We start from the raw sequence: 125,300 nt of genomic DNA on the forward strand, positions 1-125,300 counted from the left end.
TGGATTTCATCAATTAATTTAAAAAAATAGGACTCTAGAATAAGAAGAGAAAGTCCATTAATTGATGCAGGAATTACTGTTGTGCCCTTTCAACCTTCAGAACTGTCATTACTTACAAAGGAAAAGATTAAGGTCTGGACTTTCTGCTGGCATAAATTGGTGTACACATACTGAAATCAATGGCACAATGTTGATTTACTAAGCTAAGGATCTTGTCTAAATTCAACAGCTCTAGAAAACTGAAAAAAGGAGGTAATAAATCATACTAAATGTGCCTCCGATCCTCAAAAAGCATCAAAGATTTATGTTTAGTTTTTTTAGGCTTCCTGGAATTTTATGCCCATTGTTTCTCATCTTGGATCAAATGATGGATGTCTGGTTTACAGATGCAGTGTGTTTTGTTTCTTTCTTCTTTTTAATTCTTCCAATGCAGCCAGCTCACCCTGAGATCTTGTAAACCAAGCAATTTTTCTGCTTCATTATCACCAGAGATAAAGGGCTAAGTCCTATTTTGTCTTCACATGCCTAAAGGCATTTACTTAGGAGCATACATACAATGTTTGGATTCTGTTTCTACCAGGAGTGAAATAAAATTTTTGAGGTATACATGCAGCCCACAGATGGAAGTGGAGTAGGGGGTTTTCCACTATCCAGCCCAATAGCTTAGTGATTATGGCCCTAGCTTAGGAAGTAAAAGACCCCGATTCTAGGGGTGCTTATACATGAGCAGCAAGGCTGATCTGATGTGCTGTAATTACAGCATTTTGGAGCAGACTTAATTAATTACCATGCTCCAGAAGATACCCATGTCGTGTATCAGGATCTCATATATCAGGTAATTACCATGCGCCAGCAGAATCCAGCATCTCATGTATCGGTGTCCCCGCACTTAAAAATGGTGGCAGGGCACTTTAACTAAAGCTCGTTCAATGAGCTTTAGTTAAAGCACCCCCACCACCATTTTTAAATGTGGGGATGCTGATACATGAGATACCCCAGGTGCTTTAATTAGAGTGGCTCTCGAATTCACTCCAGTTAAAGCACCCTCCACCCCTTGAAGTATGTGTATAAATGCCCTAGGTGAGCAAACTAGAGGAAAGGTGGCTCAGAAAGATAGATGCTGCCTTGACAGAGAAAATCCCTAGTTGCCTGGCCTCAGCCTCTAACCTCAGCAGGGCAGAAACTATCCCATTTTCGCTCTTCTCTCCTAAGCCCTTGTAGCTTTCCCTCTTTGCTGCCAGTGGGACAGCTTCAAGAGGAGCAGTGGCAAGAACCCAGTACATTGGCTGGCATCTGCTGTGAAGTGTGAGATATACAGGCAACGCCTGCTTAACACTGTTTCTCTTAGTGCTATTTCACTGTAACGCTCATTTTAAATGGGTACCTGATTTCACTTAGCGCTCAGCGAGTTTCATTATAACACTCGCAGTCACCATCTCGGGTCATTAAAAACAATTGCGCTCACTATCTTGGGTTGTCAAATACTTTCATTTTCGCTTAACACTTGGTTTTTCAGGAAGCAATTAAGACTGCTAAGTTGGGGTTGCCTGTAGATTCAAACCCCCTGTGAAGGACTGGGGACTAAACCTGGGTCTCCTACTGCTTGACCAAGCATCTGTACTATGAAGTGAGAGGGTCCTTCTCCCTTTTTCAGTGTTGCAAATAAGCTGTGTTCCTCTGCAGCTGAAGTCTTGGGGTTTACACAACATTACACCAATGCTTGGATAATTTAATTCTGCGCCAGATCCTACAAAACCAGAGCGAAGCTTTTTGAGCATGCTCAGTAGGGTAGCATAGCGTGAGCATGGAGATGTATGTTTGAATAGAATCCAAAATTTGCACATACCCTGCCACATAAGTGTCACTTATAAGTGTCACTTAAGGAGGTGAAAGAGGATTTAGCCTAAGTTTCTGCAGCTGGAACTTAACTAGCAATTCTGTTCATGAAATCTAGTTCTCCCTCCCACAGCTGGTTTGGCTCCCCCGTGCAAATAGGAATGACGAGACCTCTCCTTACACACAGAGCACTTCTACTGCCATATTGGTGCAGCTCTGAACTTTGCTGCTGGTGATGCCTGCCTTTTATAGAACAGCCTAGAGCAGGGGTGGCAAACTTGGGTCTGTGTGACACAAATGACACTGGCAGCCTTTGTGTGTGCCATATGACAGATTAAAGAAAGACAGGCAACACAGTGGCAGAAAGAAGGAAGCAGAAGACAGAGTAGGAGACCAGGGGGAAAGAAAAAGCAGAGCAGGAGATTGGGCAGGGAGCACAGAGTGGGGAGCAGAAAGCAGAGCAGCAGGTCAGGGCGAGGAAGGGGATCGGAGTGGTACTTGGGGAGGGGGCAGGGCTAATTGGTGGCAAAAGGGCTGACCCCCACTGCTAATAGTATGACTGTGGAAAGGTGTTATTACCCTAGGTAAATGACATCTGGCCACAGAGAATGTCTCATGGGTGTAACGGCATAATATGATTCAAGGTAAAAGTGGGTGGTGAGGGTCTTTGTTGAAATCATTCACTGGGAATGTCCTAACAGCTGTGCTAGCAAGTCATTCTCTCTCTGCCTCATTGCTGTTCTAGTTTTTCATTGGTTACTTACATATTCACCAAGGGGGGCATGCAAGCAGTGCCAGGATCTCTTTAGGATGCAGATAAAGTATTGTCCTGGGACACTCTCCATTCATATCCATTTGGGCACAGGAGAGAGGAGTGGCACTCAGGGAGCATGCAGGGCTAACCTGTGGCACACCTTCCAAAAAGATTAACCCTCACTGGCCTAAAGAACTCACTCAGGAAGAGAGATAGATGTTCACTGCTATCCCGAGCCGGTGGGTCTTTCTGCTCTTTTACATACAACATATAAATAGTATCAGCATTGAAATACAGGATACCCTGCTCCTGAGGGAGTGTCCTAATCATGACTCTTGCACGTGACACTCGCTGGCCTAATGAATCTCAAATTCTCTGCACCATGGTCCAGCTTCCTCAGAAGAGCGGAGGGGGTCTGCTAATTGGGGCATTTACATGAGCGGGGAGACGTGGGTTTGAAACTGAGTCTCCCACATCCTCAATAAATACTGTAACCATGAAGCAGAGGCATAACAGGGTTGCTCCATGCCCTTGGCTGCTCCAGCACATGGGGCAGTGCCTACTGCTGTGCTGCCAGCAGTGCTGTTGCAGCCAGCTATGGTAGCAGCTATTTTTGCACACCCACCCCCTGGAGCTGCTGTCCCATTCACATCCTCATCTCCCAGTTTTGCTACTGGCACTAAGCTGTTATTTTAAGTTCTAGATCCCAATAGGTCTTAGGCATAAGCTAAGTGCAAATGGCTTAGTGCTGTCAAGAGTGGGTGTAACGCAAGGCACAACTATGGTTATCTAGTCATATTGATGGAAGCTACCATGATGTAACTGGAAGCTTCTGCAGCAATGTAAGTGCAGCTAAACCATTTCAACGTGAACCGTGTGTCATTCAGGCTTAAAGCTGCAGTGTTTTAGCTACTTGTATTGCTTACAGAAGCAGGCACATGCAGCAGTTACATCAATAACAGCTGAGCCGTGCTCCCCTTTCCCTCAGTTTGGAAATGCCACTTGGGAATGTTAAAGTCAACAAGTAAAGTGCCTGTGGAGTTGAGATGCCTCTGGAGTTTGGCAGCAACTGAGCAGAGTGTTCAGGATCATGATCATCCCTAGTCTAGTCAGGGATGATCCTGCCATGAGCAAGGGGCTGGACTACATAAAGTCTCTTCCAGTGCTACTTTCCTATGATCCTCTCAGATTGGATGTGTGTGCTTAAGGCCACTTCAGTCCTGTTTTATACAACCAAGACTTCTCCTTCTATTCTTTTTATTTATTTATTTATTTTTATCTAGTCCTGAAATTCATAGAAAGGCGCCTAACTGGATACCAGAAGCTTGACTAGCAGTGGTGCTAAGCATCCATTAGAACCAATAAGAATTGCAGGCTTTAACACTGGTGAAAATAATCCAACTCATTCTGTGCCTGTACCTGCATTTATAGAAGCTTTAAAGTTGAATCATTTAGGGTGCCTATACATGAGTCCGGAGGCTGCTCCGACATGCTGTAATTACAGCACAGAGTAGTCTCTATTAATCGAGTCTGCTGGAGTGTGGTAATTATCATGCTTACACCAGCCTCTGCGTCTCACATATCAGCATCCCCACACTTCAAAATGGTGGCAGGGATGCTTTATCTAAAGCTCGTCAAACAAGATGCTCTGGGTACTTTAATTATGGCTTGACTGAAAGATGGCTCTTGGAGCCACTCTCGTTAAAGTGCCCCTCCCCTGAGCACATGTAAAAATGCCCTTAAGGACCTGGATACATTAAGATCAGTGTACTTTCCCCCAGGATCCAGAGGCTTCTTCAACAATGGCTGAATGTTCTTGGGAGGAGGATGAGAGATGCTATCAAAGAGATGGTATCCATCTGATGAGAAAGGGAAAAAGTATCTTTGGGCATCATCTGGCCAAGCTAGTAAGGAGAGTCTACAGGGGGTGGTGATCAAAGCCCTCCAGCAACAGAGCACACCATCCAGAGAGGAGTAGACTTGAAGAAGCAACTTAACTCTGGGAAAGGGCTGGAGAGCTACAGGACTGCCACAAGTGGCACAAAAAGGGAAGTGATTAGGTCAAAATGCAAAATACATCTGAATTTACACAAGTGCAAGAATTATGGGGAATAAACAAGGTGAGCTGGAAGCTGCAGCCTGTAAGAACCAGGATCTGATTGGCATCACCAGGCCCTGATGGGACAGCTCTCATGACTGGAATGTCAACATGGAGGATTACACGCTGTTTCAGAAGGACAGGGATTGGAGAAACCATTGCCTTATGCCTTATATGTCAAAAACACATATACTTGTTCCCTGGTTCAGGAGGAGGAAGACAGTAAAGCAGAATGCATTTGGGTGAAGATGAAAGATGGAGCATTGATGTAATGGTGGGGATTTATTATAGGCCACCAAATCAGGAAGAGGAGGTGGATGAGGCACTCTTCAAGCAGGTGGCGAATCTATCCAAAAGCTACAGGATGGTACTGATGGGAGACTTCATTTTTTTCAGACATCTGCTAGAACAGGGGTAGGCAAAGTTTTTTGGCAGGAGTGCCGAAAACCCCCACAATGCCTACCTTGGAGGGTGCCAGAGTGCCAGCATGTCAGAAAAACAAAACAAGGGCAGGGAGTACAAGGCAGGATGCCCTGCTTGTGCCCCTTGCCCCCCATCCAAAGCCCCTGCCCCCCAGCCCTGCTGCCCCTTGCCCCCCCACCCAGAGCCCCTGCCCCTCAGCCCAGGCTCTGTGGCTCTCAGCAGCTACCCCGGCTCATGCTGGCAGCAACTACGCATGCATGGAGCTGATGCCGGAGCTGTGGAGCCCAACACAGCTGTTTGCAGCCTGCCCACTTCTTGCTGCAGCTGCCCAGGGCCCAGGCTGGCTATAAACAGTTGCACCGGGCTCTGGAGCCCAGTCACCAGCTCTGTGCTGGGAGTGGGGGAGAGACCAGGGTTGTGCTGTCTTAGGTCCCTCCCCCACCACCCGCTTTGAGGTGCGCATGCACATGCCAGTACAGAGCTGATGCCGGGGCTCTGGAGCCTGGCACAGATGTTTGCAGCCTCCCGGCTGCAGCTGGCCCTGGCTCTGGGTAGCTGCTGCCAGCCAGGAGCCTGGGCTGCTCCCAGCAGGCAGCTGGGATGCTGCAAGCCCTGCTGGGAGCAGCCCGGACTCTGTTACTGACAGCAGCTACCCAGAGCCGGGGCTGGCTGTGGCATGCCTAGCAAAATGGCCTCATGTGCCATGCTCAGCATGCATGCCGGGGGTTGCCAACCCCTGTGCTAGAAGAACAATGCAGCCAAACATAAAATGTCAAGCCAGTTCATAATTTGTGTGGAGGACCACGTTCTGTTTCAGAAGGTGGAGAATGCAACTAGAGGACCATCTATTTTAGATCTTGCCCTGACCAACAGGGAAGAACTGAGGGAGGATGTAAAGTTGCTAGGTATTTTGGGGGAAGCAATCACAGCACAGTTAAATTCTAGATCCTGAGACAGGGAAAGCATGAGGCTGGCAAAATTAGGACACAGATTTCAAAAAGGCAGATTTTGGCTGACTGAAGGAGACGATAGGCATGGTGCCATGGGAAGATAGACCGAGAAAGGTCCCTGGAGGGCTGGGCCTTCTAAAGGGCATAGTATTAGAAGCCCAACAAGAAACCATTCTGACACAATGTAATCAAAGAAAGATGGCAAGACACCAATGTGGCTGCACAAAGAGCTTCTAAACTGCATCAAATGAAAAAGGAAAACATACAGGCAATGGAAGAATGGGCAGGTCACCAAGGACACATACCAGGAAACAGTATGAACCTGCAGGGACAAAATCAGGAAGAAAGATAAAGAGCGAGCTGCACCTGGCAAAGGAGATTAAGGACAATAAGGAGTTCTAGAAGTATGGTGACCAGAAAAGAAGGATGAAGAAAGCTGTGGGTCCACTGTTAACAAGCCGGGGGAAATCCTAATAGAAGATGCAAAGAAGGCAGAGCTACTCAACAACTACTTTGTCACAGTCTTCACAAAAAAATTAAGCTGCAGCCAGACACTTAATAAGGATTATTTGGATAAGGAAGAGGACAAGCTGAGAGATGAGATAACAGAGGAGATAAAGCTTTTGATAGGTCTGAATGAATTCAAGTCAGCAAGGCCAAATAAACTTCATCCCAGGGTACTGAAGGAACTGGCAGAGGAGATCTCAGAGCCCTTAGCAATGATTTTCATGAAGTTGTGGGATCAGGCCAGGTACCAGAGGACTGGAAAATGACCAAAGTAGTGTTCTTCTTTTAAAAATGCGAGAGGGAGGACCTGGGAAACTACAAACTGCTTAGCCTGACCTCAATACCCTGGAAGTTGCTGGACTATATCCTAAGGAAGGTCATTTGCTAGCATCAGGAGGAGGAAGGGGTGATCATAAGAAGCCAGCATGGTTTATAAAAAACAAATCATGTCAAATAAACTTGATCTCCTCCTTTGACAAAGTAACTATTTGGTGGATGAAGGGAATGCTGTGGATATAGTACATATATCTATTCTTCAGCCAGACTTTTAACAAGCGCCCATGTGACCTTCTCAAGATCAATGGAGAAATGTGGGCTGGACAAAATGACTGGATCAGCAGCAGCAAGGGTAATTATTAACAGGTCCATGACAGAATGGCAGGTTTCAAGTGGAGTCCAATGAGGGTCTATCCGGGGCCTCGTGCAATTCAATGTATTTATTAATGATTTGGATCCTGGCATCAAATGCTTCTTGAGCAAGTTTGCAGAAGACACAAAATTGGAAAGAACTACAAATATGTTGGAGGATAAGAGCAATTCAGAAGTGGCTCAAAAGATTGGAAAGTTGGGCTAGAGCTAACAGGATGAAGTTCAATGCAGACAAATGCCAAATGCTACAAAAAGATGATCAAGGACTTGGAAAGCAAGTATGAAGGAGGTAGGCATGTTCAGCTTGCAGAAATGGTACTTAAGAGGAGACATGATAGCAATCTTCAAATACTTGAAGGGCTGCCATAAAGAAGAGGGGAAAGCACCTTTTCTCTACCTGTAGAGAGAAGGACATGGACCAATAGCTTGAAGTTGCAGCAAGGTAAGTTTAGATTGGATATCCAGAAAAAAACTTCTTTACTGTTAGAATGGTGAGGTCTTGCCTCTCCACCATATTTGGGGTCAGGGAGGAATTTTACCCCATGGTCCAATTGGTACAGACTATGGAGGCTTTTGCCTTCCTCTGTAGTGGGGGGTATGGGCCTCTACTTGACATCTCTTGAGCATATATTAACATTTCATAGAAGGCGGGACATTGGCTGCCATGGTCCCCCTCCATTATCTGTGACAAGCTAGGGCGTTAGGTCTGTGTTGTGCCTGGGATGACAGTAGTCTTATGAAGAGTTTAGAGTATACATTTGCAAAGGGTGGTTTGGACAGGGATGCTCCTGCCTCAGGCAAGGGTTGGACTAGATGACCTCCGGAGGTCCATCCTAGCCTGACTTTTCTATGGGTGCTTGTAGACATGCTGGGAGGCTGCTCCTATGTGCTCTGGTTGCTCGGTGACAAAGAGCTTTTTATTAGGCCTGCGTGAGTCGGCAGCAATCCAATCTGGTTTCGGATCCAGCCACTTCAGATGGCCGTGATCCAATCCATAGCTCTGGACCGGGTTTCCACCTCGACCTGGCCAAAGCAGCATGGAAGCTTTGGAGCTGCCTCAGAGATCCGGCCATAGGGTATAATGGGGAATCAATGAAATATCTATCACTGTTTTTTGTCCGATTTGGATGAAACTTGCAGAGACGGAAGTCTCTGTTTAGAGCATCCTGCCAAGTTTCAAGAAGATTGGTGCAGGAGTTTGGGGGGAACTGCACCTCAAGCTGTGGACAAGCAAAACTCATGACATGGGTGACCCTGTGTGTGTTAAGGCACAGCGGGGTGACAGCTGCAGGGATGGTGGCCCCTGCTGTGGCCACGATGCCTGCCAGCTGTCAAGGAGATAGGTGCAGGGGTTCTGGGTTCTGGGACCCTGCACCCCTACCTGCTGACAGGCAAAACTCGTGCCATGGGTGCTTGTGGGACTGACTGTGTCTGTCTTGGGGCAGTTGATTGACTGTATTGATTCTTTCCTCTCCTTAGCCTGGTTTTGTAGGTGCTAATTGATGGCAATTAACTGGCTACATTAGCTAGGTCCTGTGTATTGAGCTGGCTCCTGAGTGAATTGTGATTGATTGGTAACTGGTAACACAGTAGCTTAGCAGCCAGGCTGGCAGTACTGTCTCCCATGCCTCAAGACTGAGACAGTCAGTCCCACAAGCATTCATGGCACGAGTTTTACCTGTCAGCAGCTAGGGGTGCAGGGCCCCAGAACCCCCCTGCACCAATCTCCTCAACAGCTGGCAGGCGTCATGGCCTCAGCAGGGGCCACCACCCCTGCAGCTGTCACCCTGCTGCACCTTAACACACACAGGGTCACCCATGACTCAAGTTTTGCTTGTCCACAGCTTGAGGTACAGTTTCCCCCAAACCCCTGCATCGAACTTCTTGAAACTTGGCAGGCTTTGTGGCCTCAGTAAGAGCTACCACCCCTGCAGTTTTCAGCCCCCCCCCCCCCCCCCCCATGTTGTAACACCTAGATGTGACATGAGTTTTGCTTTCAAGAATTTGGGGTGCAGTTCCCCCCAAACCCCTGCACTGATTTCTTGAAACTTGGCAGGCTTCATGCTTTCTACAGAGTCTACCATCCTGGCAAATTTCATCCAAATCAGGCAGAAAGCAACAAAGTTATAGATATTTTATTGTTTTCCCATTATACCCTATGGCCAGATCTCCGAAACGGCTCCGAACTGCTTCGGGAAGCCTAACGAGGCAGCGCTTCAACCTGGGCATGCTGCTTCAGACCCCGAAGTGTCCTAAGCTTCTCTGGATCTGAAGCTCTGTCTGAAGCCTCGCGCAGCCCTACTTTTCATGATAGCTATATGCAATAGGTAGCTATTACTGTGCCTCCCCGCTAGGTGGCAAGGGAATTAGGTAACAATCTGTTTGATTGAAGAAACTAAACTTTAGATATGACACCTACTCCAATATGCCTTACACTGGTGTTATTTTACCAGTGATTTTTCCCATAATAATTCTAGTCAGGCTTCAATTTAGTGATATAGGGTGGTACATTTTGTCTGCTACTCTTCTCTTCCCTACCCCGTCACTGGTGTAAAGGGAATAATACTGCCATAAACTCAATGTCCCAGGAAGCCACATCCAGTGCTATGTTTCTGTGTTCAATGTCCAAGATCAATATACTTTAGTGGAACATTGCTCTAGTGGATAACTAATAAAAGTTGTAATATCTTCTTAATTCAAATGTGGTTATAACTGAAAAGAATGGGACCTGAAAAGAATGGAATACATCCAATGAAGTGAGAATGAACAATTATCCATATCTTAGACCAACCACTGAGGTCACAATTTGTATTTAGACTGTATGTGAGCATTTGCTGGGTAAGGCTCTCAGGACTTGGACCTACTGGCATATTGCTATCTGTTATATTCTTTAAATGAACCAGACTACCCAGTGGAGTGAAAGATTGCGAGTTCAAAGAAAAATACAGAAACATACCAAAGAAAATATGCAATGTCAAAATTTTATTGGTGTTGAGGTAGCCTGCCTTATTGTGAAACAGTCAGCTGAGACATTTGCACAGTTTGCCTAGGGAGAATGTTCATTTATATGGAGATTTTACAATATAAGAGCAAAGGGACAGCAAGCAATATTAACTACACATTACAATATATTATTATACAATGGCAGCAGTAAATGATAATTATGACATGAAGCAGTCCACAGAATTGCAAAGTACCTGAAAAGCTTGACTGCATGATTACTGTGATACATGAGTAGACCATGAAAATTCATGAAAGGGGGTGGGTAGAGAAAAAGGAAAAAGAAAAAAAGTGTAGCTTTATGGAGAGATCTTCCTGGCAAATAGAAAGCAATGGTATCAGTAGTGAATGGGGGACTGTTATTAAATGAAATGGGTGCTGATATTAAGCTCTATTAGTGTATGTATAATGGGATCAAATCTATCAATACTGCCCTCTTATGCCACTTACTGCTTGTGATTTTCTCCATTAGAGCTGTGTCAGACAGTTCTTTTAACCAGTTTGAATAGCTGGGTGCTGCTGTGTCTCTTCAGTATCTAAGGAAGATTCTTTTTGACTGTTTAGGGCCATCAGTAACCAGTAGAGTACAGGTCCAGTCATAGACGGGTCTTCAAAGAGACTAAAGATGCACGTTCTATATGAAGGGAGACAAACACATTTTTAATAAAGAATCTGGATTTCTACAAGTTAAACCCCAGAGTTTCTCACTGTTCCATAACGTATTGGAGAAGATGAGTAAAAAATAACAAAAGACAGAAAATGTTTAGCTTTCCATGTGTTTTCATGTAGGGGAAATGGTGCACTTAGTGCGGATCCTGTCAATTTAGTAAAATTAGCACCCAAAGTGTCTAAGCGGTAGAACAAAAGGATGCAATTATAATTGGCTGCAGGACAAGAACACACACTTGCTCTTCAATTTTTCTTTGTGTTAAAAAAGCAGCTGCAATTTTTTTTGCTGCCAGTGCATTTTGTTGTGCAGAAGCTGAAATGAGTTGTGTTAAATGAGCCATTACAAGGCTTTTATATATATAACTAAAGTTGAGGATTGAAATAGGAAAATGTTTCTTAGCATGTGGGTAAATGTCATAGGCGAGAAAGAACACAGCAAAAGCTGATGACAAATCTGCATGCAAATGCATTGCTTGTGCAAAGCCCCCTGTGTGCAAGGAGTTTTGCACACAGGTATGTCATAATAGTTCATTTGTACTTGCAAACACAGATGTTTGTACATGAAAACAATTGTAATGACCAACTTCTGCAAGCACAACTGCCAGGCTCCAATTGTAAATTTAGCTGTAGCTTTTGGTAAACAGTAACTAGTATGCAGCTGCACTGAAGCTAATTCTGAAATATTCAAGGGGGAAATGATAAGGAATCAGCAAATTTCCAAGGCTTGCAGTTACATTACAGCACCAAAAGTTGTTCTGTACACTCACTCAAACTACAACTTTAGAAACTGACACAGAAATCTCCCCAAATTTGCAGCCATTATTCACTGCACCTAGACTAAGACTAGCGCAAAAAAATAGACTTTCCTGCTATTTCATATATATTGCTGATCTTTGCAAAAATGAGGACATTCTGGGATCAAACCAAAGTGGAAGGGAAAAGTAGCTTAGCCAAAGTTTTTCAAATCTCATAAGGTCATCCCTTCCCTAGTAAGTGCTATCCTGCACTGAACTTGAAAGATAGTGGAAGAATAACTAGTATATGAAAATCTTAGGGAATGCTTTAAAAGTTTAGACGTAGCCAAGGGCTTTTATGTGTTGGTTCTCTGAAGGATCTGCACAAAATGAGACCTTCAGTCTACTTGTGGACAAGACCAGTTTTTCAAACATAGTTAAGGAAGATGCCTGTGTGCTGAATGTACAAAATCCCATAACCACCCAAACAAATCAGGTAAGAAACTGTTTACCAGAGAAGCTAGGTAGCTTGCAAAAGCAGATTTAGGACTTTTATCTGCATCAGTTGCAACTACTTTCTTCTTTGTTGTTGCCACTTACTAGTTAAAAATGCATACATTTTTAAAGTGGTTGTAGAATCAGAAAAGTAGGGCCAGAAGGTCCCTAGTCCAACCCCCTGCCTGAGGCAATATCATTTCCATCCAAACTATCCCATCCAAATCCTTGACTAAACTGTTACCAAAACTGCACAAATCAACCCTATCATACAACCATAACACATAGCACCCTAACCTAAAGCAGAGGGACAGTGGTGGCCAGCGTCCTGCTGCTGCAAGGGTTGTTAAACTACTCTTTGTGAGTCTAGCAGAAGAAAGCAAAGCCTAGATATACTACCCTCCATGCAGGTTTGAAGACAGAACAATTAGTGAGGTACTCATGACATGCAATAGACAAGTCATTTTTTACCCAATATACCAAAATAACTGAACCCTCAAAGCTAAATATGCAGCTCATTTTTAAGACTTCTGCCCTCTTGCTTCATTGACCACTATATTCCAATAGTGCTTATCAATTATAGCAGTGTTTGATGTAATAGTAAAATCAACGTTTTAAGACACATTCCTCTTAAAAAAAAAAAAAAACAGAAAAGGGAAGATCCAATCATTGGAAATCACATTCATACAAAAAATCATTTCTGGAAACTTTTTAATACTTAAAAATGAAAGCTCTGCGGCTAACGTGGTATCCAAGACATTGCTCCACAACCAATCAGTGGCCTGTAGCAACTATTCTGAGCAAGTAGTGCTGTCGGCAGTTATTTCCCTGACAACCTAAAGAAATGTGAATCAGTGGAAAGCAAAGTCTCCTAGAATGATAAGCAACATCAGACAGGATTGTGGGGGCAATATGTTGCCTGCAAGCCAAGGACTGGACAACTGCCCAAAGAAAGTACAGAAATGGCCTTGGGCACCATTGCACAGTGTAAGACATATAACATAGTTTGAGATGTATTTGTGCAGTATGAGCTATAACTAACCTTCAAATTATATAAAGTTACTTATTTTATTGAATGTAGGGATACACACTGACTTTGTAAAATCAATTTGGGGCAGGTAGCATATGATGTGATTTACAATAATATTCCTTTTCTGTACCTAGAGAGATCTTGGCAAAACTCAGTGCTGAGCAGTGATATTTTTCTGTAAAAATCTATGCTGGAGCTGGTAAAAAGCCCAGATGCCACGGAAAAAAGCAAAGACGCTTAAGTATTTGTTATTAAAGCAATTATTTCCTCTTCCACGTGTTTCCCCAAGCCTCTAGTTGCCTGAAACCTCTTGAAGAAACAGCAGAGATTCTTAGATTTAAAGCCAGTAGGAACCAGTATGATCCAGTCTGGCCTCCTGCATAGCTCCGGCCATAGAATTCCATGCACTGACTCCTGCAATAGAGTGAATTATTCTTCTCCACTGGGGCCATGGCTACACATGGACTTAACTACAGAGTAGACTAATTAGCTGCAGAGAAAATCATCACAATCTACATTGCAACACTATTAGGCCGCAGTAAACTAATTAACACCACCATAAGATAGTACCATCTCTGACAGTGCTATCTTATGGTGGGGTAATTAACTGCAATTAAGCACATGTAAACACGACCTTGGCTGTAAATTGTACCCAGTCAGCAAGAGGCCAGACTCCTGCAAGCTGCTTAGCCACATAACTCCACACTTTCAGCACCCTCCTACCCTAGCCAGCCCCAGTCCCCCAGCCCTGGCATAAGCTGCTCCACCCCAGCTCAAATGGCTACTGTCCTGGGCACATGTATAGCTGCAGCACCCAGGAGTAGTTTACTCTGGCTCAAACTGCTCTGGAGCTTATTGCTTTAAATTAATTGTACATGTGAAGACAAGGTTCCTTGGGTGAATTTGATATCTTTTATTAGACCAACCCAAATAGTTGGAGAATAGTTGGAAAATATTTATTAAGCAAGCTTTTGAGTTCAAAAACCCTTCCTTTTTGAACCCGAAAGCTTGCTTAATAAATATTCTCCAACTATTTGGGTTGGTCTAATAAAAGATATCAAAGTCACCCAAGGAACCTTGTCTGCCTATGTCCTTAGACCAACATGGCTACAACCTAAACCCTTGTACATGTGAATGAATACTATCAAGCTCAATACTTTGCAATGGGATTGCAACACCTCTTTCATTGATTCTCAATGTAATGATGAATTATATTATTCCACTGGTAAAATGTGACATGGTTAATTGCTCCTAGCTACACCTGGAGATCAAACAATAAATTCATTACCGAGTAGTTAATAGGTCGCATAACTTCTCTGCTTTCTTCCTACAGAGTCTAGAAGCACCTCAAATTGTGGAGATATTTAAACAAGGTTTTGCATTCATCACTGTTAAGTACAGTATTTGATATCTACATTAATGAACTATATCTGGACTACTCTCTCAGTTAATGTGCACAGACTCCTAGCCAATACATTAAGGTATTTCACTTGTTTAAATGCAAGCTGGCTGTTTTCAGCTGCATCTTCTTTTGAATCAGGTATGCAGCGGCTCAAGCTTATTGATCGCATGGGGCAGAATACAAGGAGAAAACAGAAGAGTTCAGAGGTTTCATCTTGTCACATTTTGTATTATGATTAACACACAACATGAATTTCCTGATCCTCTGTGAACAAGTGTTCATTCCGAGTCCCATCCAGCTCTGGTTCCAGTCCTTGATGTCAGCATAACTTGGTTTGAACCTTCTATGCATTGCGTGAGAATGACCACATTTACCACTGCAGTACCTGGGCAACAGTTCATTGAAAATCAAGTGTTACAGCAGTGGGAACAAGTGAACTCCATTCCAGTGGCTTCAAAATTAATTCAGACTCTGACTGACAGGCGTCTTTTTAGAGTTCTAAATAGAAGTGCTTGCAAACACAACTTAGTTTAAATGTCCTATACATTCCCATGAAAAGTTAAAATCATGAAGGTCAATGAGAAAGGCTGCCAGATCCAAATCGCCTACTCTCAAATGCCTCCTAATGTTTATACTATTATGTACTTGATTTAAAAAGTTCCTGCAAAGAATGGCAAGTACTGGACATAAAGAGAGATTCAGTGAGAAAATCTGTAATGAAATATATGTTCAGCGCTCAGGAGGCAAACTTATGCATATAAATAGGAGTTCACAAAAGCAAGCATGTTTCTCTCTTGTAATCTCTAGTTGTGTCCTCTGGAGATTTACACCCGAGTTTCAGTGGCAATAGGTGGGAGATTTTTTGTTTGTTGTTTTTAATTATTATTGGGTACGAAGTTGCATAAAACTGAAAATAGAATTTGAAATGAGAAATCCATTCCTGCCTATTAAAAATGGGGCAAATCAGTTTGAAACAAGGAGATGGTATCCTATCAATGGTTCAGGGACTACAAGTAGATGGGACTTTCTAGCTGTTATCTAAATCTGGAACTCAATCTAGCCAAAATAACTTTCCATCCCACTGGGTTTCAAGAATATTCACCATCAGAGAGCAGGAAAGGAAAAAAATCTGTAGACATCTCTGTCCCAAGGGTGAATCACAGCACTATTCAGCAGAGTTGCTATATAGGAAATTAAGTTCTTGAAACAAAGTCAGGGTCCCCAATGAAAAAGGTAGCTCCCAGGTCAGAGACGCACCAGAGCTATGATTTTCAAAGTGAAGGAAGACAAATACCAGCTTTCCTATGAATGATCACCATCTTCAGCATACTGAGGGCAGGACCCTCCCCTGTTTCTACAAGAAGCTGAGACCATCATGACCTTGAACCCAGAATAATTTCAAAACAATCTTAGTGTTATCTCCACTCCTGCAGAAGGAAGACGACCCAGTGGGCCACAGCTCAGAAAGCATGGCTACTAAGACCAAGGGCTGGTGAGTTAAAAGAGTCCTTTCCTCCTATCGCTCCTCCTCCCCTCCCCAGCAGATTCTTAATAACCTGAGCAATGACAGTAGCAGCAAAACAGAGTCCTGTAGCATCAGTGGCAAAAGACCAAGACCGCTCTAGACTGGTTCCAGCCAAAGGAATTCTTGCACATTTATTCTCTGGCTATGGAATAAGTTAGCCCAGAATGCCACTAAGTTCCAGAAAACATCTCCCATTGCAAAGGACTAATAGAGAAAAGGCATTTGCATCCAACACAGCCTTTTAGGATAGCAGAGATCTGGGGTATGGACAAACTAGTGAATCTACTTGTACAGGGACTTTCAGCCTTCTACCCACATAAGGAATTCAAAGAAATATCTTCATGAGAACAACTCTTCAGCTCCACATAAAATGTGTTACTTGCCCTGACCTTGCACACTTGCCCAATCAGGCAAGTCAGACTGGATGCTGGGCTCTAATTTTGTCTTATAACTGAACAGATCCAAGACTGTCAACCTCTTGCCTCATTCAAGAAGAAGAATCCGGTTCCACATGAGAATAAGGGAGAAAAATAATAATAGAGGTCTCATCAGAGTAACGGAGCATGTATAAAACATGTATGTATAAAAACATGACTAATTCAAATCTTGTGCAAGTCCTTTTCACTTTCACATGCACACCACATATTAGCAGGGATGGCTCTCGTTCTGCGCCATGTGAAACTGAGCATGCTTAAGCCCCTATCCAGCTTGACACTCCAAATTAAATAACTGTTCTTTCTAGGAGACAGAGCATCAGAAATCTCAGTAAAAGCCCATAATTACCTTCCATTAGCACACTTCCTTTGGAATTAAAACAAATTTGTTGGAGTGTATCTCCTCTCTGGAGTGACAGGATTGAAAATGGCACTTCTGTGCATTAATAAGAACAGGCCTGTTTTTTTAGAATAAAAGAACAAACGACAATGAAGGACTGTGTCCAGTTCTGGGTGCTACACTTCAAAAAAGACATGGAGAATCTTGAAAGGGTCCAGAGAAGGGCCACAAGAATGATTAAGGGCCTAGGGGACAAACCTTATGAGGAAAGACTAAGGGATCTGGGACTGTCCAGCCTGGGGAAAAGAAGAGGCCAGGAGCCTTCTCCAACCTGCTCTTGTTTGCATGCCCCAAATGAAGGACCATACTGGTGCAGCGGCTGCTTTGGAGTTATCCCACATAGCCACTGTCAACCAAGCTGGAGACAGAAAGGCACAGTATGTCCTTGAGCAGCCCCTGTCTTTCTGGGTTTGGCACATTCAAGAGAGCGAGTAAAGCTGGTTTGGGACTGTCCTGACTATTAGGGGAGGGGATTTTGTTGAGTGCAGAACTGGTGCAGCAGGGCAGACACAGCCTTACCTGCTGCAGCATGGGCTCACCCAAGACCTAGAGGCTCCCACCACAGGAAGTGGGGACAGAGTTCCCTTGTCAGCCTTACTCGCCCTCTTCCATGGGAAACACTTCTGCTGAAACAGCTACCAGGTTACCCTGTCACAGCTGCCACCAAATTGTATGTGGAACAACACTGTAAAAGTCTTCATTCTGTGGCAGTTGTGACAGGGTTAACACAGCAGCTGTTAACTGCACAGCAGAGGGAGGGAAAGTGATGCTCAGCAAGGGACTCCAGCCACTCATGTGCTGCTGCAGCCTGCCACGCCTGGGTGAACCCATGCCACGTACAGTCCCTCCCTACCACTCTGCCACTCCCTATAGTCATCCCTGGAGTCCTCCCCACTGAGTTATACTACTGCTTGCTCTTCTCTGGTTCTTTCCTCTTGCAACGTATGGACACTGTATTTTTCCTACCATTAATATAAATATCCTTTATTCTACTTGCCTTTCTATGATCTCATCTCCATTTTATCCCTAGGTTGTCTGACAATTGAAATCTGCAGTTCCTCTTTCAGAGCCATCCTCCATTGTCTCCAATCCAGCTTCTGCCTGTTGCACTCTGCTCAAATCACTCCTATCAAAATCTCTACTGGACCTCTTCCTAATTATAATTTATCTTCCTTGACCTCTCAGTCACCCTTAATACTGTCAACCAAGGTCTTGGTCTTATAATCTTGTTCTCTCTCTCCATTTTCTTACTAACCCTATTGCTCATTCAGTTTGTTCTCCAGAGAACACACCTCATCTCCTCCCTAGATAACTTTCCCTATTACCTGCCCAACTTTCTTTGGGGTTTCTACAAAGTGCTGTCCTCAGTCCCCTCTTTCTCGCTCTCAAAACTCTATACTGGATCATCTCACTACTACTCTTTTGCAGAGTGGTACAGTCTCCTTCTTTATCTGCTTGTGACTGACAAAATTAACACAATTTGTTGGTCTACACTTTCAAGGCCCTTGACAGACTACTCACACTTTACCTTTCATTTCTCATTCAGTATCTACAGTTTTCATTTCTAACTGACCCATAATTCCTATCCAAAATAATCTCTCTGACATCTGCATAACATCTCCATGTCTGCTCAAGCTCAACATGTCAAAGACAGTGCTGGCTGGGCATGTTGGTACCACTGCACCACGATGTTCACAGGCATCTCTCACCAACCTGCTCCTGCTTATACTCTCTAAGTTTGGAAATGTATCAAGTGCTGTTCTCAGGTATGACATAAACAGAAGTCTTGAGAGCAGACACAAAGGGGCACCCTGAAGCAACTTCAGTGGTGTTTCCATGTGCCAGACATGGAAATACAGGTATAGATTGGCTGGGGATGCTTAGGTCTATCATAGATGCAGCATACTAGGGGAATAGATACCCCCAGTCCTCCCTGCCACTTCCCTTTCCAGTCACTGAAAACAGAAATATCCCTCCTGCCTCTCTCTCAGAGCCCATACACTGGATGTCACCTTCAACTCCAATTCCTCAATTCCAAGCTATGCCTAAATCTTTTAGATTCTTTCTGTATAGCATCTCTGCCCATCCACCAAGCTAAAGCCTTTTCTTCCCTCCAGGCTCTCAATCTTGTATTTTGATTCCTGCAATATTCATTTCTTTAGTCTCAATAAATCCAATCTTGCCTCTCATGCCTGGTCAGAACACTGCTGAAAAATTCATTTCCATAGACTATTGCTTTCAGCACCTTCCACTTCTCTTTGCACCCTCCACAATCTCTTCTTTATCAGCTTGTGTTTATCATGTAAATCACAAGTTGTTGGTCTTCTTTTTCAAGGCCCTTGACAGACTACTCACACTTTACCTATAATTTCTCATTCAGTATCTATGGTTTTAGTTTCCAGTTGACCTGCAATGTTAGCTTCCATTGCTTTTTCAAACATTCACCTTTCTGCTTTCTTCTATGCTGTCCCTTCATACCAAGGAGTCCCTAGAAACAGCCATGAACCCAATTCATTTCTCCTTCAGAAATATTCTCAGAAAGCTACTCTGTCAGAATGCTCACAAAACAGTTGGCAACACTTGATCTGCTGGCATGCTGAGACTTACAAAGGCTGGCATATCATTTTACCCTGCCAGCCCTCTTTCTGCACCTTGTCGTGTACCACCGTCTGTTGTCTTACACCTAGATTTTAAGCAGTTTGGGATAGAGCTAACATTTTATTCCTCGTTAGTATAGTTGAACATAATGGGCTCCAGGTACATATCTAGGGATTCTGGGTACTAAAGTAACACAAATAATAACTTATTTGAATCAACATTGCAAACCGCAGCCTATTGAAAAGAAGGTGTTCAGATACCCTCATGACTTGGGGCCACAGAAGTATATCCATTGAGAGATATCCTATACCTCTTTTCTTTATCTGCATACATTGTGGCTATATATTGAGTAGATGTAAATAAATATGGGATATATTTTCAAATGCTGAAGACATAACAGCTACTACTAAGTTCAGATATTGGCATGCATGTTTCTTGGTGAACCTTTCCAGTTAAATTGTGCAACCTTTATGCATGTTGGATGAGCACTTGTGAGTGAGTAGTCTCATTTAACCCAATGGCTTCAATATAAAAAAATGTGAGTAAGGGATACACTGTTTAAACAAGCATAAACGAACAAGTAGGCCCAAGAATCATTATTTGATTTTACATAGTAACATTTCCATTTCTACTTTGTAGAAATAAAATTTAAAGAACAAGTAAAAGTAAAAGTAAAATACCTACACTTAAGGTCAGACCGCAGTAATGTATATTTAATTTGAACTCACAAAGATGTTCAAAGTAGCATAATGGTCTGTGATAATATAATAAATAAAAAACAAAATAAAAAGTGTTAAGATTTAAATGAAGAAGGTAAACATTCTGTAGACCTAAATCTAAGAAAAGGAAGGAATTTAGGTATGAAAAAATATCTCTGGTTATAACTAGTATTATTAGCTAACACATTGCACTGTGTTATTGATTTGCTTCACTTAAACATTTATAAGAAATCAAATTCCACATTAATAATAAATGCAATTTAAATCAACCTGAAAAAGAAGATGACTTATTAAGTAGTTATTGTACTGAATTTAAACCACATCTAAATCTGAAATGTAGGGGACATTTGCTTCAAAGCATGAGTACAAGGTTTGGTACTGAGAAGCCATGACCAGACATGCAGGGGTGTGTGCTTGCAGTGGCACAAATTGCACAACGCACAGCCCTGTACATGCACTTCATTGCAGGACTATTTGTCCCGCAATGGGCAAATTGCCCTTTCCCAGCCCCTCCCAGCTCTTCAGCCAGGGACAGCTGAAGGCTGCGGCCAGAGAGTCTTACCTGGTGGCCTGGAGCAGCAGGGGCAGATGATGAGGCAGCATGGAGGCTTGGACAGCAGGCACAGCGTTGGTTGGATGGCCCAGCCTGTGTGTGTGTTGGCACAGGCTTGCTCTGCGTTTGTTGTGCTGCTTTTTGTTCTGTTTCTTATTTTGCTACCAGGAAATCCTGGGAGTACATTCTGGCCCCACACTGCAAATCTGCAGTGCTGGGCATATTTTAATGGTCACCATATGTAGTTTGCAATGCCCCAAAGAGGTTTGCAGTACCACAAACTGCACACCCCTACATGTCTGGACACATCCAAAACAGACAAAAGAATGCAGCTCTTGAGGCTTCTGCCTGTATGCCCAATTTTGCAAGCACTTACTTTCAAAGATAGTCTTCCCTGGCACATGTAGTTTTACTGACTTCAATGGGACCACACAACACGGTAACTCCTTCAGTAGCAAGACTCATATTTTATAAATACTGAATGCAAAATTATAGCCAAGAGTCTAGTAACATGTTTAAATGTTATTGTACTAATAATTATTCCTGAAAAATTAAATAACTTTTGAATGTAGGAGACATACCATCTGTTAATTTATCATTAGATGCAAATTAAGCATCAGATGTCTCGGTCTGTTGACAGTACTCAGATTTGGCCGCTCTCTCTCACTTGGTAATATCTAGTTCTTCTTCTGCATCAGAATTAACTCAGATAGCTTTCATCAAGATTTTATCTGGAATGTCTTTTTTCTGGAAGAAGGGTCATTTCCAAACTGCCCTTTTTCTCATTATAATTTCCCTCTCAAATCATCATTTGATTTAATGCACGTCCACAGATGGCAGAGAGTGGAATAACCTTTGGGGAAGTTTAGCTGTGAAATAAGCCAGGGTAATTCTAACAAATAAGCAGTCACAGACTAAACAGCAGCAGCACCACCAGGACGAGCAAACAGCAATGGTTTCCCTCCTGAAAAGCCATGTATATCCTTCGACAGTGCTGTGACATGGCGAGTACAGACCGCCACTATAATAAGCCTGCCCAGTCCCCAGCTGTGGTCTACAAGTTCTCAAAGGCAGAGCAGGAAGAAGAAGTTGTTAGAATCTCAACAGCTGCAAAGGTGGGTGAAGGCTGCAGCAGAACGAGATCCCCAGCTGCCATGGATCAAGGTCCCACTCTGTCAAAAGCCATGTGGAAGCTGATGTGCAGCACCCTCTCCACAATAAAAGAAGTCATGCACAAGTATCTCCCATGCCAGCACATTCCTCAAGCCCTTTGGCAACCAGCTAATGGTGGCGGGAGCAGGACTGTGATTTCTGGAAGCTCCTAGTCCTGAACTGGCACAAAGGCAGCAGTTACAAGAAGGTCATCTAGCACTTGAGCATCTGTAGCTGTGACTGACCAGCTCTCTTCAGGATCTGCTCTCCTCACCCCACATGAAAAGGAGGCTAGAAGAGGTTTCCTAAATATAGCCTGCCTAATACAGTATTTTGTATTTCTTCCTGATTGGATAACCATGTCAAGTGTGATTGCCTTTATTGTGGTCAAAAATACCAGGAAACACGCACCATTATTTTTGGGACCTGGAACATCAGGATACTCATGGACAATCCTAATAGTAAATGCCCAGACCTCTGCACTTCAGTTGTGGCCCAAGAACTCAGGCAACACAACATCTATGTAGCTGCACTGAGCAAGACCTGGCAAGCAGGAGATGGGCAGCTCAAAGAACATGGAGGCAGCTATACCTTCTGAAAGGATAAACAAGAAGGAGAATGCCAACTTCAGGGAGCTCATTTTGCCATTAAGAATGAACTCATAAACCAACTCAGAGAGTTCCCAATCAGAATTAATGAGCACCTCATGACCTCTCCATCTTAAACTGGCAGACAGCAAATATGCCACTGTCATCAGCACATATGCCCCAACTTCTGACACCACCAATGAAACCAAGGAGGAAGTCTATGCCTACCTTGACTAAGTCCTTTCTGATATTCTGGAGGGAGACAGACTTATTCTTCTCAGTTATTTCAATGCCAGAACGGACTCTAACCTCTGTAATGCAACCATTGGCAAAGAAAGAGTAGGAAAGCTCAACTCCAGTGATATCCTCCTCTTGACCAAATGCACAAAACATGGACTCATTATCACCAACACCCTGTTCCATCAGAAAAACAGGCACAAAACATCATGGCAACACCCATGATCTAAGCATTGGTACCCGATTGACTACATCATCATACCCAGGATCACAGGGATGTCTGCATCACTTTATCTATGCTACGAGCTGATGATTGCTGGACTGATCACCAGCTCATCTGCTTAGTTATGTCATTCAAACTGGTTCCCAATGACAGCTGCGGCAGAAGCAATGCCCACAGAAGATCAATGTAGACAGACTCAGGATCCAAGCAAGCGAACTTCTTCCACCAGTGCTTCAATGAACAACTGGTGAATTCCAGTCAACAACAATGGGAGAATGACAGCAACATGTGGGGTGCCCTCCAGGCCACCATCATCCACGCCTGTGAAGAGACATTTGAATTCTCTACCAGGAAACATCAAGGCTGGTTTGATGAGAATGACTGGGAGATTCAAGAGTTCATAGATTCATAGAAGTAGGGTTGGAAGGGACCTTGTAGATCATCAAGTCTGACCCCCTGCCCTGGGCAGGAGAGAAAACCGGGCTCAAATGACCCCAGCCAGGTAGACATCAAGCCTCCTCTTAAAGACCCCTAGGGTAGGAGCCATCACCACTTCCCTTGGAAGTTGGTTCCAGATCCTAGCCATCCTGACTGTGAAGTAGTGCCTCCTGATGTCTAGTCTAAACCTACTCTAACAATTTGTGGCGGTTATTCCTTGTTACCCCGGGGGGCGCTAGGGGGAACAGAGTCTCTCCCAAACCCTGCTGGTCCTCCCTGGTGAGTTTATAGACAGCCCCCCCCACGCTGCCCCAAGGAGCCCGGCACTCGCCCAGTGCCCCCCACCGAGCAGTGTGGCTTCCCGAGCCAAAGAGCATGCGCATGTGTGTGACATGAGTATGTGTTACTGCGTCCTAGAGGGCACGCTTGTTCCCTACGTTGCATGGCCACTCTTACACAGTAGTCGAGAGTTGATCAACTACAAGCACAAGACCTTTTGTCCAAAGGCAGATGTGTGAGATGAAGAACAAACAGTGGGAAGACAAAGCTAAGGAGATTCAACGTCTGACTGACATCCATGATATGCACGGTTTCTTCAGTGACACCAAAGCCATGTATGTTCTGGGCCCTCAGGGATTAACTCCTGTGAAACCTAAGGATGGAGGCAACTTGATCAAGGAAAGGGGATTCATCAATGAAGGAGCATTTTGAAGATATTCTCAATTGAGACTCTGCTGTTGATGAGAGTGTTCTCAAATCCATCCCGCAACACCGGTCAAAGATGATCTCGAAATCCCTCCAACCCTTGATGAGGTGGGGAAAGCCATCAAGTGGATGAAGAACAACAAGGCATCTGGAGCGGATGGAATCCCTGCTGAAATCCTATAACAGGGAGGAGAGGAAGTCATGTCACAGCTTCATATCCTCAACTTAAGAGTCTGGAAGGACCAGATGACCTCAGGGAGCCCCTGATTGTGACAATCTTTAAGAAAGAACACAAGTCTGACTGTGGAAACTACAGAGGGATTGCCTGCTGTCCACCACAGGAAAAATCATTGTGAGAACCCTTCTGAATCATCTCCTTGTTCAAAGATCGTAAGATCAGATCTGAAACTAAGCTCATGGTTTATCAAGCAGTCATGAACCCCACCTTGTGGTATGACGCTGAGTCATGGATAATGTACAGCATACATCTAAAATTATTGGATAAGTACCATCAACACTGCCTGTGGGAGATCTTCCAAATCCAGTGGGAAGAGAGACGCACCATTAGCATCCTCCTGCAAGCAAACATCACCAGTATTAAGGTAACGATCATCCGGTAGCAACTTCATTGGGCTGGCTATGTCATCCTGATGTCCAACTCCAGACTCCCAAAGCAAGTTTTATTCTCCCAGCCCATCCAAGGCATACACTCAAGAGGAGGGCAGAGAAAGCGCTTCAGAGACACGCTCAAGGCCAACTTAAAAAAAAAATCAATATCAATGTCAACTCATGGGAGACTATCGCCCAAGACCCCAACAGAGGAAGTCTGGTGCAGGGATCTCAGTACTTTGAAACCTCATGACAACAACAGGAGATAGAAAAGCAGGAGTGGCAGAAACAGTGTGTCGTGGACCAAATGAAAAATCCAGCACCACCCACCCCACATGGAAACAGATAGTAGAGCTGCAGTAGAGTCTGTCAATCCCAGATAGGCCTCATCAGCCATCTTTGGACCCATAGACAAGACAATTACGGAAGGCAATCATCCTCGACTGCAAGGGATTGCAGAAGAGACAAATTAATAGAGATCCATATAAATTACACTAAAAATCCATGATGTTCAATAAAGAATTAGATTCAACCTAAACAGATTGTAGAGGCTTGATTTGAGACAGTAATGGGAAAAAGTTCTAGGACAATTCAGAAGCCTTAATGTCTCGAGTAAGAAAAATGAAGCACTCAATCACCAGTCACTTCTGAGAAAGTAGATATGCAGACACATATCTGAAGTTTATAGTCAACTTGCCTATTTAAATTCATTTAATAAATGATCCTTATAGTATGTGCTCTCTGGTGAAGTTGAGTGAAACGTTTCAAAGCATGCTTCAAAGCATGGCTGCTTCACTATAATGTCAAACTTCAGGAAAAATTCATTGAAAAACCTGCTAAGGAATGAACTTGAGTCTAGTTCTGAGTAAATCTGGACTAAGCCATGGAGTTCAAAATGGATAAATAGGTTGCACAATCTCCTGCAAAAATTAAACCACAAAGTTTCACACAGCTCCACTTCCTCCATGATTAATTGGTATTTCAGAACAGCCAAAAGGGCAGATACAAATGACCTCCAGAAACATCCAAGCTCATAAGAAGATACAATCTCAGATAAATACAATCTCTAAATTATGCATCTAGAAGCAAAATAACTTTAAAAGTCAGTCAGTGCAACTCCCTCCAAAGTGAATGATATGCTGAGTCTGCTTAGTGTACATTAAGACCTAATGGTGGTATTTTCCCTCAACTCAGCACCTACGCTGCATTTTCTTAAATGATACAAAGATGTAAAGCATTACGTGACCTAGAGATTTCTGAAGCACAAATTAGTGTCAGCATTCATCTGAAGCAATGGATAAAGGCTGGCTACATTCCAGTAATTCTGAGAGGAAGACGCTAATCGCATTTCAAGCACAAGTATAGTGTCTAAATTAGCCTCCAGATGTGACAATTAGCAAAGTGTACAATTATACATCACTATCAACAGAAAACCAACATGATAAATATCTACTAATAAATATGAGTACCAACCAGACCAAAGGCATAGCTCATTGCTTCAGACATACTAAATGAAGAGGCTGCAGATAGTGCCCTTAATATGGCAAGTAGCCCACAGGTATATAGAAAGAAAAATGCTTAATAAGATCCAAAAACAAGCAGCAGCACTCACTAACTGGACTGATGCACCTTTTCAATTACAATATTGCACCACAGGATCTCAATTAACACTCCACCCCCTCATGTTTCTAGGGCCCCTGATAGACATTACACTTAAGATGTGTTTAACTGGTAGCCCAGTATCATAATCAACCCAAACTTAAAATGATTTGTGAGTGCATGGCAGACAGCTCTTCCTCTAATCGGTAACTGTTTGGCACTAGGTTTTTGGACAGAGAAGTTCAGGAGAAAGGTGATTTCCATGTTGCTCCCTGTGAACAAAAGTCCATGTCTGAGAAATGATATTCACTCCTCAGTTTCTCTGTCATGTGGTTCCTTCATGCCATGATTTAAGATACAGCAGTCATCTGCCATGGCTATTATCCATACTGGGAATATCTGCCAATCATTTCAGTATCAGAACACCTTACAAAGAAGACTGACTATCACGGCCTATTTCTTAGATGAGAGAATGTATTATCCCAGTTCCAAGTGTGCTGTTAAAAATCCACCCAAAAGGTAGAAAATGAAAAGTCATTCCAAGTTGGCCATTAAACAGCTTTACAGTCCTGAACTAACCTGAACAACTCAGTCATCTAAGTGTACTAGACTGCATCTCATTATTCATCCATTGTTTTTCACCATACACTGAAACCATAAGCTCCTTCAGTATGAAATGCCTTTTGTCACACATGTAGACACGGCATGATGAGACCCTGATTGAGGCCTGATTGGACAAATCTTCATGGAGTAGCTTCATGAAAGTCTATGAAGCTATAACAATGTCAGCTAATAGAGAATCAGTACAGGTAGCCACCACAGGAAAAAATACTTAGTTGTCATCTGTCTCCTGAGCTTCCCTGTCTACTTTAGTAATTGGTGAGCAAGAATCTAGTGCTAAATCATTACTGATTGGAGGGAGATCTATCTACAATTCCCTCACAACTCATTTTACGTTTGGGTTGAGTTAAGTTAATCCAATATTTTTCCCCCCAGTCTGTAGGTTCAGCAACCAAAATCTATTGCTTGCCCACCTCTATAGTCAATAACTATGACAGGATAGCATGGGATGGTGATTTTCTTGCTAACACTAATAATTCTCATCTTTCATGTTTTTTTCTTTAGACATTTCATCATGGGTGGCTCACTGTCATCTTACACTACTTGGCTAAACCTAAATTTATAATCTTTCCTCCCAAGCCCTCTACACTGCCTCAGTTCACACAGTTAACAGCACTACCAACATCCCTGATATCCAGGTTATAACTTGTAGGTGATTCATCACTTTCTAGCCCATCAGGGCTCCATTGTGGTAGGCAATGTACAAAGACATTGTTGAGATACCTTTTAAAACCTTCAGAGCCGTAACTCCATAGAGAACACAGAGAAAGGATGCAAGAGAAACCAAGAAGAAGAATTCGTAGCTCAGGTCACACAGAGAATCAGCAGTCATGCCAAGAACAGAGCCCAACTCTCTTTGTTTTCAAGACAAGAGCTCCCCACACCAGAATAGCTACAATCTATTCTCCTTCAATCTGGTCCTGTGAATCAAGTCTCACTATCATGGGAGTCAGCAAGAATTTTTGCCTTAGTAAATGGAAACAGGACTGGACCCAAGTACTTTTTGGAAATAGTGCTACCATTCCAGGCCACAGGAAAAAGCTTAGGTGTGCACTCCCCTGGCACTTGACAAGCCTTCACATCTACTAACAGTGCCAAAGATGTGCTTTAATTAAGATGTGGAACTGTGAGAGGACTGATTAAAGTGATTTGTATTCTCCACTGTGAGTTTATTCCGATCCTGAACTCCTTTTTCAGCTACATTTTTGACTACTTAATTAACAATTGATTCATAAGCTCATTTGCCACAAAAAAAAAGGTAGTTCTGTCTTCACAAAGGTGGATACAGCAAATATCCAGGGAGCAATTTTTACTTTCTCATTTTTAAATTTTGGTTGGTTGGTTTTGGTTTTTTTCAGGGGGGGGGGGGACAGGGGAGAGGAGAGCAAGTTAGTCTTCTAGAGATCACTTGCACAATTATAGAAAATAAGTCATCCATAGTATTACTGCCCCCACATTGTAACCCCCTTTTCTCCTTTTCAGTCACACACATTTCTAACTGTCTCTCCATTTACAACAACATACATAAAAATAAAGACAATTCAAATGTCTTTGCTGCCTAAGCAAAGGTTCCAGTCATGTGGGTAAGTCGCTGATGTTTTAAAGATACTTAAAGTTCCCTGGGAGCAAAGTTGCAAATGTCGAAAATACATGCCCTTTTGCCACCAACTAAATGGATAAGAGAACAGCTGGGACTACATGAGGATATAGGCTGTTGTAAGTCTAAAAAAAAGGGAAAGCAGACAATTCTGTGGTTGATTTAGCTCTTTCAGGTGCTAGCAAGTACAAGATCATAAAGGTCAGAAACATACTAGGATGATGATCTGACCTATTGCACCTGCCAATGCAAGACTTCAGTGCTTTGCCCAGGCTAGTATTACTTGACACAAGTGAAAACATTTGCATCTAGGAAAGCAATTCCTTTTCTTGTAAGGGTTTCCTTTCTTATCAGTGAAGGACAGTCAGGGCTGCAGCCAGAATGGTAAGGTCTGGGACAAGATTTCAAGCAAAGGCCTTCTACAGTCAGACTCCTTGCAGTGGGCCCATCCTTCATTACTCCTCAATCATCCCTCCAACTTCCCTCCCTCTCCAAGTAACCCTGAAGTTCTCCCCATTACTGCATTAGTCTTTCTTTCTCCAGTCACCCAGAGTGGCACCCACACTCAGCCACCCATCCACCCATCACCAGGCACCATTCACCAACTTCTTGCTCCAGCTTGTAACCCTGGAATTAAGAATCTGGAGTCCTAACGAGTTTCTGCCGGTAGAACCACAGCAAGAAGAGTGCCACAACTTGAAAACACAGTTGCTGCTGCCTGAGGAAGAGGTGAGATCAGAGCACCATGCTCTACAGCACTCTGCAGAGTAGCACATAGGTTAGGGACAGAAATTACACATCAACCAATATAAGTGACTGGAAACCAGTTCAAATTTGTAGCACAACAGAAGTTCGGTGCACACAAACCGCTTTCAAAATGGCTGAAACTGGCTTAATATAAAGCTGGATGGATGTAGTATCAGACTTAAATGATTTAGGTAAAATTGGTTTATTGAACTTCTGTCCCAGATCTCCTCCAAATTCAAGTTCACTCACAGACCCCAGCATCCCAGGATGCTTTTCACCTCCCCCACAACTCCCCACTCCCCAATACAGTGGGTAGGCTATTCTTGGTCCAAGCTGTCTGCTCCAGCAGAGCAGGGAGTCATGCTCTAGTCCCCCCTCCCCAGCCTGGGCCACTGCAGGCATGTGGCTGCATTTCCAAAATCAAAGTGAATGTCTGTTCACTTGCTTATCAGTTCAACCTACACAGCTTGGACTTACCTATGAAGACTGAACTGATTCAGGCTTGAGCTTTCTGACTGTCTGTATTTAGTCCTAGAGTCAGGTGAGATAATTACAGGCAGCACCAAGATTTGGCAAATGCCCCACACTGAAGCCCAATCCCAAATTCAGTCCAACTACTCTGGTGGAGTCCCTCCCTCAGAAGGGCCTCAGGACAGCATAGGTCAAAAATTAAATCTGTGAAACTGCAGAGGGTTTGTGACAGATTTTAAATGCAAGTTGGGAAAGAGTGACTCCTGTTACTTCTGCATCCTTGTTCTGCACTGGGGAACAGACAGTGTCTGCAGATCTACTGACCTTACTCCCACTTCTTCCCCGGATACCTTTGCTCCATCCTCAAATACCTCCTAGATTTGGTGGAGGGAACAAAGAAGGGTTGTTTCGCTACTGAAGGATGAAAAGGTGTTGAGATGCAATTGTTACTGCCACATAATTCTGATGTGATATCCATGTAGCAAGACTGCTCTGATTTTAACCCTGCTTTGTTCAGGATCAAAATTAGATTGATTTTGCCCTCGCTTGTATTGCTACAGGATCCTGCATTTGCAACAGGTCGTAACAGCTGATGCAGGCTCCTGTGTAGCAGTTCCTGTTCCCCTTTTACAGTGGTTAAATGGTACATTTGTCCATACCCCCAGAATATACAATAGCTCTGTGGCATGTAGAGTACATGATCTGTACCTGCAATTCCAGCACGCTGCATTTCTGCTTTACAGCAATTCCTTGACTGGTCCATAATGCCTCCCTTCCCCCAAAGTGACTCTCACCCCACTAAAGTATCACCAGTGCAGTATATTGCAGCCAGCGCCCCCCGTTCCCTCCCAACACTCCTCTATACCAGAACGGTTTCCTTAGCTGGCTCTCCACCCACAAGGAATTCCCTCCGAACAGGACAATCCTTGACTACCCCTGGCCTTCCAGCCCTCTTGCAACAGTGCCACATCAGAAAACAAAATCTCACCCTGGCTCTTTAAACCATGTTTTTTGCCCTTGTGCCAATTAGTTAAATCCCTGCAGAGCTTTGTTTTCAAAAACCACTTGCACTGTGTTAATTATTATTAGCAGAATTTCTTTAAAACATTAACTAACCTGCAGCTTTTCAACAGCCAACAATATACAAAAAGCAGGCTAGCGAAAATGGAAACTTTAGACATTTTGCTCAAAGCTTTCTTGGCAAAAAAAAAGCTGCAATCACAACCTGGTGCTCACAATGCAATTTATAATAGAGCCACTTTGCATGCATTGCACACTGTTATAATGCAGCAGTTCCTGTATGAATGCCAGGATGGTAGATTAGCAGAGGCTATCTTTGGTGCCAGATTTCTTTAAAGCTAAACAACTACATTTCAACAACATCTTAGCAGAACATATCACAATATCAAAGGAATCAGACTTTTATTAATGAGAGAGCATAAAAGGCTAAATGGAAAACACTACTCCCCAAAACTAACTAGAGGAAAACCAAATTCCAAACTGAATTTTTAGCATTAACTATGCATGCTCCTGAACCCAGAGAACTGCAGTTCTTACTCCCTTTTCCCATTATGCTGTAGATTTATAATAAACAAGTTCGACAAGATTCAATCAATCTAAATCAAACCAGAACCATCTCCCCACAGCCAAGACTAACCCAGAAAATAGTCCAGTTACAGTAGAATGAAATCCACATTGCTTCTGAAAATGCAGTCCGAGTTGGAATTACATTTCGAGTGCAAGAGCTTAGACAAGAAGCAAATTTTAAGAAATAAAGAGTAAATGAATATCTTCACTGCTATTGGGATAGGTTTAGCTTTGGTTCTAGCAACATGGAAAGAGTTTGGACTAGTTTCTGGGAATGGAAACATTTTATTTATGTATTATATATGGTTAAATTATGCTTTCATATAAAATAGAGTGGCTAAATATGATCTGCAGGGTGGCAGCATGGCCCTAGGTTACTTCAGCAAGATTAGGCAAGAGAACCTTGTTTCTATCTAGGAAGAAATTGCATGAGGTAAGGCTGGTTCTGCCATATCACAAAAAGCTTCCCAAGTGGGGGTGGCATTTTCAGATCTGTAAAGGTGCCCTTGGCTTGCTCAGGAGACTGAGTGGCATTGTTGGGTTGGCTTAGTATTACATAGTGCATCTGGAAGGCAAGTATACCTAAATATATTTATAATAAAAGCACAACTTCCAGTCTTGCTGCTGAACTAGTAAGATCTCTTGGAGATCCAGGCTATGATCTCCTGGTTTACTTACAATCATTAATTACAGATTTCATGTCCTTTCCAATCAGTGGATCATCAGAATCACAGAAAGACTGCCCAGTTTACTTGGAACAGTTCCAAAGATACTGCATGCTTGCTGAAAAGGTACACTTCATTAAATGTACTGCTGCTAGTGAAATAGTACATTCTGTATAGATTTCAGAGTGGCCTCATCTTTTCAGGACACTACATATAGCTACTAATGTGCAATACACAATAATGGCCTCAATTTGGCACTGGACACAGAGACAGCTAACAGAGATAGCCTAGGATATTCCAAAAAAAGCTTTATTGCAGCTTACATAAGGATCCAGATCCAGCTACCTTCTATGTGCCACTACTGGGTCTGCTAAGGAGATGCAGTGTCTTACCCTAATATCATGTACTAATGTATATTAAGTATAATCTTTTACTTTTGGTAGTAAGGTTCACTCCTTATTTGTGTTTTTTCAGGAGAAGGATAAGCTGTTTCTAAGTTTTGTGGTCCTGAAACCATGTAATACGTGCATCCATCATAAACGTTCTTGCAGCATTTAAAAGTACCAAAACTCAAGCATGTTCCAGTCGTGGTTGATTTAAACAAGACAATCCATTTCTCGGGTGCATGAAATCAAACAGCCATTGCTTCACATTAAGGAACCTAGGAAAGTTCACCTCCACTGCCCCTGGGAACAATCCTGAACTCAGTACTCAGACAGTGCAGACTTTGGGACCATTTTTCAGACTTGAAAATGTTTGTATTAAACTGGAAAAAAAATGCTGGGAAATTGCCTACATTATGAGTGAGGACCCAAATAGTTCAACTGAAAGTGAAGCTGTTAAAAGTCTGAAATGTTTCCCTGCAGATTTATCCCCAAGATAGTGGTCTGGCTTTCACAGCTCCTTGAGAACTCTGCAAAATATCAGTTGTGTCCTGCAAGGCTATGACAATATACATGACGCCACTCTGGGCTTAAATTATGACTCTTACTATTTTTTACCTTCTGATTCAATTGCCCATTAATCTTTCCATGAGAAATGCAGAGAACTGGACTCTGTGGTCCAGAAGATCCCTTCCAGTCCCATGTTCCTTCTTGATTTGTAAGCCAACATAAAAACCAGCATGAAAACACCTTGCCCCCACAGCAGCAACCAAAATGCACCGTATTATAAAATTAATTGTAATATAATCCTATCAGTAAACAGATCGTTCCCCATATCATCAATACTTCTCCATTCCCAACTATGGTTGGGCAAAAAAATAGAGTTTTCTTAGTGAAAAATGGTTTTACAACCAAAATAATTTATGAATGTTTTAAAATGGGGAAAAAATATTTCTTTCAACATTTTTTGCAAACATATAATCCTAACTTTTGTAAAAACCTAACTCCCTCTATTTCCCATCTCATCAGAAAGCTTCATATTTGCACTTCCAATCATAGTCCCAAAAACTAGATAATGGCCCCACATCCTCCTTAAATGCATAGTGGAAACAAAAAAGGAGCAACTTTGTCAGATGTCCAACAGGCTTACAAATCTAGGCTGTGCTGAGCCAACAGCTCACTCTCCTTTTTATACTGAGCTCCTGTATGCTTGTTAGCAACCCTTTATTAAATGTTTATAGCCAGCTTTTAAAACTAAGAGATGTACTACACAGTTTTGTGCAATCTCCCCTATCCAGACAGGTACAATTTGTGCTTCGTTGGCTAAAAAAACAAAACTAAACAAAACAAGAAGGTAGGTACGTATGCGAGCACATATAGCACCTGTCATTATATTAGCTTGGAAAACATCCAGATGGTATCATTTCCAAGCAGGACTCCATTCTCAAATGAATTTATGAAATATTCTCTACAGTGTGGTAGTACACAGTTCAGGGGTAGAAAAATTCACCCTTGTCTAAACCACACTGTATTAGCCACTGTCAGAAACAAGATGCCAGACTATGTGGACCACTGAACCGTTTTAGTAGTCCACATACAAAATAGCGAGCATAGTGCGAGTTCCTATACTCCAAGAAACTGAGGTAAGAGCTAAATGGATCCTGTATTGTTGGGCATTGAAGTGAGGTTCTGAGCCTCACTTTTAATGTTTAAAAAAAAAAAAAAACTTCAAAGCCTATGGCCATGTGAAAGCAAGGTATATCAGCTGCTTCTGAACAGCTCAGTTAGAAAACAGGACATACGGGATCTGCAAATTAAAATATGAGAGGGACAGAATGGGTTTAATTCAACAATATTTCATAATCTCGAGCTGGGTCACTAAAACCATTTTGATTTAGGTGCAAATTCACACGTGGCAAAGCACTGATCAAAAAAACTGAACTTATGGATCTGATATATGGACAACTCCCTTGCTCCTGTTTGTTTTGATCACACTTGCTGATGCTGTCCTAGACCTCAGGAGGCTTTTCTTTAAAGCTCTGATCCTTCCCATCATTCCCATCCCATCCTGTTACATTTTAGCTCTATTGCCCAAGGACAGGATTTAGGGATCTCACAGGTCTCCATAACCCATACACCAGCTACAACTGGATTCACTATGCCCACACCTATGCAATGGCAGAAAGGGTGAACCCACAGATTTGCAACCATGCACAGCCACTTGCCCTTCACCTCCCATTGGGGCTTTATGACCTTGAGCAGTGGTTCTCAGCCGTATCAGAAGCAAGACCCCCTGCTAGACCAAAGGCACCCCTTGGAAAATGCCAGCCCTTAGCTTTCACTGTTTTTTGACTATGGAAAAATAAGAGAGAAATTATTTGTTGTAAAGAACTCAGAAAGACCACAGCAGGTCAGAAAGTTTCTGACACTTCCTATTTGTTTTTGAATTCCTATTTGAAATCTCTGTGAATCATGTGGAGGCACCCTGGCTCAGGATCAATGGCCTGCAGGAATTTTAATTCTGCTTCTACATCTCACCTTTCTTTCCTCAAGAACATCCAACTTCACAGGCCTGATACTCAGGCTTGACTGCAAATTGCCGTTTCTTCTATTAATGGGTAGAACAGTACATAGCATGAGAATATTTTATATAAATTTTCATTAAGCCAAGAAATTATGAAAATTTTAGACAGAGAACTATCCGAGAACCTTGTCTGCCTCTTTGTAAATACAGGATTATTCCCATCAATACTTTATTATTACACGCAGTTTTAGATTACTTGGGAAACCAGGCTTCAATGGGAAGTTATTCATAATTCTAATAAGCTCTTAGGATGACTTTCTGTGATATTCAGGCTAAATATCCCTTTGTAGAACTATGGTTAGTTATACAATGTTGAACTACTATAACAAATTCCTCCCCATGCAGATGGTTAACACATGTCCAGTTTATGCCTGGCAACACACTTCTAGCATGTAAACCCGGAGCTAACTTACAACATGATAGTGTTTCCAGAGGCTATAAAGGACACTATTAAAAGCTGGCCTGTTGTAATGCAACTTCATTTGGGCCTAGAAATCAATTAGTAATAGTAGCATTACAGTGATGTTGTAGCCATGATGATCCAGGAATTATGCAAGAGGCATAATTTAGGATAATGGCTTTTACTGGACAACTTAGTCAAAGCAGAATGATTCCAGTAAATCACCAGGTAGAGCTCACAGTTCTGGTTTTAATGCATAAAGCACCAACTAGGTTGGGATGCTGTAATCTAAGAGATCACTTCCCTCCTAGCACCAGCTTGCAGCAGTTGAGATCAGTTGGATCCCCTTTGGTACAAAGAGGCATGCTGTTTTCCATGAGGGGTCCTCAATTTTGGAACGCACTCCCGCCTCAGCCTGCAAAAGTCCAGGTTTATTATTAGCTATGCATACATGGTGCAAGGCTGTCTCGCTTTTTTCAGAGTAAGTGGATGGAAAAGTTTGATGGAAATTCACAAATGTATGGAAAGTCCTTTGGACTGTGTAGCTCAATATATGCCCAGGGCATACAACAGACCCCTAGACATTTTTATAAATGGGATAAATAATTAAGATAAGGTTGTGCCTTAATGAATAAGAATCCATAATTTGTGGTAATTGGTAGCTACCCTACCCCAGGCATATCACACCTCATTACTCTCTTTTTGCAACCAGGGTGATAATAGGGTAACATTAGCCTATACTGGAGTGAATTACTGCTACTTTCTGTACCGCGCCAGTTGGGCTGACCAACTTCCTGCTCAGAGAGAAAGCAAGCAAGAACTCAGCTTGGACCCAAGCCCTGGTAATCCATTTAGAGGCATAGACTGACTCCTATTACCCTCCTAATCCCCTGGGTAAACATACAATCAAAAGCACAGTCTAGCCTAAATAAATACAAAATATTAAAGTGATCTGTTCCAGGCCTCTCTACTAATCATGTTTTTCTGCACTTATAGATAGATAACAGAGCATCACAATGAATGCAAAACAGGAAAACGAGTTTTTTTCCTGACCACCTGCTTTATCTTGATTGACAAGGCATAAACATTTAGGAAATGTATGCATCAGCAGCGTGGCTGGGGCTAAAATGCACTAGACAACAGTATTTATGGACTGTGATGCAGTCACTGGTATCACAGCCCAAGCTGCAAATTCAAGATGTACTTATGTTGGTTTTGTTTTAGAGATGTCTTTTTTTGTGTGTGAAGAGCCAATAATAGGTTCACAAATACTGTCAGTTAATCAAAGAATATTAGGGAAACTCTCCACGGTGTAGCAGGTTTCTGTCACTTACTCTAGTGTTACAGAACAAGAAGAAATGAATAAATGCATTAGCAGACAGTATCACGTCAGGAGTTCTTAGAGCTGTGAGCGCTGTTATGGTGCTTTTACCAGATAAATCCCACTAGCGTTCTTTGCAAGCCCTGACAGTAAACAGTTCAGATGAAAAATCACTATGGAGTTGCCTTTCTGCTAAATGGAAATGAATGGCATCTATCAACTATTTCCAGCTTACCAGTAAGTAGAATTTTATTTATTTACAAATCTAAGGTGACCAGGATGTACCACTTATTAGGCTCACGCTTACTCTCAGATAGTCTTTCTTACTTGTATTCTAACTTTTCTTACTATAAATACAACACTTAAAAGCATTAAAACACAGATTAAATGTATGGCAAGATTACAAATCAATAATCTCTCAGCTACTTTGTGCCTGCTGCCCAGTAGCTGAATGAAACTTGTGACTCCAGTCTCAAGCTGAAGCCTTTCTGGGACAGGAGCAAACTTGTGACTGCGTCAAAAGAAACCAAAGATAAGCAGCAAGAGGTGACGAGAAGCACTAGTCAGGGAGGGGGGAGAAAGCAAGCATTAGGATAAGGGAATTGAGAAAATTCCCTCCCATCACTCTGATTGGTGAGCATTCAAGTTGGAAAGCAAAGAACACTGGGATGGTATATTTATACTATACAAGAGTATAATTTTGCAAAGACAGATAGTCTTGTATAACAATGCTCTGTGCTGGGTATCAAAAGAAGAGCTCTTAAAAGCAAGACAAAGAAATTAATAACTGCTAAGGAACTGTTTTGTATAAAGAGAAACAAATCTCTCCCATACAAAATGGAATGTACATCCTAATAATGCTCTCTCATGTATTTTGGCATCTGAAATATAGCAGCTGAACACATACAGATACAGTTTCAGCAACATCTTGAAAAAGAAAATGGTGTGATGTGGAAATACAGAAGCAAAGCAAAGAATAAATATGATGCGTCTTCTGTTAGTGATGATGGTGCACATTTGTCTGTCAAGACCATACAGAAGGAAGAGTCTCATTACGCAAGAAATAAACCCTTTGAGAGATAGCACCTTCACTATATTTTACTAACAGAAGGAGGCCCCAATGTCTCTCTCAAAGGATATGACTGAGGGATCCATGGGTTCTGTGAAAGACAAGGAGTCCCACATTTTCCTTGTCCTGTTCTGACACTTAACGAAGCCCGGAGGTAGTTTCAGGACTTTGGTGCAAATAGCAGAGCCGGATCTCAGGACTCTGCCTTATAGCACAATGGAAACCTGAAAATATGGGGAAGGTTGGTATGGATTTGGGGAAAATCCATTTTGCTCTCATTTATACCTGTGTAAACCCAGGGTTTTTGCATGTACTCAAGCAAAGTACATAGAAACAGGTCAAATCTTTTTTTTCAAATTTCAGGTGTTGAAATCCTGGTTCCACTGAAGTTAATGGCAAAACTCGCATTGATGCAATGAAGCCCAAACTATGGCTCAGGAGTCCAGTGCAAGAAACAAAAGGATGTACAATATGAGACACATGAACAAATATGTATTCTATCTTCTGAAGTACATCTATGGAAATGCAGAACTTTGTTTCATGATCCATTCATGTGTAAGAAAAAAAGTTCAAAGGAAATCAAACAGTTAAACGGTCCTGTCACTATTTTAAGAATGTCACTAACCAAGACCTTTCCATTATTTCCTTTTACTACAAACTTACACTCTATCACTTGAAGCTAAAGTCTGATATGTAAAAGCCATAATAGCTGTAGTACTTGTATAGTGCTTTATACATAGAACAAAGAGCACTGTTTTCAACTACTTTTTTCCAACTATCTATCACGTATTTCTTATAGTTCACCGAGGAAAGGTTCTAATAGCACTTGAGTTTGCTGCATGACATTTTCCACTACTTTAAATCTAGTTCCTTCGCCTGCAATGCAATAAGCCTTCATATGAAGGTTACAAAGAGGACTTCTTTGGGCACTGAGCAATTTCTATCCTGTCAGGTTATACTGAATGGCTTCTATTAAGTGTGTGCATGCATCTATGTATGAATATAGTACTTTACAACATAGCATCGTTGTAACACTAATTGCCTGATAAGAATGGTAATTAGGACCAAGTTCTGTTTTGGTAATCCTCTGGCCACCAAGAGAAGAATTAGTCTTCTTAATTATTTGTGAAGTATTGTGTACGTGTATGGCACTACCTAAAGAAAGATCCAAAGCCTGTAAAGTCCATACACAGTTGAAAGGATTCTCTCCAAATTCCACACAATTAGCATGAGTAATCAGGCCTTAATGCAAAGGGTTCAAAATATTAGGGAATCCTCCTCTCTGGTTACAGTAGTTGATCTACTCTGCTGCCCCATCTGGTTCACTATTTTAGGGAAGGGCAATGTTCAAGAAATCTGTGTACCAGCAACAAATAAAGTAGCTCATTTTGGCTCTCCACCTGGCTGGCTTTCATCTCCTACTTCACAAATCCTGATATAGATTTGAACTAAACCAGTTCAAATAAAGTAGACCGTCTCCAGCCAACTTTGCAGAATCTGAAGATGATCAAGCCTTCCTTTTTTTGTTCAGTCCTCAGGGACTACTGACTTCAGCAAACATCTGCCTGAGTGAAAGACTGAACAAAGGCTTCAAGGTTTGGTGCAGAAACAAGAAACGTGAGCTTTTTTTTAGCCAAAAAGCAAAGCCAGTGGACTTGGTTTCCCACAACCCCACATCTAATTAAGTCACTTACAGGCAAGGGAAGCCAAGTGAAAATACCACCAAAACAGATCCATAGGGTGAAATAATGATCCCATTTAAATTAATGGAAAAAGTCCCATTGACTTCAATAGGGCCCTGATTTAACTTCCACTGTAATTCCTTAATGTCAGGCTAATAAACTGAAGTTTCATGCAATCCTGTATTCCACTGGGGCAAGATTGCCCCAAGCACAGTGAAATACTGCCACAAGGCTACCACTAGCATAGCCTTCTCACAAGCTTTGTTGCTGGGTGGGAGAGGGCATACCGGAGCAGGATGGCAGCTCATAACATGACAATAATTTAGGGCAGCGCTTTGGACAGCAAGGCACCAATGTAGGCTTCCAGAGCTGTCTATGCTATGCTGGATACCTCCCCAGCTTCTGAACAGCCCAGGATCATAATAGCACAGGTGGCTTAAAAGGCACATTATATCCCCAAGCCTCTCCTGGGGTATCAGTTCAGTGCTGGGTGTAGGTTATAAGGCAAGCTATTAGAAGTGCAGTACAGATCCTTCACACAGTGTTTGTACACATTCAATATGGATGCAACTGAGTACGCTAGATTCGGGGCAATGGAAAACCCTGGCAAAAACTTGATTGATTTCCCTTATAAATCTAAAATATGCTGTGACGTTCAAAGGAAATTCATAAATATTATGCTACCATGGAGCAACAACATGACATACCAATACATTCATCATCCTGAATTAGGAAATTACCTTCCTACTCCCATGTATACATAGTAAACATACTTCACATGTTTTTAATGGCTTTTTTTTTAATGCAAATATACTTGCATGTAGAAACTTCACTTATCTGTGCCCTATTTCTTTCAGGTTGGTAACATACAGTTACCTGAACAGCAGTTAATTACAGAAATCTATTCTGATGCAGGAACAAATGTTGAATTCAACATCAACTGCCTGCTGCCCACCCCTTCCTCCCAAAATGCATAATACTAGCCATGTAAAATCTAAAATACCACACAAGGCATATTTTAGAGCCTCATCTAAACAAAGAAGCTTGTGTGACAACTTCAGAGCAAAGAATGTCCAAATATGGCTGAGATTTAAGTACCCTGAGAATTAACTGCTCTTCACAAATTCACTGAAGTTTATAAATCCACATTAACCAACTATTAGAAAACAGAAATAACAGGAAGAGAAAGTGATTCAACTCATTTTCCTGTACCATTCTCTAAAGCTGTTGCGTTATAAACATCCTCAATATCTTGGATGCTGGAGGCGTCTGTTGAATCTTGATCGTTGACTACAATTCCTACTGAAGAAAGGCTAGAAATGAAGGAGTGCATCTTTTTTGCATATATATCCCTAATGTTAAAATAAGGTAGCTCATTACATTTCTCTTTACGATCATTGTTGCATTGGTCTACATCAATATCCTTTTGTTTCTGATAATATTTGGAGAACTTATTGAAAATTATGGTGATTGGCAGAGCCACTACTAATATTCCACAAATAATGCAGACACTGCCAAGAAGTTTTCCAAGTAGGGTGACTGGGAAAGTGTCCCCATAGCCAACAGTGGTCATGCTGATAGTAGCCCACCACCAGCACACTGGTATGCTGTGCAATTCTGATTCTTCATCGTCTTTTTCCACAGAGTAGACAAGAACTGAAAAAATAGAAATCCCAACAGACAGGAATAAAAGCAGAAGTCCAACTTCATGGTAACTGTGTCTCAAAGTGGCACCTAAAGACCGCAGTCCTACAGAGTGCCTTGCCAGTTTCAGGATGCGAAATATCCTCATTAGCCGTAAGATTTGAACCACTTTCCCCATGTTCTCAATATCTTCACTTTCTTCTTCCTTTGTGTCCACTGCCAACGTGGCATAAAATGGAATAATAGAGACAAAATCAATTATGTTCAGTGGATTTTTCCAGAATTTCTTTTGACTTGGAGCCACAATAAGTCTTATCACTAACTCACCCGTGAACCAGATGATACATACAATCTCCACTGCTTCCAGAACTGGGTCTTCAATCTCTCTTTCATTGGCATCTAGTCTTTGGAACTCTGGCATGCTATGGATGCACATGGCTATAATTGATGCTAGGACTACGCTCAGAGAGGAAATTGCAATTAACTTGGCAGATAAGGAGTACGCAGGATTTTCCATTCTGACCCATATTTTCTTTCGTATTTCACCAAAACACAGGTTATCAAACTTTTCAAGTTCTTTTTCTAATATGGATGATTCTTCATTGGAAGAGTCTATACTTCTGTCATTGCTTTTCTGATCCCATTCCTTATCTGGACCTTCTTCCTTCCTTTCTTGGTACCTATTGCTGCAGCAGGAATCAATAAATAGCTCGTTTATCCCCCAATATTCTATTTCCTGGCAAAAGGAAAAGATACAAAGTTCTTCCATCACATGAAGTTTACCTGTATAGTAAAAATTCAAAACATATCTAAATAAGGAAGGGTTTCTATCAAAGTAATATTCCTTGTCTGCATCACTGTAGTCATCGCACAGTTCCAGTATAGCCTCTTCAGAATGGCACTTGAGCAGTTTCCCAAGTCTGGTATGGGGAAATCGGAGCAAAGTACTTTGATCAACTGATTGCTTAAAGCCGCCCACATTCAGGTTAATAAGTTCCTCATCTTTCCCAGGTCTATGGAAAAATTCACCATAAACCATTGTGAGCACAGTAGTTCTGTTTCCAGCTTCCACGGTACTAACCCAAAAGACTACATTGAACCTAGAAGAATACAAGATATCATTAGACAATTTAATTCAGTTTTGTTCCTGCTGCAATTATTTTTAATCTGCAGTTATTGAGAAATGCTATATTAAAAACAAGAAAGAAATTAAATGACAAATACACTGTTAAACATTTCCACTAAAGTAGATTCAAATTAGTTTGATAGTTTATTAAGTCAGCATTAGCAAATTTGAATAAAATAGATTCTGGTCTCAATATTCATCCTTAATTTCTTCTGATGTGGAGGAAGGATGACTAATTTATTATTAATCTAGTCTCCAAGTAGCATCATATTTCAATTAACATTTTTTCCAAAATTACAAGTTTCTTGCGGAAGTTTGGCTGCAATGAACAAAGAAATCTTAAGAATAAATTAAAAAAAAAATACTGTCAGGCAAGTATTTAGGGCCAGATCCTGGTGTTTTAATCAGCTTTGAAGTGAAATAATTTTATACCAGCTGAGAATTTGGCATGCATTCTTTTCAGTGTTAACTGCATGCCACATGCATGTAGATATTTGTTTCATGATGCCAACCGCTACCCCAGAAGAGCATTCTGATTCATGTTGCTTGTTGACTGAAAACATTTCAGATGTCTGTTTAAAAACAGCTTTGTTTCATTTTCTTGTCCTGCCCCTAGAGATCAACTCCAGATTTCGATAGCTGCATTCACAGCATTCTGCTACCCACTTTGTTACTCACCTGAAGAAATAAAAGTTCCTCCTTAAACCCTTCACCAGTTCCAGAAGCTCTTCCTACTCTGCCACAGCATGTCAACAAGTACTCTGGTATTGATAATAAGTTGGTATTGAAATGTCATTTCTGGATATTGTCGCTTCCAGAGATGGTACTTCCAGAAATATTTTGTTTCAACAAGTAAAAGTGAGTACCTGCAGACAGATAAGAAAGGGGCATTTTAATATCTGCACATTTTCACCGTAAATAGAAAATTCAGGTTAAATCAGATATAAATGACATCTAATGTTATATTATTTGATAGGTCCTTTGACTGCTTCAGCAATGATTATCCCTACTTTTCACCATTACTAACAACTCTGCTTTAGAGTCAGTATCAGCTCTCCTAATATTGCCAAGTGATTTTACAACTTCTAATCACTGGGAGAGCAAAAAAAAAAAACTATGAGAGCATATGATCTATGAGACCTAGGCATTTGCTTCTTGTATGTCTATTTAATTTGTTTCAATTTAATTAGGATGTCAATAAATTCTAAGTGCCACAAGAGAGCAGGTACAGCTCAGCTTTGTTCGTGTACAGAGTGTATTACTATGCAGATCATGCCCTCTAAATGAATTATTCTGGGTTTCCTTAATGGCTTGGAGGAAAAAAAAACAAGTGGTCAAGTTCTCCTGAATGACTTCTCGTTCTCCTTTGTCTCTCCCCTGGGACTTCTGCAAGGGTACCAGTTATTACCAGTTCTGAGTGGTGGATTACGTTTTGGGCATTAGAGCCAACTTCATCTGAGTTATGTTCTAGGTATTGGCCTCATGGGCCTATAAGTGCGGTGTTAATGCTGAGCTAGGGGGCACTGGCTCATTTAACATGGGTCAGTGAAAGACCTGCTAAGAACTAAAGACTGTTATCAACTAGACTAGATTCAACCCAGTGACCTGTTTGTACCTGGAGACTAATCCCCCTGAGCCATGCTGGCCCCCTTTTCCCTATATCTGAAGATAATAATAAAATACATTTCTATAATGTATCCTAGTTAAAGGGAGGTGATGCAAGGACTCTAGAGGATGGGGAGAAAAGAGTTCATGAAAGAAAGAGTCAATTCCTGGGGCCATTTAGGAGATGGTCATAATGGGACATCAATATTATGTCCTTGTCACTCCCTATCAGAGCTCTATGGGTCAGTCAAAAAGGTTTCTGTATGTAGTTTACAAATCCACTTTCTTATATAGCTCAGTCGAATCCAGAGCTGAATTTCTAACCAGTTACAATCCAGTCATAACCAGGGCTCTAGCCTGCCAGACATCATGGCAACAGGGCTGCTTTATAGTTACTCCCCACATTGATTTCTTCACCCTCTGTGATCCACTCGCTGGGTGAAGTGTTGAGCAGGGTGGACTGTAAGACCAGATTTTTCCATTTGGGAAACATTCTCAGCAGCTCTCGCTGCCACTCAGAGCAGGGGCTCTAGATGGGGAGTGGGAGGGGGCAAGACAGGATGCATTAGACCAGGGGTGGGCAATTATTTTGGGCAGAGGGCCGCTTACTGAGTTTTGGCAAGCCATCGAGGGCTGCATGACAGGCAGCCGGGGCATATTAATATTAATTTTCTAAATTTTTTAGGGGCCCCGCGGGCTGGATGAAATGTACTGGGGGGGGCCACATCTGGCTCGCGGACCACATTTTGCCCACCCCTGCATTAGACTACAATTCTAGCTCCACAGCATTCAGGGATGGAGCAAAACAGCAACTTCATACACCCCAGGCAATTATGCACAGAAAAATTCAAGATTGTGTGCAGAAAAATTCAATAGTATGCACAATTAATTACTTTTATTTTGCTCACAAATTAAACTAAATATAATACTATTTCAACCTTCTTTAGAAATATATGCAGGTACTTGTGTGTGGGGGGGTGTAGCTGGGGGGCTGGGGTGTGTGGGGGGGTTGTGGAAGTGTGTGTGAAGGGGGTTGTAAAGGGGTGTGAGTATGTGCGGGGTTTGTGGGTGGATGTGGGCATGGGTGTGTGTGGGGTTTGTGGAAGAGCATGTACAGCCCCACACCACATGCCCCCCTCCAGCACAGCCCCAAAGGAACATGCCCCCACCCACCACATGCCTCCCACATACAGTCTCCGGCACCACACGCACCCCCAGCACAGCACCCACTGTCACACGCGCCCCGCCCATACACAGCCCCCACATGCCACATGCCCTCTCCTCTGCGCACAGCCCATGGGCACCTGGGACACTCCTGGCTGCAGCAGGCAGAGCCCCATGGTGGCACGTGGCTCTGGCAAATCCCAGGGGCTGAATGAGGCAGCCCGACCTGGCCTGCTGGTGTGCACCTTCAAGCCAGACCAGGCTTGCTCCATGCCAGACCATGAGGCTTGCAGCACTGCAGGCGGGAGTCACACGCAGCCCCCAGGATTCACGAGAGCCACGCACCACTGGGGACTGTGCCCTAGCCAGGAACACCCCGCAGACCTGCCACCTGCTGCTGCTGCCACCACGGTGGGAACTGTGCACCGTAGGGTGTGGGGCATGTGGCAAGGGGGCCCACACACACCCCTATACCTACCCCCACTCCTGCAAGCAGTGGCTCCCCTTCCCACTCACCAGCTACACCCCAGGAAACTACTCGGTATTACACGATTTAGTGTAGTTATGCATTTTATGTGCAAAATTACACAGGTGCATAATTGTATAATTCCCTGGGCTGTAACTACAGGCCACTCTGTCCCACAAGGTTTGAAGCAACATGACTGGGAAGTCCATCCTGCTGGGAAAGGAGTCCATCCTGCTAAGTGCAGGGTTCAGCACATAAGCCAAATGTGGGGGAAGAAGAGCACGTAAGGGAATTTCCACTCCTCAACCACTGAATAAAGAAGCTACATGTTAAGGGAAAGATAGAAGCCATAAGATGGGAATGAAACTCTCATAGGGAGGAAGAGAAACAAGGGGACACCAGGGAAGCCATTGCAAACAGCTGGAAGAAAAGAGGACCACCTGAGGAAGGGGAAATAACCAGGGGACACAAAGCAGAGTCAAGAACATAGGAGCAAATGCATAGGGAGAAGGCAAGGCAGCAAAATGTACAAGCAGCAGAGAATAAATGTGTTTCCATCTGCAAGGCAAGAGCTCAGAGCCCACTGGATGGAAAAAAGAGAGTGAGAAAGAGGGAAACAGAAGCAAGTTGCTCATGTCCAGACTGCTAATGGTACCCAAGTACCTTCTTGCTACCAGTCCAGCTGGCTAACACAGCAAAATAGCCAAAGGAAGCTTAGGAAGAGATGCGTCCCCTTAGGATATCTGACCTTTTAACTAGGGATGTGAAAATTTAAACAATTAATTGTTTAACTGATAAGTGCAGTGATAACTGGTTAGCTTACCAGTTATCTTTTAGGTCTGGGCGGGTGCAGTCTGGCATGAACCAGGTGAAGGGAAGTCACAGCAATAATCAGAAAGCAGCAGGGCAGGCAGGAAGGAGGGAGGGGGGCTAATACCCATAGCCTAAGAAGAAAACAGCCAGCAGCCTAATGACTCATCAATTAAGCAATTAGCTGCTGGTTCACTGGTGCTCCCTGCCTCCCAGCCTTGTCTGGCTGGGCTTGCCTCCTCTCTCCTCCTCCCCCAGTCACAGGGCTCCAGGAGAAGGTTAAATATTTTTAAATGATATTTACATCCCTACTTCTAACTGTGTCCAGAGTTTTAACTTCCCCTGTTGAAAAAACAAAAGATGTTTGTACAAACAGGTATATACTCCCCTTCTCCAAGTGAAGGGGATTGTTAGCTGGCACGTATGCCGGGGGGGGGGGGCGGTGCGGGCAGCAGATGGCTCAGTTTCCCTCCGTCCCTATACAACCAGGCCAGGACAGTCAGGGGACTCAACTATATACACATTTATTTACATTAACTTATCACAAGGGAAAGGAACATGGATATAAACATATGTACAATGTATATCTATATTTATAAGATATCTAAATCGGTAACATAAACAGTACCCTCTGGGCAAATGACATAAAACCTTATACCAGTGCTTCAGATACAGGTAAGTCACCAGTAAGTATCTGATCTGAAATAGATAAACCTCAAAGGTAAACAATCCTGAGAGGATACCCCAATGCCCTTGGGCTTTTTTCCCAAGCCCTACGAAGAAGCTGGTAACTTTAGGGGGGCCCCTCTCAGTGGGACCTCCACTTTTAGGAGCCCTTAACTAACCAGGGGGGGACTCCCCTCCCTTGTGGGAATCCTCTTTTCTCTGCAACTCACGGCTCCCAGGCCCGGAGGGTGACCCTCGTCCTCTGCACCAGGCTGCCCTCTTGCCTGCAGTGGGCTTTGGTGGGGGGGGTCGCTGTCCCCTGGAAAAGGGCTCCTCTGTGCAGGGCTCCTGGGGCCTCTGGCTCGGCCCTGTCTCTTGGCTCAGTAGCCCAATCACTATCTGGCTCCCTGGACTCAACCTTTTGCTATGCGTCGGAGGCCTGGGCTGCCTCGTGCAGCACTAGGCTCAGTCCGCTCCCGGCCCCTCTGTGCAGCGCCTCCTCCACCAAGCTCCCAGCCTCGTTTCGAGGGTTGAGGACCTGAGCCACCCAAGCGCTCCAAAGGTCCTACTCCGTGCACTAGCCTGTGCACTGTGACTCTGGCCACACACCAGAGGTTGCAGACCTGAGCCACCTCACGCAGCTCCCAGGGTCTGGATGCCGTGCACCATACTGCACACTGAAAGCCTAGCTGCCCTGCTGAGCAGCTCTCCTCAGCTCTTCTAAGTCCCTCTCTTCTCTCTCTCTCCTGGACGTGCTTCCCTCATGCTGGGCACGTAGCTCCTTTTATACACTCCAGGGCTCCACCCCGAAGTCTTCTGGACCTGAGTGTTGCAGTCTTCAATCAGGTCCACCGGGGGGAGGGGGGGCACACACTCCTCCCCCTCCTCTCAGGAAAGGGGTGTGACTGAACTCCTCTGGCTGCCTCCTGATTGGGGGATGAGCTCCACCAATCAAAACAGCAAGATTTCAAGCCTGGGACTCAACCCAAGCTCCAAAAAGCTACTACACAGAGTAGCCCTACATAAAAGTGGAAATAAAACCTCAAGCAACACAGGCCAGCCCCATAATGTGCCAAACCAAACCAAACCAAACTGGCCAGGTGTACACCAGCACAGTTCCAGTGGTTTTAACAGAACTGCACTGTCTCCCCCAGCCAAGGCTCTGACCCCGTGTCTTTATTTCTGCAGTATTCGCAGAGGCAATGATTTTATTCCTCTGTGGAAGAGAAGCTCCAAGTGCTTAAAGAAGAAGCAATTTCCTCCTGCACTGACATGAAGTTAAGCCAGGCCTGGACTTCTATTTGAGTACATTTTTGTCATTTTCATACTTCTGTTATTTCCTGGAGAGTTAAGACAGGAGAAAATAAAATGTCAACAGCTCAGGGTGGGAAGAGTTTTCAGTGAATGGTACAAACTGTAACTTTAGTGCCGATCCACCTCTATTCCTGGTGGGGTTACAAAGTACTTTCTGAGCCATTACCCTCTTACTCACCTCACCTTTATTCCTTACCACATGAATTTTATTTAGGACTGTCAGAAGCAGTAAGAGCTACTCAAGTCTGCTCTACCTTTTCATACATTTTCTTTCCATAACTTCCCACGCAGCACGCTACATAAGTAGAAACACGGGATATGATGCTGTAAACTTTACACACAGAAGTTGTCTTTATCCCCACAACTCATCCCATGAGAAAGAAATAGGATGCTAGGGAGACTATCTGTGTGTAAGGTCTAGCCACACCAATAAGGCCCAGGAGCTTTAATTCTACAAAAGCAGATATGCAGCAAAAGAGTTTTATTTGTGCATTAATGGTGAGATTCAGAAAATCTAAAAATCGGACATAGAAACTTAAATTCTGTCCCAGGGTATTGCTATATGCTACCTTAACTGCATGTTAAGGGCTCTAAAAAGAGGAGGGTCCACACATTAGGGGAGGAAAACACGAGCTAAGGGCCCCCTGAGCAGCTCAGAGATAATCCTCTTCCAGGGAGGATTATCTCTAACTGGTTTTCGGCAGCTCCTGTTGCAGTCACATTAGACAAAGCCAGTTGGGAGCTGGGCTCTGGAATCCCAAAAGGCACCATTCCCAGCCGTTCCCAGGGGAATGCTCTGCCTGCCTCCAGAGTGACAGTGGGGGGATAAGTATCCCTCCTGCCCTCCCCTCCCATTCTGGGCTCCCCACCTTGCTCCCCTACCCCCCCCCCGCCCACCTCCAAGGCTCCCTCCTTGCTCCCCCCATCCCAGGGCTCTCCTCTGCCCCCATCCTCAGGGCTCACCCCCACTCTCTATGTCCCCCTGCTTACCTGTGCTGCTGATGCTGTCCCAGGTGAGCGGGCAGGGAAGGGAAACCAGGGTAGTAGGAGGCAGCAGGCCTAATTCAGGTCTGTGGGAGGCAGAAGGCGAGGGAGGGCAGCAAGTCTGCGGCCTCCAGGCCAGTGGGCCCAACTGGGCATGCAGGGAAATGATGCAGGCCTGACTGGGACCGGTGCGGGGTGTGGGGGAATGGGACCCAGTCTGGGTGGGTAGGGGCTGGGGGGGAGTCCTGATTTGGGCCACCTACAATGCCCCAGAGACCAGGAGAGCCAGCCAAGCACAGAGCCAACTTGGGTCCTGGCTGTACCCCTGCTCACCAGCCCTCTAAGAGCAGATCAGAGCAGTACACATTACAGGGTATTAACCCTTAACATATGATTGCTCAAAGCACATGATAACTTTAACATATGCTAACTGTAAGGTGTAATTACACCCCAAGACAGGGATTTATGGAAAACCTGCTTAACTTCTTAGGCACATGGGTCATCTAATGAAGACTGAAGAATGGAACTGAACCCTCATTTCCCATCCCTGGACACGTGCTCTAACAGTAGGCTATTATACAAAAGGTTGCCCCCATTACTTACATTGGCTTTGTCTTAACAGAGCCAGTCATCTGTACATGAAGAGATAGCTTAGACACCTAAATGAGGCTGAGGTTTTGGCCTGTGAAATTCATTCAAGCACTTAGGTTAGAACTGCAATGAGGTGACTAACTAATCCCTACATCTGCCTACATCTGAAATCTTGCCCATCTTCACCATTGACTGTTTGTTGGCTGATGCATCCCCAGCTTTTCATACAAATAATGACAACTGCAGTTCTAGGGACCTAACTTGCCCACTTTTAAATAGAGAGAGCTTCACTGAGGGGAGATTGCAGATGTTTCTCTCTGACTCAGTGCTCTGGCCACTGCTTAGGCATTATCCAACCCTTTTCCAACACTCCTTTTGAAGCTGCATTTAATAGCCATTGGATAAAATAGATGGAGAGCAGTGCAGAAGTTTCTGCTCAGTTGTGAGCAAGGGTCCATGGCCTGATCCCTTTCAGATCAACAGCTAACTCGCTGAGCCACAGGCCATCTACCTTCCACTTTTCCTCCTGTCCCTTCATATCTCCTTCTCTCAACTGCCAAATGTCCAGTTTTAAAATCAGGGCTAGAGAGGGGACTGGGGAAGAGACTACGGATTAATTAAGCAAGACTAAAAAGAAAATATTATTTTCCCATATTTACATATGGGAACCCAAAATGCAAGGAGTAATTGATTTGTCTCCATTTAGATTTTAACTATAATCTCCTATGAATTCTAGAAACCCAGATCTAAGAATTTCCATATTGGGAGTTGCACTTAAAATGTTTTCCAAGGCTCATTCTTTTAGGACTGAATCACATACGTGTGCATACCTGAAGTGCGATGCTCCACCCATGGAGTGAGAGGGGCAGAACCCAGTTATTCTGTCACAATATACATCAGTATAACTCTGAGTACCACTTGGGTCTATTTGTTTATTTATTTCCAGGGGTAAATCTTTACCTCTGTCTGAACAACTCTAGCTTCCTGATCAAAGCGTCTCAGTTTGGTTAATAATTCAACAGACTACATTAAAATAGACAAAATCCAAAACAACTTGTTTTTCTAAAAACAACAAAACATGAAAAATATTGGGACCAAAAAAAGAAAAAAAAAATCACTTAGCCATATTAGGTTCAGAGCTTTGCTACCAACTTCAGTGGGCGCAAATGTGCCTAGTTTCTGGAACTTAATTTCTAAGACTGCAGTATAACTGCTTATTGATTATGCAGACCATGTTTACAGTGGTACTTCCGTTTTATTACTCAATAGAACAATTCCAGAAAACAACCATTATCCATTTGTTTTAAAAGCATATGAACAGCATTCATTCACAGTACACAGAAAAGCTGACTTCTGCTTACAAAAGCCACTATCTACAGCCCATTGACGTCTTTCCATCAACATCAGTGAGCTTTGGATAAAGACCAGAATACAAAAGCAAGTTTCAAGAAGTCTAATAAAAGTTCCTTTCTGGTACGTAATTTTTCTTCTTTGTATTGTAGCTGTATCTAGGAGAGCAAGTTATAGACTGGGATCCTATTGTCATAAGCATTGTACAAGTGCCCAAGGTATCTAAAAAGAAAATATGACTAAAGCTCCACGATCAAACCATGGTCCAATTCCTCACTCTGCTAACCCAATGAAATTTTCCACAGCAATGGCACAGCCTATTTGTCCAAAAGGCAAAGCTTTCTTGGGGAATAAACTCAAGATGGTAGAAAGAACTCCCCCGGGAGGTAAACAATCAAACCCCATTGCCTTCAGCTTTAAGTGCAAGGTGTGTTTCTTTGCCCTTGCCTTCTGTAATATAGACACATAGCAGCATGTGTTTATATTACATAAAAAAAACTCCAAAACACTTCACTGCACACACTTTTCCCCCTGGGGAGAAGATAAAAGAACAAACAACACATGACAGATGTTTGTCATTTAGTTGCTTTAATTGCCTTGATGTGCTACTGGATGGAGCTTGAATACTAGCACATTAGAACTTCTATAGAATAAAACACAGAACAAAAACTTCAAGTTTACCACATGTACCAAAGTTACCTTCTGAGATGCTGCAAATAACCTCATGGAAAAAAAGTTCCAAACATTAAAACTGAGGGCAAAACAACTTGACCCAGAAACCTACTGTAAGCAAACCCACTTGCCCAGAAATGAAAGAAAGCTGCTGGAGAAGGAAAAGCACTGGAATTTAATTTTTTCCTCGGAAATTCAGAGTTAGATTCTGGCCAGTCATATAAATTTAGGGTCTCCTTTACACCTTACATGATCTTACGTAGGTGTTGCATGTTAGCCTGCATCAAGTGAGAACAAGGAGCAATGGTCTCAAGTTGCAGCAAGGGAAGTTTAGGTTAGATATGAGAACGTTCTCACTAGGGGGGTAGTAAAACACTGGAACAGGTTACCCAGAGAGGTTGTGGACTCTCCATCTGTGGAGGTTCTTAAGACCCAGCTAGACAAAGCCTTAGCTGGGATGATCTAATTTGGGAATGGTCCTGCTTTGAGCAGGTGGTTGGACTAGATGACCTCCTGAGGGCCCTTCCAACCCGCATTTTCTATGATTCTAAGTGTACGGTGCAATCCCAGGAACCTGCGTGTCCCCTGGTGACACAACCCGGGTCTCCACAATTCTCAAGGCAGGGCTATGGCACAGCTTAGCCCTACTTTAATGGGCACTGTGTTTGCCAAAACTACTTTGGCAGAAACAATTGGTGACAGCAGAAACTATTGGTGACAGATAGGGGGGACAAGGCTGAACTCCTCAACGAGTTCTTTGCCTCAGTGTTCCTAAGTGAGGGGCACGACAAGTCTCTCACTGGGGTTGTAGAGAGGCAGCAGCAAGGCGCCAGACTTCCATACGTAGATCCTGAGGTGGTGCAGAGTCATTTGGAAGAACTGGATGCCTTTAAATCGGCAGGCCCGGATGGGCTCCATCCGAGGGTGCTGAAGGCACTGGCCGACATCATTGCAGAGCCACTGGCGGGAATATTCGAACACTCGTGGTGCACGGGCCAAGTCCCAGAGGACTGGAAAAGGGCTAACGTGGTCCTCATTTTCAAGAAGGGGAGGAAGGAGGACCCGGGCAACTATAAGCCAGTCAGTCTCACCTCCATCCTTGGTAAAGTCTTTGAAAAAATTATCAAGGCTCACATTTGTGAGACCCCGGCAGGGCAGATTATGCTGAGGGGAAACCAGCACGGGTTTGTGGCGGGCAGATCGTGCCTGACCAACCTAGTCTCTTTCTATGACCAGGTTACGAAACGCCTGGACACAGGAGGAGGGGTGGATGTCGTATACTTAGACTTCAGGAAGGCCTTCGATACGGTATCCCACCCCATACTGGTGAACAAGTTAAGAGGCTGTGACGTGGATGACTGCACAGTCCGGTGGGTGGCGAATTGGCTAGAGGGTCGCACCCAAAGAGTCATGGTAGATGGGTCGGTTTCGACCTGGAAGGGTGTGGGCAGTGGGGTCCCGCAGGGCTCGGTCCTTGGACCGATACTCTTCAATGTCTTCAACAGTGACTTGGACGAGGGAGTCAAATGTACTCTGTCCAAGTTTGCAGATGACACAAAGCTATGGGGAGAAGTGGACACGCCGGAGGGCAGGGAACAGCTGCAAGTAGAGCTGGACAGGTTGGACAAGTGGGCAGAAAACAACAGGATGCAGTTCAACAAGGAGAAATGCAAAGTGCTGCACCTAGGGAGGAAAAATGTCCAGCACACCTACAGCCTAGGGAATGACCTGCTGGGTGGCACAGAGGTGGAAAGGGATCTTGGAGTCCTAGTGGACTCCAAGATGAACATGAGCCGGCAGTGTGACGAAGCCATCAGAAAAGCCAATGGCACTTTATCGTGCATCAGCAGATGCATGACGAATAGGTCCAAGGAGGTGATACTTCCCCTCTATCGGGCACTGGTCAGACCGCAGTTGGAGTACTGCTTGCAATTCTGGGCGCCACACTTCAAAAAGGATGCGGATAACCTGGAGAGGGTCCAGAGAAGGGCAACTCGTATGGTCAAGGGCCTGCAGACCAAGCCCTACGAGGAGAGACTAGAGAAACTGGACCTTTTCAGCCTCCACAAGAGAAGGTTGAGAGGTGACCTTGTGGCTGCCTATAAGTTCATCACGGGGGCACAGAAGGGAATTGGTGAGTATTTATTCACCAAGGCACCCCCGGGGGTTACAAGAAACAATGGCCACAAGCTAGCAGAGAGCAGATTTAGATTGGACATTAGGAAGAACTTCTTCACAGTTCGAGTGGCCAAGGTCTGGAACGGGCTCCCAAGGGAGGTGGTGCTCTCCCCTACCCTGGGGGTCTTCAAGAGGAGGTTAGACGAGTATCTAGCTGGGGTCATCTAGACCCAGCACTCTTTCCTGCCTGTGCAGGGGGTCAGACTCGATGATCTATTGAGGTCCCTTCCGACCCTAACATCTATGAATCTATGAATCTATGATGGAATGTTTTCAGGATTTTTTTACTTAAATTGGTCTACCAATCATAAACAGGCAAGAAAAAAGAAACAAACACCTCTGTGCTAAAGATTAAACCAATTTATGGTCTGATTTTCAGCAGTGTGCCTTACTTCTGTATTTTTTTAAAACCCAGCAAGTTCCCATTAATTTTTAGTACTTTATTCTTTAGCTAAATATTCTATAGTTGTGCCTCCTCTTATGTATAATGTATATACAGGGTCCTCAAACACCAGGCCAATGTGGACAAAGGGATCTTCTAATGTCAAGGACTTTCCTTCTGCATTGAATAAACTGTAATGAACAAAGGGTCAATTTTTGCTATCACTGAAATCAAGACGGGCATCACACTGACTTCAACTGCAGCAGAATCAGTGCCTGCTAAAACGTAATCTTAAAAATACTGTCTAAATTTGTAACGCTTGTCTTTTCACTAATACAAAAAAGGATACCTTTTTACCCCTTTGTTAGCAAAGGGCTAACAGAAGCCCAACATACTTCCACTTTCAGTGCAAATCCTAATGTGCTCGTCTGATCAAAGAACAGGAACAACATTTGTAATTTCTTTGACAATTACTACTAATCGTCACAACCAACCATACAAATATTGAGTATTCAAACTAAAATGTTTAGAGGCAATGCGTGGGAGAACATTTTAAAAAACCTGTCATGCAACTAGTTAGAGGATGAATGCATCAGCTACATTATTTGATAGAAATTATGTGCTTAGCTGTAAATTATTTTTTACATATTCCAAAGGGAACGCCATCCTTTATCCAAAACATTATAGTAAAGTATAAAACAAATATTATTATCATTATCATTATTACTACATTGCTCTTGAAAAGAATCAAACACAAATAAACTTTGGTTTGAGATCTACAGAACAAACTCTGCTTGTGTTTACTTCCATAAGCCTCACTCAGCCAAATGTGTCTTTCATGCATTACAGTGATGTCAACAGAATTACTCTGAAATTGAAGTGAATTCAATATTTTATGCATCTTTGAACTAAAATACAAAGCAAAAGATTATCTTTCAAAAAACTGTTAGGAAGTCTTTTGGCAAGGAAATGCAACCAAATGAAAAATCTATGTACCCCTGGAGAAACAGGCTACAAAGAAAACTCTATGATCTTGTTTTTTCGGGCGGGGGGGTGGGGACGACTGAGCATTAAAGACTACAATGACAACAGAAGAAATAAAATTCTTATTACAACTTGAAGTAGAAGTACATACTTAGGGAAAGATTGATCAAAAGCAGGAATATACTGGCATTATTGTTATTCTAAGTTTCTAATGTACACCTTCCTCTACTGCAATCATGTTTCGTTTGGATTGTGTGCTTTAAGATTTTGGTACAAAGCCGTATTCCTTATTTTGACAAAATACGTATGTAAGCCAATAGTAAATGAAAAGGTATACCAACTCTAGAATATATTTCGATTATTGAAATGAGGGCATATTTATGCAGATATGAGATCTTCCATTTTTTGTTCTGAGAATGTTAGCCAATACAGGATATACAAGTAGGCCGGGGTGAAGACATGCTAGTAGGCCAGAAAAGATGCCAGCTGCAGAGATGGTATTAGAGGGCATTCATTATGCATATTATGTAGTGATTTGGGTGGATTTCTAGTACACTTTAAGCTCCTGGGAGTATTATACAATATCACTTAGTTATCTGAATGTCATTTATGTAATGATAACAAATGTACATTCTTCCTAACCTGAAGGGACTTCCTGCAGATAAAACACTCTGTGATAATTAATGAGATTCACACCCTGAACAACTCCTGATGGCTCCCTGCTTTGCATTCTGTTCGGATTAGGTACAACTCCTCAAAGGTTCAGAATTCAGCTAAAATTAAAAGATCACAATCAACCTCTACTAAGTGGAATGGACAGCTTAAAATAATTGTGTTTGCTTTAAAGTCCCCCTGTAATCCCTGCTGATTTAACAATAACTACGACACGGCAGAGAAGATACTTTTCAGCTCCTTTCAGTGGTGTGTTAACAGTTTCCAAAAGCTACTTGGCTCCAATTACTGAACTTCACAAAGTGATTTAGGAAGATGAGAAGAACCCAAGAGCATTGTTATGCCCAGGTCAGCATCAGCACAGTTCACTGGTAGAGGAAAATGCCTCTCTACAGACTTGAGTTTACAAGAATAATTTTTTTTGACAGGTAGTTTTAATGATGCTCTACTTCTATCAGGAACATAGTTTGACATGACGATTGTTAAAAACTCTGCAATAAAGCTTTCCATAGCACATCTGAAATTAGAGTAATGTTCTATATCAGTGATCATCTCAAGGCACCCCTCAACAGACTCAAGGTACTCCTTGGAAAATGTCAACTCCTAGGTTTCACTCATTTTTTAACCAAAGAAAAAGACTGGAGCAAATCTTTTGTTGCAGAGGACTCAGAAAGACCATAATGGAACAGTGTGTTTTTACCAGACACATTCCTATCTCTAATGTCTGGGCCACTGATTCTCAAAAATTTTAGACTCAAGCCACCCCTCCACAAGTTTTCAGGATTTTGTGGCACCCTGTTTCAAAATCTAATATGCTACCAAAAGTATATTATAAATTAAATATTAATAAATATTATTAAATATATTATAATATATTGTTTATTATGATATTATAATATAGAATACACTTAGAATTTAAAACAAATATAATAGTCACTCCTTCAGCCTGTTTTCCCCACTCTGCCTGGCCTTGCACAAATCTGCTCCCAGCACAGCACTCGGTACTCATGGGTCAAGGTCACCACTAGGGACTAGGAATTTGCGAACCAAATACTGGCCTTAGTGGGGCCCAGGAACTGGTGGACCAGTTTCTAGCCTCGGTTATCCTGGTTTGATCTCCCCTGAACTCCAGCTTCGGGTTCAAAATGGACAGAGCTCAGGGACACCCAGCCAGTAGGGATGAGGTGCTGGGCTGCACACACGTGGCAATGAAAATCCTTCATATCAAATGAAAGACTGCAGCACAAATACCAGCATCCTTTCTGAAGCCAGTGCTACCAACACTGAATCCATGATCCTCAAGCATCAGCTTCTCTAGACTGGACACTGTATGAGGATGCCTGACTCTCAACTCCCAAAATGAGGGCTCTACTCCAAGCTTATTTATGGTCTGAGATTGAGGTGGCTAGAGGAAGTGCTACTGGCAGGTCCATCCCTGGGGGGGTGCAAATCGGGGTGACTATCCTGGGCCCCGCGCTTTGGGGGGCCCTGTGGACAGTGCTGTAGAGGCCCCGCTGCGGCTCCCACGCACTGTGCAGTGGCCACTCGCCACCTCTCACCCTGTTCCGCACTGCTAGCCTCCCCCACTCTGCGCTCCAGCCACTTGCCACCCCCCAGCCACGCACGGGCTGATATGCCCCAGGCCCCGCATACCCTAGGGATGGCTCTGGTTACGGAGACACATTGAAGGTGTACCTCAAAGAAGTAGATGACAACATCAAGAGCTGGGAGGCACTGTCTGCTGACCAACTCCAATGGTGCTGCCACCTCAACCAAGCAGCGGCCCATTTCAAAGTAAAGTGTTTTGCCTTCGAATCAGAGAAGAGAAAGCAGAGAAAGGAAAAGGAGAGGAATTCCAGCCTACAGCCTATTCTGCACAACGACCTGCAACTTCTGAGGATAGATCTGTGGCTCAAGGATTGGACTCTTAAGTCACCTCACTGAGCCATGGTAGAGATCATTTTTGAACCATGAGCCATGGTAGAGACCATCTTTAAACTGAAGAACTACTGATGACACAACAGGCACATGGAGGGCATTCAGAGGGCCATGGGAGAGGGGGGAACAGAACAGATGAGGCTTGGGGCAGGGGAGGGAGGAGGGAGAAGAGAGGAGGACAGAGCTGCAAGAATAAGCCCCTCCATTTGCTACTGTCACTTACAATTTGAATAGAAGGCTTTGGGCACCACAAATTGCTCATATTATCTTTGCTGAGCAGTCCAACAACAGCTAAATCCATGTTACTTAATACAATGTGGAGAAAAGTCCTAACTTTGCCAGTACACAATCACACTTAGCATGCCTTTTACCGTTTGAACCTGCAGTAAAGGTTGCATTTTAAGTGAAATTAACACATCCTAAGTGTAACATGAGACATGGCCCTCTCACTAGCACTCTATCCAAATCGTCTTTCCAAGTAATATGGACAAAGGTCAAGGGAAGCACTGGTAGAAGGATTACAGATCAGACCCTTAGGGTCAGATCCAGCAATGAATCCATGCAGATAGAGCCCTAAGGCTGCAAGAAGGAGTCCGACAGAATTCAACTGAACAAAGCAATGGTTTAAATTATCAGAGGGATCAAACTACAAGGACCCAATGGCAGGATCAGGATAACAAGTCATGTTGTAACTGATTCTATGTGACTCAGTATGTTCTTAAACATATCTATGTATCATGTTACAAGGCTGAACATTGAACAACAGTGAAAGATTTTAAACATTTTTCCATACCTACGGCACAAGAAATGTGTGCATAAGTGTCTACAGTACAGAATGCAAAGAATTTGCTGACAGAAGTGAGAATCTACACAATATATTTTCTGGTTTACAAACATGTGGTCTTAATGTAAAGAGAAGGGACGTGGACTGAAATTAAGCCTTATATAGTTCTGTTCGAAAGGCTGACGGGGCTCTCAAAACATAACTTAAGTATTCCCTAGGCCTCTGCATGGGAGTAAATTGCACTCTACAACATCTTTTCCATCTTTAGAGTCTCTGATCATGGTACACACATTTAAAACATTTTTGCATTTGGCTCAAGGGGGTATTTGGAGAGTAAATGTTATGAATTATCTCACTGAGAGAAAGATTCTTTTAAATAATCCAACTTTTCCCTTTTTTAGGGCACTAACAGACATTCATTTAATGGCATGGTGTGTCCTGATTCCTGCAATCAGGCCTCCTACCATACCACCCACATATGTATAGCAGGAGGGATGATTTTAGGATCAGGCATTAGATCCCAATCACACAACTGCCAGTGCAGGGAGCCCAGGGCACAGGTTTGCAAGTGATGGTCAGTGAAAGTAGATCAACTCCCCTCATCTGAACTGCAAATTCATGGTCTCATGTGCCAGGACTCTGGGACCAGGGAGCCTCTCCCTGGAGTTCTGGTGTGCCTTGACATATAAAAACATGCAAATGGGCTACACATGGGGTTTTGGAACATCCCAGTATGCTGACTCTCCTCAATCCCAGGGTCCCCCAGGATCTCCCCTGTCCCAGGATCCCATGCAGTGAGGCTGTACACACAGTTTTGAAAGGTCCCAGTGTGCCAAGACATCTAAAAACCATGCGTGCAGCCCAGCTGCATGTGTAAGTTTTAGAGCTCCTGGTGCATGGAGACCCCAGAATTGAGGAGAAGCTCACCAATCCCAGGGTCCTGGGACCTTTAAAAACCATATGCGCAGCCCAATTTGACATGTCACATGTTTAAATTAAAGCATCATACAGACAAGCCACAAAGATGTTCCACATTGGATGCTGGCTGCAGCCCAGGCTGGGGATTTTGACTGGGGTGTGCCAGTGCACCTGCTGAGACTTAAATCTGGAGGTTCCTGGATAGAGGGTCTTGCCTCTCCACTCAGGGTCCACCCAATCACCAGTTTTGCATTCCTCTGTAGAGAAGGGCATGCCCCTCTACCTGGGATCTCCTGAGTGTATATTAACTACCTTTTACAGAAGCAAGATGTTGGCAGCTGCTATGGTTCCCTCGCTTTACCTGTGGAAGGTTACAGTGTTATGTCTTGTGTTGTGCTAGGGTTGATGGTAGTTTTACTAAGAAGTCAAATTATGGATTTGTACAGGATTGGATGGGGATGATCCTGGTTTGGATAGGGATGGTCCTGCTTCAGGCATGGGGGTTGGACTGGATGACCTATGGAGGTCCCTACAAGCCCTGCTTCTCTATGATTTCTATGAATACATTTGAAGCATCTTTTTGGCTTGTTTGCCTTTTTATTTCATGATAAATTGAGTATGTGGCATGTTTCATATTTATCATGCAATTAACTTGTAATCACACAAATGTAACATTTGTCAGAGGCCTTAGTGTCATCCCTCTATTCCTGGTTATAATTTTTATTTAATAGATTTCCTAGACACTAGGGCTGGAAGGGACCTCGGAAGATCATCGAGTCCAGCCCCCTGCCCTAGGGGCAGGAAGTCAGCTGGGGTCATAGGATCCCAGCAAGATAAACATCCAAATGTCTCTTAAAGATGTTCAAAGTAGGTGCTTGAACCACCTCCGGCAGCAGTCTATTCCAAACCTTTGGGGGCTCGGACAGTAAAGAAGTTCTTCCTTATGTCCAACCTGAAACGGTCATGGAGGAGTAGGTGACAGTTCAACCTTATCATCCCTTGGGGTGCTCTGGTGAACAGACATTCCCTCAGATCCTGGTGAACGCCCCTGATAAACTTATAGGTGGCCACAAGATCACCCCTGAGCCTGCGCTTTTCCAGGCTGAAGAGTCCCATGGCTCTCAGCCTCTCTTCATAAGGTCTGTTTTCCTGACCTCTGGTCATACATGTGGCTCTCCGATGCACCCTCTCTGATGATTTTACTTAATTACTTTCTCTTATTGGAGTTCACAAAATTCAGATCGTTGTTTCATTCTGTAACACACACACATAGGCCACTGCTTCCACACTGCATAGACCTGAGTTTTCATTATTTCCTCCTAAGGTAATGGTACTCAACCTCCAGCTCACAAGCCAAATCCAGCCTGTGGGGCCATGTCACAAGTCAGGAAATTTTGCAGCATGTGAGCAGTGGCAGCTTTAACTGCCACAGCTCTGGAACTGGCTCTGAAAACCATAGCAATTAACACTGCCACTGCTCCCCTGCCACCAAATTTCCTGACCCATGGGGAGCTTTGCATGCCAGGCTGCACCTGTAGACTGACCCTGTGCTGGATCTGGCCCATGCCACTCATCCAGCCCATGGAGCCAGAAGGTTGAGTATCACTGCCTTAGACTGTTACTCGCACCTCCTAACTATATTTTCCTTCTATGGACTCCCTCCAATTTGACAATATGTTCCTTGTAAAGAGCTATGTAGAACTGAAAGCAATAACTTAAGCACCACAAAGGGAAGGGTATTTCCTCCTTATTCTGCGTAGCGATGTTTTTAAACATGAAACCCTGAATTGCTATAGCAATACCATGTCAGGAAAATCAGTCCTGACATACTGCTGAAAATGGCCAGGTCCCATCTACACTAAGGATATGCTTATAGCATGACAGCAAGTACTGCAATACAGTGGAGAGACACTCACTTTAAACCATCTAACTCCAGCATGGGAGCCTAGCCACAGCAGCATGGAGCCTAGCGTAAGCTGCAAGGTATAAAGCTGCACTGAATATGCTGTGACTAGACTGGTTTTATTAGCAAATGAGCTAGTGAGTGCGGCACAGATGCATGCTAATTTTAACCCATTACTGACATGTGGGAAACGGGTATAACATTTCCAAGAGCTGAGGCAGCCACAAAGAGCATATTATCAAACCAGTGCTTGGGAATCCGAGCTGGCTGAAGAGTTTCTAGGCAGAGAACTAGTAACTTTTAGCCTGCAAAACCTTAGCTGGTTTGGGACCTGCTTGCTCAAGAAACTATTTTTCTTGCCAGGCAATATTGCTACAGTTGTGCCTCAGTGCTTAGTTCATTAAAATCCTTCAGGCAACTTGCATAAAAATGTAAAGAGCAGAGCTGGATTGGGATAGAGTCACTGAGGGTGTACGGTAAAAATCAGACTTCTCCAAATTCTACTTAACAATTCAGATCCTTCCTTTTCTATAGATAGATAGTTTTGCTTTGCAGTCTGAGCACCTGAAGTTATATAGGGTTTTTTTCTTCAGATGCTCTGAAGGATGTTTATTGCTAAAAGTAAGAGTGGTTTTCTTTAACCAAATCATAAATCTCCAAGGGGTTTATAGAGGCTCTTAAGAAGCAAGAATACAGAGAACTGTTGCTGTAAAATGTTTTGGGAAACCTTCTACTGAAAGAAAACAGCAAAAACCTTTGCATTTAAGAAGAAGATTTTCACAGGCAAAGGAACTAGCATGAATCTGTGGAAAATTCCACAGCTGATGCTAGAGATGGGTCTGAACCAGAGCTCCAGGTCCAAATGAGCCCAAAGTCTGATGCCTGTGTAGATCCTAAGAGTTGCTTTTTCACTTCCAATTCAGACGTGGAAACAGACATCATTACTCCTATACAGACTTCTGGAATCCTTCTCTTCTGAGATCCAAGAACCCCTGGAGTTACAATTTACCACTAATCATTACAGTTTTAGGAATCATCATTCTCCAGCCCTCTCCCTAGCTCTCCAAGAAGCCATTAGCTGAGTGGCACCCCATGAGGCAGAAATGGGTCCCATGAATATCCCTGCTGCTCATTTACATTTTGCTCTGTCTACAAACATTCAGCCAGAAGTCATTTGCTAGGATATTTGTGGAAAGTGTATACGCGCACACACAAAAGATATGAACATTGGTGAAGCAATTCCATGTTATGTTCAAGTGAATAGTCATAAAAGCATCTAAGGCATTATCCCAGCTCTAATCACACGCAATGAAGACAAGGATTGCCTGCAAATAAGTATTTTACCAAATAAGAATACTAAGAATTGATGCAATACCTATCCACAGTTCTTTTAGGGTTAGCATATATCATCTTTTTGAACAGCATTAAACAGCTATTAATATATGGATTTTAATATACAGGATAATGCTGTACTTTGGCACAATACGCTGCACAGTGATTTCCTATCCATAAAGCATTAAAGGTGTTCTGGGGCTGTTGATATGCCTACAGCATGTGATGGTTATAGCAATACTCAGTTTCCAAAGCTGGGGTTCAAAGCTTCTCCCATTAAAATGAAGCTTGACTCCAATGGGAGAAAAAATCAGATGCAGTGTGAAAGCTAAGCAATTTTTAAAAGGGACTGCATGAAGTACAGCTCAACCCAACTACATTCTCTACCCTGTAATCCCCTCCTTGAACATGCACTTTCCATCAGCTTCTTTTTTATTAAAAAAATAGGGAGGGAAAAACAACAGCAAACCAATGAAAAGTACCCATCTACAGACAAATGCAGAAATTCTGCCATTGACTTCAGTAGGGCTAGTTACATGTGGTAACTTTAACAAGAGTAGTCCGGTGAGACTACTCACATACTTAACTTTAAGTACATGCATTACTACAGTCCTCATATATACACCCTATATAGCAGTGGTCACCAATCAGTGGATCTCAATCCACTGGTAGATCTCAGAGTCTTTTACGATAAGATCTTGGAGCCTCTTGGAGTCAATCTGAGGCTAGGGTGGGGGGCTGAGTGCCCGCGTGCATGCACGTGCATGCCCCAGCCCAGCAGGTCAGTCTATGGGTGAGGGAAAGGGCAGGGGCTAGATCGAGGCCCCCGCAATGAGGGACAGTACCGCAGAGGCAGGAGCAGGGGTAAGTTGAGTGGGGCCCCAGCCTGCCTCAATCTGCCTCCTATCCCTTCCCTCCCCACAGACTTACCTGCTGCGTGGGGGGGTGGCAGTGGTGCACGGTAGATCTTGGGTTGCTTGTAAATGCCAAAGGTGATCTTCTGCTTAAAAAGTCTGGAGACCACTGCTATATAAGATGTAAGCAATATCTACATATATCTACATATATATCCTACATATCAAGGATATACACAGGATATAATGTATCAGATTTAATCAGTTATTAATTTACTCTGTTTAGAAGGGAAGCAAAGTATCACTAAGGGCCACTTCTCATAATGATTTACCTATGTGGCTGAAAAAATGAGGGGATCACGATTTTCAACCGTACCTTGTCATGCATCCACAGATGAATCTCAACCAGGTCCAAGGAGGTGATCCTCCCCCTCTAGGCGACACTGGTCAGGCCGCAGTTGGAGTACTGCATCCAGTTCTGGGCGCCACACTTCAGAAGGGATGTGGACAGCATCGAGAGGGTCCAAAGGAGGACCACTTGCATGATCAGGGGGCAGCAGGGCAGACCCTACGAGGAGAGGCTAAGGGACCTGAACCTGTTCAGCCTTCACAAGAGAAGGCTGACGGGGTATCTAGTGGCCATTTACAAACTAGTCAGAGGGAACCAGCAGGCACTGGGGGAGTCCCTGTTCCCCCGAGCACTACCAGGAGTGACAAGAAATAACAGTCACAAGCTGGCAGAGGGTAGATTCAGGCTAGATATCAGGAGGCGCTACTTCACTGTCAGGGCGGCTAGGATCGGGAACCAACTTCCAAGAGAAGTAGTGCTGGCTCCTACCCTGGGGGTCTTTAAAAGGAGGCTGGATGAACTTCTTGCCGGGGTCGTTTGACCCCAGTACTCTTTCCTGCCACGGCAGGGGGTTGGGCTCAATGATCTGCTCAGGTCCCTTCCGACCCTACCTACTATGAAACTTTTTTCATTGGCCCTACTAAAACTTTTTGGTGAGGGAAGGGGAGGGGGAAGGGAACTCCTGAGAGTAGATTTATTTCAATTACACTCAAATGAGAACATCCTGATACATACTACAGTGTAAGGAAATGCTGACAGGAGAAGAACATTTTGCCAAGACCCAATGTGAAGTAAATTAAAAGAGCCAAGATCTAAGAGCTAATTACAACAAATGCAATGCTGAGGTCCAGGTTATCTTCATGCCCTGTGAGAGGGAGATGCAAGGGTCTTGCTTGTGCGGCCCCCTGACACAGGCAATAGCTTCCCCTGGGCTCTGACGGGGTTGTTACACAGTAATTTGGGGCATTTCCTAGAGCTCCTAACGTCTGGATTGTCCTCACACTAACACCTGAAATTGGTTTTAAGCACTTGTTAGGCAGATCAAAGTTACGCTACTCCAGGGCGGGATTATCTCAGATCCATGCTACACTAAGATGTTGTGGAGAGGCTCCAATTTTTTGTTTGCCCAGGGCCCCAATAAATCTTGATCTGCCTCTGGGCTGTGCTGTCTGTCCCAGAGGAGCAGGCAGGGAAGGGTTAAACTGCCTGCCCAGTAGGGCAGCAGCCCAGCAGTAGCTGTGGCAGGACAGGTGGGTTAACCCCACCTTGCCTGCTCCCCTGCGACAGATAGCGCAGGCAGCCACCAGGAAATAATGCCCTGGGGGCAAGAGAAGGCATGGGGGAACCCTGGGAAGCAGCAAGGGAGCGAGAATGGGAGGCGAGGTTTTACCTTTCAGTCCTCCAGGCACCTGCTGGCCTGAAGTGCAACTGCTACAAGTTTGAGCTAGCACTAACACCCATCAACATTTGTGCAGCTCCCAGTGTAACACGTAAGAAGCCCTCAAGCACTTAGGTTCATATCCTCAAAGGTGTTTAAACAGCAAATTCCTATTTGGCAACTCACTCCCACTGAAATCAATGAGTTATCCAGAAGCATAACAAGATGTGTGCCATGGGCCAGTCTTTCCCAAGCCTGGTGGGCATTCTCACACCCTCTAATGGTCCCAGCTGCCAACCACAGTGAAGCTCTCCCCAGTGCACATTTCACTTCTCCCCACTCTGCAGTGCCCAAGCCATGTGTTGAAGGCTACTTCACCACCCACTGGTACACCCAGAGATGATCTGCAGAGGCAAATTTGATGATGAGGGTAAGTAAGAATGATAGACAAGACCTACGTTCAGAGTAGGGAGGCTCAGGGCAATACAAAGTGGGGTGTAGAGATGAGGGTAAGCAGGAACAATAGCGAAGAGCCAAGCAAAGAGCAGGAAGGGCTGTGGCAATGCAAAGAGGGTTGCAGAAAAAGAGTTCAGAGGAACTGCACCACAATAGGAGCAGAGGACCATTGGAGAGAGTGCCCACCAGGTTTGGGAAATGCTGAGAAGAGTAGACGAGTGAAGGGGACCTTGAGAGCACCCCTTCTAATGAGCTGGGTAAGCTCAATGTCCACCCCTACTTACGGGGCTGGAGTTAGCCACTTTTCAGGATCTGGACCCAAGAGCAGGATTCAACATCCAACCATTACAGAAGTCAACTCAATCCAACTGCCATTAAAATCAATGGGAAAAAGTTCCCATGGATGACAGTAAGAGTGGATTGGGTCATTAAAGACATTCTTACCTCTAAGCTCAGGAGTCAGTTAAAACCAATAGGGCACCTCACATGCGTAAAGAGAAACCTGCGTGTAAGCAGGTCATTGATAGATCAGAATCTTTGCTCAGCCCTAGGGATAACCAGCTTTCTCAGAGGGGCAGTAAGGAGGTAGATCATGCCTCACCACTTACAAGCAGCCTTTGGAAGAGACTAGCTACCTTGAGAGGAGCAACCTGTAGCCTCTACAATGAAATGCCAGGAGCATGTGCTTTGCCTAGTACGATGTGTTTGCAGGATCGGGGTCTCATGAATAACACTGTGCAAAGGGTTTTGCCATAAATTATCATGTGGGATTCAGTTCTATAGTCTTTGTGGATCCTAGATTCTCAGTGGCTTTAATGGGCAAGCTCCCTTGTCATATGCACCCTGACTGAACTGGAAAGCACTGAATAATCAACTAGATTAGCCATCTCCTTATGTATGCAAGTTGCAGAGGTCCTTAGCTTGACAGGAATCTATAAACCAGCTTCTTTTGTGTCCAAGTTAATGACTAAAAAATCCTTCTGCTACAACATAATGCTGAAGCCACTGTTCAATACATGTCAGTACATTAAACCTAAAAAATAAGAAAAATGACTTAGATGGGGTATAGTAACTGATTTGCCATTTTCAAAGTCTGCACCTACCTTACAGCACTATTTATTCTTCATTCATGTTGTAGTAAACAAAAGTCCATAAAATTACACAACAGCCTGAGACGCACAAGCCAGTTTAACAGCATTTATACTTATTTTGACAAATGAAAACAAATGTCTTCTAACTTTAAAAAAAATTGATCCAATAAAGTTGCCTAAATAAAAAAGAATGATTTTTTTTTTTTAGGACAAACTGAATTATATGCCTTCTTTTTAACCACCTGTCTCCTCATTGGTAAGCATATATTACATTAATATATGAATTACTTAGTCCTGAAATACATTATACATTATGGGTCTAATCCTGCTACTACTGAAGTCAGCAGCAAAAGTTTCCCTATTTTGTGCAAAATGTTTTCTTGGATATCATTAGATTTGAGCTGAAATGTGCATAGTAGGTTGTGCTACTAAACTTTTACCATTAGGAAGATAGCACAAGAGCCAGGACTAGGAACAGAAAAAGCTCCTCAGCAGGGACTATAAATGCCCGTGAGGCACACTGAACAACTCTCTCAACCCCCATCTCTGTACATTGCAGGGTATGTCCTCTCCCTTCCACACAAGACCAAACAGCCTCCCTTATAATGGATGCATGCAATGAATACAACAAGAAAAAACAGATGTTGTTTGCCATATTAATCTAAAGAAGTGATTCTCAGCTGGGGTCCCGCAGCACCCCAGGAGACGGTGAGGCAGAAAAAAGCAAGGTCACACAGCACGTCACCATGCTACTACTCCTTAGTGTTCAAATTGGCTTAAGAAGTGCACTGACCTTTGTTACCTTCCTGTGAACAAACAGAGGCAAGTAGGATGCAGTGGGGCACTTATTCCTATGCTTGGAAGGAAGCCAATTCTAGCAGCAGCCGAGAAATGAACTAGGATGACAATGCATACATGACAATTAACAGGGTTGCAGATTTCCATGACCGAGCTATTGACTGAACAAAAACATAAAAACTGGGAGAGAGACAAACCTTTCGCTCAACTTTTCCATCCTGTAGCTCATACGCTACGCTCATTATACTCACCAAACACCCACTGAAGGAGCTGTAATGCAAACACAAATTGTACGTGTGCCCTTTATTGCTTTATCAGCCTTATAAGAAAGGGAGGGAGAAAAGAACATTTTATATTTTCTTCCTAAACTTAAGAGTATCAGGTCTTAGCACAGATGGTTTTGCTGAAGGATGCATGGGAATAAGGGTTAAGGGAAAAGGAAGCATGCAATGCCTCCTAAGGGGAAAGAAGAGAGGAGCTGCCTCTCCATCTCCTGGTGAGCCAAAAAAACACTGGGTGGTCTGGGGGAGCATCTGGTGAGGGCGCCTCTGCCTTTTTTAATCTTCTTTGCATGTTGTTGGAGTACTAAAATAAAGGGGTGACGTTACAAAAGGCTGAAAGGGGAGCTGTGAATTTCCCAACCTGGAAAGACAAGACCCCCTAATATCGCCTCTCTGTTCAATGGAGGGCTAAAAAAGTGACCGCTTCAGGTTCCAGTCTGCCTATATATAAGGGAAAGTAAGAGGGACAAGGTCAGAAAGGAACAAAACCTATGAGACAGGAAAAAAGCAAGTCCAGGGAGGTTTAAAATAAGAAGTCAGGCAGTTTTGAACTGAAGCCTAAAATAGCCAGGGAGTCAGTCAGTGGCATGGTGAATTATGCAAGAGATCCTCCCTTTGACTAAAAGATGTGTCCCACAGACTGGAGAGGACGGTGTTGCTCTACAAGAATTAATGTATATGGGTTTTTTTGCTGATGCCAGAAATAAAAAGTTGTGCAATTGTCAGACTGTTACATCATAATTTACATCAGAATCCAGGCTGCTCTCATTGTTCACAAACTGAGATGCAAATCTACCTATAGCTGTTTATATTTGGCAGGGAGCAAATCAAAACCACTTTTATGTCTGTAACTGGGGTATGCGTGTTATGTCTTTAACACAGTCTCACATTAGTGGGCTCTGATATCCACGGTGATCATGGGGGGAAGCCTGACGACCCACTTCAAGCAGTTCAAGGAGGAAAACCATAATGGATTTCCCTTACTGGCTGGCATTCTTCTGCACACTTTCTCCCCACTTCTTCTCTGCCCAGGTGTCAGACAGCAGCACAGCTATGAGAAAACAGATCATGGCATACCACCACACTTATGAAGTCTCCAAGGAGTGAGAAAAAAAAAGTGGGATTAGCCACTGGGAGGGAAAAAAAGGAAAAGAAAAGAATAAAAGAAAAACTGAAAGAAAACAAATAGAGAGTGGAAATTCAAAGCAAGGGAAAGGAGTATTGGGAAGAATGACTATGGGTGATGGGAGGGAATTTAGAGAGACAACAAGGAAGAATACTAAAAAGGAACTTGTAACACTGCACCGGAGTAAGGAGGGAGAAACAGGATGGATCAGCAGAGGAGCAGACAGCGGCGCATGGGCACCCACAAGGGGATGGAGCCATCAGCCATCACTCTGGGAAACATTAAATAGTTCTAAATACTGCAATGCATCTCGGCAACAGAAATTACCGCAAGTGCATCAGACCTGTCCTTCACTCACAACATTAACTTTCCAAAAAATATCAAGGTCATAGTATTATTGCAGCCGTGATAGTCCAGGGAATATGGGTTGCTTTTTTCTTTTTTGATCCGGCTATATACTTAGTGCATAAAGGATATTAGCAAACACACAAAGACTACCACATCATTTAAAGGTCTGAGCCCTCACCTTCAGGGTTTTCAGTGGCTTTAGCCCAGGGTACTCGAGTTCCAGGATGACACCCTAGTTGACAATACCACTCCACTGCCATAAGGAAAAGTTCATCTCAGCAGGTGGTGACAGAGCTTTCTTGGAAGCCCACGCAGACTGTGGAATGAATTCCCATAGGAACAAAGGACCATTACAAATCACATCGCCTTCAATGCAAGTACATACCACACTTCTCCAACCTGCCTCCTCTAGTATCAACATGAAACAGCATGTACATAATAAGCAACCTAGCAAAGCACCAAACCACACACAAACACACACACACACAGTTTCCCTGCTAGTAAGAGGATGAGAAAAAAATGAACCATATCCGGTGACTTCAAATTCTACTAAAAGGAAAATATGACAGGGATGAGGGCAGTGTAGGACCATGCATAGAACAAACCAAAACTTATAGGGCAAAGGGGGAAAGAAACAATGAATTAATAAGGCTAGAAAGAAAAACCCAAGAGAGTCTGGAATATGATGGAGAATAAAGGGAAGGAAACAGAAGCAAGGAATGGGAGAATCGAAAGAAAACTATAGGACAGGTGTTCAGCTACTGTAATGTGATGTATCCTATTGACCTCAATAGGACTACAACAATTTCAACCAACTGAGGATTTGGCATTTTAAAAGAAGCCAAACTAGGACAGACATGCTTCATAGACAAGAAGTGAGAGCAGGCTGGTGTTGTTGTTTGCTGCTTTCTTACAAAAGAAAAGAAAACACATGGGAAAACATGAGCAAAAATAAAAAAGAGGCTGGAAATGAAATCAGGAGTTAATGAAAGGGGTAGGTGAAAGGAAAGAAAGAAAAACAGAGGGAAGACAAAGGGAGAAATAAGCTAAAAAATATCCACAGGTTGTAGGTTAGTGGAATATTTTAATTATTCACGAGCCTCCACTTTATTGTGGATCCCTGGCAGACGTCCCACACCAGAAAATTTGCGAGGAAGGGACTAATGTTGCTTTGGGGATTTGAGTCTTGCATTAACAGCTATTAGCACTGGCCAGGGCTTTCTAAACATACATGTCTCAGTGGCAGGTAAACACAATCTCCACCCTTGAGACAGAGGGTGTAGTTGCAGCCTTGAGACAGAGGGTGTAGTTGCAAAACAATTGGAAAGAAATTGAGAGGGATTTAAATAGGAAAGGCAAAGAGCACAATACTACCCTGTAGTATTGTATTTTCTTGCAAACAAAATACACCTTCCCCCCCACTCCAAAAAAAAAAAAAAAAACACAGTTGGATTTGGGGTGAGCATTATATGCAAGAAATACAGAGTTGGCCTGTGGAGCTGAGTCATCCAGCCCATGGGTCTCCCCAAAGATCCAGAAATTTGGCATCAGGAAAACAGTAGCAGCATTAACTGTCCTGGCTCTGGGAGCCACAGCAATTAACATTGCCACCCCACCCCGACCGCCAAATTTCCAAACTCCAGCTGGATGATATGGCCCTGCATGCCAAATCAGGCTGGCATGTGGGGCTGGTCCATAGCCAAATCCAGAACACAGCCCTGGACACAGCATACAGAGTTGGTTGGCAGGCCCCATCTGGCGCACAGGACTAGCAGCAGGCTCATGAACAGCTACTTGGTTACTTACTCAGAAAGATCTTTTTTTTTTCTTTCATGCTGTCTGTTAAAAACAAGGTGCATATTATCTCCTGGGATGTATTATATGCAAGAAAATACAGCAACCTCCCCTGCCCGCCCCCCCCCCCCCCCCTTAGACTAGCTGGAGCTATAGACCTTGATTCACTTCTGCTGCACAGAGGGAAGTAGGGCTGTAATACACGAGTAGATGCAGGAGCACGCCGGGGTGGCATTTATCCCAGGTGAGAGGGCAGATGATGTTGCCAACGCTGACTTCACCCGAGTGCTCTGCCAGCACTTTCCATAGCAAACAAGCTTCCACCAGAGCACCTCTGGCTGAATATATGCTGAACGAGCATCACAGTCCACCTAACTATGCTATCAGCCAGCTCCAAGATCCCTGGGGGACCAGGGAGATCTCTCCCCCAAGCAGATTTTTCAGGGATTCTGCAGTTTGTATCATGTCAGGGCCAAATCCAATCCTGGTATCGAATGCTGATAAAAATTCTTGCCTGGAAATTGTTGTGATTTCTCTGGAAACTGTAATTACATCATTAGTGTTATCTTGGTGACGTAGCACTAACATATAATTTTCTCTGCTGTTCTGTTGTTTATTTTATTCTTCCCTTGGGATATTCTGGCATGCCTCTGGAATGGTCAGTCAGGAACCGTTACGCGCTGAAGTTGGCTTTCTTTGCAAGAGAGAAATTCTCATCTCAGTTAAACCTAAAGTAACTCTCTTGAAGTAAATGGAGTTACTCTGGTTTTACATCAGCGTGACTAAAAGCAGAATCCGACCCCTTCCTCATTCTGTTTCTTCTGTCTCTATTTATGAACTCCGAGTTGAAGGGCTGCTAACATTCTTGTAGCTTGCTGAAAGCTAGGAATTACCGCTCCACACACACACATTCTCAGGCCAGGGGAACCAGGACGAATACACCAGCTCCTCTAAGATAACAGCTTTGTACCTTATGTTACCAATACTTTTAGTAGATTTGCTAAAATTGGCCCTAAAGAATGTAAAATCTGCTCACTGTCCATTGTCGGGAGGCCTGGTAAACGAGCACTAAACAAGCGAGGACACAGGAAACAGGTTCTACTCCTGCCTCTGCCACTGACTTGCTGTGCATGACCTTGAACCAGCTGTTTCACCTCCCTGTACCTCAGTTTCCACATCTGTAAAACAGAAGTGATGCTGCTACTCTCCTTTATAAAGTGCTTTCAAGTCCACAGATGAAAAGCCTGGCATGAGAGGTAGACACAATTATTGCCAACTGAAGCCAGCATTGCTGCTCTCCTTTTTCATTGTTTAGCCAAAGACAGAGAGCTCATTTACAATATATTTTAAAGAAACATTTCTGGCACACAAACACCTTCATCTCCCACCCTTACACTCTCTCTTTTAATAGCAGTTTAAATACACAGAACATTCAAATTTCAGATTTTCCAGTATTCACCAATATTCTTTCATTTTGCACCCCCCATACACTTACTTCAAGTAAAAGGAGTTTTGAAGACCCGTTTTTCTAGCTAAACCTCTGCTTTTCATCAGAAACAACTGCTTGCTGCAATTTTGATCCCTGGCTGATTCTACCACATATTTGGCAACGCTGTTTCTTGCCAAACTTTCTATATGAAACCTGGCCAGCAATTGCTGCAACTGAAGATGATTCAAATCTGGCTGATGATAACAATTATACATTTTAAGAAAACGCTGCATGCATCACCATGGAAAATGGCTGAAAGATGAATCGGTGATGGAGAACAACCATGTTGACACTATTAAAAGATCAGAAGTTGGACACCAAAAAAACTGACGCAACCAAAATTACTAACCACTTAAAAAACACGCACACCTTGGCTCATAACTACCTAGGACACATTTTGTTTGCCTTCAGATCCACTATGTTCCTAAGAAGTTACTCTGAATAACTTATGCCATATGTTGGCCTAGAATAAGTGATAGATGCTTAGATAAGAACTTTAATTCTGGAAAGGAGATTGTGTTAAAAGGATCTGTTGGTAGATCTGTAAATTCTGCTAATGGAATCAATATACTCCTCTTGTTCAAGTCTTGAGATACTCACCCTCCTGCCAGATAGATCACCAGCTTTCTGTTCCAGACTATAGCTCACAGTGCAAGCAGCAGTTGTACTTCACATTAGGCATAGGACAAACAGTATTGAAGCAGGGCTGCCTCAGACTGTGAGCCCAGAAAATCCCGAAATGGCCAGCGAGGGTTTGCACGGAAGCACATGTCAATTTTTTAAAAGTACTTTTACAACTACCTTGACCCAAAAAGGAGGGAGCCTACCTCCAAACTTAGGATTTCACGCGCAGCTAGGGGAGTCGTTTCAGACCCACGTCGCCTTGGGGGTCTCTTGCTCGGATTTAAGGCAGTTCACCGATGAGCTGAATCCGTTTTGAAACGGCAAGGCTCAGCTCTGCAATGCGAAAGGGATTCGCCTTGCATCTATTGATCTGTCCCTACAGAAGCCACTAACTCGACGTGCGGCTCTCAACCTTTCCGGACTCACGGACTCAAGTCCCCCTCCTCACCCCTCACCACCCCCCTGACCGGAGCCGAGACCCCCCTCACTGGACTCAACCCCTGCAGCCTGTCAGGGGACTGGAGATCCCCCTCCTCCCTAACTTGTGGGAGCCCCCTGCCCAACGCAGGTGCGCAGGACAGCGCTCACTGCCCATCGCCCCCTGCACAGGATCCCTTGGCAAGCGCGGATCCCAGACGAGCAGCAGCCAAACCCCGTCCCCCCACCCAAGAAGCCCCCTCCAGCCCCAGCTGACCCCCAAGCAGCAAGTCCCTCCCAGGCAAAGGGGCACGTGCAGCCCCGGGGGCAGAGGCAGGGACCCCGGCAAGTTTGCCCCTACCTGGCGGGCGCGGGGAGCGGCTGGGCGCGGCTGCCCATCCAGGCTGCGGCCGGCTCTGCTGCCCCCGGCGCGGCTCCTCCGGGCGGCCCGGGCCGGAGCGGCGGCAGGGGAGCGGAGCGGAGGGGAGGGGACGGGGCGGGCCAGGGCGGGGTTAGGGGCTGGCCAGCGGCGGCGGGAGCCCGAGCCCGAGCCCGAGCCGGGGCATCGCGCTCCTGGCATGCAGCGCCCGAGCGATGCGCTGCGCTGCGCTGCGGCGGGCAGGGGGGCGCAGAGGCCGGGGCCGGCACCGAAGCGGCGCGCGGGTCCCGGCTGGCTGGGTCGGGCCACCCCCTCCCCCCACACACACACATCTGGCCCGCGCCCCCTAACCTCTGCACCCGCATGGACACGTGTCCGGGCCGCTCTGCTGTGTCAGGGCTGAGGATGCCAGTGTGATACGTACCGACCTCCTCTCTGACTAGTGACACAGCACGGGAAGTTTTAATAAGTTAGAGAACTTATCAAGGAAGAAAAAAAAAAGTCGTGTAAGTGATACCACACACGTCTTAGCAAAACCCTCCCTCCCCCAGACCCACAGCTGGCAGGATTCAGTTGGGGGGGATTTATAAACCTTCTTTCATAACATCAGCTGCTCCCCCCAGGGAGACCCGGTAGGAAGAGTGCCGCCTGGCTGGTCATCCGCTGTAGTCACCACAAAAACGGGAGTGCAGCCAGACACGGGCACGACCGGTCGGTGCTCCAGAGGGGTCGGTGAGGCCCTCCCGTTTGAGAGCGGCGGTCTTACTGAGGCCACCGAGGTCTGCGGCTACCCGCTTCCTCTTGGTTGTCTCCTGTTTTGGACCCAAATTTTGAGCTTCAGGTTCTTTGCCAGGAGGGCTCGCTTCAGGAAAAAACGGTGTTTCTGGTGATTGAACTTCCTTTCCAATTCAAGGACCTGAGTGTAGGAGGAGGCTGCCACGAGCTGCGGTGGGGCGCTTTGGGTGCCGGGTTGGGACTTCAGAGGTCAGACTCCATGTGTGCATCTGTCCAAGACTGCTGCAGTGGCTGCTCTTGCGTTAGTGCTGGGACTGGGGGAACGCATGAGAGGTGAGGTTGCCCACTAGCTCCTCCATGGGGAACTGAGCTCTGACTGTCCCCTGCTGCTCTTGCTGGTCCATTTTCCCCATCTGAGCTGGAGGCATCACAGCATCCCCTGGTTTTGCACCCTTTGCCCTGTACTCCAATGTCTTGGGTGGGGAAGGAGGTCAGTAGCTTGGAGGAGAGAGGCATCGCACGATGATCTTGCAAGGTCCCTTCCAGCCCTAATGTCCATGAAATCTATGAGATGAGATGAGATGAGATGAGATGAGATGAGATGAGATGAGATGAGATGAGATGGTCAACTGGCTGCCTGCTGGATGCTGCTGCCATGAGTTCTTGTGCTCTGCTGACTCTGGGCTGCTCTTGCTTCTCCTCCATCCCAATGGGGAGGCTTGTGTGTCCTCATGACCTTCAGCCAGAGCCTCATACTCCTGGCAGTCACCCCCGGCCAACAGGCCTGAGGGGAAACACCAGACAAGCCACGCACCAAGCCCAAGTGCCAAGCAGCAGATCAGGTGGCAGAAGGTGTCAGGATCCCAGCGGAAGAAGGGTACAGTGAGATGGAGGTCACCTGTCATCTAAGATTCTCCCTGTAAGGGTTTGGCCAGGACATTGGCCACAAGGAGTGACCTGTGGGTTAGCAGGGCAGAGGCACAGGTTACCGGAGCCGAGAAGGGAGAGTCAAGAGATGTATAATCCAAGACGCAAGCCAAGGTTAGGAGTCAGAGAACCAGTACCAAGTTTCAAAGAAAATCCAAGGTCAGGGTCAAGGAAGCCAAGTGAGTCGAGGTGCTTGGGAAACCATCGAGCGGGCCCAGTGCCAAGGTTCACAGCAGATCCAAGATCAGGGTCATGAAAAGCCAAGGCTGAGTCAGGAGCCAGGAGAACCAGAGGGCAGTGAACCTGAGTCTTGCCAGAACAGACTGAGGCTGTGTGAAGGCTGCAATGTGCTTATGAGGGGTGAGTTGCATTTTCAGCAGCCAACCCAATAGCAGAAAACAGAGGCTATCACACTAGCCAGGGATCAGGAGCAGATGTGATGACTCAAGTGCTTGGCCCAGCTGGGTATGCCTGATCAGAAGCCCGGACTCAAATCTGCACTTTGTCCGGATCGTATGGTTGCTATTTCTGCGCACTGGCTTTCTCAGTTTAAACCAAGTCACATGCAGGCTTCCGCAACAATGATCTCCACACCACTGGATCCTGCCAGATGTGGGTCCAGGGAGTGATCTAGAATTTTGTTAAGGGGAGTGAAGATGTGTGGGGCATCACTTATAAAACAACACTTTCTTCTCTAGTTCAGATTAAACTAGAAGTCATCGGTGACGGGTAGGGGGTGCACGGAGGTGCGCATGCTCCCCCTGACGGCCAACACTGATGCTGCTGGTAGGGCTGGTGCCCCTCGTGACGGGGTCAGTGGCTTCTGCAAGTGCCCCCCCCCCCCGATTCAGGAGGCACCAGTCACTCATGAGCTTTACTAATAGTCGAAGGGGCCAGGGCTGTACTATTCAGACTGAAGCGAGAAACAAATCTAACACAATCAGAACAAGTTCAAAACAAGTTACAGGGCTGTGAAATAGGAGCTTCAGGAGCAGTGATCAGGCTGTAGAATTGAAGAACCAAAGCTAGCATGGTTGGTGGAACATCAAGGACAGGTAAAAAGGAGAGGGCCACTAATGCCTGTGGAATGAAGAGCTTAGAAGGGCTCGGGTAGGTGATAACGAGCCATGAAATCAAGTGACTGGCTCAGCACTGCCTGCTGTCACTCCCAAGACTCAAAGGTGGGTGCAGGTACACCAGTGCACTTCCCCAGGATCCATCCCTTTGTTGGTCCCAAACCCAAAAACTACTGTCACCGCAGACAGAAGGCAGGACAGAGGTGCACCTTACAGACTAGTGAATCTCAGGATACCACAGCATCCTGGGGTGCCTTGAGATCCTTTCAAGGGGTGTTGCATAAGGTTAGCACTGTTAGTCATGCAAACACAATTCATAAGATAAACCCACAGGCCGCGTCCAGACAAGCACAGCCCTGCAGTATGTGGTGCTGCTGACACGTGCAGTGCCACATACTGCACGTTCGGTTGTTCTCCATGCTACAAGAGGTGGTGGGGGGGAAGGGAGAGAGGTAGATCCCTGAATATCCAGGGGTTAAAAAAATCCTGGGGGAAAAAAACCAGAGTGGCACATGCTGGGGAAGCACACACTGTGCAAAATCAGAGCCTGGCCTGCTGGAGTCAAACTCTGCTTCCAGCCAGGCTCCGCACAGCAGGATCACCATTGCTGCTGCCCCAGGACCCCAAGTAAGGCTGCGGGGGCCAGCACTGTGCCTCCCTACCCCACCCAGGGTAACTTGCCATGCACCACAGCACATGTGGCACAGGCATTCCCTGGAGACAGCTAGTGGCAGCACAAGGTGCACCATTGCTAGTTGTCCCTGGGGAACCAAACGTCCACGCATGTATGGACACGGCCACAGATTTCAAATAGGAATCTATAATATGAGCAACATTCTGACCTGCTGTGATCTTTCTGAGCTCCTTCCCATGGAAGAATTATGCTGGTATTTTTACTTAGTCAAAAAACAAGTGAAAATTAAGAGCTGGCATTTTCCAAAAGGTGCCTCCAGTCTATCAAGGGCTGGCTTGAGTCTACTGGGGGGTGCCTCAAGTCTGAAAAGGTTAAGAACCACCATTATAGGCTAACTGAATCAGAGTGAGCCCTGCTTCTCAAGCCCCAACAAACATCTGAATCCCAAAATATCTCAGTACAAGAAAGCTGCTGGTAACACATGGAACAGCCTAATTTTTTGGCCACGTTTCCTTTTAGTGCAGTCTAATATTAGTGCATCTGCAGCTTCCCCTGCTCTGTTAGAATAATCTGGAACCCAGAGTAAATATGATATGGGCCAAGCAGGATCCAGCATCTGAACCACTGGCAACGTGTAGGGGGTGCACACGCACTCCCTGAGATTGGCTGCTGCTGCTGGCAGCACCTGCAGGCGGTCGCGGCTCACCACTCCCCCCTCTCCCCCTTTGCCACTGACACCGCCGGCAATGTCTAAGGGTGGTCACCAATCGCTGGTTGGCACTCACCATCACCCTCCCCCTTGCCATCGACACCACCGCAGCCGCCTGTGGAAGCTCCCCGCTCACCACTGCCATGCTCCTGCTGCTGCCCCAGTGGGCAGTCGTCATGCCCTGCCATGAACGGAGGCGCACGATGTTCATGATCTGATCAGAGGTCTTGTGCCATTGCCGCAGAAAGATGCATTGGGGTCTTTGTTTGGTGCAGCTGGAGCAGCTGACCTTCTTGCCTCGTGATGCAATAGTCTGGGAAACGGGCCACCAAGAACTGGCAGGATCTACCTCCTGCCTTTTTCTTCTTATTCAACAATACCATCAGGCATCACTTGTAATGAAAATATGAATGACTGTTGATCTACTATCGATTTACTATCGCTTCCAACTTACTGATTTGCTAATGTGGCAAACAGGCAGCATCGTTTGCAGGCCAGAGGATGAGGATCATGAGATAATGATGCTGACAGCGCATTTAGTATGTAGAATATACATTAACATGAATAAGATCATAAACCACTTGACACACAGTTGTGGTTGTCAATACAGATATCAGCTCCTATTTATTAAGAACACAAATGTTGCATATTGACCCTAATATAGCCTCACACTATAGATGTGCTCACTCGCTGAGACTCTCTCGCACACACAAGCATTTTTGAAGGAGATATACATTTCTTCCTCCTTCCTTACAGTGAGCATCCCAATGGTCACAGTGCCCACCATTGGGATGCATACAGTTTATATAGCCCTTACATAAAGCAAGCTATTTTTCTCACTCCAAACATTCACCTGATGCTTAGGAATTTTTCTTTTTGAATGATTTAATAGGCTTTGGCTTTTTATATCTAGAGCAACAGTATTTGGAGCATCAGCACCATTATTCTAGCTTTATACCAACAAACACATGAACTTGATAAATGAGGAGGTGATCACATGATCACAACATCACTCTCTTTTTAGATTGCCTTGAATCTATATGGCTTGAAAGTCAGAGTGCATTATTTTTGGTTGGGCTTACTCAGCTTTTGCATTGGTATAACTATGTGAGTTTGATGCTTGATTTTTTTTTTAAATAATATAATTATACCTGTGCAATTCTTGGGTGCCTTATTCCAGTGTTGTTCCCTTTTTCAGATTGCACCAGAATAAAGCTCAGTTGCATAAGATACATATAAATAGTAGATAATTGTGCCCACTCAATGGTGGATTTTAAGTTGTCGAGTGAAACTATGAGTATCTGGCTAAAGTGATATGAATTTCTGAAAAATGCCTCAGAAATTCAGATGCTCATGTCAGTATTTAACCTAAGATCTGGTTATTAAATCCAAAGGTCACCAGCAGTTATATAGTTATTTCAGCAAACACTTACAAATATTATAACACATTTAACTTTATATTAAGTGGCAATATTACAATATGTGGAAATAACTGCATCCATATAGTAGATACGGTTACAAGCTTTTGATAAGAATATCTACAATAGGGCTGCAAATGAGATTACAGCTATCCCATGCTGGTTGGCTCCAGCAGACTAGTTCACGCTAGCAAAGAACCCCTCTCCGTTGTTCTGTTTCATCCACCCTAAATTTTTCATACATCATTTTCTTCTGAGTTTCAGAAACTGATCAAATCTATCCCAAAACTTCCATGTATGCCTTTCTTACTGTTCCCCAAACACAAAACATACTTCTTCATTCCTTGCTTTCCTTTAATCTATTCTTAGCTGTACTGGAGCCAAGACCATGGCACACCAATCCTCTTTCTACTGTCTACCACCTTTCCTCCCACTTTAACCTACCTCTCCTTTCCTTTGGGTAGGTTTACCACCTTCTACTCTAAATTTCATTAGCATTTTAAATTAAAGATATGATCCATGCTTGTATATGTGTATATACTCAAACATATCATAATTTTTTGGATAATACATTCACTTAACAGACTGCAATAGGGTTCCTCCCATTCTTGACCCATGGCTCTGGGGTTCTAACATTGAAACAAGACATAATAATTTAGTAAAGGAGGTCATAAAAATAAAATAGGATTAACATAGTAACCTTGAGAGCCAGTCCTGATAGTTCTGTAATATTATGTGTCTGAGAATAAATACCAATAAGAGTTTACTCTTCTATTCAGGTAGCTGGGCATTGTTTTTCATGCCATCCCCCCTCTTGAATGGTCCTGATGTTCCACTAATCAGCCAAAGTTTTCTTGGGGTGATTTTGCTGTCTACTACCTGCTTTTGGCCTCTTTTCTCCTATTTCACAGCCCTGGAGACTCATTAACTCTTTTCAAATTCACAGATCTATTCATAGAAACCAGTCTTCAGCAGTAGCTAGGATTTCAGCTTTTATTTAAGTAGAAAAGGGAGAGTCAGCTGAAGATTAGGCTCTTTGCCTACTCTGTGCATCCATAACTCTGGAAAAATCTTTTTTTCTTCATTCTGCCTTTCAAAAACAAGGTGTGTATTATATTCTGGTGCATGTTGTATGCAAGAAATACGGCATATTCTCAAAAATGCATTCAGGTTTCTCCCAGCCTCCTGAACAGTAATTTAGTCATGCAATCACATTCTCTACCTACTTCAGCCTACTACAGGTTTCCCTCAATTTATGCATTATATTCATTCCAGGAAAAGTGCGCATAAATCAAATTCACATAAAGGGAACCCAGTTTTTAATGTAACAAATAGGGATACGTTCTTGCGGCAGTGAAGGAAGGAGGGAGTAAGGCTGGGACTAGGGAAGGGGTGGGGGAGGGGTGCAGTGCAACCCTTCGGCCACTCCCAGGGCTGCATCAGGGAGCAAAGGAGAGGAAACTGAGAGTGGGTGCAGGACCCGGGACAGGGGAGCGTGGCTCTTACTGCTACACACACCCCGGGAGGGCTATAGGCTGGGGGGTTGCACCAGACTCTTCCCAGGGGGCACGTGCCCCTAGATCTGCACGCGGGAGGATAGCAAACTACCACTGCAGGCTGGGGCTGGTGACAGCACTGGGCTCTTCCCGGTGGCAGTGTTGGGAAGGCAGGTTGGTGGGGGGACTACAGCAAATTTTGGGGTGGCAGCAGCCCCCCCACCCATTGCCGCAACCTGCCCTGAGCGCCGGGAAGAGCCCGGGGCTGCTGCCAGCCCCAGCCTGCAGTGGCAGCCTGCTGTCCTCCCGCACGTAGATCTGGGGGCACGCGCCCCCCTGGGAAGAGTCCGGTGCAGCCCCCCAGCTCACAGCCCTCTGGGGTGTGCATAGCAGCAAAAGCTGTGCTCCCCCCCATCCCGCGCCCCACACCCACTCACAGTTTCCTCTGCTTTGCTCCCTCCTGCAGCCCCAGGAGTGGTCAATGGGTTGTACATACCCTTCCTCCTGCCCCTTCCCCTATGGGCTTACCTCACTGCACCCAAGGTCTCTGCTTCCCCCCATTCACCCCAACCCCTGCTGCAGTGGCCCTGGAAGCAGCCGACCCCACCTACCTGCACCAAGGCATGGCGCAGCCCAGAGGCTGGGGTGAGTGGGGACAAGCAGAGCCCCGGAGCCAATCACATAAGAGTGAATTTGTCTTGCATATAATGAATTTGGGGTATAAAAAGAGTCATCACATAAAAGAGAATTTGGATATATAGAACCCACATAAATCAAGAGAAACCTATACATATAAAAAGGTAAAGTAAAATGGAGGATCTGCCATTATGTACCATTATCCCATTTGGGACTTTCCTACACTAAATTAACCTGGAAGTAACCGATTGCACAAACTTCACAAATATTTGTATGCCAAAGCATGTTTGTGGAGTATCCAGACCGGCCTTTACAGATATGTTAGCAACTTCAAATTAACTGGCAATCAGTTAAGGTAAAAATATAGTAATGCAGGGATGCCTTTAACTAGTTATTCTTCAGTGAAGTAAAAGTTTAGAAATAGTGAACATGTAACCATGGCCAGATCAAGGATTTTGAAAAGGCGAGTGCAGATGGTGTGGTGCATCATTGCATACAACATAATGCATATTTTTCTCTAGTTAAAAAGATATTAGAAGCTTCACTAATATGCTAGGGGCCAAAGGCTATATTATTCAGTTTAAGATTGAAACAAAAACAAATATAACTTTATTGGAATGTGTATTCATTTACTATATTATATATTAAGTATAAAACACGACAAACTAGGGAAATAATCAAAAGGTGCTGCATCTTTAGTCTTGTAGTTGTTAGACATATATGTACATTTCTTATTCAGATTGATAAAACACAGTCTAACCTTCTTGAACATCTTGACAGTGCATCCAACACTACACTGACAGTTATTTCCACACCTTAGTTAATGGTCAATATATAATATGGCCAGTCCACTGAGAAGCTCTTCTCCCACTGTTGATCAAAGTCCAGTTTTAATTTTCTGAAAAGTAGAAACCCTCCTTTCACCATTACTGTAGATACAGGGAGTGTGACAGAATCTTGAGTAAAATATGAGCATTTGGATACCATTTCTCTTGCAATCTGTTGGAAAATCAATGACTGTTTTTGGCAATCCTCTTTTTCCATGTGCTCAAAACATCTTCCACGTTTTAAATTCTGCTAAAACTACATTCCAGCTACCTGACAAGTCTTTATCATGCATTTATAAAACACAGTTAAGTTTTTCAGAAGGATACTGTCTTGAAAAATGAGGTATTAGATTGTCAGTTCTTGAATCATGAAGTTCAAACATGGTATGTAGCTGTCAGTTCAAACATAGTCCTCCACACTGCCACATAGACCATTGCATCTGCGTTGCTGTCAGGCTACAAACTGAGGTGATTCTACTTCACTGTCATATTTCTTTGCAACTGAGTTTTATTCAATATTTTTGTAAGTTCATCCTTAGAACTGTGGACCTTTTATCTTCAAACATCTCAACTGCTACATTCACTCAGTTGTAACATTGTCAGCATTTGTCTGAAGTTCCCCAGATGGCGAAAGAGTGATTCCTAATAGTGATTCAGTGATCATGAATTTGATAATAAATTCAAAATTACTTAAGTTTTTGTAGTGAAAATTTGCTTTTTCTATTGCTTTGTTGCGGTTAGTCTACAGTGCTTCCAACATTGCAATAATAGCATCAGAGAGCTCGGTGAGTGCCATGATACTGGCATGTCACTCCACCCACCTGGCAGCACAGGTACTTCACAAGCGTTTGTGCCTGCTCTCTGGACACATGGAATTGATAGTGACTATTAGGTATTTAGAGTCATGGAGTCAATGGACTGGAAGGGACCTGTAAGATCATCAAGTTTGGTCCCCTGCCATAGGCAGAAGGTTAATGAGCTCAATGAGGTGATTTTCGAGCCTCCTCTTGAACACCTCCAAGGATGGCGACTGCACCAACTCTGCCAAGAGCATGTTCCACGTTCCCGTTACCTTTACGGAGAAGTTCTTCCTTATTTCCAGCCTAAATCTTCCTTTTATTAATTTGTGACCATTGGTTCTCATCTTCCCATGGGGTGCCTTCCTGAAGAGTTGCTTCCCCAGATCTTGGTGTTCCCCCTTGACATACCTGTGGCGGCTATCAAGTCACCTTGCAGCCTCCTCTTACTCAGACTAAACAACCCCAGTTCCTGGAGTATCTCCAGATAGGCCCTATCCTCCAGGCCCCTAATCATGCAGGTGACCCTTCTCTGCACCCTCTCAAGATTAGCTGCATGCTTCTTCAAGTGTGGTGCTCAAAACTGGGCACAGTACACCAACTGTGCCGTCACCAATGCCGAGGAGAGAGGGAGGAGCATCTCTCTGGATCTGTTTGCAACACATCAGCTGATACACACCAGTTCTATTTGCCATGCTGGCGACTTGCTCGCACTGTTGACTCATGTTCATCTTCTGGTTGATTGTCACCCCCAGGTTCCTTTCAGATGCAGTACTATCCAGTGGACCACTGCCCATTGTATGGTTATGGTGAAGGATTTTCCTACCCAGATGAAAGACCCAGCACTTTTCCCTATTGAACCTCATCTGATTCCGTTCAGCCCATAGGACCAGTCTATCCAGGTCATCCTGGATTCTTACTCTATCCTCTGATGTGCCTGCATTTCCCCATACCTTGGTGTCATCTGCAAACTTAATCATAGAGCTTTCCACCCCCTCATTCAAATCATTAATAAATATGTTTGGAACCCAGGTGTATTCAGGTATGTACTCCCTTCTTCAGCTGAAGAGAAATGTTAGAAGGGCAGGTGTGCTGGGGGGGTGGGTATAACTGCTGGCTACCTGCAGTTTCCCTCCTTTCCCTAAAAGAGCCAAGTCAGGACACTATATAAACTTAACTATGTACAAATGTATTTACATTAAAAGATAAATATAAACATAAACACAAATACCAATATTTACATATATTATTAAAATGTAAACCTTATTCTATATTTAGAATTCTTATTATATGTATTTGTCTGCCACCCCTAAAGATATAAATACGTTACTGCTAAATAACAAATAAATAATAAAGGAGGGTCCCAGCAGGGCCTCAATGAAAACCATATACTCTAAATTCTATTAACTACAAATGTACAATTATAAAATACACAATAACATAAACTATGGATAATGTCCATCCAATCTTTCATAGATTTCATAGACATTAGGGCTGGAAGGGACCTCGGAAGATCATCGAGTCCAGCCCCCTGCCCAAAGGGCAGGAAGTCAGCTGGGGTCATAGGATCCCAGCAAGATAAGCATCCAGTTTCCTCTTGAAGGTGTTCAATGTAGGCGCTTGAACCACCTCCGGTGGCAGGCTGTTTCAGACCTTGGGGGCTCGGACAGTAAAGAAATTCTTCCTTATGTCCAGCCTGAAACGGTCTTGTCGTAGTTTATGACCATTCGACCTCGTCATCCCTTGGGGCGCTCTGGTGAACAAACGTTCCCTCAGATACTGGTGGTCACCCCTGATAAACTTATAGGTGGCCATCAGATCACCCCTGAGCCTGCGCTTTTCCAGGCTAAAGAGCCCCAGAGCTCTCAGCCTGTCATTGTAGGGTCTGCTTCCCTGACCTCTGATCATGCGCGTGGCTCTTCTCTGGACTCTCTTAAGCTTCTCCACATCCTTTTTGAATTGTGGAGCCCAAAACTGGATGCAGTACTCCAGCTGCGGCCTCACTAAGGCTGAGTACAAGGGGAGAATGACATCCCGGGATTTGCTTGAGAAGTATCTATGGATGCAAGCCAGTGTTTTGGTCGCTTTACTAGCCGCAGCATCGCATTGCAGACTCATGTTCATATTGTGGTCAATGATGACCCCCAAGTCTCTTTCTTCCACAGTGCTAGCCAACATAGCACTGCCGAGCCTATAAGGATGCTGCGGGTTTTTCTTCCCAAGGTGGAGAACCTTGCATTTATCGGCGTTGAACACCACCAGATTCTCGTCTGCCCACTTGCTGAGCCTGTCCAGGTCAGCCTGGATCACCCGCCTGTCTTCTAGTGTGGATGCTTTGCCCCAAAGTTTGGTGTCATCGGCGAACTTGGCCAGTCTGCTTCTGACTCCAGTGTCCACATCATTAATGAAGATGTTGAACAGTATGGGTCCAAGGACAGAGCCTTGGGGGACCCCACTGGTCACAGGACACCATGATGAGCGACTTCCATCAATTACTACCCTCTGGGTCTGACCCCGGAGCCAATTTTCCAGCCAGTGGATCATGGAGGACCCAAGGTGACAATTGGCCAGTTTCTCTAAGAGGTGATCATGAGAAACCAGATTGAAGGCTTTTTTGAAGTCAAGATATATGACATCAATCTTATACCACCCAACAAGATTTCCATAAAGGTCATACAATTTTAAACTTGATTCAAGTTCAAACTTATATTTTGTGAACTGTATTTTACTATACATAAGATACTATCTCCAATATATATATATATATCACACACACGCGATCAAGTACTTAGCCTCATAATATCATATTAAAGATTTCAATATAACTCAATAATTTTAGATTTTATCAACTTACACTTATAAAACATGTAATATAAACCACACAATACCCAGCACCCACTCATAAAAAATAAGGCGCAACACCCTTGAATATAATTAACTCTTCCAGGAACCCCAAGGCCTATTTTGGAGCCTGGGCTGCATTCCTGTGGCTGCAAGGATGGGGGTGGAGAAGCTCCCCCGGTGCCCTTCAGGCTTTCCCCAGCCCAGCCAAAATATCCTTTAACCCAAAATAAAACTTCAAACTTAGGGAGCCCTGTCCTTCTCGGCTTCCCCTTCAGTCCCGGGCTTCCCCAACCCGGGTGGATTCCCCCTCCCCTGTGGGAATCCCCTTCCCCAGGAACTCACAACTCCAGGGAGCCAGGCAGAGGGTACTTGTCTCTCTCCCGGCATGTTGCTGTCTTTTCTGCTGAGGCTCCAGCTGTCTCTGGCTTCCCTCTGGACCTGCCAGCTGCTGGTGGCCCTGCACACTGTGGTATACACAAAGGGCTTTACTCTTCTGCTTGTGGCTGGGGCCCTGAGCCACCTTACGGGGTTTTGGGGTCTCAGTTTCAACTGGAGCCCTCCATGCAAGGCTTCGGTTTTAAAGGCCTGGCCTTGTGCCAGGTGGGGTGTAGACCCCAACTGCCCTACACGGCTCCCAGGGCCTCTGTCCGCCCCGGACCCTCCGTGCAGTGCCACCGGCCGAATCTTCCTGGCCTTGTGCCAGGGGTTGGAGATCCAAGCCACCTCATGACTCCAGGACCTAGGTCTCATCTGGACCGCGCCGTGCACACTGTACATGCACCGAGATCCTGGCCACTTACCAGGGGTTGGGAACCTGAGCTGCCTCATGAAGCTCCCAGAGTCCTGGCCCCTCTTGGACCCACTATGCAGCGCCACCTGCACTGAGTCCCTGGCCTCATGCCGGGGCTTGTGGACCCAAGCCACCTCGTGCAGCTCCCAGGGTCCCCACTCCATGCGCTGCTTGTGCACCACACCTCTGGCCGCATGCCCGGGGTGCAGACCCGAGCTGACTCATACAGCTCCCAGGGTCTGACTACATGCACCGAACTGTGCACCACTGTTGTGCTTCTCAGCAGCACATCTGCGGGCCACACCACTTGCCACTTCCATCCAGCAAAGAGGTCTTCAAGCTCTTCAGGGCTACTGCTCCACCCTGCTGGGCAGCTCTCCCCAGCTCCTCTTAGTCCCGCTATCTTCTTCATCCCTCGACGCAGCATGTCCATGTGCCGGGCACACTGTTCTTTTATATCCTTTGGAGGCTCCACCCCCGGATTGCAAGAGGACCAATCAGGATGAGGAGAAGCATAGCCCTCACCCAGGTCCAGGCTCTTTGCCTCACCCCAAGCAGAGGCTACCACCTTAGTGGTAGGAATGTCGCACCAATGGCTCAAAGCCCTTTCGAGCTGCCAAGCCAGCCTGCTACCAGCATGTCCATCACATGTTAAAAAGCATAGGTCCAAGTACCGACCCCTGTGGGACACCACTGGAGACAGTCCTTCAGGATGAGGCCATCCCATAGATTACAACTTTCTGGGACCAGCCTCTAAGCCAGTTGTCCACCCACCTCACTGTAGGCTGATTCAGGCTAGCACCCTCCAGTTTAATTGAGAGAATTTCATGGGAGAAAGAATCAAAGGACTTACTGAAATCTAAGTAAATGACATCTACCACATGCCCCTTGTCCAGCTGGTTAGTTACTTGGTCATAAAAGGACACCAGGTTTTTCAGGCATGATCTACCCTCCACAAAGCCATGCTGGTTGTTTCTTAATACCCAGTAAGTTACAAGCTCGTGATTAAAGACCTACTTAACAATTTTTTCAAAAAATTTTCCTAGGACTGAAGTCAAGCTGACTGGCCTGTAATTTGCAGAATCATCCCTTCTCCCCTTTTTAAAGATGGGCACCATGTTGGCCCTCTTCCAGTCACCCAGGACCATCCCCTGAGTTCCATGACATTTTGAATACCTTCACCAAAGGCCTTGCTATGAGTTCAGCCAGTTCCTTCAGGACTCTTGGATGTAGATCATCTGTCCCAATGGACTTGAAAATGTCTAATTGTTGTCAGATGACCCTCACCTGTTCAGGACTGATTTAATGTTGTCTACTGGCTTCCCCATGTTCCCTGGGCTGCTGGACAGATGCACAGCTCCTGTTAGCCTTCTGGAATACTGATGTGAAGTATTCATTTAGGAGCTCTCCCTTTTCATGGGGATAAACTGTGGGCTGCCCCTCCGTATTCAGTAGGGGACCCACAATGGAGCTCGGTTTTTGGGTTTTTTTTGCTCCCCATGTACCTGTAGAAGGACTTTTTGTTGTCCTTTATTTCAGATGCCAGCTTGATCTCCATGCCTGCCTTGGCTTTCCATATATCATACCTGCAGACCGTGGTTATATAAGCGAACTCTTCTCTGGTTGCTGAACCTTTTATCTATTGATTATATGCATCTTTTTTCTTTTTCAAATGTTCTCTAATACCCCCATTGAGCCAAGTGGGTCTCTTGGCTCTCTTCCTGCTTTGTGATCATGTGGGAATGGCCTCTTTTTGGGCAGTGAGAATTGCTCCCTTAAGGAGGCGCCATCATTCCTGAACTTCCAAATCATCCAGTCATTGGTCACAGAGGGCCTTTCTAACTACCTTCCTGAGTTTGTCAAAGTCTGCCCTTCTGAATTCTAGGACTTCTGTTCTACTATTGGGATCCTAGTCTTCTGGTGGATGGTGAACCTAATCAGATCATGATCACTATCACCCAGAGTACCTCCAATCCTCAGGTCCCCTACTATGTCCTCCCCTTTGGTAAGTACTAAGTCCAGAGTGGCTTTACCCCTAGTTGGTCTTTCAACAACCTGTGACAGGGCCAGGTCATAAATAGCTGTCAAGAAATTGGATGACTTGCTGGAGCTGGCTGAATGTGTAGTATGAATTCTTGAATATTAGTTATTATGTTTAAATGATAATAGTACTGAATTGATAAACCTCTATAATTTCGTGAACAACTAAAACTCCATTTTGTGCTTGCTTGACATGAGTAGATGAACTTTGTATAGCCTGTGTACATGAGTGTCTGTATGAGAGGGTGAATGGTGAAAGAATGGTAACTATTTGCATGAAAACAGAAGAAGATCTAATTGATTGTGTAAACAACAAAGTGCCAATGTATAAATTACCAGACAGTAAACTAATTAAGCTAATTAATGAATGGCTGAAGAACTCATCTGTGATCAGGTGCAAAGAAGAAGGGATTTTGCATATCCTGCCATTTGAACTACAATGTTTCAAGGACACAATGCTTCAAGACCGACTACACAATGCTTCAAGGCAAAAATCAAGATTGAGATATCAATGAAGATACCAGCTTTACTGGAATGACCTCAAGTTGAGATAACCAGAAGAAACAGCCTCTAATTAAAGACTGAGCATGGAAAACCCCCAATGCTGAACAAAGACTTGAAATCCCTATAAAAGTGAGATGCAAACAAGTGGGGAATCCACTCTCTGCAACCTCATGGAGCACAGGTATTCATGCCTGTATACATCTGCTCATATCCTCAATAAGCTGGGGGGGCGGGGGGAGAGGGGGCGGACTACCACCACTGCTGGCCCACTGAGCAACCCCTGCAAAGCCAGCAGGCCAGGGCACTTAAGGGAGCCCACCCCTGCCCCAGCCCTGGAATAATCTGTAGGCAAGGCAAGGGGCCCCAAGGGGGCACTTTCCTGCCTGTACACAAATGCCAAGAGCTTGGGGAATAAACAGGAGGAACTTGTCCTCCTGCTTAACACAAAGGAATACGATGCCATAGGGATAATGGAGACCTGGTGGGACTCCACCCATGACTGGACCACAGGTATAGATGGCTATACCCTGTACAGGAAAGATCGACAGGACAAAAGGAGTAGGGGTGTAGCTCTCTATGTCAAGGAGAGCTACGCATCTCTACAAGCCAATATTGGCAACCAGGGTGGATGACTGGAGACCCTCTGGATTAAAATCCATGGGGAACACAGCACAGGGGACACAGTGGTGGGAGTCTACTACAGACCTCCCATCCAAAGTCAGGAGCTTGACCAGGACTTCACCAGGGAACTGGTTGAGGCCACATGCTCCCTGTCCATGGTTGTCATGGGAGACTTCAACTACCCAGACATCTCATGGGAAGAACGCTCGGCCAAATCTGAGCTGTCACAGAGCTTCCTCTCGTGTGGATGACCTCTATCTGACACAAGAAGTCTACAGGCCAATGAGAGGTAAAGCGCTGCTCGACCTGGTACTGGTAACCAGGGATGACCTAATCAGCAACCTAATGATCGATGGGAAGCTGGGTGACAGCGACCATGAGCTGATCACCTTTACCATCCACCGTAAAGCTGGCAAGTCAATTAGCAATACAGAAGTTCTTGATTTCAGGAAAGCTGACTTTGACAAGCTCAGGAGGCTTGTTGGTGAGGCCCTAGGGGACCATGACCCCAGGGGGAGGGGAGGTCAGGAAAAGTGGTTGCTCAAGGGAGCAATCCTAGATGCACAAGCTAAGGCTATTCTGTCTTGGAGGAAAGGCAGCAAGAGGGCACAGCAGCCCCCCCGGCTCTCCAGGTAACTAGCAGACCTCCTGTGGCTAAAAAGAAAGGCCTACAAAGGATGGAGGATGGGATCCACCTCCAAGGAGGAATATTCTGCACTGGTCCAGACCTGCAGGGAGCAAACCAGGAAAGCCAAGGCTGCAGCAGAACTCCAACTGACTACTAGGATCAAGGATAATAAAAAGTCCTTTTTTAGATACATGGGGAGCAGGAGGAAAAGCAAGGGCAACACTGGACCCCGGCTAAACCAGATGGGACAACTGATGACTGACGCCCAGGAAAAAGCCAACCTACTAAATGGGTACTTTGCATCATTCTTTCACCAGTCCCACGGGGCGCCTCTGCCCATCATGGGACAGGGAGGCCTGAGTGAGGGACACCTTCAAGTCAGCCGGCCCTGTGGACATTAGAATCAGAAGTGGACTGGCCAAGTTCGCCGATGATACCAAACTTTGAGGTAAAGCATCCACACCTGAGGACAGGAGGGAGATCCAGGCTGACCTCGACAGGCTCAGGAAATGGGCAGATGAGAACCTGATGGTGTTCAACACCAAAAAATGCAAGGTTCTCCCCCTTGGGAAGAAAAACCTGCAGCATCCTTATAGGCTCGGCAGTGCTGCACTGGCTAGCGCTACGGATGAAAGGGACTTGGGGGTCATGACTGACCACAAGATGAACATGAGCCTTCAATGTGATGCTGCGGCTAGTAAAGTGAGCAAAACGCTGGCTTACATCCAAAGGGCATTTCCACACAAGTACACATGTGCCTCTTGCCCCGCCTCAAACCCCTTTGAGGTGGGGCAACAGGCATGTGCGGGAACAAAAAAATGTTCCTCGCGCTGCAAACTTGCAGCACGGGAAGAACATTAGCCCCCTGGATATCCAGGGGTCTAAAAAAACCCAACATTTAAAAAAGCAGTGCAGGGCAGTCCCTGACCATGCCCTGAGACAACTAGAAGATGCGTCCTCCACAGACACTCTGGCTGCCACGTGTTTCAGCACCTGGGCTCCACTGCCGGTGAGTAAGGTGTCAGGGAGCTGGAGGAGGGGGGAGGGGACCATGGGGGGGGACCCCCAATGGCCCCGCCCACTCCCCCAGTACCCCCTCCCCCCACCAGCCCCCCTGAGGCCCCCGACCCCTGCCCTGACCAGCCCCATCCCCCCAAGCCCCCCCAATCCCTGCTCCCCCACCCCATACTTAAAAAATCCAAAAAAATACCCCGGCACTTACCTCCAGTCTAGCTGCCATCTGCTGACCGGGGCCCTGCCTGCACAGTGTGGGGCAGGCTGACAGCTCCATTGGCCCCTCCTGCCCCGAACATCTTCCAGTTGATAGCTGCCCAGATGGTCGGGCAGGGGGCACACATGGCAGTATTGCCACACAAAGGCCAACCCTGCAAGCACAGTCCACTGGCAGCTGGCCCAGAGGGGCAGATGCCTCTACTGGCTATGCAGTCCCCATCTGAGCCTGGCAGGTGCACAGCAGGTCACAGTCAGGCAGCAACCCCCAGTGCCAGACCGTTGCAGTGGGTAGAGGGTACAAGGAACTCTCCGGGCTGCTTCAGCAGTCCAGCTGGCACAGGGGGTAGTGTCCCCAGGTACCAGTTGGCTGGGCTCCAGAAGCTCCTGAGAGCTAGTAGCCCTGAGCTACTTGCCAGGGTGGCTTTTTATACTGCTGGGGACAGCACATGTGCTGGCCCCGGGCTCTAGCTCCCCCTGGCTGAAGATCTGGGAGGAGCCAGGCAGGGTTATTGTGCCCCAAGTGGCACAATTTGCTCCACAACAAAGTGCATGTCCGAGCATGTGCACTGAAGCAAAAAGCCCCAGCTCAGATTTGCACCACTTCTATTTGAGCTGCTGCAAGCACATGTGCTTGCATGCATGGACGTGCCCATCGATGCTTCTCAAGCAAATCCCAGGACATCATTCTCCCATTGTGCTTGGCCTTGGTGAGGCTGCAGCTGGAGTACTACATCCAGTTTTGGGCTCCACAATTCAAAAAGGATGTGGAGAAGCTTGAGAGAGTCCAGGGAAGAGCCACGCACATGATCAGAGGTCAGGAAAACAGACCTTACAACGACAGGCTGAGAGCTATGGGACTCTTCAGCCTGGAAAAGCACAGGCTCAGGGGCGATCTGATGGCCACCTATAAGTTTATAAGGGGTGTTCACTAGGATCTGGGGAAACGTTTGTTCACCAGAGCACCCCACGGGACAACAAGGTCAAATAGTTATAAACTCCTGCAGGACCATTTCAGGCTGGACATAAGGAAGAATTTCTTTACTGTCCAAGCCCCCAAGGTCTGGAATTGCCTGCCATCAGAGGTGGTTCAAGCACCTACTTTGAACGCCTTCAAGAGAAAATTGGATGCTTATCTTGCTGGGATCCTATGACCCCTGCTGACTTCCTGCCCCTGGGACAGGGGACTGGACTCAATGATCTTCCGAGGTCGCTTCCAGCCCTAATGCCTATGAAATAAACCTGGACCCAGCCATCCAGTGCTAATATTGAATAACATCTACTGGTACTTATAACATTTTACTGGAGTGGTTTTGCCTTATCCCCTTTTTAAGGTCTCACTCTTAATATGAGCTATTGGCAATTTTAAGTAACAAATGGTCTTCCCAACAGATGTCAGGGTAGTTGAAGAAGTCACCCATGACAATCAGGTCTTTAGTTCTGGCTTCCTCAGTCAATTCCCTGGAGAATGCCTGATTTTCTCCTCTTCTTGGGAGGGAGGCCTGTAATAGACTTCCACCATCAGGTCTCCCTCTCCTGAACCCCTTTGTATCTTGACCCAGAGGGTCTTGAAGGACCTCTCCCCACTATCAAACCTGACCTGCAGGGGGGGATACTGCTCTTTCACATAGAGGGCCAACCCTCCTCCCTTCTTCCTGTAGAGCCTATAGCCCTCAATATCCACTGCCCAATCATAGGTCTCATTCCATCAGGTCTCTGTCAGCCCAATGAGGTCAAATTCCTCATCTACCAGAAGGAGAGCTAGTTCCTCCTATTTGTTGTCCATGCTTCTGGCATTTACATAAAGGCACCTGAGTTCCCCTCTGGTTGCCTCAGTTTTTCTGTCACTATGCAAGTATCTTAGGGCATTGGTGCTCACCTGGGTGTCCACTATATCAATGTCCTCTCTTGGGTCATCATGGGAAGAGGATTCACATACAGCAGTAGATACATGTATAGTAGTAGAACCTCTCCCTTCTCTTTCATTCATTTGGCTGATTCCTGAACATAACTTAAACAGGAAACCAGGGGCTCCTGTTACTTTAAAGAAGAGACTACAACAGGAAGATGCCCAGGCAGTTGATTGAGCAGGGCTCCACTGCAGGGAGAAGTCAGCAAGGGAGCAACTGCAGCCTAGAGGCAGTAAGATAAGGTGCCCATTAAGATGAAGGGACACACCTGCAGCCACCTGACTGGAAAGGGAGGAACCCAGGGGATATAGCCTGGGTCCCCAGGTTCCTCCCTGGGCAGAGAGTGCAGCCCTGAGCCCTCTAGGGAGAGGAGGTCCTGCTGGCCCAGGCTGATATGGACTGAGTGGCAAGCACTAGTAGGGACTCACAAGGCTGAGAAAGAGCCAGAGAGTGGGAAGGTGGACTTGGCAGAGGTATGATGACCCAGTGGTATGATGACTTTGTTTAAAGCAGTTGCTTGAAGTTTTGTTCTAGTTTAAACTGGAGGACTGGCTGTAGAGGGTAGAAGGAAGGCTACAGGGGTGCCTGAGGGCACACTAGGTTTTGAGCCCTGCCAGGGGAAGGGATGCATGGCATAGAAAGGGTGAGCCTGAGAGGGCTGGAGCTGGAGCCATAAAAGGCTGAGACTGGAAGGCCAGGCTGGAGCCAGTGTGCTTAGGTTACTAGTCTACAGTGTAACCTGTAGGCTAAAGCTAACAAGGCTGAAACCTATAGAAGGGAGTAACTGGTGATAAGGTGACAAAGCATCAAGGCATAGCTGGTGAGCTGGTGGAAGAGTTATATAGAAGACAATGCTTGGGCAGCATTAGGGTAGCCCTAGGGGCCACCATGGCTGCCCCACAGCCTGTCCTGCTACAATAACTGATGACTTTATTGAGACTGCCTAAGGTATTTTGTATTCCAGGTATTATGCAAGATTTTGATATGGTGAGATTCACTGCATGAGATATACAATGACTACACAGATTTTGGAAAATCAGATTTTATGTGAACCTGTACACTGTATATGCAGCCGGACATATTGGTGGCTTCATCATAACCTTGCACCCTCAATTTTGTCAAACCTAGACCTCTTTTTCTTAAGAAATCCAAAATATGTTTTGCATAACTGGCACCATTCAGGTAAAAGGCCCAGGAGATTTTTCACAAACTGTAACTGGATCTTCCTTGATGCACTCCCTGCAAACAGACATTTGTTCCACATTTAAAATGTCCATTGATTCATGGGCTAAATGAAACTGTAAAGAAATTTGATTTGATTATTTCATTTACTAGTTTGCTTCTGAAGAAGATATCATAGGCTTCTAAAATTTCATTCAGAGTGCTTTTGCTAGTATATTTTGCATTTTGGGGTGCCTTCAGTAAGTGTTCACACAAGATTAAAACCCTCTCTTAATAACAGAGGTATAAAATTGATCAGAATATCCCTTCAGATTTACTCATATTATTCATGTTTAATTCACCATCATCATTCTTCCCGCAAAGTCTCTTATACCTACAAAAAATAGGGTCTAAATGATAAATTCAAGTTTCTTTTGGTTTTCTTCTACTTGTGTACACCTTCCTGTGTTCATCATATACATGAAGATTATATTTTTATTTTCATACTTTTTGCAGATTATTTTGTACTGCCAAACAGGCAATTGCATGAAACTTTTTGTAGTATGACTTCTCAATCCTGTCTTAGCTTTTTGTCAGTTTAAGTATGGCTTAGAGTATGGCACAGCTAGAACAAAAAACAGTCTGCAGGGATGTGAAACAGAAGAAAGTCATTACCAAAGTAACTAACAGAAAATTTCAGGCTTGAAATTTGCAATTGAAAAGAAAGGATGGTTTGATTAGTGGAAGATCAAGACCAACGATAATGGGGGGCCAGTAACACCTGTGGAGTAGAGCGAGATTAGCAAAAAAAAAGGTGTCTTATAAGAAGCCCTGAAGTCAGTTGACTCTTTCAGTGCTGCCTGAATAAAAAATGCTGTTGTCACTGCTGGACAGCTGTCTTTAAACTTTGTTTTGGGTGATGCAGGCATCAAAGTGGAGGAGGTGCCATTGTATCTCCTCGCCTCCCCTGGATCTGCCCATGCGTATAGCCATGCTAAAAGAATATATGGCCTGTCTAAATTCTTATACTTTTGCTATGGGTTTCTGAAGAATGAAACAGCTCCCTCTAAAACAAAGCCGCCCCTAGCTAAACTACACTGAAAACAATAATGCTATAAGTACTGTTAAGCATGATGGTCATCATGGGTTTGTTTGGTTTATGAAGTGCTGCCATCCCGCAATTTCTCTATTTGTTTTCCTCCCTAAATTGCTTTCATTCAGCTAAACTCTGTCCCTTGGTACACACCAGCACAATCCTATTAAAAAGAAATGGAATCAATGTTCTCCCTTTCAAAACATTCATAAATTTACCTGTGCAGTTGTGATGCAGAGGAGTAAATCTGCTTTATGGGCTTTTACGTGAAAACTAAAGACAATACAGATAAACTGAAAACAGAAGCTGGTCTGCCATGTGCCCTGCAATCCTGCATGTTCATCTCAAGTCTGGGAGGCGCATGGTCATGGGGGAATATCTCCTCTGATCCCTGAATTCTTCACTTCTACACCACCAAGAAATAAGCTACTTAAATTCTCACTTGTCAGTAAGCTGCACACTTTACAGGTCACTAAACAGCTTGCTCCTTACCCTTTTTATTTACACTTTTCTGACTGCAGAATCTTAGATCTGGTTCTCAAACAGTCTGGATATTCATTGTTTCATCTATATCAGATTATACACGCTGCAATGCAGACACAATTGTGTGATAGCATCTCCATCTGTGTTACTTTTCCCTTACACTGGCACAAGTGAGAGGCAAATTAGACCCAGAGCCTTTCTAGGTTTTATTTATAGGTATTTCTGGGATAGCCTATTAACTTTGGGAGTGTCTATACACATTGTGATAAAATAACTATTTTTCTTTGAATTCACATCTTTTGTTAATTAGTGTATATGGAAGTTCTTATCTGAAATAAAAAGCTCTATGTTTATTTAACTTAAGGTATTAAAAACCAGCTTAAGCTAAATCAATACAAGCAACTTCCATTCACTAATTAATTAATCCTCACAACGTCCCAGTTATATAACATGGTATTTATTATCCTGAAACACGTTTTATGGGCCACTGAGGCAGGGAGATTAAGTGATTTATGTAATGTCAAATAGGATGTCCATGACAAAAACTAGCACTCTGGTGTCACCATCTAATGTTTTAGCCACAAGACATCCCTTCTTCTTTAAAAGATAATAATTTAAACATAAATATTCAGAAGACAATGCTGTGGGTACTAACATTAAGCAGCATCTCCTTAGAATATCCAAATGAACATCCATATGAACCATACTCTCCCACACCTGCATTTGAGTCTCATTCATCTGTGCCAGCTAATGCTTTATCTCAGGAAGAGAAAGCAAATATACAAACATTAAGTGCTTTTTATATAGTTGAGAGGATATCTTCTCTATTTATTATGAAAATCTATTATTGCAATAGCATATGCAATAAAAGGTGATGGACCGCAAGTTACTGAGATAGGAAACTCCTGGTGGTTTTATGACTCCAGTAATATTGACATTAAAACGTGCCATGGACTTGGATAGGCTTGAAAGATGAAGCATTAAAAAATAAATAACAATTAGAAGGGAAATTATTGAATCGTAAGTTTGGAAGGGACCTCAAATGTCATCTGGTCCAACCTCCTGCCTGAATGCAGGAAATGATGGACACGATGATGAACACTGTTGCATAGTCTAATGCAGTCATTAAAGATTATGTCCCAAATTCTACCAGGGTGCAGCAGCTTGAAAGTAGAGTATTCCCAGGGCTCGTGTGTCACATCACTGTGTCCCAACCCAGAGCACATGTCTTCAGGGAGTTCCCTGCGTTACAGGTGCAGATGATACTCCCACCTCAGGCATGGCAGTGTGAAAGAAAAAGGAGCTTACAAGAAGTCAAAGCTTGGACAAACAACTTGGGACAGGATGCAATGCATCTGAAGGTGCTGAGGGAGCTGGATGGTGTGATTCTGCAGATCAATACATGGCTGTGCAAGTGGCGTCACCAGCAGGGCTTTGGCTTCTTCGACCATGGGATGTTGTTCCAAGAAGAAGGATTGCTGGGAAGAGACAGGATTCACCAGACAAAGAGAGGGAAGCCGGCTTGCTAACCTTGTGAGGAGAGCCTTAGACTAGGTTTGCCAGCGGATGGAGACCAGAGCCCTGAGGTAAGGGGGGATGTGGGTGACCTGGAGTAAGAGCAAGCAGGAGAGGGGATAACAGGAGAGGTGCTCTCATACTTCCTGAGAAATCAGGGCAATCAACTAGTTACCTCAGGTGCCTGTACACAAATGCATGGAGCCCGGGAAACAAGCAGGAAGAATTGGAAGTCCTTGCACAATCACAGCACTACATGATTGGAATAACAGAGACTTGGTGGGAGCTCGCATGACTGGAGCATTGTCATGGGTGGGTACAAACTGTTCACAAAGGGCAGGCATGGGAGAAGGGGAGGAGGAGTTGCACCTTATATAAAAGAGCCATGTTAGCTTAGAGCTCCAGTATGAAACTGGAGATAAGTCTGTTGAAAGTCTCTGGGTAAAGGTTAGAGGGGAGAGCAACAAGAGTGGTATTGTTGGGGTCTGCTATCCAGGAGGAAGTGGTGAATGAGGCTTTCTTCAAACAGCTAGCAGAAGCTTCCCAATCACAAGCCCTGTGCCTCATGGAGGACTTGAATCACTTGACATCTGCTGGGAGGGCCATGAAGCAGTGCACAGGCAATCCAGGAAGTTTTTGGAGAGTGTTGGGGACAACTTCCTGGTGCAAGTGCTGGAGCAGCCAATTAGGGGGCCGCTTGCTCACAGGTCAAGAAGAGGGATGAATTGGTGGGGAATGTAGTAGTGGATGGCAACTTGGGCAGCAGTGAACAGGAGATGATTGAGTTTAGGATCCTGAGGAAAGGAAGGATGCAGAACAGCAAAGTATGGACCCTGGACTTCAGAATAGCAGACGTCAACTCACTTAGGGAACTGATGGGCACAATCTCCTGGGAAGCCACAAAGAGTGGGAAAGGAGTCCAGGAGAGTTGGTTGTATTTTAAAGAAGCCTTACTGAGAGTGCAGAAACAAACCATCCCAATGCACAGGAAGACGAGCAATTATGGCAGAAGACCAGCTTGGCTTAGCAGAGAACTCTTCAGTAAATTAATCAAAAAAGGAACCTTATAAGAAATGGAAATTTGGACAAATAACTAGGGAGGAGTATAAGAGCATTGCTCAGGCATGCAGGGATGAAGTCAGGAAGGCCAAAGTGCAATTGGAGTTGCAGCTAGCAAGGGATGTGAAGGGTAACAAGAAGGGTTTCTACAAGTATGTCAGTAGCAAGAGAAGGGTCAGGGAAAGTGTGGGTCCCTTACTGAATGGGGGAGGCAACCTTGTGACAGAGGATGCAGAAAAGGCTGAAGTGTTGAATACCTTTTTCACCTCAGTCTTCACGGCAAGGTCAGATCCCAGACTACTGAAATGGGCAGCACAGTTTGGGGAGGAGGTGACCAGCCAACCGTGGTGAAAGAACAGGTTAGGGACTATTTTGAAAAGCTGGACATGTACAAGTCAATGGGTCTAGATGAGATGCACCCCAGGGTGCTGAGGGAGTTGGCTGATGAGACTGCAGAGCAACTGGCCATCATCTTTGAAAACTCATGGTGATCAGGAGAGGTCCCAGATGATTGGAAAAGGGCAAACATAGTGCCCATATTTAAAAAAGGGAAGAAGGAGGATCCAGGGAAGTACAGACCAGTCAGCCTCACCTCAGTCCCTGGAAAAATCATGGAGCAGATCCTCCAGGAATCCATTTCTAAGCACTTGGAGGATAAGGTGATTAGGAACAGTCAGCATGGATTCACCAGAGGGAAGTAATGCCTGACCAACATGATTACTTTCTATGATGAGATGACTGGCTCTGTGGACACAGGGAGACCACTGGATGTGGTATGCCTTGATTTGAGCAAGGCTTTTGATGTGGTCTCCCACAACATTTTCACATGCAAGCTAAGGAAGTACAGGCTGGATGAATGGATTGCAAGGTGGATAGAAAACTGGCTGGAGGATTGGGCTCAGAGGGTAGTAATCAGTGGCTTGGTATCTAGTTGGTAGCCAGTATCAAGTGGGGTGCCCCAGAGGTTGGTCCTCAGGCTCGTTTTGTCCAGTGTCTCCATCAATCACCTGGAAGATGGGATGGATTTCACCCTCAGCAAGTTTGCAAATAACACTAAGCTGGAGGGAGTAGTAGATACACTGGAGGGTAGCACTAGGATTCAGAGTGACCTAGACAAATTGGAAGATTGGACCAAGAGAAATCTCATGAGGTTCAACAAGGGAAAGTGCAAAGTCCTGCACTTAGGACACGTACTGGTACAGGCTGGGGGCTGACTGGCTGGGCAACAGCTCTGCAGAAAAGAACCTGGGGGTTACAGTGGACAATAAGCTGAATATGAGCCAGCAGTGTGCTATTGTTGCCAAAAAGGCTAACAGCATACTGGGCTACATTATAGGAGCGTTGCCAGCAGATCGAGAAAAGTGATTATTCCCTGCCTATTCAGCACTAATGAGGCCATATCTGCAGTACCATGTCCAGTTTTGGGCCCCGCCACTACAGAACGGATGTGGACAATTTGGAGAGAGTCCAGTGGAGGGCAATAAAAATGGTTTGGAGGCTGGGGCACATGACTTCTGAGAAGAGGCTGAGGGAACTGGGCTTTTTTAGCCTGGAGAAGAGAAGACTGAGATGAGATTTAATAGCAGCCTTTCACTACCTGGAGGGTGGTTCCAAAGAGGATGGAGCTGGACTGTTCTCAGTGGTGGCAGATGACAGAACAAGGAGCAATGGTCTCAAGTTGCAGCAAGGGAGGTTTAGGTTGGATATTAGGAAAAACTTTCTCAGTAGGAGGATGATGAAGCACTGGAACAAGTTACCTGGAGAGGTGGTGGAATCTCCATCCTTGGAGGTTTTTAAAACCCACCTAGACAAAGCCCTGGCTGGGATGATCTAGTTGGGGTTGGTCCTGCTTTGGGCAGGGAGTTGAACTAGATGACCTTCAGAGTTCCCTTCCAACTCTCATTTTCTATGCTTCTATGAAAATCACACTCCAGGAATCCCCATGCAGGGAGATTCCAGGGTCTGTGTAAACAAGTGCAGGGGGTTGCAGTGGGGAGAAGCTGGGAGGATTCCCATGGGGGTTACCTGCTCCACACTTGCAGATCACGCCCTGGGTCAGGGTATGGCAGCATGACACTTGTGTTCTGGGGATTTCCAGGGCGCTCAGAAGCCCCAGAGACTTGTCCAGGGCAGCTGGAGAGTGTAGCAGCTCTAGACTATGCCATGCACCTCTACCCTGCCTTTTGCCAAACTTCATACAAACACAGCTAACTACTCTCTGACTAAGAAATCTAGGTAAAATCTTCCAACAGGCATATGTCCAGCATGAAGAAGTATTGTGATGAAACCACAACCAGAATTTCCAAATTCTTCAGTATCAGCATATGTTACAGCCCCACCACAAGGGAAGTGTGCGCAGTTGGAGTACCATATGAAGAAGCTTCCTTTCTAGTCCCAATGTTGTTTATGCACTTTTCCAGCGATTGTGTAATAAGCATGCACAAACAACTTCAGAATCAAGAACTCCTCTCCCAAGGTAAATGTTTGCCTCACTGGACCAAAGTCAGGCTTTTTCTTGTTTGCTCTCCATCTCTCCCAATGAATCTTTCCCTCTTGCTGATTTGCTGGCCTCATTTCAAGAGCAGAGTGCCCTAGGACTTGCTTAGCCTGTGTCCTGCTAGCTACAGCATTCTTTCAGGGGGTTCAAATCCTCTCAGAAGGAAGCAAGGCTGAAACCCAGGTCTCCCATATCTGGGGTAGGTGCCTTAACTACTAGACTATTGGGCAGAGTGGGCATTACCACCCCTTCACAAGCAGTGTTAGTTACTAGTTGTGTTCTTCCCTTGCCTCTTGTTTCAGGAGTCTTTCATGAGAGTTATGTCTCCAACATGAAACTGAATTGCAATAAAGAGTAAATAGAGCAAGAGGCTTTGATGCTCATATAGGATTTCTTCTTAACATGTGCCATAGAGCCAGCTTAGCCACATAAGAGGAAGATTGAAATGAGTAAGAATGTTAGATGTCTTAGAGGGATTCAGGCTGTTGCATGGAATGAAGCTACCTTTCATTTAATTACTTGGGCACCTAAAATCTGCATAACTGCCACTTACACATCCTAGAAGCAAGGTTTACCTTCCACAGTTGAATTAGGCTAGATCAGGGATGGGCAATTATTTCAGCTGGAGGCCATTTAACAAGTTTTGGCAAGAATTTATATGTATTTGCATAGCGTACATAGAGGTGACGGCATAATAGCTTAAAATGAAGTCTTACTTTTGTATATTGTGGGGGGAGGGGGATGGAAGATTGTGGGAGGTATGGGTGGGTGGGGACAGGGTTTGTAGGGGGCTGTGGGTATGTGTATATGCAGGGGAGGTTGTGGGTGTGTGTGGATGTGTGTATGGGGTTTGTGATGGGTAGATAGGTGTGAGCGGTGTGGGCGGGTGGTATGGGGTTTGTGGGGGATATGGGGTGTGTGTGGATGTGTGGGGTATGGCTGGGTATGGGGATTGTGAGGGGCTGTGAGTGCCAGGGAGGGTAGCCGGGGGGTTGAAGCATGTGTGGAGGGGGAGGGTGGCTGCGATGTGTGAGGGGGTGTGGGTGCATGTGCATGGTGGTGCAAGGGAGGGTGGGTACATATGTATAGTGGGGTGTACATGTGGGACCCCCCCTACAAACACGCCTTCCTACGCAAGCCCCCCTCCCTCATTGTGCACAGCTTCTGCCACCAGTGGCAGCAGCAGGTGGCAAGACCTCGGAGTGCTCAAGGCCCACCGCAGGCAGAGACCCCTGTCAGTGAGCAGTCCCAGTGAGCCCCGGGACTGCATGTGGCTGGGCCGCTGCCAGGGAGAGAGGCAGAGCTGGCCCAGCTCCATAGAGCCCCTGCCAGGCTGGGCTCCATGCTCCTGCCACCCTGCCCTGGGCCCCCACTGGCCCTGGCCCCGGGGCATCAGCACAGGCCCCATGCTCCCACCCGCCCATTTGCTGCCACTTCCCCCCACCCACATCTGCCACCGCTGCCCTACATTCCAACCCAACACCGCCACCCTCCCCCACACCTATCTACCCACTGCTCCAACAGCATGCAGTTCACACCTGCATGGCCAGGACTGCACAACGCAGCAGGAGCCAGCCCAGCCTGCAGCTGGGAACTGCATGGTGCTGGAGCCAGCCCAGCCCAGCCCAGCCCAGCCGGCACCATGCAGTTCCTGGCTGCATGGCTAGGACTGCATGGCACAGCAGAAACCACCTGGGAACTGCGGGGGCCGAGCCAGGCTGGACTGGCTCCTGCTGCATCCTGCAGTCCTGACCATGCAGCTGGGAACCGCATGTGCCAGCCAGGCCAATCTGGCTCCCGCTGTACTTGCAATCCTTTACCAGCACCTCCACCCATTCTTATCTGAGTTTCCACTCTTGGACAGAGGGAGGGAAGAGGAACAGCCCCGTGGTTGCCAGGCCAGAAGCCTCTGCTAGACAGAAAGTTTCAGCTGGGGCTGGGGCTGGGGTTGGGATGAGGCCAGGCAGGCCTTGCTGCTGCAACTTCTGGGTCCTGCCACCACTGGGTCCTGCCGTAGCTTCTCCTGCTGCCGGCACCTTGTCAGCTTTTAGAGAGGCAGCCACAAGCAGATAACCATTTTCTAAATTTTAGAGAAGCCCTGCAGACTGATTAGAATAGCCTGGTAGGCCAGATCTGGTCCACGAGCCAAATTTTGCCCACCCCTGAGATAGATCATGCCATCTATGCTTAAAAACTGATGGCACAATATAGGCCACTGAAAGGGATCATAAGCTGTTCTCCTTTCAGTAGGCTGTCACTTGGGGCAAAACACCTTTTTCAAAGATAGTCGCAGTGGGTCCTAGAAAATCCTGTGCATTTTTCCTTTACTCCTACAGGTCTTCACTTTTTTTGGTACTGTCCCCAGTTACCTCACTTTGTATCGGTATTCCTTTGGGGTCTGTGCAGTCAAGCACAGGCCTTGCCACAGAGCGCTCACAAGCTAGACATCAGACAAGGCGCAACATGTAGAATCAAAGAAAATTAGGGCAGAAAATGACTTCAAGAAATCATCTAGTTCAAGAGCCTGTTCAGAGCAGGAACTTGTCTGACTAAACCATCCCAATGTTTCCACTTAAAAATGTCTAATGATGTAGATTTTCTTCAGTTTGTAACCCATTCCAGCACTTCATCACATTCATACTGATGTTTTAGTCATTTAGAATGGCCAAAGCAAATCAATACTTAGGAAAAATGTCTCATTGCAATGAGTTTCACAAGCTAATTATATGCAATATGAAACAGAGCTGCCTTTTATTTTAAACCTGCTACCGAATAATCCTAACACTGTGAAATATAGTAAATACTGGGCACATCTACACAAAAAGTTTACTGCACAATAACTCATTACTACCACTCAGTAGTATCGCTGGGCACTAACCATGACTGATAATGAGCTTCTGTGCAGTAAGCATCACTAGGCAACCATGCTGGGACACTACTGTGCAGTATCACTGGTACTGCACAGTAATGTAGTACTTGGTTGGGCAAGGACTGAAGGACTGTGCAGTAACAACTGTGCGGTGGGCAGCTCATGTAGACACACCCACTAAATCCTTATGTAGTTTCTCCATGCCATTCAGGGTTTTATGGACTTCTAACAGGCTTCTAACCTCCTTAGTCATCTTTTCTCTAAACTGAAAAATCCTAGCCTCTATTCAGTCTCTCCACGTAGGGCAGCCTCATCATGCCCTTGTTCATCCTTGTTGCCCTTCTCTGCATTATAGAAATATATAAATATACAAGTGTTTGGGTGAAATTTTGCTTAATAAAGGCTTTAGCAAAATAGGGCTCTTGACAGCTCAAAAATCCATGAGATTTGATAAATAAAGTAGGCTAGCACATTCTGTGTCTCGCTCTATTTTTCCCTGTGGCTACCCTGCATTTTTAGTTATGTTTTAACACATAATAATGAATGTAATTATGCATATTTGTATAGGCACTGTACAAACATTTGTTCTTAGATATAAATGGTTTTCCTAGTTGTGTAGCTGAGACTCTGCTACTGTCCTATCTATGGTAGAATGTACTGTTATGCTAGTTCATTCAGGTTTATTGATATGCATTAACATAACTAAAAATTCAAGTCCAGGCATGCTGTATCATGGTCAGAGAAATGCTGCCTGCAGCAGTAACCTCAGGGAGAGGATCCAGCCACAACTGTTAGCTAAAGAAGTGATATTTCTTGAGCTGACGGATCGCAGGTTTTTTCAGGTGTGTAAGGTTTACATAATAAGTACGTCTTGTATCTGTTTTCTGGTAAATGTGGGTTTTTAGCATTTGGACTCAATCCAAAAAATTTTCACAATCCTCAAAAAATGTGGGAAGCTTGTTTTTTTGTTTTTTTTTCCAAGCTTGTATAGTAAATAGAAGAGAGTAATGAAGATGAAGTGATCCCTTCATCTGCTCTAAGAAATTTATTTGGCTTACCCAGACTCACAAGAATGATATCCCTCTTTCCATTATTCATGAGAACACAGCAGGGCTGAATGCGCTCAGTTGTAAATACCCTTACATCTCAATAATCAGCACTATGTGCCCATAAAGCAATATTGATCCCAGGCCTGCTTTTTCTCTTAAGTGCTGAAGGAAATCTTTAAAATTCCATCTTCTGCCCCATACCTGATGGCTGACTGCAACTCAGAGGAGCAGACATGTCGAGGGCTAAGACAGAAGAGAACAACAAGAAAAAAGAGGGTGGAAACAAAATTTAAAAAATGTATGAAAAAAGAGAAACGGAAAGGGGGAAGCAAGAAAGAAATAGAAGCAGGAAAAGAGCTGGCTAAAGATATTGCAAGTGTGCGGGGGGCTACTTCTATGATGCCATTCTTTGTTTATTATATTGTTACCTCATCTTGCTGACCCTAGTTTTTGGTCTCTTTAATGTAAACTGTCAAACGATGAGCATAGTTAGCATTAACGAGCTATACGGGAATAGATACACTGCCCGGACTAGGGAAAACTTCCTGAGTATAACAGTGGGAAAATGGAACAAGCAACATAGGGAAGCTGTGGGATGCATAGATATCTGTCTGACATGGTTTACAAACAGCAACTACATTTATGTAGGGTTTCGACTAGATAACTATGGAGCTCTCTTCCAAAAGTATAATTCTAGTATGCTAATGCCTAAATTAACAAATCTTTAATTCCTGAAAGCTGCTAGTCACCTTATTGTCAGTTTGCAGTTCTCCATCCATCTGTCTGACAGTATCCACTTAAGTTATGCCACAATTTTCTCATGTACAACATGCTCCCAAATATAGTGCACACTTTGTTCGTGAAAGGCAAAATGACAATTTTTTTTTCCACAGTTATGGTTGCAGAGAGCAGGAAAAGAGCCTAATTTCAGCAGACTCACCCGCCCTTTCCTACTTAACTAAAACCCTAGCTCTATGAATGGACCTATGCCCTTGAAAAGAGCTAAAGAGTTCCCAGAGCTGTGAAGTAGGAGAAGAGCAATCAGGAGCAGCTACCAGACAGCAAAATTGCCTTAAGAAAACTTAGCTTGATAGTGGAATACCTTTAGAAAGAGAGATCATCAGTAACACCTATGGAGTGAAAAAAAAGGCCATTATATCAATTGATTCCCTGCTGTACTGTGGATCAAGAATCAAAGCAAGGTACTTTTATCTTGGACTGCATGTCAGCTTCCCCTCTTAATACAGGGAGTGGGGGGAACAGGGAGTGATTTTTGAAGGAAAGATGAATGCTGTATGCGAGAAAATATGTTATTTATAGATTTCATTGATTTCACAGATTTTCAGGGTCGGAAGGGACCTCAGCAGATCATCGAGTCCGATCCCCTGTCCTGGGCAGGAAAGAGCGCTGGGGTCAGATGAGAGAGCACCACCTCCCTTGGAAGCCCATTCCAGAGTCTGGTAACCCTTACCATAAAGGAGTTCTTCCTAAGGTCTAGTCTAAATCTGCTCTCTGTCAATTTGTGGCCATTGTTTCTAGTTACTCCAAGGGGCACGCTGGTAAACAGACTATCTCCTATTCATTGCTGCCCCCACTCCTACTTTCCCCACCCCCAAAAACATTTTTAGACAGGCACCAAATCCCCTGTCAGCCTTCTCTTACAAAGGCTGAAGAGATCTAGGTCCCTCAACCCCTCCTCATAGGACCTATCCTGCAGACCCCTAATCAGTGGCCTCCTCTGGACTCTCTCAAGGTTATCCACATCCCTCTTGAAGTGTGGCGCCCAAAACTGGACGCAGTGCTCCAGCTGCATCCTTACCAGTGCTGCACAGAGGGGAAGTATCACCTCCCCAAACCTGTTTGTGATGCACCTATTAATCCATGATAGGGTGCGGTTAGCTCTATGGATTATTTCATCACATTGCCGACTCATGTTCATCTTTGATTCAACTATGACTGTAAGCTCTTGGGGGTAGGGACCATATTTTTCTTTTGTGTTCATATAGAATTGAACTTGACCATATCCTGATCCTTGACAATAATATAATAACAACAATAATAATACATCATATCACGTCCCAGCCTGACCCAGCCCAATGTTGGAAACTGAATATCTTTCAAAGCCTGCTGAATCCTATTTATCAAAGGGCCTGATTCTCCATGACCTTATAGCTTCTTCAGCCAAATAACAAACATTTTTACCATGAGTTTAACAATAAAGTTAGAAACAGTAAATGAAAGAAAGACTTGTGTCTCATAAACCACACAGGATAATTATGAACTACCATCATGCTGCAGGCAAGAAAGAAGCGAATAAACTCCTAGGATGTATTAGGAAAAGTATTTTCAGAGCTAGGAAATAATTCATGTCATTATGCAATGTATAACTTGTATACTTTGTGGACTTCTTCCACAAAAGTCTGTGCCCATCTAGTCACCCAGGTTCAAGGAAGATTGGAGCAGGTGCAGAAAATGACTACTAGGATGGTCAGCCAAATGGCCTGACTATCTTGCCAGAGAGGACTAAAAGAGTTTGCTTAATCTAGCAAAATGGAGGCAGAAAGCAGATATGATTGTTCTCAGGGGTAAACAGTAAACATCAGGGAGAAAGAATGATTTAAGCTAAAGGGCAACATTGGCACAAGAACTCTGGATAAATGTAGACCAGAAATAAGAAGTGGGTTTCTACCCATAAAAGAAAGATGCTCTGGAACAGATTTCTAGTCGAAATGGTGGAGACAAAAACCTTAACTTCTTTTAAGATTAAGCTTGAGCAGTTTATGAAAGTTATCGTATTACATAATTGCTTTTGATAGCAGCACACTGGACTTGATGACCCAGAAAATCCCTTTCAGTCCCATGTTAAAAGAACTCCCAGACAAGAATAGTACTATTTTATATCCACTTTGCACCTACTTTCTTCACCTACTTCAAACCAAAGCACTGCCAGCAGGCACCCAAAGTTTCTGTCTGATCCCTAAAGCACCTTGATTTGCCTTATACAGGTATTTGTAAATGGATCATTACTTAAGTACTTGGTTGTTGAGAACTAACTGCACGCTCAGTCTGTGCAAGACAAAAATAAGATTCACTCCCTAGAGGAGCAAAATATATTTGAAGCACAAAGTGCAACCAGCAAGGAAACCAACTTGACTAGCCTCTCCACTGCTACTTTCCCAGAAGGTGTCTCCAATATAATTTAGTCCCCTACTATAAAGAGACTGCTAAGGTGTTGAAACCAGGCTCCTTTGAAATAATAAAGGTTTTACTAGCTTTGCACAATAGCTCTAAAAGTAGCCTCAAGATATCCATTGTAGTGCTAGGAATACCTCTGCAGTGTTGCAAGGTTAGCAAAGAGCTTTAAGTGCTCTGCCACAGGTCCCAAAACTGATGATACACTGCTTCCATTTAATTTAAAATAACACTGAAAAGGAATCTCTCAACTTTGGGGTGAAACTGTTCTGCTAAGGTTTAGTTTGTTATTTAACATTAAGTTGTGACAGTTTTGCCTCTATTGTGTACAAGTCCCGGACAGTACATTATTTTTGTGTATTACTTATGCTGTAAGAGCTGTACATTGAAGCTGTATTGCTAACAAACATAAGAGAGCTCCTTTAACTCATACACTTAGCTTTCTTGAAGACCAACAGTTGACTAAGAGTCATATTCTGATACTAAGATAAGTCATGTTTGGTAACGTCTTAGGCCCCAGTTTGGCAAATGCTTATGCATATATTTAAACATTACTAACAAAGTAGTTCTTTGAAGAAAGCACTTAGGCTAGGGTTACCATACATCCAAATTTTCCCCGGCATGTCCTCTTTTTTGGACTCTTGTGCTGAGTCTCAATGAGTTTTTAAAATAAGAACAAATGTCCAGGTTTTCTGCTCTCACACACTGGCTGCTTAGGGCTGGGAGCGGCAGGCAAGGTGATTGGCTGCCAGGGGTCATGTGCTCCCTTCATGGGCTCTGGCAACCAGGTAGAGAGAGAAAGTGTGTGTGTGTGCATGAAAGAGAGAGAGAGAGAGAGCCAGCACATGCACAATGCAGTAGCTACTTGGGCAGCGGGGCTGGTGGGGCAGGGGTGTGCAGGTCAGGAGTGAGGGCACTGGCAGGGATGCAGGGGGCTGCGGATCAGGAGTGAGGGGCACCAGGGATGGGATGGGTGACTGTAGGTTGGGTGTGCAGGGCACTGGCAGCGCCATGGGGTTGCAGGTTGGGGGAGAGGGGCACCAGCAAGGGGTGGGGGCAGGGTACTGTGTTTTGGGAGTGAGGGGCATTGCGGGGGCTGGGGTCAGTGGGTCCAGAGTGAGGGGCATCAGCAGGGCTGTCGGGGGTGGGTTGTCAGTGAGGGGCAATAGAATGGGCAGGGCACCAGCATATCACTGCCCCTCCCACCCCACCACCATATTCCCCCTGCCCTCTCTCCCCTCCCCCCCCAACAGGTGTCCCCTTTTTTGGCCCTGGCAGTATGGTTACCCTAACCTAGGCTACAACTCCCGTAAGACCCTACGGCATCTCATCCTGGTTAAGGTAGGCACGTGTGCAAGTCCCAAAACTACATTCGGTTACCCCAGCTTGCTTTGCAAGCTTCGAATTTGGTATCTCCCTTACAATATCATTCCTGTAATTAGAAACAAAACCTAATCATCATTTGAGTACCAGATTCTAGGTACTTTACAGCAGTTGTTTCCTGCTGTGTTTCCTTCAGTTTCAAAGGAATTACTTTAATCTGCTGTGTTGGGAGATCATAATCAGATAGCTGAGATACTCATGTTTTACATTACTGTTCTCATAAGCGGTGAGAAGTTCCTGTAGCTTCCAGCTGATCTGAAGGCAGAAAGCACAGGTGGGCATTTCAGTGGGAAGTGCTGAGCTTGCATTTAGAACCAAAAAACCAAGGCTCAAATGCTTGCGTCTTTGATCAGAGCCAGTGTTGGAAATCTGATTTATTAATCCCTTGCCATCAGCAGAAGGAAGCTAAACAACAAAACTTATTATGGAAGTCAGGTCAGGTGCCAGACTGGGTGAACAGATACAAGTAACAGGGGAGTTTGGTGAGGGCGTGTAGTTATTTCTGTTTAGGTATGAAACAGAGTGATTTTATTCATAGGAGTTGAATAAATGTTCCCACATCCTTAATTCAATCAGAGATTTCCTTAGAACCATAATGGATCTTTCACTTATACTATTAGAGTAATTCTCTTCAAGTCAGAGCAAGTTTATTTATATTTGATCTTGCCACAGCTGACTATCAGTTCCCACTGTGGGTTGATTTAACTTTTGCATTTATGATAGAATGTGCTTATTCAGTAAAAACAGCAATCCAGCTGATAGCTAAGAAGCATTAACAGGCACTCTCACCCACTGTCTCTGCTGAGGTGGTATCATTTCCGTGGGGGCATCTTTCTTTACTGCCAACTGCTTTTTGTCCTGTTTATAATGGGCAACAAAGCAGACAACAAAAAAAACCACATATGGTATCTTTAATCTTATTCAATCCAGTAATAAGTAGGTATTTGTGCTGATAGGGTTTTTTCAGCTGAAATGTTTCACAATGGTAAATGTAACTTGCACAGGAAAGTGTCAATGCTATCCCTATTTTTCAAGTTAAAATTGGGGAAATCCAAGTAAAATATTCCTTTTAAAATAAGAGCAGCTAAAATCAATGTTGCATATCAAAACCCAATCGGAACATTTTGTGTGAGTCAGTTGGACATTATACTACATTTACATGAGCTGGTGGCATGCTTCATGTGAGTTGTGGTGCTTTTTTTCTCCACAATATTCCACAAAATAATTATTTAGATTTTTCACCTCTCAAAATTAAAACAGAAAATTAAAATTTAGGATTATAAAAACAATTTTAATAATACAATTAAGGTGACAAATATTGATGTTAATCAAATACTAAAATAATCAGTGATGATTATTAGTGAATATTGTTATGAATTCTTGGAATTAATTGTTAAACTAATCAAAATGAAAATTTAATCTTTGAGAATTATATCAATGTCAAATATTAACACAACGTAAAAAATTCCGCATTTAACAAGATCTGGTAATTGTTTAACTGCAGCTATACACAGAAGAGATCTATGACAAACTGGCAATATGTACAAAGTATTTTTCCTAAAAAATCTTATAAAACATTTAATATCTTGGGGAAAATGTTGCTCTCGATTATAGAGTAAATCTATAGAGTGACTCCACTAACTCTTGCATCTCTTACATAGTCTCCATTACCATCCGAGCACCGTACAGTCTTTTTTAAGTATTGATCCTTCCACAACTTCTGTGAAGTAAAAAAGTATTATTCATCCCCATTTTGCACATGGAAAATTTAGGTGCTGATATTCAATGCTATTCTCAAGGTCAAACAGAAAGTCTGTGTCACAACACAGATCTGAACACAAGTCTCCCAACCTGAACTGCTGCAACAGCCTTCATTTCCTCTCATTGCAGGCAGGGAAGAAAAGGGTATGTCACTCTTTAGACTGACCTTCTCCACAAGGTATATGGACTTGGACTGGACTTGTGGCCCATCACACTTTGCACTTCCCACCCCTTTAAGGAGCAGTAAGGAGAAAGTCTCATTACTCTGGGGACCGATTTACACACGCCATTTTGCATCACCAGAAGACTCTCTGTGACCTACCCTCAGGCATCCATGTAAAGGCCAGTCACAATTTACTCCTTCAAGATTAGGCTCCATTTCAATGAAAGAAGGATGTTCAGCTGAATGCCATAGTTATCCCCTAATCATTTTGAAAAGTGCTTTGAGACCTTTAACTTCCTTCTGGAGGGCTGCCAGTTCTGCGAGAAGAGACCTCAATTTAACATGTCATCAGAACTTGAATTTATCTTCTTCCCCAGAGGCAAGTTAGAGCGCTATCAACAGAGCCGTGCTGACAAATACTGATGCACTTGAGCACATTTTTAAAAATTGTAAATACAAGAAACAATAGAAAAAAGTTGGATTTGTTTGGTTTTTTTTTCTGTTAAGTTTACACTGCCCTTTAGGATGCCAACACTGAGGACCTGATCATGTATTCTGGGAGGGCCACATCCAAAGCCTATTGAAATCAAAATGATATTGGTCAATTTATAAGGCACCACCAAACCCTGAACATTTCACTAATAAGGATTATGTTTATGAACTGGCATAAAGGTGAATTTGAATAGATAAAAATTAATCTGACAAGTTCAACAAAGATTGCCAGGGGACAGGCAGACAATCACCAGTGCAAGCCCAGGAAGTGATGACCACAGAATCAGCAGGTCAGGTAACACAAAGGAACTTACTCCGACCCCAGGGCAGGGATGGGACTCTTCCAAGTGCACAGGGAAACCCAGGGCTTCAGATGGCAGGCTTAGCTGCCCGTACACAAATGCCAGGAGCATGGGGAACAAACAAGAGGAACTGGCCCTTCTGCTAAGCAAAAATGAATATGATCTCATAAGGATAACAGAGACCTGGTGGGACTCCACCTCTGACTGTACCACAGGTATAAATGGCTATACCTTGTACAGGAGGGATCATGTTGCAAGGAAGGGCGGGGGTGTAGCTCTCTATGTAAAAGAGCAGTACGCTTCCCTACAAGCAGAGATTGGCACCCAAGAAGGGCGACTTGAGACCCTCTAGGTTAAAATACAGGGAGAACATGGCAAAGGGGATATAACTGTATGAGTCTATTACAGACCTCCTACCCAGGAGGAAGAGCTTGACCACAAATTCTCTAGGGAACTGGCAGAGGCTGCATGCTTTCAGTGCATGGTCGTCATGGGTGACTTCAACGACCCTGACATCTCATGGGAAAAGCATTCAGCCAAATCTGACTGGTTGTGAAGCTTCCTCACTTTCACTGATGAGCTCTGTCTGACTCAAGGGTCATGTCCAGATGAGCCCGCACATGCCTCTTGCAGTGTCTCAAATTCCTTTGAGATGTTGCAAAAGGCATGTGCAGGAACAAAAAAATGTTCTCTGCACTGCAAATTTGCAGTGCGGGGGCAAAATTAGACCTCTGGATATCCAGGGGGCAAAAAATTCTGCAGTCAGAAAATGCAGGCCTGTGCCCTGAGACAACCAGAAGCTGCCAGAGCGTCTCTATGGCTGGCTATCACCCTGGTGCTGAAGCACACTGCCTGCCCCTGCAGAGCAGGCAGTGTGCCAGCACCAGGGAGCTGGACCCAGGCTCCAGTGCTGGTAAGTAAGGGGTCGGGGGGGCTGGAGGAGGGGGGAGGGGACCATGGGGGGGACCCCCACTGGCCCCACCCTCTCCCTCAGCCCCCCCCAATCCCTGTCTCAGCCAGCCCCATCCCCCTGAGCCCCCCAATCACTGCCCCACCCGGCCACATCCCCGCCTGCCCCCTAAACCCCCCCCCTCCATGGCTTCCCCACCCAGCCCCAGTGGGGGAGCAGCCATTGGGGGCTGGGGGTGCAAGTGGAGGATGGGGCCAGGTAGGGCAGCCATTGCGGGGTCTGCAGGAGCGGGGGGTGGGGCAGCCATCAGGTGGGGTCTGCAGGAGCTGGCAGGGGATGCAGCCAGGTGGGGCAGCAATCCACAGGGTTAGGGGAGCAAGCGGGGGGCATGTTGCTCCTGAAGGAGGGGTAGCCCCTGCGGTAACTATTTGACCCCTGTCAGGGGGTTGTGGCCCCTGTTGGGGTGCTGTAGCCCCTGTTGGGGGGGCTATAACCCCTGTGGGGGGCTGTAACCCCGGGGGGGCTGTAGTCCCTGTTGGGGGTTTGTAACCCCCCATTTGGGGGGCTGTAACCCCTTGGGGGGGCAGTAAATCATAAAGGTATTTAGAATTCATTTTATTATGATGATAGAGACACTGGTAGGCTTCCAAATTGCATTAACACTGTAGATGTATCAATAAAACATTGCCCAACTGATCGCTGTCTCTGTCTCTCTCTAGTGATCTTTTGTTTTAATTGTTGAGAGACATTTTGGGGTACTTAACAGAGTGACTCTGGGATTTTTTTATCAAGGATTTTTCAGTTTTCCAATAGGGACACCAGAATTCCTGCTAGGGAGGCCAGTGGCAGGACCCTGCCTGCTCAGAGCTGGCACCTTGGACCCAGCTGGCTGTGGCTGACCTCCTGGCCAATTGGGGCCAGGAGGACATGCTTTGACAGTTCCAAGCAGGCCACCACACCTAGAACATCTTTCGGACAATAGCTGCCCAGATGGCTGGGCAAGGGGCACACATGGCAGTAGTGCCACACAGAAGCCAACCCTGCAACCACAGCCCACTGGCAGCTGGCCTAGAGGGGAGATGCCTCTACTGGCTGTGCAGTCCCCATCTGGGTCTGGCAGGTGTGTAGCAGGTCACAGCCAGGCAGCAGCCCCCAGTGCCAGACCGCTAAAGTGGGTAGAGGGTGCAAGGAACTCTCCGGGCTGCTGCAGCAGTCCAGCTGGCACAAGGGCTAGTGTCCCCAGGTACCAGTTGGCTAGTCCCCAGAAGCTCCTGAGAGTGAGCAGCCCTGAGCTACTTGACAGGGCAGTTTTTTGTACTGATGCAGCCAGGACAAGGCAGCTTTTTATACTGCTGGGGACAGCACAGGTGCTGGCCCCAGGCTCTAGCTCCCCATGGCTGCAGATCTGAGAGGAGCCAGGCAGAGTTATTTTGCCCCAAGTGGCATAATTTGCCCCACACCAAAGTGCATGTCCGGGCACGTGCACTGAGGCAAAAAGCCCCGGCTCAAATTTACACCATCTCTATTTGCACTGCTGCAGGTGAACGTGCCTGCATGTGCGGACGTGCCCAAGAACTCTACAGGCCGACAAGAGGTAAGGCACTGCTGGACCTGGTTCTGGCCAAAGGGGATGATCTAGTAAGTGACTGAGGATTGAAGGGAAGCTTGGTGATAGTGATCACAAGTTGATCAGTTTCTCTATCCATGGCAAAGCTAGCAAATCAGGCAGTAATGCAGAAATCCTTGACTTTAGGAAAGCTGACTTTCACAAGCTCAGGAGATTGGTTGCTGAGGCCCAGAGAGATCCTTAAAGATGCGATCCTAAAAGCACAATGGAAGTCCCTTCCAGTCCATAGGAAAGGTAGCAAAAGGGCTGGGTGACCCCCTTGGCTCAATAGGGAACTCATGGACCACCTGAACCTGAAAAGAGAAGCTAATAAGGGATGAAAGTCAGGAGATACCACTAAAGAGGATGATGCAGCACTGGCCTGCACCTGTAGGGAGTGCACCAGAAAAGCCAAGGCTGAAACCAAACTCAAACTGGCTACAGGAATCAAGGACAGTAAAAAGTCCTTCTTTAGATACCTGGGAAGTTGGAAAAAAAACATGGGCAACATTGGACCCCTGCTAAACCAAACAGGGCAGCTGATAGCTGATACCCAGGAAAAAGCTAATCTCAACAATTACTTTGCATTGGTTTTCCACCAGCCCATGGGGATCACCCTGCCTGGTAAAATGCAGGATTACCAGGGTAAGGGAGATTATACTCCTATAATTGGTGAAGATTTTGTGAGGGAACACCTTGAGAGGCTGGACATCCACAAGTCAGCTGGCCCAGGCAGAATGTGCCCAAGAGTGCTAAAAGAGTTGGCTGACATCATAGCACAACCAATGGTGAGGATATTTGAGAACTTGTGGTTCCAGAAGATTGGAAGAGGGCCAGTGTGGTGTGTATCTCTAAGAAAGGAAGGAAGGAAGATCCAGGGAACTACAGGCCAATCAGTTCGACCTCAAACCCTGGAAAGATCTTGGAAAAAAATATCAAAGACTCCATCAACAGCAGGCTAATGGAAGGCAACACTCTGAGATCATTTATGAATATATGAATACATGGTTTCGTTGCAGGTAGGTTTTGCCTGACCAACCCCATTTCCTTCTATGACCAGGTGATGTCACATACTTGGATTTCAAAAAAGCCTTTGACTTGATCTTCCATGAGGTCCTCCTGGTAATATTGGGGAACTGTGGCCTTGACAACCTTATGGTCCGATGGCTGGGGAACTGGCTCCATGGTCGGACCCAGAGAGTGATAGTTAATGGAACCAAGTCAGCTTGGCTCATGGTGAGCAGTAGTGTCCCCCAGGGTTTAGTATTCAGACCAGTACTGTTTAATATATTCATAAATGATCTGGATTTGGGCATCAGAAGTGGACTGGCTAAGTTTGCAGATAACACCAAATTATGGGGAAGTGCGGACACGCTAGAGCATAGGCTGGTGATTCAGGCTGACCTGGACAGGCTTGCAAGGTAGGCAGATCAAAATCTGATGACACTCAACACAGAGAAATGTAAGGTGCTCCACCTCAGGAGAACCAGAAGTGGTGCAAGCACCTACTCTGGATACATTCAAGAAATACCGGGATGTTCACCTTGCTGGAGTCATCTGACCCCAGCTGACTTCCTGTCCTTTGGGAGGGGAGCTGGAACCGATGATTTTGCAAGGTGCCTTCCAGCCCTAACTTCTATGAAATCTATAAGTTGAGATTTATGAAGATGCTTTGAGATAATTGTACCGCACTTAGTGCTATACTAATTCAGTCCAGATGCTAACAAGGCAAAGTATTTACTATATTTTCTTATATACAACACACCCTGAAATATAATACATGACACCAGATATAATACCCACCTGTTCTTGAAAGGCAGAATGAAGAAAAACAGATTTTTCCAAAGTTGTGGTTGCCTAAATCTGGGGTAGAGCTCAGTCTTCACCTTCCCTGTTCTGCTTAACTAAAGTTGAAGCCCTGGTTGCTGCTAAAGTCTGCTCTCTGTGGGTGGATATATGATTTTGAAAAGCGCTAAAGAGTCACCAGAGCAATGAAACAGGAGGAGAGAACAGGAGCAGCTAGCAGACAGCAAAATTGCCCTAAGAAAGTTTATCTTGATTAGTTGAACATCAACACCATTAAACAAGAGAGGCGAACATTAGCACCCGTGGAATGAAGAACAATAAGCTACTATGTCAATTGAATCCTTTAGCTACTTGCATCATAATGCCACTGCTGCTGCACTGTGGAGCAGAAATCAAAACAGGGTGCTTATAATCTAGGCAGAAAACCAGCTTAATCACTTACTTAAGACTTGCACCCCAATTTCAGATGGGTGATTTTGGGGGGAAAGGTTGTATTGTATGCAAGAGAAAACAAAATTTCATAAGAAAATATTATAACTGTGTTTACTTGCTAGAGGTGATACATTACATCCTATCTTCACTTCTGCCATTTTAAATATGGTGTCAGGTGAGCACACTAAGACCCTTGCAGAAAAAAATGCCCCATATTTCTTTTCAGAAAACTTTACTGTAATTCCTGTATAAGTAAATGATAGATGACAGCTTCTGCCCAAACACTGTACAGTGTAAAAGACAAGGTTAATGGATAGGACAAATGAGCAGACTGGATTGGGTGGGCAGAACACAGCTGCAGTACAGAAGGTATTCAGATTCCTAGCCGATCTAAGGTAGTAGCTATATGAAGGCAGATTGTAAGTTTGAAAGGAGAAACTTTGTTGTTGTTGTATTTTCTGACTCTGGTCTGGGCCAATTGAGACCCTTCCACTTCCAATACCTGAAGAACAAGAAACAAGATCTTCACTTAAAAAGTGCAAGCAGGTTATTCATGGATGATCTAAGATTACATTTTAGAGTGAAATTTTGAACATTTCCTCAGGACAGTTAATGTGTCTTTGCTTCCCCTCTCAAAAGAAAGAGAGAGAGAGAGAAAAATGCGGCATTTGTATTCAAGGTACAAAACCAGATTATTCAGATTACCTTTTTTTTTAAAAACAGACAATTCTTTGCTTGCTTATTATAACTGTCAGGTAACTATATATAATGATATGTAGATAAAAATAAAGCAGCTGTATTCAAGTAGCAATAACTGAAAAACGTTACTGAATGGCAAATAAGGAGCTGGCACATAGATGTCAGTCATTGCATACAGATGCTTGAATAGCAGGTAGTCTTTATATTTTGTCTAGCCAAACTGGTCTGTGTAGTCACAATGCTCTAAATTTCATCTCATTCTGTCCCAGACAGTTCAAAACACCATCCCCATCAACACAGAATTCTCCAGTTCGCTGTTGCAAATTAAATGAGAAAGGCCAAGTTACTCTCTGGTGTAACGTGTTGACATTCATTTGGTTCAATTTGTTCTACATGTAGAAATACGACAATCTAATTAAACCAACTGGCAATTAACAGGGTCATCTCCATAGTTCAGGATACATTTAGGAGACAATAAAGAAAGAAGACAAATTATAAAAATCCTAGAATGAGTGCACTTCCAAGTACAGGCAGGAGGGTAAAAAAAAAGCCTCCTCTACCCACATAGGCTATGGACAGACATTCAAAAAGTCTGAGCTTGAACTGATTCAATCTTTGCCCGTTAGTCTAACCTGCCTAGATTGAATCAGTTTGCAATTGTACAGACATTCCCTCTGGACTGAAGAAATGCAGGTACATGCCTGCAGTGGCTCAGGCTAAAAGCCAGGGGGGTGCTAGAGCAGTCCTCCCTTCCCTTCTGTAGTGCTGAGCTGAGGGGGAACATGGCCAGGCCCTGGCAGGACCTCTGATTAGGGAGGGGTTTAAACCCCCAACCCTGTCTGCACATTCCCAGGCTTTTCCCAGCTCACTGCTCAAGGGGCAGGAGTGCTGCCAGACCCTAGTCCCCAGCTAGCACTCTTAGGCAAAGGGTGGGTGTGCAGTGCATGCCCCTGTTGATGATACTGAGCTTTTCAATCTCCCTCTTCCTGCTTCTTCATACTGTCTCTAAACCTGACAGGCAAGGGAGCCAGCAGGGAGCTGAAAACACAGTGTTTATCAGCCCATCAACAAAACAAAAGCTTCTCTCATTAGTGCAAGCTCTTCTTAAACAGCTTTTTCCAAGGAAGAAATGGAGGGACATTTCCAGCTGACCTGTGGATTAGCTCCTAAGCAGACACTGTTCTGTCTGCTTGTCCCAGTGAAACTGGAGATGTACACACACAGACACCTCAGCATTAGCTAGCATACCACATGCCTAGTGTCTGTGGAGATGGGGTTCATGCTGTGGGAGATGGGAGAGAGGGAGGGGGGAATCCCTGCTTGAGCAGCGAGCAGCAGAGGGGTAGGGGCAGGGGAAGCCAGGCAGACCCTGCTGTGCCTGGAGTCTCTGCTGGAGCTCTGGCTGGGGAGCAGAAAGGCGGGGCTCTAGCCCAGCCCAGGGCTACAAAGCATCTAGGATGCTGGAGGACTCTGGTTTAACTTAAACCAGGAAGGGGTCTGGAACAGACATTTCATAAATTGGTTTGATTCAAATCAGTTAAGTCTGATGCTACTTTCAACCAGGTTTTTCTTAAACCAGTTTCAGCCATTTTGAAACTGGTTTATGTGTACTGAATGTATGTTCTGTTACAGGTTTAAACCAGTTTCTGATCACTTAAACCAGCTTATGTGTAATGTCTGTCCCTAGCCATAGAGGCTAAGCAAACTTATAGTCCCTGCACTTGGGGATTACATGGACTACTCCATCACTGATCACTTCACTGCTATGACACTTCTCTGGTTCAAGCACCATGGTGCATCAAGGGTGTTCCACAATCATAATACAACATGGGAAATGTAGTCTTCAAGGGAGAACCAAGGGGGAAAGACAAAGGAAAATCTTGACTTCATGTCTGCTATTCATTGGCTGTATGGATAGAAGTATGTTTGACCCAGGTGATTTAATAAAATCTTAACCTCCTCAAAGGAGTCATATGGGACTCTGGAGGCAGCTCTACTTGAGACACTGAGTTCTAGTTAATAACCTTTTGCTATCTAATGTGTCTACTTTGGTGACATCTCTTACAGCTGAACAGTGTGTTTTCTAACTTATTTTCCCCTAGAAGGGACATGTTTGAAGCAGTTCATTACACAAACACACTGCCTAGGAACAACTTCATTGGGTGGGGAACAGAACAAGACAGATTCATTGAGTGGTTAGTTGACTCACCTTATGGTACATTGTAAAACCTCTCCGAGGGGAAAAATAGCAATGAATTTCCTCTCGGATATTTTATAAGGGTGCAACTAAATTTCTTTCAGATTTTATTGTTTCCATTACCATAAAGTTACTTATTAACCAGTTAAAGAGGATCAATTACATTGTCTTGCATTTGTCATGTATTGTGGCCTTGACTGTACTGAGTATAAAAAAACCTCAGGGTACAATTAGCTGATTTAGATAAATGTAACTATTACATTACCTTTCTCAGTCCAGAGATATAATTGCTTTCTAACCAAACCTTGCCTCCCAGCTGGTGTTGTCTTTTTGCTGCTGGTACTTCTGGTTATTAGTAATGACAAAATTATCATTCATCCAAAAAAACCTGAGAAATACTAACACTGGCAACTGAAACAGCATGTGCTGCCAAAGTGTCACAAACTCCTAGAGCTGCACATGTGATAGATCATCATTTCTCCTTCATTTAGTTCCATAATAAAATTAATAGCTTAAGGCCGGTAGGCTCCATTGAGATAATCTAGTCTGAGCACCCAGCCAGCGGTGGCCATAGAACTCCAACAAATTGCCCAATATTTCAATATTCTTCAAAGGCTGAGACTTATAACTATATTCAGGGGGTTAGATTTGAGCCAGTTTCTAATTTTGGTCACACGGGACTGACCAAAGACTGACTTTCACAGCAGGAACACCCAACAGCCCGATTTATGGACCAAAATTCCCAGTACTATGTACTGCAGAAACAGGCCAAAAAAACCCCAGCCCCTTCCCAAAAAGGCAGCCATCTAAGAACGAGGTAAAAGACAGCATATGATATAGCCAGCAGAGAAGGGGAGTACATGGAAACACCGAGATAATACTAGCCCAAATGATCTCAACATAAAACAGTTTAACTGTTGTAATCTTCCTTTCTCATCAGCAGTGGGTTGTTTATTCCCAATCAGTGGCACCCAAACAATGCAGGACCCGTTCATGTAGTCCTAATAAGAGAATGGAAAAACTAGTGGTACCCAAACTTGTGGCCTCATGGGCTGAATGAGTCGTGTGGGTTAAGTCTGTGGGCTGGATACAGTCCATGGGCCCAGTCTGGAGTGTGTGGGCGGGGGTCTGGCATGCTCTGGATCAGGCCTTCCACCCTGGATCCATCCCTGACTCCAACCCTGACCCTGACCACGCATGTACCAGACTGGGCCCACCACACAGCCCCAGCCCCAGCCCCAGCCCACTATGTACCAGATGGATCCACTGCCCCAGCCATGATCCGGCTCACTCCACATTAGGTCCACATCCCCAACTCCACTGGGCCCATGACATGGAATTAGGAGGCAGGGGAGCAGTGACAGTGTTAATTGCCACCACTCCCCCACCAGCAAATTCCTAGACCCTTGGGGAACCCCACAGGACAGATCACATGGCCCTGTGGGCCATATCTGCTCCATTGGCCAGCATTTGAGCACCCCTGGAATAACCAGAAGAGCATTGCAGCAGTAAGGAGTAGGGCTGTGCAAAATTTCGCCCAAAGTTTCATTCTGAAGCTGTTTCGATGCATTTCGAGCTCGAAACAGTGACATTGAAATGAAGCAAAAGCCTTCAAAACAGCTTTAAAATGAAACAAGGGAATTCAAAGTGTTTTGAAAGTTTTGAAACATTTCGAGTTTTGAAGTCAAGCTTACTGGCTTCAGCACTCATCCCAGGTGGCAGCACCCGCATCCTGTCATCCGGCAGACAGAGTGGGGGCTCACCCGCACCCCCGCTGTGGAGGCTGTGCTGGAGTCCTCCAGGGGGTACAGTACCCCAATCTGCCTGCCAGATGACAGACTGGCGCTGGGCACAGGCTGCACCCAGTGCCAGGAAGATCGGTGCTGCCGCAGCACCCTGCTCCTGTCATGCATCACTCTGCCTAGCTCCGTGGGGCCCCCCAAAGCACAGGGCCCAGGGCAGCCAGCATGATTCATGCCCCCAGGGATGGCCCTGCCTGCTGCTGGCTCCAGGTGGCAGCTCCCAGCTCCTGTCAGCCAGCAGGCAGATCAGGGGCCTGCTGGCACCCCTGGGAGAGCTGCAGGGGCTGTGCCAGAGTCCTCCCAGGGGTGCATGACCCTAATCTGCCTGCCAGATGACAGGATCCAGGTGCTGCTGCCTGGGGCTAGCACCAGCACCGATCTTCCTGGCACTTGGTGCGATCCCACACCCCTGGAAGTTGGGGCCTGCACCCTTGGGAGCACTCTGGCACAACCCCCACAGCCCTCCTGGGGGTGCAGGTGAGCCCCTCATCTGCCTACTGGATGAGAGGAGCCAGGTGCTGCTGCCTGGGACTTGCGGCAGCACCGATCTTCCCAGTGCTGGTCCCAGGCAGCAGCACCCAGCTTCTCTCCTCTGGCAAGCAAATTGGGGGCTTGCACCCCTAGGAGGACTTTGGCACAGCCCCTGCAGCCTTCCCAGGGGTGCGGGCAAGCCCCCAGTCTACCTGCCTGCTACATTTTATGTTTCCCCATAATAAACTTTGGGCGAAACATCGAAACAGTGTCAAAACAGCAAAACAGTTTCGATGACACGAAACGGAACAGTGCTTTTGATATTAAACGAAACTCGAAACAAAACACTGTTCTGTCAAATCTTCAAAATGGAAGTCGAATTAGAACGGTGCTGTTTCGCACAGCCTTCGTAAGGAGCACCTTGCCAAGCTAACCTGCAAATTGTAGGCCTCGTAGAAACCCAAGGTAGCCTCAGCCTTTTTTTTTCTGGGACTCAAAAGTAGGTTTGGGAAATTAAGTCTATTTGTAGCATCGCAAAGGTACAATACAAACGTTACTACATACATAAAATGAGCACTATTGATTTTATGTGTAAGAGGTTATGTAGCACCCTTCAATAATTAAACACATTGATTGGCTGATTATGGCATTATTAATTATTATCATGTATTATTTATATACCACTGTTGGTGTGAATGGTGCTCTGCAGAACAGTTCATTGTCTTGAAGAGCTAAAAATGTAAAAAGATGCAACAGATGAATGAAGCGTGAAGGGAAAAAGCATAAAAACAAGGAGGCTGAGTGTCCTAGGTGAGCCAGCACCTGTTCCCTGAGTAAGGAGAAATCTATCCTGGCATCTTGCAAATTATAAAGCAGGACGGGTTACTCTTCATGTGCTGATAGCTGAAAGAGAGAGACGTAAGATATAAAGTATGAGGGTCTTGGGCTCCCTCATGAGGACACCTTTGAAAACTACAACGTAACATGCCAGGAATGTGCAAGCACTTCCTTATATTGCATCCATTCCTTCTGTGGTCTTTGCTCATATGAAGTAGAAAATAAAGCCTAAGATGTTGTACGTGATAGCCTAAAACAAAACATTTGTAGTCTAGTGAATCTAGCTATGGAGCAAACTTCCACAGCAGAGCAGACAAATCTGACCACCTTTAGGAAATACTGCCAAACCTTACTCTTAGCAAACGCCTTTCTGCCATAAGAAAGACACTCAGCAGTGATGCTCCTTTCTATCTAGAGCCCATAGCAACCACACAGACACAAAAGAAAAATAAAGGAAGTGGAAAAGCCAAGCTAAACAACACTTCTCCCATCAGTGTTTTGATCCTGAAAAGGAAGAAGTTTCAGTAACTTGACACAATCCAGCATTGGCTTCCTATATGTAGAAGTTGATTGGCAGTGGTTCTAAAGCTCTAAAATAGACAGAAAGAGGGCAAATAATTAACTAAATATCATAATGATCAGGGATCCCATGTCACCCTAGACCTTTTCTATCTTTTGAAAACTATAGTATTTAATAAACTAACTAGGTGCCACTCTGCCCTGCCTTCTGCCTGACTTCAGACTGCCACACCTAACTACCTTTCTCCAGTGTAGTATTTGCAAGAGAAAATAGTCCTTAGAGCCATATCCCATGATATTCAGGGGGTTCTGACTTCTGAGAGACCAGAATTATTCTTGTTTCAATGTACAAACATAACACCTCTTCTACAATTGTGTCAGGATTATGTTCCCAAACGCTGCACAAATGCTATGAAGAAACGAAGGCTATCGTGGTATGTTTGTAATCATACACAGAGTCAAGACAGACCTATTCATACACTCTCTTTAAAAAGTCAGAGCCTGAGACTAAACTATGTCATATTCTTTATTTAAACATACACTCATTTTTTTAATTAGATTGTTGACTTCTCAAGTATGGCTCTGATCCTACAGAATACTTACACACTTGCCTATTTTTAGTATGATAAGTTTTACTATGGTAGGTTTTACCTTTAATTGCTTATACAATAGTAATATGGGTTTTATAATGGAGAACTTGAAAGACAAGACCATTTTTAATAAGGTGATATAAAAATATATAGACTCACATTAATGGTTATTGACTAAAATGTGACTTCATTTTCTCTGTAGCTATTTCAAAGTGCTTTGGAAAATTATGACTTTGATCCTGGTAGTACAGCAACTCTATAACTAAGTTCA

At 44.7% G+C, this 125,300-nt stretch overlaps 1 protein-coding gene across 3 annotated transcripts; it reads right to left on the reverse strand.

The window, feature by feature from the left end:
• Nucleotides 1-10,181: 10,181 nt before the first annotated feature.
• On the reverse strand, nucleotides 10,182-74,418 carry KCNS3 (potassium voltage-gated channel modifier subfamily S member 3). Of its 3 annotated transcripts, none has more exons than XM_006269554.4 (4): nucleotides 74,302-74,417; nucleotides 42,901-43,088; nucleotides 40,665-42,196; nucleotides 10,182-10,850 (listed from the first exon to the last, which is right to left on the reverse strand). In XM_006269554.4, exons 3-4 carry the CDS (start codon nucleotides 42,133-42,135, stop codon nucleotides 10,813-10,815), a joined length of 1,509 nt encoding a protein of 502 aa, XP_006269616.1. In that variant the 5' UTR covers nucleotides 42,136-42,196; nucleotides 42,901-43,088; nucleotides 74,302-74,417; the 3' UTR covers nucleotides 10,182-10,812. The 3 variants fall into 3 exon arrangements, with proteins under 3 accessions (XP_006269616.1, XP_059585422.1, XP_059585423.1); XM_059729439.1 differs by lacking the exon at nucleotides 74,302-74,417 and adding an exon at nucleotides 47,557-47,666; XM_059729440.1 differs by lacking the exon at nucleotides 10,182-10,850 and having other exon boundaries at nucleotides 38,470-42,196; nucleotides 74,302-74,418.
• Between the last annotated feature and the right edge of the window lie 50,882 nt (nucleotides 74,419-125,300).

Source organism: Alligator mississippiensis, chromosome 1 (genome assembly GCF_030867095.1).
Source record: "Alligator mississippiensis isolate rAllMis1 chromosome 1, rAllMis1, whole genome shotgun sequence".
NCBI lineage: Eukaryota > Metazoa > Chordata > Crocodylia > Alligatoridae > Alligator > Alligator mississippiensis.

Excerpts from the sequence above, each read along its gene's own strand:
- KCNS3 (XM_006269554.4), bottom strand. The coding sequence starts at position 42,135 with ATGGTTTATGGTGAATTTTTCCATAGACCTGGGAAAGATGAGGAACTT. Across the intron at positions 10,851-40,664 it reads CGCAACAGCTTTAGAGAATG|AACGTGCATCTTTAGTCTCT; the intron begins GTACAGGAAAAT and ends CCCTTCATATAG.